Source organism: Camelus dromedarius, chromosome 2 (genome assembly GCF_036321535.1).
Source record: "Camelus dromedarius isolate mCamDro1 chromosome 2, mCamDro1.pat, whole genome shotgun sequence".
Lineage (NCBI taxonomy): Eukaryota > Metazoa > Chordata > Mammalia > Artiodactyla > Camelidae > Camelus > Camelus dromedarius.
Genome location: NC_087437.1, coordinates 119,309,431 through 119,435,264, shown reverse-complemented (window position 1 = coordinate 119,435,264; position 125,834 = coordinate 119,309,431). Strand labels below are relative to the sequence as shown.

General features: G+C 55.0%; 1 protein-coding gene and 1 pseudogene across 2 annotated transcripts; one reads left to right on the top strand and one right to left on the bottom strand.

The window, feature by feature from the left end:
• Positions 1-23,446: 23,446 nt before the first annotated feature.
• On the bottom strand, positions 23,447-82,311 carry UMODL1 (uromodulin like 1). 2 transcript variants are annotated; one of them, XM_064476180.1, is made up of 22 exons: positions 82,236-82,311; positions 78,526-78,768; positions 72,871-73,032; positions 71,983-72,104; positions 69,530-69,716; positions 67,786-67,926; positions 58,052-58,306; positions 56,557-56,669; positions 54,906-55,125; positions 50,374-50,511; positions 48,703-49,299; positions 47,317-47,574; positions 45,525-45,637; positions 42,537-42,750; positions 40,273-40,410; positions 39,126-39,427; positions 31,215-31,360; positions 30,467-30,703; positions 30,031-30,190; positions 28,272-28,356; positions 26,631-26,828; positions 23,447-25,579 (listed from the first exon to the last, which is right to left on the bottom strand). In XM_064476180.1, exons 1-21 carry the CDS (start codon positions 82,309-82,311, stop codon positions 26,647-26,649), a joined length of 4,089 nt encoding a protein of 1,362 aa, XP_064332250.1. In that variant the 3' UTR covers positions 23,447-25,579; positions 26,631-26,646. The 2 variants fall into 2 exon arrangements, with proteins under 2 accessions (XP_064332250.1, XP_064332254.1); XM_064476184.1 differs by having other exon boundaries at positions 23,447-26,828; positions 48,703-48,917; positions 49,059-49,299.
• On the top strand, positions 31,695-33,111 carry LOC135319011 (ubiquitin carboxyl-terminal hydrolase 1-like; annotated as a pseudogene).
• Positions 82,312-125,834: the final 43,523 nt, after the last annotated feature.

Below are 125,834 nucleotides of genomic sequence, written 5' to 3'. Positions count from 1 at the left end.
GGAAAAGCTGACGGTTCTAAAGGGAAACATAGAGAAAGCAGCAATTATAGTTGGACATCTAAGTGCTTCTCTGGCAATCATTGATAGAACAAGTAGAGACAAAATGAGCGGCAATATCAGTAACACAGCACCCACCCACCTGCCCTGCTGACTGTTACAGACACTCCACCCAGCAAGTGCAATGTGCATTCTTTCCAAGTACACATGGAACAGTCGTCCAGAGGGGCCACGTGCCAGCCCATAAATAAGTCAGAATAAATGGCGAGTGGTTCAAATTATGTAATGTCTGTTCTTTGACCATAAAAGAATTGAACTAGAAACCAATAACATAAAAGTTATGTGGTAAACCTCCTAAATATCTGGAAATGTGACACTTCTAAACAGCCCATGGGCCAAAGAAAAACTCGCAAAGGAAATCAGAAAATGTTTTAAATGAAATGAAGATGCAATCATAACATACCAAATGCAGCTAACACATCATACGTAGCTAAATTAGCACCTAAAGGGAAATGTATAGTTTTCAATGCTTAATATAAGAAAAGAACAAAGGCCTCAAATAACTGATCTAAGTTTGCAAGTCAAGACTCTAGGAAGACAACAGTGAATTAAACCCAAGTTAAAAAGGAAGGAAATAATAGGTGGAAATCAATGAACCACAAATCAACAAAGAACAGAAAATTTAAAGAAAGCATAGCTAAGTTCTTTGAAGAGGTCAATATAATTGATAAATCTCTAGCCAGAAAAACCAGAAACAAAAAAGAGAAAAGACATAAATCACCAATGCTAGGAATTATAAGGAAGACATCACTGTAGACACTACAAACATTAAAACAGCAAAGGAATGTCATGAACGACTTATGCCAATACATGGGACAAGTTACTTGAACAAATTTTGCAAAACACAAATTACTAAAATAAATGAATAACATGAATATTCCTGTATTTAGTAAGGAACTTGAATTTGTAGTTAAAAGCTTTTCCTCAAAGAAAACTCTAATCCCAGATGGCTTCAATGGTGAATTCTACTACTCATTGCTTTTCCTACTAAACATTTTGGGTAGAAATACTATTAATTCTATAGAAACTCTCTCAAAAATTCCTAGCTGCCTTTTCTTGTAGAAATTAAGCTGTTTATAAAATGTCGTAAAGAAATGCAAAACACCTAGATCAGCCAAAAAAATTTTAAATAAATGAAATCAGAGGACTTACACTAGAAAACCACTGTGATTAGGCACTGCCGTTGTGTTGATGTGAAGACAGACATACAGACTCATGGAGCAGAATGGAGAATCCAGCAATACACCCTCACACATTCATTCAGTTAATTTTCAACAAAGATACCAAGGAAATTCAATGGGGGAAGGGACAGTCTTTCCAGCAAGCGGTTCTGGGACATTATGTCCATATGAGGGGGGAGAAATGAACCTCAGATCTTACCCTGAGTCATGTTTATTGGGTGTGCACTTAAAATGAGTGTATTGTTGGCTATGTAAATTACCTCACTATAGTTAAATTTTTAAAGAGCTTGTTTATTTGTTTAATTAGTTAGTTATTTTAATTGAAGTACCATCAGTTACAACGTGTCAATTTCTGGCGCACAGCACAACGTCCCAGTCATGCATGTGCATACATGTATTTGTTTTCATATTCTTTTTCATTAAAGGTTATTACAAGATATTGAACATTGTTCCCTGTACTGTACAAAAGCTGTTTATTTTTAACTAACAGTGCCAGGATTAAGAAACAGTCATCATATTGAATCCTTAGTCTCATGGGACTAAGCAAATAAATGTTGATACACAAATATTTACCTGGCAAAAATCCATCTAATATTTCACTTGACAAAGGAAAATACATGAAGGTCTAAAAAGAACCTGGAAAAACGTTCATCATTAGTAACTGGGAAAACTCAAATAAATCACAAAATATCACTACACATGCACCAGAATGGCTAAAATTTAAAACAATGGCAACCCGAGCTGTTGGTACAGTCGTGGGACAATGAGAACTCTCATTCACTGGGAGGTGGAATGGTCCAACCACTTTGGGAAAATGAGTGACAGTGTCTTATAAAATCAAATATACACCCACTGCATGAGCCAGACTCCCACTCTTAGGGATGTACCCGAGAGAAATAAAAGCATCAGAAGGATCATACAAGACAGTCGCTTTATCCATCCTAGCCAAACACCGCAGTCAGCCTGGGAGCCTGGCATCAGGCAGATGAATAAACAAATGGTGTATCTTCATACAGTGGAGTGACGCTCTTCAGGAAAAAGCCCTGCACCCCAGTACATGCAACAGTGTGACCCTCAGAATATTATGTGGAGGGAAGGACCCTTACACATGAGCACAGGTTGTGCAGTTACATTTATGTGCTGGTCTAGAACGGGCAAAACGATCTATAGTGAAAGAAAAACCAGAACTGGGTTGCCTCAGTGGCCGGGTAGGGCCTGGGAAAGGCCTCGAGGGAACTTCCTCGGTTTTGATAGAAGTTTGGATTAGACTTAAATTTTATACATTTTGCTGCTTATAAATTTTATCTTAAAAAAACCCAAAACTAATAATGGACTCTAGTGAACGATATGCAGCTGAAGCATTTAAACAGTGAACTGTACTGATGTCTACAACTTAAAACAGTCTGCATTAATACTGGATAGAGGGACACACAGATGTGTGATGGAACAATGACAGAAAGATGTTAATTTTAGAGTCTGGGGCCGGGGTCGGTAAACTTTCTCTGTAAAGGTCAAGACAGTGAGTATTTTAGACTTTCTGGGCTGTACGGACACACTCAGTGTGTCCACTGGTGCAAGAAACCAGCCATAGACAATATGGAAGTGAATACACGGGCTTGTGTCCCCATATAATTTTATTGAGGGATGCTGACCTTTGAATTTCACATAATTTTCCTGTGTCACAAGATATCTTTTCTTCTTTTGATTGCTTTTCAGCCATTTAAAAACATAAAGCTATTCTCAGCTCGCAGGTCCTATGACAACAAGCAGTGGTAAGATTTGACCCGCAGACTGTAGGTGGCTGAGCCCTGATCTAAGGGGTGGGTATATAAATGTTCATTGTATAATTTTTTCAACTTTCCTGTGTATTCAAAACTTTTTCATAGTAAAATATTGGGGAAAATACAAAAGAAAAAAATGGTGACGTGCTTAAGTCTCCTGCTAGCACTGCGATCCTGTGTCCATATCACCGTGTCACCTGTAGGAGTCTTACTCTGTACACGCTGAAACCTGTGGTGTGTAGTGCATGTGTTCACGACTGGGACACGTAGGTTGTGCACTGCATTCTTGGTTATTTTAAAGAGCCCTTCTCGGTCTTGCTTAATGCTTACCTACCTAAACTCCGTCTCACCTGACGTAGCCTATCTGTCCCTGTGTCTGAACCTCTGGGTCTAGGAGAGCTTCTTGGATCAGGCACAGAATTGGGGTTTTAATTTTTAAATTTATTCCATTTATATTTAATGACCTGACATGTGTTTGATCCTAGTTCTCTTGTACTTGTGTAGGTTATTTTTTCTTTTTTTATAATAAGAAGATGGGACACCCACACGCAGCCCCCTAGCAGTGTGGGTTGCCAGGGGACCCCTCACTCAGTCCCCCAAGTGCAGCTTCTCAGAACTGCGCCTGCACACGGACCTCCCCTCCCGCCCCTGTGCGAGGTCTCGCCTCCACCACGTGTGTTTCAGTAGAGATGGACTCTGGACTTCTGCCCTCTTTTCTCTTGTCCTTCCCGGCTCTTCCCGGAGGGCAGAGGGGACGCTGCCTCTGACCACTGGTTTTAAACCAGAAGACTTACAGTGCGTTTTGAAAGGGTATCAGCTCTAACCACTGTTTACATTTTAGTGCACTTTTTTAAGGGAATAAGAAAGACTGTTTTCCTTACTCAGAGAACATCTAAAACCTCTTTTTGTGTTGCTGCTTGAGTTGTTAAAACACGGGAGTCTGTAGGTTAGAAATGATAAGGTTGGTGAGTAAATCCAATTTTCAATAATGAACGAAATATGAGTAAATACAGTTTCTCAGCACAAATGAGTAAGACAGTCATAAGTCTCCGGGTTAGAAGTGAGATGACATATAGACCATTGTAGTTTAAACAGAGTCTCCCGGGGAAGCTTCCTGCTCAGAGGGGCTCTGCTTTGCAGCAAGATGCAGGCTGAGTGTGGGTTTCGTCTCAAGTTCAATCCCAGGGAGCCAGAGTTCTTTTTGATTCTCAATCTGTGCACTTTCCTGCTTGTCGCACATCAGACAGCATCCATCCCACGTGAAAACACGTATTCACTGCCTCTTCACCCAAGGTTCTCATCTGAGTGTCACGGCCGGTGGCCTCTGGTCTCACCTGTAATTCTGCTCGACACTAAACCGAGGTCTTGGGAGCTGAGCCAGCCAGGCTCTTTCCCTCCTCTGGCCACATCACCTTGCCTTCGGAGGGCTGCCCGTGACCGCTGCCTGCTGTGTGCAGGCCTAGAGGCCGTCCATCGTGGAGTGCTGGCTGGGGCTTGGACACAGATCAGGCCAGTGGGCCCTGGAGCCTGGGACCCTGACCAGCGTGACGGGGGCGGGCGCCATTCCTCCCAGGGCAGCGGCCAGACCCCTGGGGCCGCCTGGATGCTGCCCTTTCTGAGCTTTATTCTTTGGCTGTTCCACTAGGTCTGTGAGTCTCCACGTTGTCCTGACTGGCCTGGCTGATTGCCAGCTCCGACCTGGTACACAGGGGCCCACAACAAACACGAGGGCCGGCCATCAGGGGTGCCCCCAGGGGAGCAGTGGCCAGGTTTTCTATTAGGAAAAAGATGGCTCAGAAGCCAAGGACCAGAAGGTGGGGCATGGCCACAGGAGGAGAGGCAGGGCGGAGAGGTGTGGCGGAGGACTAGAGGCTGGCGTCGGGGAAAGTGGATAGGCATGCGTGAGATCTTTCTGGACGATTCCTCACAGCTGCAAGGGTGCCTACAACTATCTCAAAATAGAAACGCTTTTCTAAATAACAGGAGGTCCCTGTCCTCCATCATTCACGGCCTGCAACACTGCCCAGCCCCTCTCTGAGCTGTGACCTCTCGTCTCCTGCGCTGGGACCAGGGCCACGGGCACGTCTGCACACCTGGCTTCCCCTCATCCAGCCGGCACCTCCGTTTCTCTCTTGTTCCTCCTCCTCCCCCGCCCCCTGGCCTCTCAGTTCTGAAGCTGGCAGGGCCCCTGCTCCTGCCATCACCCAGAAATTGCCCCACCACCCAGGAATCGCCCCATCACCTCCACTACCCCTCAGCGCCTCTCCCCTCTCCTCCTCCCGCTTCCCACCGCAAACCTGCTCCTCGCCCTGGCCCTGCAGGCTGCAATAAAACCTGCCTTTAAACCAGGAGTATCTCTAGCAGCTGGTTTCTCCTTTGCCTTTCACTGCCAGACTCCCTGAGACTCAATCCCCCTGCCTGAAGGTCCTCACTCTAACCCAGCCTCCTGGACCTGCCTCCCTCGGCTCAAGGCTCCTCTGTTCCACCTTCACTGCAACATCCCCTTTCCCGCCCCTCCCCCACTCCTCCTCCCCCCCATCTTTGCCCTCCCTGCCCCTCCCTCCATCTCTTCTCCCCACTCTGTCCCCTCCTCAGTCTTCATTTTTTCATCTGAAAAGCAAACGGGGTAATAGCGCCCTTCCCCCAGAGACTAGTGGATGGCGGGTGTTACAACCGCAAGTATCTTGAAAACTCAAAGGGGTGATGTTTGGCGGTGTTTACACCAACAGGAGCAGCCTTGTGCGAGGGAGGTGGCAGTTAAACTGACATGTCCTGGCCGCTGGGGCTGGTGTGCGTGCCTGTGTGTGTGACGTGTGGCCAGCTGGGGTAGGATAAACAAGGACGGGGAACCCTTGCCGGGGCCTTGTGGTTATCTCAAGCCCATCACCTCTCCGGCTGGAAGCAAAGCTAGTTGTTTGCGAAGTCAGTGAAAACTCTGGCCCTGCTGCAGACAGAGCTGCTCCCAGAGCACGTTCGCCCCTAGTTACTGCCCTGAATTTCTTTGGATCGTAAGAGAACGTAGTGCGTTGTGGCCGCAGTAACCCTGCCCGGTCCCGGGGACTGTGCGGGAATGCGGGAGGACCCCGCAGCCAGGCAGAGCGCGCTGGTGCTGAGGCTCCATGCCTGTGACCGGCAGGTCTGCCCTTTGTCAGGCGCCTCACACACCACTTGCCTCGCTGCTGGGCCGGCATCGCATGGGTGTGTCCTGATGTGAGGACGGAGGGCAGGGAGGCCCACAGCTGGGAGGGGCCTCGGGGACCCGGTGGTCCTGCTTCCTGCTCCTCCTTCCCAGGTGGGTGCCTCCACCTGGGGTTGGGCAGGACTGGAGAAGAGCCCCCCATGGGCGCCCTAAGGAGCCTCCAGCCTCATGCCAGGCGGGTAACTTGCCAACAGCATCAAGTATTCTAAGACCATGGTCAGGGAGTCTTCTGCGGTGGGCTCAGAGCCGGGGTCTATGAGGCCATTCTGGCGTTGACATTCACCAGGGACAAACCTCAGTCTCCCATCTGTAAAATGGGCGATCCTGAGAGTCACCCAGGCGGGCTTGCTTGGAAGGAAGGGGCCCAGCCAGCACCTGGCATCCAGTCCCGCCGAGTCACTGCCACCTGACTTAGCGTCTCTCCTGGGATCCCATCTGGTCTCTCCTCCACCTCCACCTGTCATCCCACCCGCCAGGAAATACACAGCAGCACGAAGCAGGGGAGGCCTTGCTGCCTTCATCACCTCCCGCCACTGGTGGGGGCAGGGAGGGGCCCGGGAGGGGCCCGCCCACCTGGACGGCCTCCGGGATGGTGGCACGAGGGGCTCTGGGGAGCTTTCTCCCCTTTAACTGCCTCACTTTGCTCCAGTTGATCCTCTGAGCTCACCTGGCCAGGATCTCGGCGCCCGGGATCCCCTGGGAGGATGCTAATCTGCCCTAAGCCCTGGCATCCGCGTCCTCTGTGGATCTGCGTAAAGAACCTCTTTGTCAGGGATGTCAGCAGGCTGAGGAAGGGTAGGGTTTGGGGGACGGCACGGGGGTGGGGGTGGGGCTCCGTCCCCTCATTCTCCCCAACATGCCCAGAAGACCCTGTCTGCTAAGAACCGGCTCCTTTCATGACCGTGTCTGCACCAGGGGTCCCTGTTCCCTCTTCTACCTCCTCCTGTGTCCTGGGAGAGTCTCCGAGGCCTCCCCCGTTGAGCACAAGCCCCGCTCCGTACATGGATGTGCTGCCATTCCACCGATGGGTGCGTGTTGAGCCCCTGCCATGTCAGAACCGTTCTGGGTTCAGAGGCCAAGACAGAGAGGTGAGTCTGGCTCCGGGGTTGGGGCGGTGGGTGATGTGAGCTGAGACGGGAGAAGCGGGGGCAGTCAGCACACAGCGCCGGCCCTCCCCCAAGCCCAGGCCCGGACAGCCTCCCGGGGGAAGTGGCTCCTGTGCAGGGCCTGAAGGAGCAGCAGGGCCAGCGGGCAGTGGGCCAGCAGTGGAGTGGGAGGGGTCGGGCCACACTGAGCAAATAGCATGTGTCCAGCAGGGAGGATTCTGGAAAACGTGAGAGGCTCAGAGCGCAAGACCACGGGGCCCAGGGTTCTGGGAGGTGAGGCGGGGGCAGGAGGCGCAGGCAGGGATGTGCTGGTAAGAGGTTAGTAACCAGCCCTCTGCAGAAGCAGCACGTGCATTTGTATGTGTGTGCACGTCAGTTTATTCCTCGCTCTGCTGACGTAAGGGAGGTTTCGTGCACAGCTTACAAGTAACGATGGAAGACACGGTGCTTTTTGTTGTAAGGTCCCTCTCCCCAGCTGAATGCTTTTGTTGATTTTTGCCAAACTCTTGTATTTGTAGCCAGTCTATAGCTGTGGTTCAATCACAATCGGACAATTTTTTGTGCTATTCACAACATCAAAGTTACAAACACAACGCACTCTGAAGTCAGTCTGCATGATTAATAGTTTCTCCACCACATTCTAAAGACTAAACAATCAGCAGCAAAAAACATACCGAGCCCTGATTTATAGCGTTTGCTGAATTCCACGATGTCAACATCCCCACGGCTAATTTGAAGCTGCCACCGTGATGTCGCTGAATACAGTTGGGAAGAGAAGCGTAGAGGGCGTGTGAGCAGGGTTTCTGCCTCTCAGATGCAGTAGAGGCAAAGGACCGAGAGAACAGAGGTGACTGTGACACGCAGTAAAGTAATTAGGAAGTGACGGGCTTGGAGCATTTGTTACCTCTGTGTTAATATAATTTATTTAACTGCCCATTTCTATAGGGTATTAATAGCAGCTGTTTAACACTCAGCTCTCACAAGCCAGTCTAAGCCAGCCCAGCACCACCCCCACCCCAGGTAGAGACTGGACCTTGGAGGGACGGCCAGTCCCGGCTACAGAGGGAAAGGTGGCCATGAAGGACACGGCGCTGAGGCATCTCTCCGGGTCCTCGTCCTGGAGCCCGGGACTGCATTACTTCACGTGGTGAAGGGGCTGAGGGTAGCAGATGGAACTGAAGTTGCTAATCAGCTGGCCTTAAAGCAGGGAGATTACTCTGGACTGTCTGGGCGGGCCCGGAGCAATCACTAGGGTCCTTGAACGTGGCAGCGGGAGGTGGCAGAGACGCTCAGAGATGTGAAGACCCTGCCATCTGTCCTTGAATGTGGAGGGAGGGCCCGAGCCCGGAGCCCAGGGTGCCCCGTTTCCGGAAAAGGCAAGAGACAAAGTCTCCCTTGGAGCCTCAGGAGGGACCAGTCCTGCCAACACCTTGGTGTGAGTCTGGAGAGACGCGTGTCAGACTTCGAAGCCCCAGACACGGAGGATGATCAGTTCGTTGTTTTTAACGCTGTTTGTGGCGGTGTGTTACAGCCACAGGAAACTCGTGTGCAGCCCTCTGTTTCTAGCTCCTGTTCTGTGACCCCTGTGAACGGCCAGGTTGGGTCACAGGTGAGGGTTGGGGCTGACCCACTGGGGGCCTTGGGCAGGACCTAGCCTCTGAAAGAGGACTCAGGACAGCAGTACTGATCGTGTTGGGTCGTGATGAGGATTAAACAGGATCCTGGACACAAAGGGCTCAGTGTGCGGGACGCTCTGCCTGCCGTGAGTGACAGTTGTCTTTTCTGCTGCAGAAACCAGAGGCAGAAAGGGTCGAGTCCTCACTAAGCCAGCCTCTCTGGGAAGACTGTGTTCTCCTTTTCCAGAAAAAGCAGCGGTTGAAAGCTGGCCCGCGTGTCCTGGACAAGGGCTGCTGGGCACCGTGTCCCAACAGACGCGGCTGCAGAATCTGCCTGGGTCCTGACGGCTGTGTGGCCTCCGGCCTGCAAGGCCTGGGATGTGTTTGTTTGCCTTTGTCCTTTAATGACTTGGGAGAAAGCCATCTTTGGGCGACATGTCCTTCAAACAGATCAGCAAAGCAGAGAATGCCCCTTTTCTTAGCCACAGCTGGACGCTGGCGGGGGGAGGGGATTATCAGCCCCACCCCCACCCCCAGCCTCCCGAGTCCACGTCTCAGGTGTCCAGCTGACAGCAAGGTGCCTGCCCGCCTCCACCTCTTGCGTGTTCTCACCTGAGAGCAGGTGGGAGAGGCAGGGCGGGTGTGGATGCTGGCAGAGCCTGGGACGTGGACAAAAGCACCTGCTGAGAGAATGAGGGATAAAGATTAGAAACTGAGACGGCTGTTTCGTGTTTCCGAGGTGCCCCCACATACTGCCTCAACAGACCGTCTAGTCCCGACCAAGTCGGAGTCCTCCCAGCTTCAATGGGCAGGCCTCAGAGTCCGGGAAAATCCACAGGACGGGCTTGCTGCCTCAGGGCGGACCAGGGACAAAGCAGGGACTGGGGGTAAGCTTCTGGGGTGTCAGGCTCCCCTTTCTGCCTGTCCCTCCCAGCCTTCCTCCCCCACACCCTGGCGGGGGTCTCCTGCTGCCCCTCCCTCTCCAGGCCTGGGGGGAGGGAGGATGGTGGGGGAGACCTGAGACCCCGAGTGCAAGGAGCAGGGTGCTGGCTGTCTCTCCCACCCCGTCAGGAGTGGCTTTCCCCAGAGGATGTTCGCCTGGAGAGGCCACCGGAACGGCTCCGTGCGGAGGTTGGACCCTGCCCTGCCAAGGGCTGGGCAGCACCACCAGAGTTTCTGGACTGTCTGACATTTGGACAGGGTCTCAGGTGTGTTCAGGGACCCAGGCGCAGGGTCCGTGTCATCCAGAACCACAGAGATGCCCTTGACCTCCCATTTCTTCAGCCCTGACGTGGGAACAGGAGCTCCCTGCCGGGAAGGGGGAAACCTGTCCCTTCCCTCTGCCACGGGGCGTGGACCCTGATCACAGGCCTGCCGGAGAGGGCCCTTGCGGTCCAGTCCTCACTGTGCCCTGAGTGCACGTGGGGGTCCAGGGAGAGAAGAAGTCCGAAGACTCAAAGGTCCTCAGGGCAGACCTGGGCAGGGCAGGTGGCCAGGCAGAGGGGCCCCCGGCAGGGCGAGTGCCAGGACACAGGTTCCTCCTGGCTTTCAGGGACAGGCTCACCCCTGGGCTGCACAGCCGCCATCCTCCCTGCCCCCAGCCTCCATCCCTGGCACTGATCCCCTCCTGACTGAGTCCTGGTTCCTCCTGTGAAGTGAGTAATAAGTCCTCAGGGCCAGGCCGGGGGCTCGGTCCTCTCTCTCCCCGAACATCTGTCTCTGCTCCGAACGTCGCAGGTGCCCAGCGAGCATTGACTCCATCAGCGACTCCACAACGGACTCGTGGCGCCCTGTGAAGTCCAGTCTGAGGACCAGGGCCTCGGGGACGGGTCCAGTCCCTGTCCTTGGTAGCCCTTCCCCTACTGACCTGTGCCACTCGGAGCAATGCGGGTCCATCTTGCCATCAGAAATCTGCAGATTCCAGCAGCGCTTAGCGTACTTGGCAGGGCAGGCACCAGGCACCTGTAAGACACAAGGATACAGGTGAGGCTACTTCCCATTTGTCAAATCAGAAACCCCGCGGGTGTGGACCCAAGCATTACAGTCCCACCTCCATCCCTCCCCAGGTGGTTCTAGTGCTTGTGAGCGTTTGGGAAGACCCTTCCTTGGATCAAGGTGAGCTCAGGACGCCCCTGCATCACCGCACGTACCAACCCTCTTGCAGACGAAGCCTGGCCAAGCCCTTCCCAAGAAGCCCAGCTCGGGTGCCACCGGCGTGTCCCCACCCCCAGACCCACCCCAGGAAAGGCTCCTGCCACTGACCTGCCTTCCCGCCTGCAGCATAGCCAGGCTCCCTGCCCTGCACTGTGGCTCAGGTTCATGCTCTCTCCAGGGCCTGTATCAGGGCTTCAGAGCAAGAGGGGCTGCCGGTGCCTCCCTCAGACCCCACTGCCCAAGGGTCGCTCATGGTGGGCACTGGCCAGGCTGGCCTTCTCTCAGCGTGGCCCCCGTGGCTGCAGCCTCCTGACGCCCAGCCTCTTGCCTCTCCCTCCATTTGCTCATCTGAGGCCTCAGAACTTCCTGGACTGCATTGGATGAGGAGGGCAAAAGCCACAGGACGGAGACCATGGGGTCTTGTTGTCTGGATTTTCCAAATATTCTGAGAGAGTTTTCACAGAATGTTTCTTCTAACGCTGCCAACCCCAGCTAAGCTCCCTCCAACGCTGCGCGCATGCCCGGACCTGAACCCTCGGACCAGCTGCTGGCTGTGCCCTGGCCCGTCTCTCCTCCCAGGAACGGGGTCTCTGTCTATCGGGATTGGGGGGGAGGTTCCCTCCTGGGCCCTCTGTTGTGTTCCCTGTCCCCTGGCTTCTCTGCCCCCCGTTGCTTAAGGCATTCCTACATCCACCTCCCATTACAGGGTGCAGAGAACTCAACACTGCACCCTGATATAAATGCAGCACCCGAACTCGGAGCCGCCCTGCAGGGCTATCCCCTCTCACCCCAGCCGGCATGGAAACGTGCCGAGAACCAGTCATAATGTTCGCTGGTGGTGGCCATCGCTGCTCCAAAACTCGGGGAGCCGCGTGTTGTCGATGATTTGGGGGTAATTTTCCATTGAAAACTCTGCACGCTCATTGTATTTTCTTTCCTTCTTAGTTCCTTGGGGTTTTGTTGTTGTTTTTCTTTCTCTATTTTTTTTTTTCCTATCATCACAAAATCCACAGAGAGACAACTGGAGTTAGCTAGTCAGCTGTGCAATACTTGGGCTTCCTGGCAACAACTTTGTGAAAAAGAAGCGCAAACCGATCATCGTTCGGGCCCCGGGGAAGGGAGCTGGCCGTGCCGTGGGCAGGCCGCGTGGGCAGGGCTCCAGCCCCGGATGGGCAAAGCTGGGGCCTGGGGGGCCGGGCGTGGCCTCGGGGGGGCCGGCCTGGCCAGGGGTCCTGAGGTGACAGACGCCCCGCAGGTGACAAGAAACACCGTGAAGGCGTTCAGTTTGATGGGTTTCACCTGGAGCCAACCCCAGGACAAACATGTTAAGCCCCAGGCCCCCGAGGGTGTCCCTGCCCTGAGCTGCTGAGCTGAGACGCCAAGCCCCGTGGGCACCAGCGCGTTCGCTTTGTTGCGCTGACGGCGATTCTGCTGCGCTCAGAAGAATGTCTGCAAACACTTCGAGAGACGTGCAAGTGTAAACGGCGTCTGCACACTCTCGTTACCGCCTCCGGCCGGCGCCGCTTGCTGCACACGGCCGGGGTCAGGAGCCTCTGAGCTGAAGCCCCCACCCCCTTAGCTCAGCTCTGCCCGGGTCCTGGGGTGACTTCCCTGCTCCATAAGGAAATCAGGGCTGGAGGCAGGGAGACGCCAGCCTCCCGGCAGCCATGGTATCTGGTTAGCAAGATTCAGCGCCCAGAGGCGCCCACAGGTGTCCTCAGACACCTGCTCCCTCTGCACCCCCAGCCTCTGGGCAGTGGAGGGTTAACTCAGCGGGGCTGGGGTGATAGCCCTTCCCCTTCCGTTCTTGTTGGGTCCTGGGGGTGTCTACCCGTTAAGAGTGTCTGGGCACCCGGAGCCTGGACCTGCCTGGTGTCTGTGTTAATGCTGTGACCTATGGGCTGCGTACATCAGTTTGACCCGGGAGGACTGGGGTCTGAATAGGGCAGCCACGCAGGTGATCCGTGTCCACGAGAGCCCCCTCACGTGTTGTCGCACGCCGGTGCTGGGCAATCAGCAGCGTCTGCTCGTTGCCCCTGGGCCAGGACGGCGGCAGCGCAGCCTGCTCTCTCCTGGACCCTCCCAGGCGTCCTCTCCTTTGTTGATTTTCATCTGTGTCCTTTCGCTACAATAAACTGTAACCTCTGTGTCCTGTGGGTCTTTTTAAAGGATCATCAAAACTAAAGGTGGTCTTGGGGACCCCTGACACATCCTTCTCCCTAAAAATCCCCAACTGGTATCTCCATGGGAGAAGGATTAAGATGATTCTTGCCCTTTTCGGGAGAAAGGGACCTTCTGACGTTCTCATGGCAGAGGGACGGGCAGGCATCTGTGAAGGGGAGGAAGATGACAGCCTGAGTCCCAGTCCACGACCTCCTTTCCCTGCCACTGAGACTGGAGGTCGCAGCAGGTCGGGCCCGGCTCCAGGCCCCAGGGGAGTCCCATGAGAGGGCACTGGCCCGCTTGTCGCAGGGTCTAGGACAGTCCAGAGCCGTCGGATGCTGGTCCTGAGGCCAGCCAGGGTCTTGCTCCCACGCCCGGGTTCCCACCCGGAAGCCGGCCCTGGTGGTCGGCCCCACAGGCATGTGTGCAGACTTGGAAGCCTGCCCCCCCCCTCCCAGCCACGGGCCTCCCAGCTCCTGCCTCTCTCTGGGCGCAGTGTCTCCACCTGAATGATGAGGGGCATCGTCCCCGCCTCAGAGGGTAGACAAAACGGCGCAGTCTATGTGAAGTGCGGGGTCCGGTGCCCAGCGTGTAAGGGTTGGCGTGGGAAGCGGTGTCTACGCCCACGTCCGGGATCCCAGTCAGCAAGCCTGGCAGCCGTCACCACCCCTCACTGGAGGACTTAACCTCGTCTGCGCCACCTGGGGGAGGGCGACAGTACCACTCTGCCCAGCAGCGCCACTGGGGACGTGAGGGAGCTCACACAGCACCTGAGACGAGGTATGCCACCCGTGAAGGCCAGCTGCTGTGCCCAAGTGCTGGGGGCACTAGTCATGCGACCTTGACAGGCCCCCTTATAGTGCCGTGGCGTCTGCCTCCTCACCTAGGAAACCGGGAACATGCCGCTGCCACCCGGTCCTCGTGAGGACCGCGGGGCAAAACACACGTAACAGTTTGAAGAGCCCGCAGGCCCGCACGCTTCTCTTGTTCACGTGGGGCTGGGGGCTGAGTTTTCATGTAGAACAGGCCAGGGTTCTTTCCAGAAGCAGAGGTTGGCCCAGGGTAACAGCGGGACAGACGCAAAGACAGGGGAGGACCAGGCAGCCTTGTTCACCCGATGCTCATGCAGGGACCACAGAGCCGGGCGGAGACCCGGGACCACAGAGAGACCGGCTGTGGGAGCTGTGGCCCCTCCAGACGGGAGAGCTTGAAGTGGATTGAGAATTGGGTCAGGGAAGAAGCAGAGAGTTGAATCTGATCATTGACGGAGCCCCTGGAGGGGAGCACAGACTGACCAGACTGGAGGATGGAAGATGATCCGGGTGAACCCAGGGCTCAGCCTGGGAGACAGGCTCCTCCGCAGGTGTCAGGGCAGCTCTTAGCAAAGGTCTCGTCAGTGGCCTGATAGAACCATCCAAACGTCACAATCCCCGGCCTCAAATCTAGACCCAAATCCCCCCCAATTTGAGAGGATCCCCCTGTTCTTGCTGGGGGTGCTGAAACTGTTTCTGAAGTGCAGGAGCCTCTTTGAGCTCCAGGAATGCTCAGAATCACATGCAGATAATAGAATAAATCAGATTCACTCTATACATCCTTCCCTGTTATGTTCAGGGAAGAGTCTGTGTGCTTCCAAGTTTACAATGTTGAAGACAGTGAGGCATGTTTAAGGCTCCCACAACATAGCTTTTCCCAGTTTATCCCGAAGAATTGATGATACTGGTTTAAAACCTGCTGCTCCTTCTGGACTCGTGCATCAAAGCTGAGAGGTAAGAGAAACGGACTGAGTGTGTGAACAGGATTGCAGCGTTTGTTAGACCCCGAGTCCCGCCAAGTTTCTAGACTCAGTTACCAACTGAGTTTTGAGTCACTGCTGGATAAACGGGAAAGGTTGGGGAGTAAAGCGTTGAGGTCTGTGAGCTGAGACAGGTGTCCTGTGTGGGACCTGCCCACGCAGGCAGGAATCTGGGGATGGTGGGTGGGTAGCTGGGGGGCCACTGAGTTTTCTAAAAAAACTGGAATTTTTTTAAAGCACATGGGCCTCACGGTTGAAGCTTACTAGAAAGAAAATCAAAATACATTCAATTTGTAAGTACAGTTTAAAATGCCCAAGGGGATTTAATGGACAGGATTGGTTACAAGAGTTTCTGTCACTTGAGTTACTCAGTCTCCAGGTTCCACATGAAAGCGATCGTTAGAACTCCCCAGATAAACACAAAATAAATTAAAAAGAGTTACAAGTGGGATTTAGTTAGGGAAAATAATTATCTTTAAGTAATGTAACCTCAATAAATGATAAGGTCACATTTTCAGTAGTTGTGAAGGTGCTTTCCGTGCACAGCAGCCTCCAGGACATCCGAGCCCCCGACGGGGCGTCCGTCAGCGCCAGGCAGGTGCAGGGCTCAGACCCTCTGAGGACGGAGGTCCGGAAGCCCCGGGGCCAGAGCGGGACAGTGAACATGCCTGGGGCAGCCACCTGGATCCTGAGGCCGCCTCCTCCCCAGGCTGCACCCCATTCCCTCCTCACCGCAGGAGCCAACAGCAGGCCAGCCAGTAAGGGAGGCGACCCTGCAGGCCGGGAGCACCGTTCCTGCACCCAGCACCCGCCCACTTCCGGGCGGAGGGTGGGGAGTGGGTGAGAGGTCTGTGCAGACCTGAAGAGCGGGTCACCCGGGCTCCTGGGCCGCCCGTGCGGTCCCCGCCCTGCCGCTCCGAGGAAGAATCAAGGATCAGCTTGGTGGCAACACTGTCGTTGATGAACGCACTGCTGAGAGGTCTCCCGGAGGACACGGGTCCTGTCTGCACCCCGGGAGCACGTGGCCAGACCTTGTGGAAGTAAAGAATTACAGGAGCCTCCCTGGGAAAGAAATGGGGGTGCCCGGTGGGCCAGACCTCTGTCGTGAGCAGGCCAGGCCCCTGAGAGGGTAGAAACCGGATTTGGGCACAGCGAGGGCTGGGGGACAGGGACACGAAGGGGGGACATAAGGTCGCTGTGGCCCCAAAGCAGTGAAAGTGGGAACAAAGCCCGCGAGCGGCCCGAACCTGGGCCAAGAGCTGACCTGCTCCCAGTCAGGCCCGCATGCTCCGTGGGGCTGGGCTGGCCAGCCCCCTCCCCAGAGGGGGCCACTGGCTGGTCCAGGGCTGTGGGGCTCTCCCCAGCACGGGTCACAGCGGGAGCCAGGGGCCACGCCAGCCTCCACGGGGATGAGGCTCCCTGGACGCTGGGCGCACTGGGGGCCCCTCCATCTGCGGCCAGGGCTCCATCGCAGGCTTCCTCCCTCACAGCCCGCCTCCTCCCCAGGGCTCCCCACTGTGACCAGGTGACTGGGGATCCTGGAGAAATGGGGTCCCAGCAGGGATGGGCTCAGACAACCCGCTCAGAGAGAGACCTGGGGCTGCTGTTGGGGTTTCTGCCCCACTGTCCCAGCCCCTGCAGGGTCATGCCGTGTGGCAACCACCCCCCGCCCCCTCCCCAGGCCCCCCTGGCAGGGAGAGTCCTGGAGTAGGGCAGGCAGGGACCGAGCTTCACCCTGCCCACCTGGGGCCAGGGCTTGTGTCCACCCCGGGGTTGTGTTTTTAATGTTCTGCTCTGCTGTCCTGAGTCATTGAAAATTCTCTCTCCAGAAACAGAGGAAGGTCAAGGTTACAGCTTGGCCGGGCCTGGGATGGAGGCCCCGCTACCAGGTGGTCAGGGAGCTAGGTCCCATCATAAGACCCTAGAGCGGCCTTGCTTAGCAGCCCTTCTCACATTTGTTTGCACACAAACCCTCTTCTCCCCACAGGACTCGGGTCCTGCAGCCCCCACTGTGGAACATGGTGTGGTGGCCGTGACCAGGGACAGCCCAGGGCTGACGTCCAGGCCCTGCACTTACTGCTTCGCTGGGGGAGGTCCCTGAGGTCTCAGGGCTTCTGCTGTCCCTCTGTGGTCTGACGCTTGTCTCCCAAGACCGCAGCACAAGTGGGCGATGTGTGCCTGGCCCCAGCTCTCAGGCTTTGAGTTGAGTGTTCTGCAAACATCATTGCTGCCGGACGGGCTGGGAGGATGAGCAGGGGCCTGACCCTAAAGGGTAGGTGGCTTCCTTGGCATCTCTCTCGGCGGCCAGGGCAGACTCAGAAGAGAGCTCACATAACCCGCCTCAGGCTCCCCCAGAGCCCCGGGGTGCACTCCCCTCACCACTGTCAGAGGTCCTGCCGCCCTCCCTGGGGAGGATGTCTAAGTGGGAACTGGGCCCTTCCTGTAGGAACTATCCAATCAGAAGCCATCGCTCATCCACGAAGAACATTCTGGAAGCATGGCTTGACGAGGTTGGGTTATTCCTCCTGGAACGTGTGTGTGGCTTTCTTGTGGCCGTGGACTGGCTGAAACTGACCAGCATGATGTCAGCCCCGTCCACCCATGGAAGTGGCTCCGAGCCTCAGCAGTCAGCACGGGACGTCCTCCTGGCCAGAGCTGGGGACACGATCCCAGACATTTCAATCGAGATAACCCAAGCCCCTTTGTTCAATAGCTGGGGAGACACTGCCTTTCTTCTGCTGGACACAAATGAGGGAGCACTGCTGCTCACAGCTATCTGGGGGACTCGAGGGGATTCTGGCAGAAGCTAAAACCCTGGAAGGAGAGCAAAAGGAGGGACAAAGCCTGGGTCCTTGAGAGCTGCAGGAGAGAGCCTTGCCTGAAGGCCACCCTGCCCTGCACTTTTCATCTGCAAGGGGTCATAAATTGTCTCTATCATTAAAGCCCTTTGGAGTTGAGTTTCTATTACTTGTGGCTCCAAAATCCCTGATGCTAGTATCTCCCCACTTCACAGGTGAGAAAATTGAGGCTCAGAGACATCACATGATGTGTCCCACATGGCAGAGCCAGTGCCTTTAACCTCGACCCCACCCTGACTCCCACCATCACACGGCAAAAGCTCTGAGTATACTGTGGGCGAACGAACCCGCCCCCTCCCAGGAGCAGTCCCTACCGTGGAGTTCCTCTCACCAGAGTCTGGGATCTTGAAAAGTGAGAACCCACAGTCCCTGATGATGGAATGACCCTGCCCTGCCCACGCCAGACCGGAACCACGTCCTCTAGGTGACACAGACGCTTCCCACTCTGGCCACCAGATCCCCAGCTTTGCTCGAGCCCTGAGAGCCTGCGGCCAGCAGTCCCCGCTGTGCCCCACACCCCAGCCCTCGTCCAGAGAAGCTCGCTCGCTCGCTCAGCCCAGGCTCCGTGGCACAGAGACGCCATTTCCTGCTGTGGCCGCCCTAGTCCCCCCAGGAATGGAGAGGGAGGGGAAGGAAGGCGTCCCCATCCCCTGGGAAGTCTGGGCAGGGAAGCAGATTCCACACGGGTTCGGACCCCACCAGCTGGCGCCTCTGATACCCCTGCTTTGGAGGCACGAGTTCTGAGCACCCTGCAAGGCCAGTGACCAAGTAAAAATTCACATTTTAAGATAAGACAAAAAAAAATTTAAACCTAAACATTCTTCTCTGCTGTTTGGGCTGTTCCCTCCCCTCCAGTGTGCACTGTGCATCTGCATTGGGTGTGAACCAGACCTCCCCAAAGCAGAAACACCTGCTCAACCATACGATTGCTTTTTCTTCTTCTGACACCAGCCATGTAGCACCTTAGAAGGCAGCATTCCTTTCTCCACCCTGTAAGGGGTCGCGATGACCCACCACTCGCCTGGTATGTGCAGAATCTTTGGTGAACTTTATGCATGAGGCCAATGTACCATTTCCCTTAAAGACAGTGATTACAGCAGATGGGTCAGACGGCCTGGGGGGGGGGGTACTGGGCTGCACTTAATGGAAGCTCTTAGCTTAAGTACTTACTTATGATCTTATTAATGTTACTAGCCATATTCTGTGTCTCTTACAAGAGTATTGTTCCTTGCATTACCAAATGTGTGCCTGAGATTCAGATAAAATTAGTGATGATGAGGCAACTGGAAATGACTGAGCATTGTCACCGTTCTTCCGCTGTGAGCTACCACTAGGTCTTGTATATATTTACACAACGTTGTAAAATGACTGTAATGCAATAAAAAAAAGTTTAAAAAAAGGAAAAGATTGATCAAAAATGTAGTTTTATATGAAAGAATGCTATTTGCAGCAACATGGCTGGACCTGGAGGTGATCATACTCAGTGAAGGAAGTCAGACAGAGAAAGACAAACACCATATGACATCACTTACATGTGGAATCTAGAATATGACCCCAATGAACTTATTTATGGCACAGAAACAGATTCACAGACATAGAAAACAAACTTACGGTTATCAAAGGGGAAGGTTGGTCGGGAGGACAAACTAGGAATCTGGGATCAGCAGATGCAAACTATTATATATAGAATAAACAACCAGGTCCTACTGTCCAGCACAGGGAACTGTATCCAATAGCTTGTAATAAATCATAGTGGAAAAGAATATGGAAAAGAATGTACACACATATACATGTATAACTGAATCACTTCTTTGTACATCAGAAACTAACACAACATCGTCAATCAACTTTAGATCAAAAAATATGTGTATGGTTCCATAAGATCAATGGTTGTAACAGTGTGACTCTAGATACGGGCAGAGGCAACAAGAGGGAACTGCTTCCTGGACCACCACAGACCAGTAAGACAGGCGATCCAGAGGCTGCTGGCTACTGGGCAGAGGCTCTAGTCTGGTAACAGCACACGGAGTGTTCTATCAGTGAGATCCTCGCCTGAGCTGGGAGTGGGCATTCCTAGCGCCGTGGGACAAATTGGTCACGAAATGCCTCCCAAACTTCAGTTGAAATTAAGACCGAAAGGTGTGAAATAAGGAATGTTGCCCATCTTCCCAATCTGCAAGAATCAAGCCTTTAGCCGTCGCAGTCCCCGGCCCACCAGGAACTCGGAGGGAAGACCCAGGACAGACACTCTCCCCTCGGGGAAAACTGACAAAACCGGCCCTCAGACAGCTAGGTATTTTCGGGAGAAATTTTTTATGAAGCTGAATTCTTGCATCTCCCCTTACTTGGAAAAGCACTGAAACCGTAGACTTGTTCCTGGTGAGCAGCAGCACGTGCTGGACTGCACGGGCCCCTTGGCCAAATCACACCTACGCCGGCCTCCCCGTTACCTCTTCAGGGCAGTTCTCAGACCTTCTGCAAGACTGGGTTGGCTGGAATAAAATGTTTTTCTTTCTTTCTTAGATTGACCATTGATTAATATTTTCTTTGACACAGCATGGTTGTCTGAGCCCTGTCCCAGCAGACACGTGCCCAGGACCCCGAAGCCCTGTGGAGTGTTCCAGCCTCGCTTAGTCTGCAGGCAAGAGGCTCAAAGCGGGTGGAAGAGAGCAAACCAGACAAGAAGGGCTCTGGCGGCTGCGGGAGCAGCGGGACTTCCGCCCTGGTCTGCAGCGCCATCTCGTGGTGGTGCCGGGGCAGAGTGGCCTGGGCCGGGGGCTGCGAGGCTGGCACCCGTGAGTCTCCACTCATTCCCCCCTTCGGTTTCCATCACACCCTCCACCACAGAGCAGATCACTGGACTTGACAACCCGCAGGCCTGGTTTCAATTCCAGCTCCTCCACTGACTAGCTGTTTGACTTTGGGAAAGTTGCATAGCGTCTCCACGCCCTCCATTTCAGAGTGAGAAAAGTCACATACAGGAGGCCTGGGATGAGGACTGAGCTAGGTGACACTTGCAGGGCACGCACAGTCCCGCCCCTCGCAGGCGCGAGAGCCCACTCTGTCCGTGAACAGACCTTCTGGGGCGTCTCCAAGGCCCCAGCGTCTGGCCTCACAGGTCTGGCCTTGCACAAACCTGGTGGTAACCTCTGCATCAGAGAGCAGTGAACAACCTCTACAGATGTCCAGGGCCACCCTGGGTCCCTCCCTTCCTCCTTCTGTTCCAACATGCTTTGAAATTAATTCCTGAGCCGTGGCAGCAGGAGGAGTCTGGGACTGGAAGGTTTAAGCTACAAGCAGTAGGCAGACTTAGGCTGCTCCTGCACAGAAGTCTTGACAGAGCAGCGCTTCAGGAACTCCCGTAGGAGTAACGTGAGCACATGGGCACACATGTGCATTATTTCGTCTCCCCGTCCCTTGGCCTCCCTGATTTTCCTGTGAGCAGTATTCACAGGGGCTTTCCTTTAGATAGATTTTGAGTTCCTAAAGGCAAGAACTCTACCTCCTTCTTTTTGTCTTCCTAATGTCAGCATAAGAACTGGAACAAACTAACATTCCTTAGATGGATGGATGAATGGATGAGTGGATAAATGGAGAGATACATGGGTGGATGGATGGAAGGACAGATGTGTGGATGAATGGGTGGATGGATGGATGGATGGATGACTGAGTGGATGGGAGGATGGGCAGATGGAATGACAGATGGTTTAGTGGATGGGTTGATGGGTACAGAGGATAATGGGTGGATGGTTAGATGAGTGGATGGAGGGACCAGGTCAGGGCACCTCACAGCACACATGCACTTGTCCCTCTCAGCACTTACCACGACTCCCACCATCTATTGATTTCAGCATCTGTCTCTCTCCCACAAGACCACGTGCTCTAGGAGGGCAGAACTAAGTCTGTCTCTCACAATTAACCACTGCACTGAGCCCAGGGCCTGGTGCATGGTGTGCACTCAGGAAATATTGTCAAAAAAAATAGACTGGGGCAGCAGAGGGGAAAAGGGGAGACCAGGTTTGTATTATTACAGGAAACATGAATGAATGGACACGGTATTTACTGAGGTTACATGAAAACTGTAGATGGAGTTTTAAATGCACATCAGCTACTTTATCTGAAATCCAAAAAGCCACACGGTCATGCGACTCAAACCAGTTGACTGAATGCTTACTGTCTCCTTTTCTAGAAAACTAAGTGAGAGGCGCCGAGCTGGTGGCAGACGTGGATGCAGCTCAAGAGGAGCCACAGACGCTCCCTGGCCCCCAGGACGCACAGCGCAGCAGCCCCTCAGGGATGCCGGGCGAGCACATGACGTGGGTGGAACCAGACAGAGCAGACAGCACGGGCGGGTGTCAACGGCACAAGCAGTTTATTCTACTCGTCCAGAGCTGCTCGTCCACAGCATTGCCTGTTGTGACTCTACAGCAACTCTTACTCGTAAATCAAAATACACCTCCCAGGTGCTCCGTACTAGTGGCTGTTGAGTACGTTCAACAAAATTAATCTCATGAATTAAAAACCATGACCATGTTATGACTCTAAGTTCATCAAGGAAAAACACTATATTTCAGGTGCTGGCTAGCAAATACAATTCAGTCTGCTTTGGACAAAGTAAAACGCGTTACCTGTCAGCATGGCGTAATGAAGAAAACTCTACATGAGGCTACTTAGATTCTGCACCCATTTCCTCATTAACTCACTTATTAACTCATGAGTTCACGTAAATAACTCACCCATCCTTCTCTGGTTACTCACTGTGTCACGGGTACACAGTGCCTCAGCCCTGGTAAAATTATTTGTTTTAATATCTGTGAAAATGCTTGGAACAATATAAACTAGTGATTATATATAGTGTTAATTCTACTTACTATAAAGATGTTCATATTACTAGGGTGCTTTGAGTCACTGCTGTGTAAATAAAAGCTACATCCTGGTGATGCAAGAGATACGTTCAAGAGCATGGGCGTCTGCTCAGAAGAACGTCAACAATGTGTGTGTGGCTGATCGGCCTTTAAAAGAACTTCAAGTGCACTGCCAAATATTTTTGAAGGTGTGAAATATTATGCATCTGACAGAGCGTCAAACGGATGAATGGATGGATGGGTGGGTGGGTGGATGGATGGATGGAAGGATGGGCAGGTGGTCAGTGATAGATGTAAACAGTGAGCCAAGCCAGGAGGGCACCTGGACCACTTAGGACAGTGAGAGTCTGGGAGCCCTGGGGGGTGATTTAGGTGATGGCAGAGCTGCACCTAAGCCTGGCTGGAAGATCCCTGTGCCTGCGGCTCCAGGCACCCCGCTCCCTGCCCGCACCTCCACCCTCCTCTCCCCCGCCCGGCGGTGCTTCTTGTCTGGGACCCACACAGACGATGAGCTTCCTGCGGGCAGGCAGAGGCTGGGTTTTCACCGTCTCTGGGGCTCATCCAACCTCAGACTTGGGGTGGAGCCAGCTCGCGTCGGTGCTTGCGTGAAGACTGGAGCTTGGTTCACAGCCACCTGCGTGGGGAGGGGGTCGCCTGGGTCAGTGTGCCTGCAGGAGAGGAGAGGTTCACGCGGGAAGCCCCGGAAGCATGGGCAGTGGAGGAGTACCACCACCCCCAGAGTGTGACCTCTGAGCTTGCTGGATGGTGAGAGACCGGGCCCAAGTCACACAGCAGCGACTCCCAGGAGGCACAGAGCAACGGGGACCGCGGGGCTGGGCTCTGGGCCTTGGTGGGTGCGGCGCCCACAGGTCAGCAGGGTGGCCACGCCTCGGGGCCTGGTGTCCTTGCACCCACCCGGACAGAGGCTCGTCCCACACGGGGCCGACCTTGGGGATGTTTGTTTCACGTTTTCCAAAAAGCAAACTTCTGCAGGAACTTGAGAACTAGCTCTAAATGCTCTTCACGTCGGAAAACAGAAACCGCAGGAGAAAAAGAAAAGACAAGGGGCCAGTTTTCCCTCTGATGTTTTAATTCCCAGGAGGGGGCCTTCCGGCCTGGTCACGGCGCCCACACACCAGGTCTCCTCAGAAGGTTCGCGGGACGAGTGTTGGCCTCCCTGCTGGGACTCACATTTTAAATATTAAGTAAAACCCACTGGAAGTTCCCTGTGATTCTATGCGGGTAAGTGACTGGCCTCACGTGCTGGCCCTGGCCCAACCCTTCCCATCCCGGCTGTGAGGGCACCGAGGTCCCGGAACCAGGCACACGGGCGCCCTCGTGTCCTCGGGGCCAAGGGGCGGAGACAAGGTGAAGGCACCGTGTCTCCAGCATCTGCAGGACCAGCTCCTCGGGCAGCTGGCGTTTTCTCCGGTGACGACGAAATCACCCAGAAAGGGCGCTGCCGCGTGGAGAAGTGTGCTGTGACCCTGCCCTGCTGTGCGACTGGGATGGTTCACTGGAGCTCTCTGGGCCCAACTTCCTCATTTCAAGGATGAGGCCAGGGTTGACCACACTTTGTTGAGTTGTATCAAAGGTCTGTTATCTCGAGAGAATGAAGACGTGAACATGGGAGGGTGGTCTCGCTGGGGAAGCTGCTGGCCCAGGGAGGAGACGGGGACCTGGGCCAGCCGCTGCGGGCCGTGTCCACGTGACAGTGCCCTGACGGGGACAGGACTGAACAGGGTCAGTGAGTGGAAGGGTTTTCATGACCAAACCTTGTGGGCCCCCAACTGGACTAGAAGGCACCCCCCTGAGGCAGCTGGTAACTTTACTACTAAAGTTGAATTGAAGTTACCACTGCTCACCCCCTATTTGGAGCCCCAAGTGTGGCAGGGGACCCCAGCGGTAAGCAGCACCTGCCTCCCGGGAAGGCTCTTTCCTTCCGACCCCAACAGCCACTCCCTCCGCTGCTGGATGCCTGGTGCCCCACAGAGAGATCTGTGCACCCCTTAGCTAATTATCAAAATACAAATTCTCCCGTAAACGGAAAGGCCAAGGGGCAGCGCTCCCAATACCTGCTGGTCGCGCGCGCGCCAGCACGAGGGAGGCACTGTAGCTCGGCAGCTAAGAGAACGGACCCCAGATCCAAATCCCAAATCTGCCACTTCCCAGTCACATGCCCAGGGGTACATCTTCACCTCCTTGCCCAGATCCCCGTCTGAGAAATAGGGACAATAAAAACACGACGCCATGGGATTGTCGGGGCCCTGAACAAGGAAACGTTGGTGCGGTGCTTAGAACCCGTCACGTGAGGCTAATGTTAGTAGGATCACGGTTCCTCCCCTGAGAACGGCTTTGAGCAGGAGGTGAGGGAGACTCCAATGAGACAAAGGGGTCAGGAAGGACATGGGGAGAGATCAGCTCAAGTCTGGGGGACAAGCCACTGGAATCTGGGGGCATTCCAGCTCTTCCAAGAGAGCGGGGCTCCAGCTCTACAGGGCAGAGCAGAGCACGCAGCCTCCGGGGCCCCGGGCTCTGCACAGAGAGGGCTGCAGGCACCGTGCAGGGGGGGTGGGGCAGGGGGGCAGCCGTGGGAATGCGCCCCAGGGCCTGCCCCCTCCCCATGTGGCCCTGCATGAGTCAGTTCTGCGGGGTGCTGGCCCTTTTCCATCTGGAACTGCTGTGAAGCGGGCTCCCCCCGAGGATGGGCTTGTGCAGGGGGGCGAGAACAAAAGAAAACACACACCTAAACCCAGTCACCCACGGAGGAAACAGTCAACAATGCGATCCTTGTTCAGGTGTGCCTCCTGAGATGATGCAGAGAAAGAACCCACAGATGAGGGCAAAGATGGGGGCGCAGGTGAGGACCAGAGCCAGTCTCAGGCTGCCGCCCACCCCCAGCCGGCATCACCTCTGACAGCTTTAAGGAAGCATCACTAAAAGCTACCAACCGTGGTCTGTGATCTTTTCTTCTACTTTTTTAAAAAATCTCAAAACCTTCTCAGAAACAAGTCTGGCACCCCCCACAGTGTGGTTAGGTCTGTTCCGACAACACTGCAGCCCAAACGGACGTCATCTGATCTCAGGGAGCTACATTCAGACCCAGAGGAATGAGGCCCACGTGCCCCTCGACAGCTCAGAGGGTGTCCACACTCTCAAAGGCTCAAAGCACTGCTTGGAGCTCGTGACGTCTGTCCCCGTCACGTCACCCGGGACATGCGGCTGGGCCCCGGCTCGCAGAGCTCGGAGGAGAATTTTACCTACTAGGTCACCGGTTTACTGTAAAGGGGTGTAACTCAGGGACCGGCAGATGGAAGAGACGCAGAGGGCAGGTGTGGGGTGGGGCCCCGGGCTTCCGTGACCTCTCCAGAGTCACTCTCCCCAAATCTCCACGGGTCCACCAATGTGGACGCTCCCTGAACCCCATTTTGGGGGTTTTTTTTATGGAGTTCTCATTACAGAAACACAATTGATGAAATCATTGGCAATTGAACTCAGTCTCCAGCCTGTCCCCTCCCTGGCGGCTGGGGAGGGACTGAACGCTCCAGGCCTCCAATCACATGGGTTGGTTCTCCCGGCCACCAGCCCCTATCCTAAGGTTTGGCCAAAGGTCACCTCATTAACATAACAGAACCACCCTTAATGCCATCATCATTTAGGAAATTCCAAGGGTTTTAGAAGCCCCTGCCAGGAACAGTGGACGAAGACCAAATACGAATTTCTTACTATAAACTACAATATCACGGGCATGAAACACCAACCCCCGCAACCCACCCTTTGCCCAAAACACCAGGACACGCTGCGCCGTGACCGTCGGGGGGTGAGGGCGGGACTCAGCGTCAGATGCATCGCACCCACCTCGGGCGGGGGCGCCTTATTCACGGAACACCTGGTAGCTGAAGTTGTCGGCCTGGGTTCTGAAGCTGTACTTTCCCGTCACTCTCTGGTATCGCGTGACGAGAAGGGCAGCTGCCCCCGCCACCGCGGCGAGGACGGCCACTGCGATGAGGACCAGGTAACCGGAGCCCAGGCCCGGCTCTGCACCCGGAGGTGGTCCTGCAGGGACAAGATAGGCACAGGTGGGAGGTCTGGTCCCCAGGGGGGCCCAGCATCGCCCCTGGAGCGTGGTGGGGCTCAGGACGGAGCCCGCCGTGGGGCAAGTGCTCACATGTCGGCCACTTCGTAAAGGTATCACAATGTGGCTGTGTACCTGCGGGTTCCCAAAAGTGCAGGGGCAGGCGTCCGAAGCCCAAGGGAGCACAGGAGCCAGGACGGCTCAGCCCACTCGTGTTCTTGATGATCCAAGAGGATCTCGCTGCGCGGGAGCAACAGGGTTTCAGGCGGGAGGCAAGGATCTCAGTGGACCCCGCACAGAGACACCGCACGCGGGGCCTGCCCTCCCCAGACGCAGGGCCTGCCCTCCCCAGACCCAGGGCCGAGAAAAACACAGGAGCGCCTGGACCCACATTTCAACTATTTTCGCTGAAAATAGTGACTCACATAAATACTTGGACATGCAGGTTCACAGCAGTATCCCCACAACCACAAGGGGGGGCAGCCCGAACATCCATCAAAGGATGAGGGAGTAAACCCAGTGCGGTGCACGGCACTTGGCCATAAAAGAAAGGGGTGAGATGCCGACACACGCCACTACGTGGATCAGCCGTGAGAACGTTCACCGTGGGGCAGTCACCGAGGACCACACGTCCATCATGTGACTCTGTTTCTAGGGACAACCAAGACAGAAAGCCAATCTCGAAGATTTCAGGGACAGGGGAGGGTCTGGGGAGTCTCTCCCAGTGGGCACGGAGCTGCCTTTGGGGAGATGAAAAAGTTCTGAAACCAGAGAGCGGTGGTGTTTGCACAACACTGTGAATGTGCTAAGTGCCACTCAACTGTTGATTTTAAAACAGGGAACTTTCTATTAGGTGACTTTTATCTCAATTTTATCACAGGAGCTTATTAAAAAGTCTGGGGAGGAAAGAGCCTTCCTGGGCAACAAGGGGTAACTGAGATTCCATTTCCCATTCCCAGGGCTGTTGCCGGGAGTGGCTGCAGCTCTGGGTCTCCCGGTCATGGCTTAGGTGTGTGCAGTCACCCGAGTGCCCAATAATGGCCTAGAAGAGGCCCCCTCCTGACCGCCTGCTCGGTGACCCTGCTAGAACCCGGGCAACCCCCCAACCAGATAGAGGGACACACTGGGACAGGGACACTGGTGACGGTTGCTGGAGCAGCTGCAACCTCCAAGGAGCCTGAGGCCCCCAGACTCTGGGGCATCAGCTCCCTGACAACTTTTCCCCGGATGGGCCTTAAATCTAGCCTCCAGTGGGCCCTACCCTGTGGAAAGTCGGGCCCTCCACAAATGTTGCTGTCACTTGTACTAGTATGAGTCTTTAGGAAAATCTTAGGATTTCCATGCTCCCAAGTGGTTGCTTGTTGGTGTCCATGCTGGTGAAGTGCATGTTTTCATTAATTGTCTAAACCAACTCACCAACTCACCTTCGGAGCGAATGAGGGGCCCCCAGGACATCTGGTGCGTCACAGATGTCTCCCCACTTCTCGGTGACCGAAAGTCATCGCAATTCTATTGTTTTAAAAGGAAAGAAAGTTCAAATTAGTTGAACAATGTTTATGAGAAATGAACCTGCTCTCAGGAGCGATACTCTGATTCGTACTTTTTTCCTGCTGGAAAGATCAAGTCACGATGGATGAGTTCAGTCAAGGGAGAAGGAGGCAGGGGGAAGCCGGACCACCTGGACCGCGGGGCTGTGCCGGGCGCGTTGGCCCAGTGGGATGGGGGCAGGGCTGGGCGGCGGGAGGGTTGGAGGAAGAGAGACGCAGCCCCCAGAGCTGTCTTAGGTACTAGCTCTGGCCCCATGGGCGCGGGGGAGCCTCCTTTGTGTTCTCCACGCCTGCTGCCAACAGCTGCCCCTCTGAAGGCCTTTGCCTTACAAAAAGGTTCAGTGACATGACAGGATCTGCTTACTATATCCCTGCTATGGGGTGCACTGTGTCCCCTGAAAGATGCTGCAGTCTTAGCCCCAGCCAGTGGAAGTGACCTTAACTGGAAACAGGGACTTTGCCAATGATCAAGTTAAGATGGGGTCATTACAGTGGCGGTCCTTGTACAAAGAGAAAATTTGAACACAGACTCAGACACGCGCAGACAGACGACGTGTGAAGACTGCCGTCCACCAGCCAGGAAGAGGGCCCAGGAGAGGACTGTCCCTCACAGCCTCAGAAGGGACAACCCAGCCGACGCCTTGACCTCAGACTTCCGGCCTCCAGAGCTGCGCGAGGATAAACCTCTGTGATCAAAGCCGCCCAGCCTGGGGTACTTCGCTACGGCCGCCCCAGGACACCAAGCCAACACCACCCTAAAGGGACACGGATTGAAATCTGTGAAGCTCATACTGTAGAGAGTCTGAGACCGGCAGCTCCCGGCCGAGGCTGCTGCGGCCTGAGCACTCTCAGGGTCCCAAAGGGGCCGCGGGACCAGGTGCAGGCTTGCAGCCCCCTCGGCTGGCAGGTATCAGGGGTCCGTGTTCCTTCCCTCCTGTTGTTTCGGGCGATCTACTGTTTGCGAAAAGGAGATGACAAAATCAGGGGTCACTGGGTATCTTCTCCTGTATCCAGTTGGTCACCCAGGAAAGCTGTCCCCCAAAGGAGAGAGAAACACACAGCAGCTGAACCCGAGGCCAGCAGAGCCCCCTCCGCCGTCCTCGGCCCCAGCTGGGACAGTCACCCCACACACTTGTCTGTGGAAGAATATCTCTTCAACCAAGAATGCAAAGCACATTTCAAATTCAAAGGTCTGCAGAAATGAGAATGTGAAATCATTCAGAATCCCAGCATACACGCTGAATGGGAAAGAGAGGGGAAAAAAAAACCCTGATTAAATATCGCAGTGGCTAGGATTCAGTAGTGTTCCATCGACTTTGCTAAAAGTAGCACTAAATTAAAGTCACATTTTTACTCCTAAATATGTGTTAAATCACCTCGAGGAGAAGCATTGTAGCACCATGACAAGGAAGGTCTGGTGTGCAGGCCAGTGGAGTGGTACAGTCTCAGAGGGAGTCGGCGACATCAGAACCCCACCCAGGGCTGCCCACCAGTGAACCCTCACTTCACGCCTTTTAAGGGCCAAGTCTGCAGGGCCAGCACCTCCTCCCCAAAGGCGGGCCCCGGAGCCGCCCAAGCCCTGGGCTCCCCTTAACAAGGAGCGTGCATCCAGAGGTCAGAACAGCAAAGCACCTACTATTTTGCACGTGGTTCCAGGGGATTCCAGGCAGATGCGGAGTTTGCAGTGCAGGTAGACTATGGAGTTGTTGATGAAAGAAAAGATTTTCAGCTTAACCTGAGCCTTGTAGGAGTTTCCGTTCTCGATCACAATGGTGTGTGTGTTGGGGATGGGGCAGCTGGGAAGAGAGGAATGTGACTCATTAGTTCTAAACCAGCAGTCCTGTCCTCGTTCCCAGGTGAGTTTCCTTCCAATGCACCTGAGGCACATGGAGCACCCCCACGAGGCTCCGAGAAGGCAAGGATGGCTAGCTCTCCAGTCCCCAAGTTCCCAAGTGGAGGGTCTCCTGCAGGCGCTACCTAAAACCCAGGTCTGCATCCGTGTTGCCTGGAAATTCAGAGTCCAAAGCAGGCTACATCGGGGGACAGGTGCCCTGTGCCCCCAGAGCTCCTACCTGTTGTTAATGAAGCCAAACATGACGGGGTCCCTGGCGTTGCTGGACGGCGTCGCCCAGCACTCAGTCAGGACCACCTTGAGGTTGCTTTTCTGTTTATAGAGCCCTACTTCGATCTTGATGTCATCACTGGCAGACACGCTGTAATTTTGAGGAATAGGAGAGTCTCCAATAAATAACTGCATCTCAGTGACAAAGCTTCCAGAGCCGTGGAGGTCCTCGATGATGGTGTAAACCCTGCAGGAGGGAGTATTTGCAGGGGGTCAGCTTCTGTGACCCACCCTGTTCCCATTCCTCCCCCAAATGCATCTCCAAAGGAGTATGGAACTAGGGAAGACCCCCCAAATGAGAACAAGCCTAGAATGGTTATTTCTTCTGAGCTGGCTAGAGCTTGGGTCAGCCCATCACTGGCATTTTGTGGCAGGCAGAGGAGGGGTGAGCTTCTCAGGGAAATGGGGGGCTCAGGTGTGCCTGATGGGGGTGCCATCATGGGCAGCTCACTAGGAGGGGCAACCTAGGTGACTGGCTCGGGGGACAGGTCTGGTTTCTCCGGTTGGTCCTAAGCTAGAAATGGGGACAAAAATCAGGGAAGCTGGCATTATCAGGTCCTGGCCACCATCCTTTTATACCTTCGGTCTCTGAGAAGGATCCTCAAGGGACTGAAACCCTAAAGACCTCCCTACTCCCGCCAGGTGATGGCACTGGGAGGAGCGTGAGCCTCAGAGCTGCAGGGGACCTCTGCACTCACCCCCACTCAGGGGTGTAGCCCGATGACATGAGGAGGTCGTTCTGGAAGGCACAGTGGATGGGGCTCAGGATCTTCGGGTGGTGGATGACGCCCTCTGGGGACACGTCGTTCCTCAGCATGGTCCTCACCACCGTATTCGTCATGTTCTGAACACACACAGGCAGTACGTGAGGTCTTCGGCCCCAGCACAGCTCCGGGTGCAGGGGGATGTTTAATGCTCACTCCCCCGAATACAGCCCCTGCCCGCTTTCCCCAGTACGAGTCGCCAGAGAGAGCACAGGGTCAGGACACTTGGTTTGGCCTGTTTCGTGTGCCCATTGTCTTCAATGGAAGAGAACCAGTGACAAACTAGGTCAGACGAGATCCCAAAAATAAATCAAATTCCTCCCCAGATGATCCCTAAGTACATTTCTGAAAACCAGAGTGCAAAGCCCTCACCAAAGAAATCAAGAGTTGGGAATGTACATTGGTGCAGCCGTTATGGAGAACAGTGTGGAGGATCCTTAAAAAATTAAAAATAGATTAACCATATGATCCAGCAATCCCACTCCTGGGCATATACCCAGAGAAAACTCTAATCGAAAGGACACCTGCACCCCAATGTTCACATCAGCATTATTTACAACAGCCAAGACACGGGAACAACCTAAATGTCCATCAGCAGATGACTGGATAAAGAAGATGTGGTACATATACATAATAGAATATTACTCAGCCATAAAAAGAATGAAACAATGCCAATTGCAGCAACATGGATGGACCTAGAGATTATCATACTAAGTGAAGTCAGACAAATATCATACGATATCATGTACATGTGGAATCTAAAAAGATGATACAAATGAACTTATTTACAAAACAGAGGTGGATTCACAGACATAGCAAACAAACTATGGTTACCAAAGGGGAAAAGAGGAGAGGGATAAATTAGAAATTAGTATTAACAGATACACAGTACTATATATAAAACAGATAAACAATAAGTTTATACTGTATAGCACAGGAAGGTATATCCAATATCTTATATTGAAAAGTGGAAAAGAATCTGAAAAAGAATATACATATATCTGAATCATTTTGCTGTACACCTGAAACTAACACAACATTGTACTCAGCTATACTGAAACAAAAAAAAAAAAAGGAAAGAAAAAAGAAATCAAGAGTTAAAATAAATTGTTTGAAAAGTCTGTGACTTAGCAACCCACATTCTTCCTAATTCTGGGGAGAATAACATAGCACAAGAGTTCAGAGGGCAACCTGAAGAAAATGAATGTGATCTGGAAGAGGACTCTGGGGACGTGAAATGATACCACAGCTCATGTCTGCGGACTCTAGTCCCCCGGGAACAATGTGATGTCCATTAGCGTTAATGAGATTAAGTCCATAAATAAAACTATGGAGCAAATCGGTTTTGAGCTAGAGAAATGATCCCAAGGTCACCTGGTATTAAGGAGAGATTGCTCAGAATGCGAACGTTTAGCAGAAAGATTTTTCAGATAGTTGTGTACCAGTACAAGTAGATGGGCTTCCCAACATCAAAGAGAGTTCTGAAATTTCTCCAGAGCCCAAAACAGAGACGAAGACCCTGAGGTCTTCGGTGACCGCCCGTTTGCTCCGGTGGAGAGCACTGCAGGAGAAGACACACATTTCTGTGAAAACTGCCGTCTTATACTGATGCTGAAGTCTTTTGTTTAACAAAATGCCTGAAGCTGTGACTATCCATCTGAAGCGCTTTACTTGCTAATGGCTTGGAGTCTGACTGTCATGGTGGCGGACTCCCCGAGATCAGCACCCCTCCCTGACGCCTCCGAAAGCACCCCTGCGAGCACAGAGCACAGGGCCGAGCGAGGGCCACCGGGGGTTCCCTGTGGTTACAACGGTGTCTCACAGCTGGTAGGGGACATTGCCTGCCCCCGTTACAGTTGCTGGCCTCTACAGTTCAGAACTAGACAAGGGAAATACGTGTGAAATAGGTTCATCAGAGCCATCACATAAAGAGGAAACGGGGGTGTGGCTGAACTTACACCAGTGAAGAAGTGTGGATTAGAGGCAGTGGAAACTCAAAGCCAAGTAAAGCAGGCGCTATTGGAATTCTTGGAGGACAAAAGAGCAGAGCATAAGCCATATGGCAAAGGGTTCAGTCCTGACAAGGTCACCAGCACAGGGTTGGCTGAAAATAGAAATGTTGAGACTAACAATACCAATGAGGCCTGCGAATCTGACAGACGAGGAACCCGGTGGCCAGACAAGCCTCGGTGGGTCTGAGAACAAAGCATCCGCAGGGAAAGCCTCGACAGGTAGGGAGGGCGTTGTCTGCTCTCTGACGATCGGATGTGAAAGTCCCTGAAGAGGACATTTTGAGGTCCCTTTCCCTTCTGCAGCTCCTGCATCTGCTCCATACTGGCTGTTTTATAAGAAATCATAGAATGGGTGTATTTCCCTTGTGTGCTTCTTAAACAGACCTGGACAAACTGATGAAGTTGCTTACATTAAAGAATCTGTAGCTCTTGAACATCATACTTAACAGTGAGAAGCTGAAAGCATTTCCTCTGAGATCAGGAACAAGATAAGGAAGCTCACTCTCACCGCTTTTATTCAACATAGTTTTGGAAATCCTAGCCACAGCTATCAGGCAAGAAAAAGGAATCCAGATTGGAAAGGGAGAAGTAAAACCGTCGCTGTTCGCACAGGACGTGGTCCCACACACAGACGCCACCAAGACACTCACCCACGAATTCAGTGAAGTTGCAGGAACAAAACTAATATACAGAAATCTGCTGCATTTCTGTACACTAAGAACAAACTGTCAGAAAGAGAAATTAAGAAAGCAATCTCATTCACAATCACATTAAAAAAAAACACCTAGGAATCAATTTAAGAAAGTAAAAGACTTGTATTTGGAAAACCGCATATAACACAAACAGGTGGACAGGCACAGTGTCTTCATGGATTTGAAGAACTAGTATTGCTTAAATGGCCGTACTACCCAAAGCAGTCTACAGATTCGATGCAATCCTTGTCAAAATACCAATGGCATTTTTCATGGAACTAGAACAAATAATTCTGAAATTTATATGGAAGCACAAAAGACCCTGAATAGCTCAGACAATCTTGAGAAAGGACGAAGCTGTGGTGTCACAGCCCCGTACTTCAAACTGCACTACGAAGCTACAGCATTCAAAACAGCATGGCACTGGCACAAAAACAGACAGACCAATGGAACAGGACAGAGAGCCCAGGAATTAACCTACACGCTTACAGTCAATTCATCTACGAGAAAGGAGGCAAGAATATACAACGGGGAAAAGTCAGCCTCTTCAATAAATGGTGCTGGGAAAACACCAAACTAAATGAAGCTAAAAAGCTGCTGCACAGTGAAGGAAACTCTCAACAAAACCAAAAGGCCATCTACTTAGTGGGAGACGATATTAGCAAGTGATACGTCCAATAAAGGGCCAATATCCAAAGTGTACAAAGAACTCATACAACTTAACATCAAAACAACAAACCACCTGAGCACAGGGTCCAGGTAGACAGTTTCCCAAAAACATACAGATGGCCACCAGGCACATGGAGTGATGTTCGACATCAGAACCACAGTGAGGTATCAGCTCACACCAGTCAGAACAGCCATCATCAAACGTCTGCAGATAAATGCTGGAGAGCGTGTGGGAAACAAGGAGCCCTCCCACACTGCCGGTGGGAATGCAACTGGTGCAGCCACTATGGAAAACAGTATGGGTTCCTCAAAAAATTAAAAATAGAGCTACCATATGATCCAGCAATTTTATTCCTGGGTATCTATCTGAAGAAAACAAAAACATTAATTAGAAAAGATATATGCACCCCTGTGTTCATAGCATCATTATTTATAATAGCTAAGATGTGGAAGCAACCTAATGCCCATCAACAGATGAATAAATAAAGAAGATGCGTGATGTGTGTGTGTGTGTGTGTGTGTGTGTGTGTGTGTATTTAAAGGACTACTACTCAGCCATAAAAAAGAATGAAATTTTTCCATTTGAGACAACATAGACGGACCTGGAGGGTGTTATGCTCAGTGGAATGTCAGACAGAGAAAGACAAAGACTGTATTATTTCCCTTATATGTGGAATCTAAGAAACAGAACAAATGAGCAAACACAACAAAACAGAGTTACAGACATGGAGAACAAATAGGTGGTTGCCAGAGGGGAAGGAGGGAGGAGGAGAGAACTAGGTGAGGGAGATTAAGAGGCACAAACTTCCAGCTGCAAAATAAATGAGTCGCGGAGATGAAATGTACAGCCTGGGGAATACAGTCAATTACTGTGGGACATCTTTGCGTGGTGACACCTCATAACTAGACTTACCCTGGTGAGTGTTTTGAAATGCAGAGAAATATGGAACGACTGTGCTGTCTAACAGGAATTAACACAGTGTTGCGGGTCAATTATACTTCAAAAAGAAATTCATAGAAAAAGAGATCAGATTTGTGGTTACCAGAGGCAGGGTTGCGCAGAGGGGGAATTGGATGAAGGTGGGTCAAAAGACATAAACTTCCAGTTACAAGATAAATAAGTACCAGCGATGTAATATGCAACATGAGAAAAGTAATTAACACTGCTACCCCTATATATGAAAAGCTGTTAAAAGATTAAATCCTCAGGGCTCTCATCACAAGGAAAGCCCATCTCTTTCTATTTCTTTAATTTTGCGTCCCTGTGAGTCAACGGATGCTCATTACACTTGCGATAATCATTTCATGATGCAAGCCAGTCAGATCACTTTAACTTTCCATAGTGCTTTATGTCAGTTACAGCTCAAAAAAACTGGAAGAAAACATTTTTGAGAAGAATCTTTAGCTCTTGAACATTACTGGTCTCTCTAGGCTTTTATGCGAATAGAGAACTTAGAATGACTGAAAGGCTTAATAGTATTTAGAGTTCATTTTCCTTGGTAGAGACTAGTGATGCATTAGCTTCTGGGAACAAACACATACAGGTTCTTAACTGAATTATCCAACATGGAAGCACTTAAACACCTGAATGGAGACCTGCCTCCTGCGTTTGCTTCTTAAAGTGCTTGCGCTCCTATCTCCATGTTTTTGGAGCAATTGCCTGCGTGATGTTTACCGTCCCTGCAGTTCTTCAGCTAAGAAATAGAATCCCATTCAGCACATCCGCGAAGCCACATCTGGGATGGGCTGTGCCAGAGGCACCGAGTCCAGGACGTGTGTCATCACAGCGTGCGCGCCCTGTGCCCTGAATCCCTTTGAGAACTGCCTCAGACCACCCGGGCAGTCCCCTTCTGTCTTCACAAGAATTTTACACATATTTTTGGACGTGATTCTGTCCTCCAGTGAATTTTGGGGGGCATGGACTAATTCGTATTTCTTATAGCCATACTTGGCACCATCTGTATACAGTACATCAAACTAAGAGGTGAGATCTTAAATTTAAATTTAAAAATTTTTAAATAAAAAAGTTAAAAATTAAAAACAATTTGAATAAAATTTAACAACAACAACAACAACGCCAGGAAGCAGAGCCAGCTAATGCACGTAATCTGCTGTGTCTGCATATAAGTCAGTCTGGGGGCATCTTAACTTTTTGACAAATTTCAAAACACAGGAGCCCCTGTGGTTTCCAGGGCCCAGATGACTCATGAGAGATGAATTTCCCTTTGCTCTGAACAGCCCTGAATCCTACTGAATTTAATTGCTAAACCAGGTGTTTGTCTAGCTCAGAAAAACAGCGAGCAGGAGAGCCCACGTCGGCGCCTCGCCCGCGGCCCACCCGCCCGGCGGCAGGCGGTGCTGACTCACCGGGGGACAGCCTGGCGCCCCCCGCGCCTGAGCGCCGCGGGCAGGAGCGGCCTTGCCTCCAGCACCTTTCACTTACAGTCTACCAGCCCCGCGTCCGTGCGGGCCTGAGAACCGCGGGGGCAGCTCTGCCCTCGCCGCGCCCCCGCCCGGCTTGTGCTCAGACGCCAGCTCAGAACGGAAGCTGCCCACTCACGGCTGCCAGCCCCCCTCCCCGTGTGCCCACCTCCAGGTGGCAGGCTTAGAGATCGTTAAGAAAGGGAAGCAAAACCCTGATGGTTATTTTCCAGTTGTGCTGGTTGGAGGGGTTGGAGTGGGGCCGATGAAGGCTGTGGACACTGGAAATGTCCCAGTTGGTCCTTCAACCCAAGGACCGTGTCTGTGGCCTGAGGGCCTCCAAGGGGAAAGTGGATTCACGCTCAAGGGAGGCCAGCCAGGCCCACGTGTCCATCCGCGCTGACCCCACAGCTGCTTGGCCCGCCCTCGGCCCCGGGCCCGGCCTTCACCAGGGAACTCGCCGAGGGCTCCAGCCAGAGGCTCGGAGGGTGAGGGTCTCCCGCCCACCCTGTGCCAAGGAGGCCCCTGCAGAGGCAGAGTCACAGAGGGCACAGGGCTGCTCCTCAGAGGCAGTGTGACATTGACCTTGCTCCCCACCCCAACTTTTCTGAGCCTCCAGGTCCCATTGGCTAAATGTGGATATTAATTCCTGGTCTGGGGTGACTGGGGATGCTCAACACCCAGCCAGCAGCTCCTGGGGTCCTCAGGGCCTGATACCCTCCCCACTCCTGTTCTTAAACAAGGTTGAAGGCCCTCGGGCCCTCCCCGCCCAGTGGCATAACATCCCTGATGAGAACAACCTGCCCGCAGTGGCCCGGGCCCCCTGCTGAGACCCACCCCCGGCCCACCTCCAACCTAGGACCCCTCCTCCCAGAGCCCAGCTGCCCCACTGGCCCCACCACCTGGACACCCTCTACCTAGCAACTCCTCCACCATATCCAGGCTCCCTACTCTGGCCCCCACCACGCATTCCCCCAGCCACACTCGTGGTCCCCGCACCGTAAGCCTCTTGGGACGTTTCAGCCTCCTTTCACTGTCGTCTTCCGAAAGCACCCCTGCCCGATGTCGGGCTGTGGGCCCAGTGCTGGCCTGGCCACACCCTGTACTGGCAGGTGATGGCACCTGCTGTCCCAGGACCGCACGTTCCTCCAGGGACAGACCCACCTGATGCTGCTTCTGCTGCCCCCAGTGCTGGGTGCCGGCTGAACCCTGGAAGGGGCTGCCCCTGCCGCCTGGCATGGCCCTGACAACAGAGGCTTCGTGCCCAGTGGCTGAGTGTGGGGCTGAGGAGGACAGCTGGGAAGCCGGAGTGTAACCGAGGCCTAGAGACAGCCTTTGGAGGAGCAGGATGGACCACGTGGTGGATGCTGCAAATCTGAGATGCTGACAGGGGCCTGGGAGCCCCGGCCCAGAGTCACCACAGCGAGCAGGGGACAAGCCAGAGCCCCTCTCTGCACGTGGGGTGTGAGTGCCCCCCGGCCGGGACAGTCCCCCTCGCACCACTGCACGGAGGAGGAAAGACCCTCGAATAAAGAGATTTCTGATGGGGCCACAACCCTGAGGCCAGGTGCTGCTGATGGCGCCGCCCATATCCCCACCACGCACGCGCACACACGGCCATTCACACATACTTCACAGACACCCACCACATGCACACACACACTCACACTCGTCCATGCACGTGCACACAGACACGTTCTTATACACATGCACACGTGCACACAAACGCACACTCGGACACACACAGGCTCCCGGCTTCCCTGCCCTGTCCCCTCCCCCTCTGGCTCCCCATCCTGCCTGTGCACCACTTCTCTGGAGGACTTTTCAAACCCCGACTTTGCACCAGAATCCCTGTACCAGGGCAGCATGGTTCCCGGCGAGAGCTCAGCCCTATCCTGACCCTTCGCTGGGTCCCCCACTTAGGGTCAGAGACCTCAGGGTGCCAAGTCTTCTGGGGCCCCTGGGCTGGACGCGGCCCCTCCCCATGTTGAGATGCAGACTCCTGGATGCCGCCTCCCCGCGCCCCCACGGTGGTCCGGGCCCGGCCTCACGCTCTGCACGACGGTCCCACACTCGTTCCACGCAGCCACCAGGATCACGTGCGTGCTGTTGCGGTCGCTGACGCCGCAGGATGGGTGGCCCAGGTGCAGGGAGGACTCGGGGATGGACTCCTGCTGCAGGAAGCGCCTCTGGATGGCGATAGCCACCTTCTCGATCTCACAGAGCACCTTGACCGCTCCGGTCAGGTTCAGCCGTGGGGGCAGGCCCTGGGGGGCCAGGTGGTGCCCCTGCGCAGAGACAGTCCCAGTTCCTGCCGGGGTAGGGGGCCGGGTCGTGTTGCCAGAGGGGTCGCCTGCAAGGCATGAGGAGACAAAAGCATAGGGTGGGTCTGTGTTTTGGGACCACCAGGTGAGCCCAGCTGGGGAGGTGGGCACTGAGGGGCCGGGCGGACAGCAGATGTGCACACCTGGGGCTGCACGTGCCAGCACGGCCACACACACGCGTGTTGCACGTTCCTGCCAGCCCAGGCAGCAGGGCCTGGCATGGCACACATGGTCCCCGTGGCCCCCGTGGGCCGAGGAACTGAGACACCCTCCGCCCTCCCAGCCTCTCCAGCCCGACACTGGGCAGGCACCGGACCCACTGACTTGCGATCAGCCATCTGCCCCCGGGGCCCCGAGTCTCATCTCTAAAATGGGTTAATGAAGTTTACTCTCAGGACCCCCGAGCCTAGATGGCAGGGGTCATCTCAGGGTCAACACTGAATCCCCAAAAGCTCGAATTAACGGAAAAAGTGTGGAGTGGGAAGTGGGGCCGAGTAGAACATCTCCATGTGTTGCCTGTCACTCGGGCTTTATGTCTTGCAAGATCATCTTCTAGCATCTGAGAGGACACACCTGAGTTGACGTGTGTGCGTTTTCTCAGCACAGGCGTCAGAAGAAGTGCTTGCGGGCACCACCCGGAAGGCTGGAGGGGTGGGGAGGGGTGGGGAGGCACAGGCACGCACAGGCACACGTACCCACATGCCCACATGCACATGAGCGCACACACACACACACACACACACACATGCTAGGAGACTTGCCCGGGACACAAAAACATGCTGACCTCGTTTGCAAGACACACTTTTGGGGTGAATATCCTTAAAAGAACAGACTACCCGACAGTATTCTGGACAAGGGGTCCTGAGACTCTTACCTTCACAGGGTCTTCCAGAATATTCTACGGAGAAGCCGGGGGTGCCTCCCCCGCAGCTGCAGGCGAAAGACCCCAGGGAGTTGCGGCAGGTGGAGCCCGGTCCGCAGTCGTCCTCCCTCCTCTCGCACTCGTCGTAATCTGCAGGGCATTTAGAAAGCTAGTCCGGAGACCCTCCGCGGCCGCCCGACGGGGCAGGCGCGCCTCGGGAAGCGAAGTTCAGGTGCTCAAATGACAGCCGGACGGCCGCTCCGCAGGGTTCCGGAGACAGAGCGGCCCCCGACTTTCTGCCGGGGGTGGGGTGGGGCCGGGGGGTGGAGCAGCACCCCCTCAGCTCCCTGGAGGCCGGCAGACCAGAGGGGCCCCACCCAGCCCTGGGCTCGGGCAGAGGGACCCCAGCAGCCGCTCTCCTTTCAAATCTACACTTGGTCACTTATCTGACCGGTAACGCAGGTTTACTGCAGGAAACAGATGAAACCCAGGGCAGCTCAGCCGAGAGCACACAGTCCCCCGGGAGGCCACCTCCCGGCGTGCGTGTTCGCACGTTGGCACACTTCCTTCCGGTCCTTTAACAGGCAGACTGGGGGCAGGTGCCGCTCAGCGGCAGGGCGCGCCCGGCACGCACAGGTCCTGGGCGCGAGCCCCCGCGCCGCCACCGAAGGAAAACAAGAACAATTTGAATAAATAAGAGGCAGGCTGCAGCGCAGCTGAAACCGCGTTTTACACGCAAGCGGGAGCCCTGCTTTCTCCCCTTTTCCTTGGGTCAGGAATATTTTCTGTCTCAGCAAACCTCACTTTTAAGAATTGCCTGACGGCCCGTGGCATGAACACAGCATTTAGTTAATATCTTCCCTACACGGGATTACGAGTCGTTTCCAGTCTTCTGCTTTTAAAGTAGCACTGACATGAATGTCCTCGTACATAAGCTATGGTCCAGACTGAGATCGGTTTCCTTAGGATGAAGTCCTAGACGCGCTATTATTCTAAAGCCAAAGTGGATGAACAGTTTAGAAGTTCCTGACACACACTGTCAAACTGGCTTCCAGGAAGTGCGAGCCAATCCTGTCCCCCGAGGGTGGCCTGCGGGTGCTGGCTCCCTATGCCCCCACCAGGGTCACCGTCTTAATTATTATTATTGCTCCTGGATGGGCATGCCTTGATTCTCCTGCCTTTGTTAGTGGCGTGTTTCTTCTTTCATGGACTGTCTATCCGGGTCCTCTGTGCACGTGTCTATTGGGGTCCTAGTATTTTATCCTCAATGCCTGTGATCCCTCTATATTTAGGATGCAATTCTTCATCAGATTTTCGGAATGATTTTCTCTTTTGTTGCCTATGAGAGATGTAATTCATAGAGGCAAATATTCCAGCCTTTTCTCTGCAGGCTTCACCCTTCTCATTCCAAAAATCAGAAAAATATTCATCTACATTGTCTTTGATTTTATTCATACATGTAACTATAAGCCTTTCCTCATTTATTCTCAGCTGTGATGTAAGCTAGAGACTGAATCATGTCCCTTCAAAACTTGTGTGTCGAAGCCCGGACTCCCAGTGTGAGTACATTTGGAGACGGGCCCGTTAGGAGATAATTAAGGTTAAATGAGGTCATAAGGGAGGGGCCCCGACCCAAGAGGACTGACGTCCTTATAAGAAGAGATGCCAGATCCCTCGCTGTCTACACACCCAGAGGAAAAGCCAGGAGAGGACACAGCAGAAAGGGGGCTGCCTACCTGCCAGGAGGGTCCCTCACCAGCATCACCAGGACCCTGATCTTGGACTTAAAGCCTCTCAAACCGTGAGAAAATAAATGTCTGTCGTTGAAGCCGCTCAGTCCATGGTATTTTGTTGCAACAGCTCAAGCTGACTAATACAACATGAGAAAAGACTCTAAATTGCCTCTTCTCCCTGCTTCTTTTTTCACTTGTTTTCACTAGGTCTCCTTGGAAACTGTGCCTGGGAGGAGGTCTGGCTGCGGAGACGGACATGTCTGCCCTCAACTCGCCCAGACGCTGCGGGGGAAGGAGGGGCAGGATGCAGCCGCTGTGGGGATCCTCGCAGGCTCCCCCAGAGAGGTTTCCAACTCTAAAAACTATTTTTGAAAGAACCACAGTAGCAATAAGGGAGCTGAGCGTCCCTTATTTTCACATTTTCTTCGAACGCAGGGGAAGCCCTTAAGAGGAAGAGCACCTTTTAGAAACAAAGCCAGTGGCTAAGATTTCACTCTCTCGTCAGAACCCAGTGAGTCTCTGTGGGGCCCAGCCTCCACGTACCCCAGATGGAGGTGTCCCCTCCGACCACCTCCAGCAGAGACGTGTTCTGAAAGGCGGTGAGGAACGCAGCAGACACCTCCCGGACATCCACGTCTGCGACGATCAGCAGGGTAAACTCCACCACGACACTGCCATTGGCGATGCGGGTCACCTCCACCCGCACCCCACCTGTGTCCAGGTGCTGACGCATGGAGGCTGGCAAGGAATCCCGCACCTTTAGAGAAACAGGGCTGGTGAGGAGAGCTGCCCGCGAGAGAGGAAACGGGGCACTTGTCCTGAGGGGGGCTCCTCCTGGGGTTCCAGCCAGCAGCCGGCTGACCTCGGCAAAGAGGTCAAAGCCTCACGTCGGCTCTGGCCCCTGCCTGTCTGCTGCATCCCCAGGCCCAGCACAAATGCAGGGGGTTCTGAGACACTGAGCCCCATTCCCCCCCAACCAGCTGGTGGGCACGTACCCTGTGGGCTTGTAACTTGGGAGGGGGCTGAACGAATGATCACAGGAAGGGACACCACCTTCCCCACTGCATTTTTTCTAGAACAGTCCTCTGAACCTCATGCTGCAGAACATCCCGCCTTCCCTTCTGCCTCCTGCCTTGCTGAGAACCGCTTCCCTGCGGACGTCCTAGGGGGACAGGTGGTTCTCACCTGTAAACGCCTTGTTTACTGTTCTACGTTTGGACAGAATCCTAATCACACACTGTATTATTCCATTCTCTCCCATCAGGGCCAAAATGCCCAGAAAGGCACCCGATCTTAGAATGAGCTGTAAGCAATCCACATAATGCGACGTGCTATGGAAGAGCCCCCCGCACAGTTTGCCCTCACAGAGGAAACCTCGTCTTCATCGGACCCGCATGAGGTTCGAGGCCCAGGCGGATGGGTTTCCAGCCCTGGGACAGCCAGCGTGAGCAAGGGTGTTGTCGCCCGTCGGAGGCTGCAGACGCCCGCGAGGCCCCAGAGCCGCCTGCAGCCACGCGGCCGCCATCATTATCCCCGGAATAGCTTGTCTTCTGTCTCCGTCTCTCTCTCTCTCTGGGGTTTCCAGAGTGGGATCTGTCACAGTCTGGGGTTAAAGTCATTTTTGTCTGCATTTCAAGCCAGTCTCAAAGCAAAGTTCCAGGCCCTTTGGTAGGAAGTGACAAAGAGCAAGGTGACACATTAACCCACAACCTCCCCGAATGTGTCTTAATGTCCTACACACGTGTTAAGGTGCACAGTTGTTTGCTGTCCTGAAATTCCAGACAGATAAAAACTTTGGCCCCATGTAGGCAAAAGACGAAATGCTTTAAAAGGGCAAGATTAATCAAGGAACTGGGGTGGCAGGGACGCTGCCTCGTGTGATGCTAGAGACACGGGAACTGATTTCAGTGGTCGTTGCTTAATGTGACGTGTAACTGTGATTTACGCTAAAGAAGATGATGATACACGTGTGAATCGAGCCATCAGCAGCTCTTGAATCCACGCACTGGGCCAGGAGCCGGGACCTCAGAATAAATAGAGCAGGAGCCCAGACCCCAGGGAGCCCGAGGGGACAGTTCCTGGAGGCAGCATGCTGGCTTTATCCAGGAGAAACGCCCGTGAGTGTGGACAGCCTCACCCAACACTGCAGCCGCCAGCATCACCGACGCGCCATCATGCTACTCCGCCAGTAGGTGGCGCTGCCAAGCCCTCTCCAGCCCGCGTCCTAACCTCCCAGAACTTGGAAAAGCTAAAATGTAGAGATGTCGTCTGTGCAAACAAGAGCCCTAGATTAAGACAAGTGCATTCTCTATTCGCCAAAGGGCAACCTAACCACCAGCGAAAAGAATGCTGAGGCTGCTACCCTAACTGAATAGCAACAACGGACCTCCCCAAAGAGTGCCAGTGGGACGGCAGAGGGCACTGAAAGAGAGCAAGAAAAAGAATTTTTAAGGCAGGGATCATAGCAATGTTAGTCACAGTAGCCAGAAGGCAGAAGCCACCCGAATGTCCATCGAATGACTGGATAAACAGAACGTGGCCTGTCCGTGCAATGGAATCAAGCCCTAAAAGGGATGAAGTCCTGATACTGGTACGAGATGGATGAAGCTTGAGGACATCACACTCAGCGAGATAAGCCAGACTCAAAGGGGCCGAACTGTATGATTTCATTTCTATGAAGCATCCAGAATAGACAAACCCATAGAGGCAGAAAGCACATGCCTGGTTCCAGGGGCGCAGAGAAGGGGGGAGGGTGAGCGACTACTGATGAGTATGGGGTTTCTTTTCTGAGACGATGAAAATGTTCTGAAATTAGGTGGTGTTGAAGGTTGCACAACTTTGTAAATACAGCCTGAACCACTGAATTGTGCACTTTAAAAGTGTGAGTTTTCACGGACATCAACAACAAACTATGGTTACAGAGGGGAAAGGGGGTGGGGGGGCTGCATTAGGAGTCTGGGATTAGCAGATACAAAGGACTGTATACAAACTAGATAAACAACAAGGTCCTGCTGCACAGCACAGGGGGCTGTATTCCGTATCCTGTAATAACCTGTAATGGAAAAGAGTCTGGAAAAGGACCTATATGAAGATGAGTAGCTGAATCACTGTGCTGTACACCAGAAACTAACACAACACAGGAAGCCAACTACACTTTAGTAATTTTTTTAAAGTGTGAGTTTTCTGGTGCGTGAAACAGATCTCAATGTTCAATTTCTTTCCTTTTAAGGCGGGGGCGGGGAGGCTTTCTGCTCCTCGGGACCCCACGTCAATAAAGAAGCCACCCTAAGCAGGAAGCGATGCGAGGCAAGGACACAGCAAGAGGAGGAGGTGTGTCTCCCTCCTGCTGCCGTGACTAATGGCAGATCCAGGACACACAGGCGCCACTCCAGAGCCAGAGGCGCTAGCTTCCTTCAGAAACGAGGAGCTTGCAGCATCTTCAGGTCTGAGTCCTGGTTAGCTGCGACTAGGATGCTGCCACCTCCCTCATTCACGTCCCAGGAGAAAAGGAAGATGATTCCGCCAACGTACCGCCCTGAAAAGCAGCCGCAGGAAGGCCTGGTACTCCCCGCTGCTCACGTTGCGGAAGGATTCTGAATACCTGACGTTCGCTATTCTGACTTGTCCACTGAGCTTCTGGGCTGCTGCAGGACGGAGAACAAACATGTTTGGAAGGGTACGTAACAGGTAACAGATTATCAGCTCTATCTTAAAAATAGTGTTTCTGTGTTGGCCAGGAGCAGCATCACACTGAGGCTGACCTGCACTCTGTAAAGAAGGAACGGCACCCGGGACACACAGACGCCGCCCACCAGACTCTAGGGGGTGGCAGGACAAAGCCTGGGCACAGAGGGAGAGCCTTCTGGAGGCCACGGAGCTCAGCCACTGCAGCCCTGTCCTGCCTGCCGGGGCGGTTACCTGTGCACGGGATGCCCACGTAACCCACCGGCCGGCCGGGGCAGCTCTGAGAGTGAAAGGAGGCCCTCTGTGGTGACGGCGCCAGGGCCACGGGCGTGCGCCGGCAGTGCGGGCCAGCATGGCGTAGGATCGCCTTGCCGAGTGCCTGCTCACGACAGACCGCCCCGGGGTCCTGCCGCAGCTGGCTCTCCTCCCCCGTAGCCCTGCCTCTCTGCAGGTAAGGGCAGCTCCTGCTTTCACGCTGGTCTGTTCCATCTGAATCTTCCCCCTTCCAGTGGGGCTTCTGAGAGTTCGTGGTCTGGGAGCATCGCCCGGCCGCGTCCTGGCTTCCGGTGGGGCCGCCGTCTCCGGTCCCGCTCAGTGCCTCACCAGGGATTTGCGAAGCACCTGCCACGCGCAGGGCGTTCTGGGCAGCGCAGGAGGAGGACCAGGTTGTCCTGTCGGGGGCTGAGAGTCCCTCCCCCAGAAGCTTGCTGCCCAGACGTGAGACAAACCACAAAGCCGCCCCATTATGCATTCCTGGGTGAACCCCAACCCCATGTCCTCAGGTTCATGGCTCTCACTGCGCCTGGGAGCCACCGGTCCAGACTCCAGCAACTAGTGTCTGACCTGACCTGAAACCCACCAGGTGCACAGGTGAGAGCAGATGTGGACCCGTCTCAGGCCAGGGTCACACGCTCACGGGCAGCTCTGCCCTGTAGGCGCGGGTGAGACCTTCAGAGGCCTGATCTGCACTGAACGCCCAGCACCAGCTCCCAGACTCCTCCGGGGCTGCCCTGCCTGCCTGTCTGGCTAGCAGTGACCTCCCCTTCCCCAGCTCGCCACCAGCTTACGTGTGGCGTCGTCACCCACCTTCCCCGCTCTGACTTCCCAGTCCACGGCTAATTTGTACTTCAAAGCGTACAAACAAGAGCTCTAAACTTTCCCAGCTGCACCCTAACAGGTCATCTTAGGCATCTCCCTGGGGTGTGCACCCCACCTTGGAGACCACCGCTATCAACTCTTGGACAGCTGCCCAAGCTCGGAGGACTTCTCTGCAACATCAGGTCCACCCTGGCTGCTCAGCTAAGTCAGACATTCAGGAAAACACGTGGGTGACAGTTTCCCTGCCGTGCACCCGTGAGGACGCAGGTGAGCATCTGTAACCTCTGCAGAGTCTGGAACGCTTTGCAACACAGCCTCATGGCCCACAGTCTGCCCAGCACCGGTCCCTGAAATGATCCACCTGCAGTGTGGCCTTCACACACCAGCTGAGCATACACTGAGCCCGATGTTCCGAGGCGGAGAAGGAAGCGGAAACCCAGACGCCCACGAAGAAGTCCAGCTCCTCTAAACACCCAACCACCGGGGCCCTTTCCTCCTCCCTTTGAGAATCAGTGGTGATGGCGCATCTGAAGCCCATTACCTGTCCTCACTCTCAGGTGGGCTCTGGAACTTTCTTCCCCACATGCTTTGGCCACGATCTCAACCAAGTGCAAGACGCCAGGCTCCAGGTCGGACAGAGTCAGACTTGCGTTCTGGGTCTCCAGGTGCACTGCAGGGCCCCGAGCAGAAATCAGGGTGAGCTGGAAAGTGCGGTGCAGGGTGAGATCTGCCGCCCACGCCACGTGGAAGCCTGTGCTGGTCACATTGGAGACTGAGACTCTGCCGACGGGGACGGGAGCTGGAAAACAGAATATAAACGCTCTGATTAAAATAAATTCAAGGATCCATTCTGAGGACACAGGCAAAGAGAAGCCTCACCCCACTGCTCGGGGACACGAGTCCTCAGGGACGCCGACCCAAGGGGAGTCAAGTACCCTGGCTGCTGGCTGCACAGGCCGGTGCACAGTCCCTGACTGCCTCCTGAGCCCTGGGCTCCCGGGGACGGCCCCCGCCCCTCAGTTTTGCCCCGTTTCCCAGCCTGAGGTTCCGGGACTTGGAGAAACCAAGTTTCCTTGAGCAGGTTCTGAGGGGCTCCTCCAGAGCAGTTGTTCCCCTCGAGCCCTGGGCAGAGTCGGGGGGAGTCAGCCAGGTGGCCATCTGGCTACAACCATTCCTACAGGGGAGCCGGGGTGGTGTACACAGGCTGAAGGGTTTAGTCTTGGATCTGGCACTGTTTAGCAGAGGAAATGCATCGATGGAGCTGCACTTAACAGTTGGTTCCATTTGGATGTAACCCAGGGTCAGGCTGGCTCAGTGCTCTCACACAAGGATGCCAGCACCGCCTTCTTGGCGGAGGCTGCACGGCCAGGCCCTTTCCTGCACAGAGGCTGCCTGTCTCCTGGGACATCACCCAGGGGTCTCGGTGATGGCTAAACACCTTGAAAGTAGTGAGTAATTTGGAACTGCTGGGGGCTGCATCAGGGTACGGGTTGGCACTCCTGGGGGTCTATACCTGGATAGGGGGGCTATAGATGTTGGGGGCTGCACCAGGCTGGGGGTGCAGCACTGCTAGGGAGGTGCAGAAATGTTGGGGGCCCAACACTGCTGAGGGGCCACCTGCTCAATGCGCTTAATGCAACTCATGCCTGACTTCCTGCTCCAACCGCCGGCAACCAGGGAGGTTTCGGAAGGGGGAGGACAGGGTTGGAGGGAAAGCGGGGAGACCCAGGTCCGTCCTAACTAGACTGGACTCCGGCCGCTGCCGGCCGGGGCTGCTCCGCACTGGGTTTGCACAGCCATGAGGTGAGGGCTCCACTTCCGAGCTGCAGAGCAGCCTTCAACCAGACGACGGTGTGAGCTTTGCCAATGGAAACACACACCACGTGGCTGCACTGGTCCCTCTGGGACGCACATCCCAACCACTCACCGCAGGCCGGGATCTTCGGAGATGCAGGGGCTGGGGCTGAGGGCAGGTCTGGGGAGCCGGAGGGTCCAGGGTCCGAGTTCTGAGGCCACGTGGGGTCCAGAGGTGCTGCAAGTGTGTCCCTCGTGGGGAGGCTGGCATGCCACTCAATGTGGCCCGTGGGTCCTTCAGTAGGAGTGGGCCAAAAGGGCGGCTCGGTAGTGGAGTTTGGAGGCAACCCCCCAAGGGGGTCCAGCAGGATGTCTGTGGCCCGGGGGAGGGAGCTGGGGGTTGGCCCAGGAGCCCTGGGGGCGAAGGCAGTGTTGGCCACCCTGCTGGCTGTCCACTGGCCCGTCTCCAGGCCTAGGGCCGTGCTGGCCTCCTCCTCCACGCCTTGCCCGGTGCTGTTACTACCGTAGCCGACCGTGCCACTGACCCCTCTCCTGGGTGGGGGCCCTGGGGTCCAGGCCTGGCCCACCGCAGGGGTGTCCCATGGGTGTGCGGGGCTGTGTGACCGGGCAGGGGTCTCCAGGCCAAGGGCTGTCGCTTCTGTGCTGGGAGCTGGGGCTGTTTCCCCTGTCACTGGAGTCAGCACAGCCCCCGTGGGGCTCACCACGTCACCTGCCAAGACACAGCCGCTCTCAGAAGGGGCATCTGGCCCACGTGAGCAAGAGCAACCCCCCCACAGGTGCACCCCGTGTGGGGACACAGCCTGTCCCAGCGGGCGATTAAGAACGTTTCACGGGGCCCGTGTTTGCAGTCTCCCAAGCGCTCTCTTTGGAAGGCCACGGGGCCTGTCCCTGTGGTCAGCAAGGGCGCTCGACCCTGAGAGCAGGGCCCCACTGGGGCGGCTGCAGACCCCAGACACCAATGCAGGGCTCGGTTCTCGCAGGCCTCAGACTGATCCCTTGGGCCTTCGGGAAAGTTCCCCCAAGTGTGTGCTCCGTGTGGGGCCTGGTGCTGGCCACTCTCACCAGCTTGCTGGGCATGGCGTGGGTGGACGGGAGAAGGAGGCTGTGTGGCTCTGAGGAGGCAGGACAGTGCGCGCGGCAGGTAAGGACCGGAGGCTCTCTCCCCAGGGAATCACTCTGTGCTGCTGCTCCAGACAGAGGGCCTTAGCAGGCAGGGCAGGCAGGTGGCTGAGTGCCTCTGCTGCCCACTGTGTCCAGAGCAGACATTGCCAATCGATCACAGCATTTTAAGTCTGGATGGGACCTCCCTCTGTTTGTCAACTCAGCACTCCAGGTGGCCCCAGCCAGCCGGTCAGAACTGGCCCCCCAAAAAACTTGGGGCCGAGGCATGCCAAGACTGGGGCTCAGGCCCCATGTCAAGACCATCTCCATCTCACCTGGGCTCTTCCACCCTCAGGCTCCAGCCACCCAGGAGGGACCTCGCTCCTGGGTTGTGTCATGACTTTCTCAGACCCTTTCATTCATAAAAATAATGAAAAATCATACTGTAAAATACTGGTATAAAGACTGGGTTCATCATTGATGTTTGCTGTCATTATATAAATTTCTTTCTTTTGATTTTAAGAGAAATGAAATCATTCTCGTGGACCCCTAACAGTATGGTGGACCCCAGGCACTGTGCCCACCCTGCTTGATGGAGAAGCTGTCCCTGCTCCACCCCAGGCCCCCGGGAAGGAGGCACAGCCCAGAGCGGGGGGTGGGGAGTGTGGGGCAGGGGGCGCACCCTCGCAGGCCCGGCCCGGTCTGGAGGGGTTGGCATCCCCGGCCGTCCGGCACCGGCAGGTGTACGAGCCCTCGAGGTTGATGCACTGGGCGGCCGGCGAGCAGTCATGCTCCAGGCTGTCCGCACACTCGTCCCAGTCTGCCGGGCGGGAAGGAGACAGGACACAGGCAGGTGAGAAGGTGGCCAGAAGCTGCCCAGAGAACAGACAGGCCACGGAGCGGAGTTCTACTGTCTTTGCAGCGAACGGCTGGGGGGACGCGGCGGGGCTTCAGGGAGGCCCTTGGTGCCCAGCCCCCGGGGGGAGGCCCTGCCCAGAGCCCTCCCTGGAAGCCTCTATGTGAACCAAGCTGCCAGGCTGCGCACCCTCCTGCGCCCACCTCCTCCGTGGCTGGCTGATCTGGGCAGGGGTTAAATGGGGCGCCGGTTCCTTTGGGGACATTAGCACCCACAAGGGTGAACACAGTCCCCTTTTGCTCATTCTTTGCTCCCAGGGTGCTTTCACTTCTCTCTGATGTGCCAACATCCCCTAACACTTAGTGTCTCAAGAAAGAAACAGAAAAATCGCGGAGCCAGGAGGTGCCCAGTTAGTGGAACATGAACCTTCCGAGACACGGAGAGGAACGGCCCTGCAACTCCTCCCACCTGAGTCCGGGAGGCGACTGTCGGAGCCCGAGGGCTGTGCCCTGGGAAGCCGGAGCCTTCTGACTGGAGCAGGGAAGTTTGTGAAGGAAGCCCCCCTGCCTGTCAGCCCCCCAAAGCCCTCTCTCCCTTGCTCGACCTCTCATCATGCAATCCAGCCCCCAGTGGCCAATCAGCAAGCAGCCAGGACCAGCTTTAGGCCACATGGAGGCAAAACTCACCAGGAGGACCATCCCTCCTCCTCCTCCCAGCCTCTCCTCTCCCACTTCTGCTCCCCCAGGTCACCACCACCCCCATCCCCGTCTCTGCCCTAGGAAGGAATCTGACCTCCAACCTGCAGGCTGCTTAATGGGGCTGGAGCCAGGCTGGCCAGACAGCAGGGCCCCTAGAAGAGCGGAGGCCCCGGTTGAGACCTGGGCTCAAACCGCAGAACCCCAGGAGGCCATCTTGGGGTGGTGGCTCCCCTGGCCTTCGCTCCCCCAGCACACGGCTCGGGAGCAAGGCTGAGTAAGGTGCAGGCAGCTCCATCTGGTCTTGCAACAAAGCCCGAGGCCACACGGTTTTCTGATTCTGAAGGAAGAGGCAGGTCTGTGCACCGTGAGAGCTGCCAGGTGGCCTCTGCACCTCCTGGGCCATCAGACAACGAAACAGGCAGGAGCCCGGTGCGGGTCTGGGACAGGATGTGGCCCACCTCCCAGAGGAGCGGGGCAGCCGTGGCAGAGCCGCACCTCCTGGCACAGGTGAGAGCTCAGAACGAGTTGTGGAGGACCCAGGACAGGCCGCGCCTTCCCTGCAAAGGCAGGCTCCTCAGGGGGCCCCAAGCTGTCTCTGAGGCCTGGGCGGCCTTCGGAGGTGAAGCCTGGCCAGAGCCCTCGGCCCTTGCTGGGGCCGGCGTCAGAGTCTCAAGGAGGAAGATGGGCACAGAGAACCTGGTTCTAAGGGCGCCACCCACAGAAGCTGGACCAAAGGCAGTGCCACCCAATCTGGATTAAGAAAGGCCACACCAGCAGGCCAGGTGGACGGTGACAGCCCCGGGGCCAGGCTCCCCAGCTCACACCCCTTCTCCCGCCGCCCACAGAGACACAGAAAGGGCCACTGCGTCTGAAGTGCTGTTGGGAGCCAGCGGCCGCGGGGAGCTTTGGGCAGCAGTTCGGCCTGTCCTGAGCCTGCCCCCCGCCGCTGTGGTGACCCAGGGAGCCTCACACAGAACGGGGCCGCGGTTAGAGCTTGTCTGGCTGGCGTCTGAGCAGACACAGAGGCACGAAGGGACCACAGAGTGGAGGCCCAGCCGGTCAGCGCGCTTACAGCCGATGAGCGGGGTGGCCCTTACAGAGCAGATTTCAAGGAAGGGTAGAGGCAGGGGTTGGAGACCCAGGGAGAGTGACGGGGTGGGAGGAGGGAGAGGAGCCCCTGGAGGAGGAGGAACTGCCGTCAGACGTGTGCTGGGCATCACGTCATTCCCCCCCGAGGTGGGCTGCGTCCTAACCTTCCTGCCTCCCGGATAAGCACATGGAGGCCCTTGTGCAGGGCCCAGGGTGAGCGAGCGTCAGAGCTGGGACCCCCGCCCGGCCCATGAAGTACCTGCCGAGTCAAGACTCCTGTCTTGGGGCAGCATGGATGGGACTGGACCCCGGGGTGCTGCCCGGCCTCAGGCCTCCAGCACAGGGCCCACCCCTCAGGGAAGAGCAGGACACGGGGCCACCCAGTGACCCCGGGTGCACTGACCTCCGGGAGAAGATGGGTCAGGGCATCGTGACCCCCACGCTGCTAGGATACATCGACCCGCGGGAGGCGAGAGCACCCAGCTAACCCAGAATGCTCGGGGTGCGACCGCACCGTTCCCATAGGGGCTGCAGAGGAGAGTTTTCTGTGCCGCGGTTTGTTGACTTTGAGCAGAAGGGCAACGGATGGGCTTCTCCAGTCCCCAGGCTGCGGGGCTGGGGGCTGTTGGGGGCAGGTGCGGGGAGAACGGCTTCCCCACACTCGGGTCAGGCCTGCGCGGCCTCCCCAGGTGGGGGCGGCAGCCTGGGGGCTGCTCTCGGGCTCCTGTGTCAGAAGCCAGCGGGAACCGGGTCAGGGGACTCGGAGCGGGGCGGGGTTGCCGCCTCGTGGCTGGGCAAGAACAACTCCCCGGCCCAGGGAGGGCTCCCCAAGACGCCCCTCAGCTCCGAGATGTGAAGCAAACAGCCTCCTGCTTGTCAAGGGCACTGTGGTGACAGCCTGCCCAGGGCTCCCAACTTCCCAGGGCGCCTCTAGAACTACATGGGGAGGCTTAAAACGATCTGCTGAGAAGCCTGGGATGTTAGCAATGCAAGGTACCCCTTCTTCTTTGTATAAGTTTGCTGAGGCTGCCATGACAAACTGTCACATGCTGTCAAGTTGGCTTAAAGCAACAGAATGCACTCTCTCCAGTTCTAGAGGTCAGAGTCCAAAATCAAACTGTCAGCAGGGCCCAGTGCCCTCTGGGGCTCTCAGGGGAGTCCTTCCTGCCTCTTCCAGCTTCTGGTGGCCCCTGGGCTTCCTTGGCTTGTGGCCGCATGCCTCCAGCCTCTGCCTCCGTCTTCATGTGCCTCCTCCAGTGGCCCTGGGTCTCCTCCTTTTCTGTTCCTTCTAAGGACACTGTCACTGGATTTAGGGCCCACCCTGATCCAGGACGATTTCAGATCCTTACCTTAATTTCATCTGCAAAGACCTTTCTTCCAAGTACGGTCACATCTGAAGTTCTGAGTGCACTGTCTTTTGGGGCCACCACTCAGCATACTGCATCGTTTGACCTACGCCCAGGTGCACGGGGACCTGGCTGGGAAGCATCGCTGGAGGGCTGGGCTGGGCCACCTGAGGGCTGCTCAGCTCTGTCTCAGGTGGGCTCTGGGGGCGCACACCAAGGACACATCCACTTGGTGCCCGGTGCCTGCCTGGCTCTTAGCCCCTGAGCCCAGGCAGGAAGGGCCACCCAGGTGCAGAGGGCCACTCAGGGAGACCCCAGGCTACGCAGGCAGGTGCTTCCCAGGTGTGACTGACTTCAGGTGTGACTTTCCCACGGCCTTCCCTGGGTTGGGTTGGGGCGGGGGCGGTTGGGACAGCAAGCCGACACACGACAGAGCTCAAAGGGCACTGCAGGGCTCACTCTGGGACCCAGCTCCACTGCGGGGTCAGAGGGACGCCCATCCCACAGACTGGGCCCCAAACAGGCTCTCTGACGTAGGGACCGTGGTGCCCTCACTGCGCGCAGGAACTGCATCCCGGCGTATGACGGCAAAGCCTTCCCGACATGACAGCACACCGCCTCTGTCTCTGTTTCTGTCTCTCACCTCCCCTCGTCCCTTCTGTTCCTCCCACATCTCTCTCTGTCTCTCGGTGTCTCCGTCTCTGTCTTATCTCTGACCGTCTCCTCCATCTCTCTCTCTCTCTGTCCCCTCCCCACTCTTCTGCTGACCTGTGACTTCCTGCCTCAAGGCAACTCCAAGTAGAATTACAGAACGTTCGGTCTCCTGAAGTAGATCCATGTGTCAGTGCGAGGTCCAGCAGCCAGGCGGTGCTTGGACTTGGACGCAGACACAGTGAGCTCCCCATCTTCCTGCCCCTTGGGGACCCCCCAGCCCGGTTCCCTCCTCGGTTCTGGGCCCACGGCCCCAGAAGCATCATCCAAGGGAATAAGCTTCCCCGGGCTCCACGGGGTCACTTCTGCCACCAGGAACCAGGAGGTGCGGGGCACAGGCGGGCTCACTGGCAGGGGCTGTGGCCGGAGGGCCCCCGTGGAGGAACCCAGGGGCAGGGCTCAGGGTTCATTTTCTTTAACTACCTTTCAGAATAAAGTGAACATTGAGCAGAAACAACACTGTCTGGACTCGAGGGCATTGCGGTGGCGCCCAGGTGAGGGGACGAGGACCCACCTTGCACACGTGTCCCCCGCGGGTCGATCCGGAACAGGCCGCTTGCCCACAGTGGCGGAAGCATGGGGGCCAGCGTGGACACATCCACTGGGAACTCGGGGTCCCATGCCGTGAGTCTGAGCCTCACGACCACGCTTCCGGCCTGGAGGGACACGATCTGTACCCTCAGCTTCCCTCTTCTGTACAGGTTGGAAACCGCGGGCGGGAAGGAGTTTTCAACCTGGCCCAGAAGAGGCAACAGACGCTCAGACGGAGCAGACTCTCCCATCGGCATCTTCAAAATGGTCTAGCGGGGCCCCAGGTGAGACCAATGAAAGGGGCCCAGAGTCCATGTGTCCCCTTCATGGCCAGGAGGCCCCCCCAGCTCACGCCCCTGGGACTGGAGGCCGGGCCTGTCTGCCTTTGTGAGAACTCAGAGACCACTGCAGTCTGGGCCCCATCATGCACAGCCCGCTCTGGGTGCTCCGGAAACTGGTAGGAAGGTAATTTGTGAGAGACAGACAGACAGCGGGATTGACCTCTAGACTGAGTGGCCAAGAGGGGAGGAGCTGCTGAGCGACAGCCCTGTGGCTCTTTGGAGCGGCTCCCCCTCACTGGGCTGTATCCCCCAGGCAGCACCCAGGCACAGCCAGGGCCTTAGGGCCATCTGTGCCCGAGCAGGGGAGACACCAACCTCGCCCCACCTTCCTCCCACACCACTCCTGCACACGCAGGCGAACTCCTGCTAAAAAGGAGAGAGAATTCTCCAAGAAAGTTCTAAAAATGACTCCCCCTGCAGGTGCACACTGAGGGGCGACCCTCCCTTCTCTCCCACGTCCATACATCTTGTAGGTAGAAGCCCTAACTGCCCTCTTACTCCAGAATATCTTTCCAAGTCACTTGTATGATGAACAGCCTTGGGAGAGAGAGAATGGCCCTGCCCAGAGCAAGGGCAGATCTGCTCACTGTCAGATGTCATAAAGTTCACATCTCTTTCTGGAGCACACATAGGCAAGTTGGCTTGCGGGTCCTTGGCGGTGACACTGGTCCACTGCAGGTGTGCCACCTGCCTGGTTCCCTCTGTGTCACCCCCGAGGGACCTGGCACCAAAGTTGTGCTCGTGCCTGTGGGGCTGTGAGTGATGAAGTCCTTTGTCTCTGACCCAGGCATCTCATGTCCTCTGCCAGCATCCATGACACAGGCTAACTTACTAGCTTGCAGGAAGGGCAAGGTCACAGTTCTGGACAGTTCAGCAAGTCGCTTTTTACTCCAGCTCAGCATCCAGGTTCTCCCAGGCTGTGTTCTGATACCTCCCTCCAGCCCCAGGGAGGGATGGATGCCAGAATCACTGGTAAATGCATCCTTAAAGAAGCTGCCCCAGAGCAGGAGGGCAGAGGCCCCAGGTCCCCCAGGCAGACGGTTCAACAGAAAGCCCAGCTGAGCCACCAAGTGGCACAGCCCATGTGAATCAAGGGTGGTTTGGCCCCAGATCTAGATTAAGCACCCCATAAAAGGGGGCACTTTGAGTAATCACTGTGGGATTTGGGCGTGGCCCCTCCCCAACCGTGGTGGCAGGTGCTTGTCCCACAAGCGCACAGGGCGCTCAGCGGCACAGGCGGGCTGGCGCGGGTTTCTGGCTTGGACCCTGGGGAAGCTCCTCTCCTGGCTTTACCTCGTGCAGCAGCTGTCGGGAGAAGTTCCGGTACTCAGGGCTGCTGCGGTCCAGCAGCCTCTCCGTCACATTGTGGTTTAGGATCCTCACCGTGACTTCAAAGACCCGGGCATCTGAGACAGAAGACAATGCAAATCAGCTGCAATCCGGTAAGCATGAGTCACGTGCCTTCCTGTCAGCATTTTCCAATTTCCCCCACGCAAAGCAGCGGCGACCCTACACGACACAGCAGAGGAGTTGGACTTGGTCAATATTTTTAGGACATTACATCCCCCAAAACATAAAATACACTCTTTTCAGTGCACATGGAACATTCTCTAGGGTAGATCACATACTCAGGCATGGAAGAAGCCTCAACAAATTTAAGAGGATAGAAATTATTTTAAGCATCTTTCTGACCACAATGCCATGAAACTAAAAATCAACTACAGAAAAACAAATGAGAAAAAAAGGACAGGATGGAGACTAAACAGCATGCGTCTAAAACACCAGTGGGTCAGTGATGAACTCAAAGAAGAAATTAAAACACTTTGAGACAAATGACAATGAAAAAACAACACAAAACTACAGGACGCAGCAAAAGCAGTCCTAAGAGGGAGGCTCTCAGAGGTACAGGCTTCAAAAACCAAGCAGGACCTCACACCAACAGCCTAGCCCTCCACATGAAAGAGTTAGAAAAAGAAGCGCAAGCAAAGCCTGAGGGCAACGGAAGGAAGGAAACAAAAAGATCAGGAGGCAATGAATAAAACAGAGATTAAAAAACAGTAAAAATCGATCACAACAAGAGCTGGTTTTTTGAAAGAGTAAACAGAATTGACCACCCTCTGGCCGGGCTCACCCAGAAGGAAAGAGAGGACACAGATAAACAAAATAAGAAAGGAAAATGGAGAAATTACAGCCAGTTCCCCCCTTTCCCTGCTCTTTAAAGGGGAAATTAAAAAAAAAAAAAAAAAAGATTGAGGCATGAGTCTGAGGTTTGGTCGCCAAATCGGGAGAAGCAGCACACGGAGTGTATGTCTCAGCGCGGGGAGGAAGGCCCCCCGGGCAGACACATGCTTCCAGAGCCCGAGCAGAGACACCTGCAGAGTGAGCACCAACGTCACACACTCACACCCGCGGGAGCCGGGGCTCCGCAGCGCACGTGGCCCCTCCAGCAACTCCTCCCGCATCACGGCTGCTGCTCTCCTTGGCCCTTTTCACAACCACACACCCCAACCGGTCCTCATGCCGTACCCCACCAGGGCCCCCAAAATGCGGGTAACCAATTTACCCCAATTTGCCCAAACTTTCCAGTTTTCCCACCCAAATTCCCACCTCTCAGGAGCCTCCTGTGTCCCAGGCAAAATGATAGGGTTGGTCACCCTACCCAGCTGAGCCGGGTCAGTGACCCCCAACCCAGCTCATAGGAAGCACAATGATTTGAATCATCGGCGCCAACGGAACTGAGCCAGAAACAAGCTGACAGGGAACGTGGACTTTGGACGAGCAGCCTTACCGGTCTTGACCGTCAGTGCAGCGGCGATGTTGGCCCCACACGCCTGGTAGCTGGTCTTCACCCCATACCGCACTCCGGCCTCCAGCCCGGCCACCTCCAGGCTTGTCCCCCGGGTCCTGGAAGTCCTGAGCAGCTCCTCACCCTTGTACACCTCCACCTGGACACTGTGGTTCTGGGTGGAATTTAAACGCCAAGACACGTGAAAGCTGCTGCTGGTGACATTGAGGGTCACGTGGTCTCTGATGGGCGGGCAATCTAGGACGTGCAGCGGGAGGAAGATGCAGAGAACGTCAGAGAGAAGCAGCGGGAGCAAAAGTCAACAAGTGGCCGACGGCAGACGGAGACGCTCCCGCACAGCGAGGGCGCCGCCCTCAGAACGAGAAGGCCGCCTGCAGGCCGGGCGGAGGCCTGCTGGTCGTGTCGGGGAGGGCTTAGCGTCCAAAACACACGTGAGAAGCAGACCACGCAACAGCAAAAAGTATCGTCATCATAATCATCCCATTTAAAAATGGGCAAATGATCTGAATAGACAGTTTTCCAAAGAAGACACACAGATGGTCAACAGGTAAGCAGAAAGGTGCTCACCGCCACTAATCCTCAGGGAGATGCGCACAAAACCACGATGGGGGGTCACCTCACACCTGTCAGAATAGCTGCTCTCCAAAGACGACAGATAACAAGTGCTGGGGAGGGTCCGGAGCAAAGGCGACCCTTGTGCCCTGTGGGCAGGGATGTAAGTTGGTGCCACCATCATGGAAAACAGTATGGAAGCTCCTCAAGAAACTAAAAGTAAAACTCCCATATGATCCAGCAATTCCGCTCCTGGGCATTTGTCTGAAGGAAATGAAATCACTGTCTCTGGGAGACAGTGCTCCCCCAGGTTCACTGCAGCATTATTTACATCAGCCAAGACACGGAAACAACTCGAGGTTCCTGAGGTAATGACCACTGCGGTGTGCCTCGGGCTGAGCTGTGCTCCCCTAAAATCCATATGTCGGGGTCCTAACCCCCAGTACTTCAGAACAGACTGTATTTGGAGGTGGAGTCTTTGAAGAAGTTACTAAGCTAAAGTGAGGTCATTGGCGTGGGCCCTAAGCCAGTAAGGCTAGTGTCCTTACAAGGAGAGGAGACTGGGTCCCAGACTCGCAGAGGGATGATCATGTGGGGACACGGGGAGAAGATGGCCGTCTTCAGGCCAAGAGGCCTCCAGAGGCACCAGCCTGCCAGCACCTTGATCCCGGGCACCCAGCGCCCGGACTCTGAGAGTGAGGGTCTGTTCTGCAGTGCGTTCCACGGCAGCCTGAGCAGGTGACCACACGGCATGACGTTTCTGTGCTTCATTTATAAACACTCCCCCCAGCCCAGATTCAGGGGGCCTGGTCCTCCGATGCACATGTGCCTGGTCACTTGCCCAGGGACTTCTGCTTGGATAATTTGCCGCTGAAACAGTGGCCCCTGGAGAAGCAGGACTCGGGAGTCAGACCGAGGCCTCCTGCGTTTTCACATCAAAACCCACGCTTCAGGGAGCAACACACTAACGTGACAACCAACACATATTTTAATACTCAAGTACAATCAAATCTTTTTGGAGAAAAATTTCTGCTTACAGCAGAGGCACCTGGAAAATATGAATTATTTAAAAACTTGGGGGGTCCCTCAGTCTAAGCACCATAATTTTTACAGCAGAATGCTTTTCACTGAAGCACAGTCAGTTTGCAATGATGTGTCCGTCTCTGGTGTACAGCACGGCGTTTCAGCCACACACATACATACGTATATTCCTTCTCATACCCTTTCTCATTATACGTGACTACAAGATATTGAATAGCTAGTTCCCTGTTCCTATACAGTAGAAACTTGTTTTAACATCACAATTTGAGTTCCATAAGAAATAAGCTATGAAATTTTTTTTTTAAAAATCTTTTGCAAAACCATGGTAAAAAAAAAAAAAGAATTAAAATATGTGTAACATTTCCAAAGCCCTTCATGTAAGGATTTTTAGGCTAAATGCTTTCTAATATTACAAAAAAAATTGTCTTTCCAGACAAATGTGTATGCTTCCTTCCGGTAACAGATAAAAACTGGTACAATTCATTGCATTTCTCTTTTTGTCTTGGCTGCTGAGAGACTCAGGATCAAGGTTGGTGCCCCACTCTCGTCTTGCAACTCGGTCCTGCTGTGTCCTCCTCCCCGAGCTGCCCGGTGTAAACCTCAGTGCCCTGTGGGTATGTCCCCCGCACCGCCCCCACGAGCCCCTGCAGAACCCCACAAAGCAGGGGGTATAGACTGTTGGATGCTGGAGAGGGAGGGGAGCCCAGCCCTCCCTCCATCTAAACTCTTGCAGTTTCTGGAAGACTCTCCTTGCATGGGGAGGCAGTGCACTTTGAAGAAGCAGCATCTGTCCTTTCACTGAATTGTCCAGTATTTATCCACATCTTTGACTCATAAATGTTCATTCTTTATGACACTGTCCTGTGTTGCCGCTGAGGACTGGCCAGCAGCAGGGGCCCTGGGACTATGGGTCTTGCTCCCAACCCCCAGTCACCGGGACCCTGAAATCAGAACGCCCCTTACTGGAGGTCTAAGCTCTGCAGCCTGTCCCCAGGGACGTGTCTCACCAAGAAAGTGAGGAAGGGCTACAATTTTTCTAAAAATCGGCGAAAAGCACCGAACGTTCTATCTCGTGCAATCAAACCACACAACCCCGAGCATCGTTTCAGTCCCACGGTGACGACATGACACCCAGCAAACAGGACAGGGGACGGGGGTGGGCACGAGGCCTGAGGGCTGGCTCCCGCTGGGGCTGCGGCCCCGCCTCTCTGTTGCCCTCTGGGCATCAGACTCGTCATGGGACTGAGAACAAACCCACACCCTGGGCCTGTGTGGGGTAGCCCTTTACAAGCACATTCTTTAGAGAGCGCCTCCAAGTCGGGGGGAATTAAAACGGAAAGGGCCCCCCAGGTACCGGGGAGACCCGGGGACGGTGTTTAGGGAGCGTCTGAGAGGGCATCGGACTGGCTGGAGACATGCTCACTCTTTGAATTAAGATGCCAGTGTGTTCCTAGATCACTGGGCAGAGGAGCCGCCAACCCGGCCGTTCCGATGGCTCTGAAACCCTCAGAGATGCCTGCAGGAGCTGCCGTCCGGCCATGGTTTCTGCAGCTGAGAGACTGTGAGCATGTGGCCTCTCGTCCCAAGTAACAGACCCTCCCTGGGGAGAGTGCGACCACTGAGTATCTGTGTAGCTCTTTCCCCGTGTTACTTTGAGGGACTTGCCCTTGTCCAGAATGAACCATTTTTGAGCGATTGCAGTGGCAATTTCATACAGTTCAGCATTTATTGAGTATCTGCTGTGTACCTAGCACCGTCACAGCCAGTGGTGGAAACGAGGATGGATTCTGGCCCCCAGCGATGCCAGACACACACACGGGACATCTAAGTCAGTGTGGCCCGTGTTGTAGCACCGTGGGGACTTGGGGCTGTGGGGGCACTCCCGGGGCGGTGAGAACCCCCCCCACCACACACGTCACGCTGCCATCCAAGCCATCAGTGACACACTCAGAGCCACCACTGGATGAGGGCTGTGCGCACTGGGCAGGTTATTCCATACAGTCCTTCCAACAAAACCAGGTAGTGGGTTCTACTATGTTCCCATTTTACAGAGAACGAGACTGAGGTCTAGAAAGGTCAAGCAGAGAATAAATGGCAAAGCCATCTAATAACCAGTGACAAAGGTCCTGGGCTGCAGTCCTAAACTACCCCACCACAGGAGTAGACTGGATAGTGCCCTCCAAAGACAGCAGCTCCTAATCCCTGGAACTTGTAAATCGGACCTTATTTGGAAAAAGCATCTTTGCAAGTGTGATTAAGGAGCTGAAGAAGAGATTATCATGGATTATCCAGGGTGGCCCTAAATGCAATCACACGTGTCCCTGTAAGAGAGCCAGCAGAGAGCACACACACAAACACACACACACACACACACACACAGGACAAAGCCGTGTGACAAGGGAGCGAGAGAGAATAGAAGATGCTGGCCCTGAGGATGGGAGTGATGTGGCCTCAAGCCAAGGAATTCACGCGGCCCCCGGAAGGAGGGGAAGGCAAAGGAGGGGTTCTCCCCAGACCCCGGGAGGGAGCCTGGCCCTGCCGACACCTTGACATGGGCCCCGTGACGACGCTGGTGGGCCTCTGCCCTCCAGACGCTGAGAGGATGTGTTTCCATCATCTTAAACCCCCAAGGTCGTGGTGTTTCATCACAGCAGCCCCAGGAAGCGAATCCACCTCCCAGATCTTCTTTAAGTAGTTTTCAAGGCGGCCGTGGGCGGGGCAGCACGACTCGTTGGAAAGTTCTTTGTGTTGCTACAAAATCAGCCAACTTCTGACATCCGAAGGCTCATCCCCCATCTGTAGGGCAGACCTTGAGATGCGGTCAACGGCACAGTCCTTCTCTCCCGACCCTTCTGTCGTCCCTCTGACTTGGATTTCAGTTCATTGGCGGGACACTCTCTGTTGCTGCCCTTTGGCTTTACAGCGTCCCTCCCTTTTAAAATGTGGCCCCAGGCAATAAACCCAGTTCTCGCTCAGGCGTGATCACAGGGCACCGCTGCCCTGTGGCCTCCCCAGGCCATGGCCGTGAACCTGGATTCAGGAGTTGACATTTATCTCAGGGAAGCATACAGGATTCCCTGGGTCCATGGGTCCAGGCACTTGTTTTTTCCAGCAGCCTGACCTGTGTCCAAGGGGGCAGGATGGGCGTTCCTGGGGACACCGCCCTTCCATCATCTCCCGTGTCCAGCTCTGATCCTCCTGAACCCATGCGCCTGTCAGTAGGACACCTGAACTTTGTCAGGGTAGAAACACTGAGGATTCTAGCCAAGATTGTGAGCATTCGATTGTCGATAACCTGACTGTGGCTGCAGAATACCAGCTCAGCCAGTGTGCCTGGAGATTCTTGGCAGCCCAGGGGCCTCCCCAGCCGCAGCCCTGCCCTCGCCCAGCAGGGGACTCAGGACCCAGTTCTTTATGCAGCGGAAGAGCTCTCAGGCTCCAGCCGGGAGGGGACCGTGCCAGAGGGAGCATGGATGCCCCTTGAGTACAGATCCACTCCCTCCTAATGCGTTCCTGGGCCATGAAGCACGAACTGTGGCGTATTTCTTACAGGTTTTGTTGTTTAGTGCAAGAATCCAGCTGCCCCACGTGTCGTTAATCGGGTGACTAATTTCACAAGAAAAGTATCTGAAATTCGTGCTGTATTTTCCACGGGTTTGTACCTCTAACCCGTTCCAGCAGATTGCTCATTTATGATATTAGCTTCTAAATTTAAAACATGTGCTGTTTGCCTGGAGCCATATGCGATTGGAATCCATTCGAAAGCTCTGATCTGGAAACGCTGGCTTTGTGTTTTCCGCCCGACTGGAAGTGGAGTCAGGCCGGCGCACGTCCCCTGCGGGCGCTGAGCTGTCAGGAGGCCCTGGTCTTGAGGGGAACTTGCAACTCGTGACGCCAGCGGCGTGGCAGTTGGGCTAGCAACAGTCTTCCCTGTCAGCGGAGTCTCGTGTTTTTTCACATTACTGAGCAGAGTGTTTTCATAGCTGTACTCCAACTGTGCATTCTCATGGCAGGGACTGGATGCTCCCCCGGAGGCCACAGTCTAGGAGATCTGGAACCTCTGCAGGTGTTTCGTGCAAAGCTTTGTGGGCAAATCCGTGCCTGGGAGGGGAACCCAGTTCTCAGCGGACTGAGCCCTGAGACGCAGGAGGGAAGTGTTTTGTTGCCAGAGGGGGTGCTGGCTGGTGCTTTTTTGAAATCCAGAGACTTTAGGAATAGCCACCACTCAACCCTCCCGCTTCCTTTAAAGGGAAAAGCACATGCAGGTTACATTATTAGTTGATTGAAACTCAGTTATGACAGAATTCTCCATAACCGCCTCACAATTCTAGTGAAAGTTTCAGTTTTCAGAGCAGGATGTCAGAGCCCCCCCCGCCCAGGGAAACAGCACAAGTGTGTGATACCACAGCTACAGGGCACTGCTACTGCTCAAACGCCGAACATCATAATTATGAAGACCGGGTTGCTTCTTGGAAAACTTCAGGTGATATGATGGTAAGTGAAGAGAGCAGAATACAAAACTGCATGGGTAGCAGAATTTAAATAAGGTTAAAAAAAAAAAAAAAACCTGGAAGGGAACAGGGAAAATAAAGACAATTTTCCGAGACACTGAGACTGGGGGTGACCACTCCTTCCACTGCTGTTAGCATGTTGTTAAAGTAATCAATCAGATTCCGGAAGGGTAAGAGAATGTTCTAGCAGCCAAATTGAATAAGATGTGTCTGCATCTCGGCTGGACTGTCTGAGAGAAGGTACTGAGTCCATCAAAGTCCTCTCCTGCTGTCTCTTGTCCTGCCACCCCCGTCTGCAGTTTGCGGTCAGCTGTCCGGGCAAGGGCTGATGTCCACCTGCCAGATGCACCTCCCGACCAGTGCCAGCTCCCAGCATCAGCGCCGGCTCCCCCTACCGGTTGGAGGGTGTTAACTGCATGATGACCATGAGCACAGAGCCCCTATACTAGATGGAGCCTGAGGATTAATGATGTTAACCTCTGTGACCTCACCATCAACCAGTCAGAGAACTGTGCATGACCTGGTCATGTACTCTGTGACCCTCTCCCTCACTTTGTCTTTAAATCCCCTCCGTGAAACCCATCAGGGAGTTCGGTCCTTTGAGCATCAGCCGCCCAGACTCCTTGTCTGGTCCTGCAATACACACTGCACTTTCCTTCACCCCAACCCCGTGTCAGGAGATTGGCTTTGCTGCACAGGGGTGAATGGATCCAAGTCCAGCTCGGTCATAGCCAGGGGTCCAAAATTCAGATAAGAAAAAAAAATCTTCATTTTCACTGACATCTAGCTAAAATGGAGACGTTCCTTCAGTTGTGGCTTTGGGACCCACAGTCATCACTCCCACGTCACCAGACGATGTGGCACTTCTCCAAGTCACATCTGTGCTCCTCAGCCCTCATCCTCTCCCCTCTCTGCCTCCCTCATCACGTCTGCTCTCCCTGGCTCTGACCCTCCATCTCCCTCTCATAAGGCCCTGTGATGACAGCGGGTCCACCAGATCATCCAGGATAATCTCTTCATCTCAAGGTCCTTAGCCTAATCCCATCTGCAAAGTCCGCTTTGCAGTGTGAGGCAGCCAGGCACATGCTGGGCTAGGACGTGACCCTCTTTGGGGTCATCACTCAGCCTACCACGTCCCTCCTCGCCCCTCGTCGGCTTCACGGCTACCTCCCGCACTCTGGAAAGTCACCCTGTCCAAGGGGCAGCCCCGGCCACAGCGCCTGAGACAGAGCACCCAGGCCCCACCCACCTGTGACTCTCCGACCTCATTTTTCTTCGTAGCAGAACTGTCACCCCATATTTTGTATTCATCCACACCTTTGTCACTTCCCAATGAAATGTGAGTTCTAAGGGAGTGAGGGCTCTGGGACACTAAAGAATCCCAGTTAGAATGGTGCCTGGAACATAGCAGATGTTCATTAAAATGAGCTCACCTGGCCCTCACCGCCCCATCCACGCAGACTGAGCCTTCCACCTGCTCGCCATATGCTCATCCCCTGCTTGCTCTCCAGAGCTCCAGGGATCAACCAGCATCTCTCCCATCACATGCAGACATGCTTTGGCATCACCGTCTTTTTAACAAGCCCCTCCTGGAGGCCTGCATCTTCAGACTCTGCCTCATCTCTCAGCCCCTTCTTAGGAAGTGTCTGTAAGGATCAGGCGCTCGTGACTCCTGGAAGCTGCCTTTCCTGCTGCTCTTCCCGCCTCACTCCTTCTCTGTGAGCCCCTCCTCCCACACTGACGTGTAAAGACCGGGGTTCCTTCCCTCCTCCCAGCCATGCCCGTGGTTCAAGTGTCACTTGCACACTGATGCCCCAGGTTTGCCATAGCCCAGCCCTGCCTCTGAGCTCCAGCACCAGAGAGCCAACTCAGCCAGCGCCCTGGCGTCTCCACCTGATTTCAACTCCATCTCGATATAAACTGATATTGTCAAAAATGATTATAATAACCCCTGTCTCCCCCCAACTCATTCAGGAGTCACCACCTATTCATTGTTCGAGCGGGACTCACTACCTCATTCTCCTCTTTCTCTCCGGCATCTCATCCATCAGTAAGTTCCAAAGGTTCGAGCTCCAAAATGTTCCCCTCTCACTGCTGCCTTCTACCACCCAGGTTCCAGCTCTCTGCAATTGGCAAGATACGCTTATTTCCCACAAGGAGCCACTCACATATACCAGGAATGGCACACACTGGCACCTGTCACCCGCTTCTGACCCTACTGGCACAGGGCTAGGTCTTCTTTTCGGTGTGTCCACCAGCACCCAGGACACTCTGTTACCATCTAGGCTGACCACACAATGCAGGGACGGAGCAGGTTATTCCTGGAGCCCCAATGTAAGCAGTCATCATGACCTTTCACTCCCTAAAGGGTCCCAATTGAAAAAATGACAGGCTCACAACATAGAAAACAAACTTATGCTTACCGGTGGTGGGGGGGGGGAGGGATAAACTGGGAGTTCGAGATTTGCAGGTACTAACTAGTATATATAAATTAGATAGACCACGTTTCTACTGTATAGCACAGGGAACTGTATTTAATATTTTGTAACTTATGGTGAAAAAGAATATGAAAACGAATATATGTATATTCACGTATGACTGAAGCAGTGTGCTGTGCTCCAGAAATTGACACAACATTGTAAACTAACTATACTTCAATAAAAAGTATATACTAAAGGACGAATTATATGGGCATCCAAGTTACACACCCGCCTGGCAAGCATCTGGCATGTTTTCTACTGAGTTTCCTGAAAGCAAAGATTATGATCCAGTCAGACGTGTTCCATGACCGGCACCTAACACAGCGAATGGCACACAAATAAACATTTGTTACCTCAAAGAACAGAGGGAAGGGTAGCCCTCTAGGAGGCTGGGAACGCTCAGAAGCGACTCTTCCCTGCCCATGGGCCCACATTTCCTCTTTGGTAGAAGAGAGGGTCCCCTCCTGCACTGCTGGTGGGAATGCAATTTGCTGCACCCACTATGGAAATCAGTATGGAGATTCCTCAAAAAACTTAAAGTAGACTTACCCTAAGATCCAGCAATCCCACTCCGGGGCATATATCCAGAGGGAACTCTAATTCAAAAAGATACTTGCACCCCAATGTTCATAGCAGCACTAGTTACAACAGCCAAACATGGAAACAGCCTAAATGTCTGTCAACAGATGACTGGCTAAAGAAGTTGTGGTATATTTATACAATGGAATACTACTGAGCCATAAAAAAGAACAGAATAATGCCATTTGCAGCAACATGAATGGACCTGGAGATCATTATACTAGGTGAAGTAAGCCAAAAAGCGAAAGACAAATACCATATGATATCACACATACGTGGAATCTAAAAAAAAGAAAAGAAAAAAGAGGACACTAATAAACTCATCTACAAAACAGAAACAGACTCACAGATACAGTAAACAATCTTACGGTTACCAGGGGAAAGGGGGTGGGAAGGGATACATTTAGGAGTTTGAGATTTGCAAATGTTAACCCCTGTATATAGAAATAGATTTTTAAAAAATAAAAGGAGAGGATCCTCGTGGTCTGAGGCACATCCAGCCTGGGAGATTCCTTAGGGCACTCCTTGCCCCCGGGAGCTCCCGGTCTCTCACCTTCACACGTGCCGTCCAGCTCCTGGGGAGACGAAGTCAGCGACCCCGGGGGACAGACACACCGGTAAGAGCCCTCCACATTCACGCACCGTTCCCTTGCAGGGCAGGTGTGGAGTTCGTCAAAGGAACATTCGTTTACATCTATTGAAGAGAACAGGGGAGGACGCTCATCAGGGCCACTGTCCTTCTCATTAACCTCCAAGCGTGCACCACACAAGTTGAGGGCGTGGACTGGGCCTCGGCCCAGAGGGGCCTCTTGATGCCCTGCCTTAGATGGCCCGTGCAGCCCTCCGGCCCCCTTCCCGGAGCAGCCGGCCACATCTCAGGGCACAGCCTCCCAGCTGCCACCTGTGCTCGGGGGCTGCTGCTGGAGCGAATCACTCTGGGGCTGAAATGATGGGGCCCAGACATCCACCCCAAGCATCAGCCCCGCGGACAGCAGTGCTCTGGGCGGAGGCGGAGAACAGAGCAGCCGCCGACGTGCAGGGGGGCCTGGCCTCGCCGCGGGAGCAGCCTCGCAGAGCACCAGCTCAGGACAGGCAGCCAGGCCGACTCACGACCAAGGGAGAGTGATGCTGGGCAAGGCCACATCACGACTTTATCTAAGCCAGTTGGGCAGAGGGCCACCGCGGCCCCACGAGGTACCAGCCCCCTTTTAGCCACAACGAGTGACTATTGGTTCGTAACCAATCACAGCTCACCTTCATGCTGCCCCTCCCGTGGGTGAGAGTTACCCAGGTACCCAGTCGCAGAATCGCCTCCTCTTTCCGACAGCAGCCAACCCAGAACCCCACTCCCCCACCCAGCCCGCAACCATCCAATCCAAGCCCATATCCTGTAACGGGTTCTCTAGACCCTCCCACAGAGATGCCCACGGTGCCCGCACGTGCCATCTCTCTAGCCACCTCATGTGTAACCGTGTTCACCTATAGGGGCGTCCCCATCTCTGGGTGGAGGACCAGTCAGAACAGACAGGGCGGGCACTTTGCTGACCGGCACGTCTCAGTTTGGTTTACATTTGGGGAGTCTGAAAGGAGCTAATGCCTTCCCTGGAGCTATCCCCGGGCCCCAGACCCTGGCACCCTCATGCGTGACTTCAGTGTCACAGGAGGCCCGGCCTAGGCAGAGCAGCCGCCCTTCCAGGGCTGCGGCGGGAAAGAAAGTTCTACTGGGGCCCAGCTGTCTGCTCACACACACTGTCCACAGCTACCTTCATGCCACGTGGCCCCCAGCCAAAAACATTCACTGTCTGGCCTTTTTCAGAAAGTCCGCAGACCCCTGACATAGACTAAAACAAATAAACACAAAAGGACGAGGTAATTTTCTCTAGAAATGCATCCATATGCGTCACCAAACGCAGCTTTGTGCAATTCGGCTTTGAGAGCCTCCTAGATCCAAGGGTGTCCTTGGCGAGGGAAGGAAAGAGGCGAGAGGGAACTTTGGGAACCCAAGAACCAAGGAAGCGAGTTATTCGGGGGCTTTTCCGGGATCTGTTCTCCAGCCCCATCTGGACGGAAGAAGCAGCCTGGGCGTGAGAGGCAGCAGAGGAGACACAGGGAGGGAAGGGAAAAGCAGCGTCAGGGCAGGACCAGTTCTCAAAACCTGGGCTGCAGAACTTGGAGTTTACCTTTGGGCCCAGATGAGCTAAAAAGGAGCAGAATGTCCCCCATGCCCCCCTCCCCCAACTCCCCCCCCCCCGACCCGCTGGAGGCCGCCTCCGCTCCTGCGGCCCCACCCCACCCACCTTGCACCTGGACAGCCATCACTTCGTAGACGCGCTGCACCATGCCGTCCAGGGCTGAGGACACGCGGGCCGCCGGCGCCGGCCGCGGCAAGCCCAGCAGCAGCCAGGACACCGTGGTCGACGTGGCCCCGCCGGCCGAGCGCAGGTGGTGGACCGTGGTGTCCAGTGGCTGCAGGGCACCGGTGACCTGTGAAACCAGCCAGAGCGTCACGCGGTGGAAGGGCGCCCCCATCGGACGGACAGGGAGATGGCAGCCCAGAGATGTTAAAATTACACACACACACACACACACCCCTTTCTCCTGTGCAGGGGGGGAAAAATCTCTACAATATTTTTATTTCTCTAATCATTCTGCAAACCAGGGTGTTACAGATTGAATGGCAACACCAGTTGTTACGGACTGAATGGCGTCCCCCTCCCTAGCAAAAATCCCCAATTCAGAGTCCTAACCCCCCCGGGAACCTCAGAATGTACCCTTGTTTGGAGAGACGGCCGTGGCAAATGTAATTAGTTAAGATGAGCTCATTAGGGTGGGCCTGTGTCCAGTATGACTGGTGCCCTTACACAAGAAAGTTGGACACAGACACTGGCAGAAGGAAGTGAGGGGAGGACACAGGGAGACGCCAAGGACAGGCCTGGGGAGGACCTCCGTCTGTGTGCTTTGTTACGGCCGCCCAGGGAGAGACATTGGTCAACCCCAGGACACCCCAGTCCCCACCCTAGCAGCTGATGACGGCATCGGGACGGAATTAGGGACTAGACTTCAAGCTCACGTGGTGCACATCTGACATTTTCTGAAGTTTAATGACCCCTTTCTCATCTCACATGAATTCTTTTTACTCCAGCCTAATACCTCGAAATCTCAAGATAGTTTTTGCCTTGGGAAGCCAGGCAAAGTGGCATGGCCACTCAGGCACAGAACATCACCGGAGGGGACTTTGCCAACAAACCCCCAAGCCTCCCACGGGAGCCAGGAAGGCCTGTGGTGGCGGCTGGGCACTGGGGTCCCTGCTCCCCTCGGCAGACCTGGAACCCTTCACGGGGGCGGGCGGAACAGAAGGCCAACGCTAGCCTCATGCAAATCCCTCAGTCAGGGGGCAGCACCTGCTGCAGTCAGGAGCCCGTGAGGACAGGCCTCTCCTGCAGGGAGGGACAAAACCTACCACCTGAGGAGACAACGGGTGACACGGGGCAGCAATATTCAAATACCAACAGCCGCAGCAGCTCAGAACCGATATGCAGCAGGATCCTTTTAGGCTCCTTACATGTACTGTTTAAACCCCACAGCCACTGCTCAGGTGAGACTCTGCTCATTCCTATTTCCTGGAGGAGGCATTGAAGGCACAGAGAGGTTAAGTAACTTGCTCAAGGTCACACAGCTGATGAGTGGCAGCGTGAGGATTTGAATCAAGGTAGTCTCATTCCAGAGCCACATCCTTACTGGCCAAGCAGGCAACCCCAACCCTCCAACGAGCTAAGGAAAGACAGAAATCCCTTCCCACGGGGCAATTACGAGGCTTTCGGGTCACAGGGACATTTGGGAACATCTCTCAAACCGTTTGACTGGACAGCCCACAGCAAGGTGAGGGGCGGGCCATCTGCTCTCACCACGACATGTGGGACACATCTATGGGAACCAACGGTCAGGCGGGACCAGCCACGTGGTGTGTGGGGTCTTCTGAGTGTGGGGTGACTGTGCAGGCCGCTCGACCTTGAAGCTGGCCCTGAGGCCAGACCACCACTCTGGGAAGGCACCGTGTGGTGAAGACAAGCCGGGCCTGCCCACGGCTGGGTTGCCAGGACCAGGGTGCACCCGGCGTGTGACAGCCCTCCTGGTTGGAAGTCACCAAGGCACAAGCTGTGTCTCCAGCAGGGGCTCTCCACCCGGAGCGGTGCTGCCTCTCGGGGGACAGTTCTGGTTGCCACGGCTGCACACGTTTCTGGCTTCTTGTGCACAGAGGCCAGGCATGCTGCGGAACCCTGTGGGGACAGGCAGCCCCACGACACAGAGCCATCCAGCCCCAAACGTCAGTGGTGCCGAGGTGGAGGAGCCCGGTCCAGAGGGCCCAGCCCGGCACCTTCCAGGACATTCCCTCGCGCGGGAGCTAGACCTCGGGATCTGCGAGGGAGGTGCGCGAGGCACGGCTCCGGGGCCTAGGCCGTCTGCACCGGGGCACCTTTGTTTAAGCCGCAGACCGCGAGGAGCGGGGGCCCCGTGCTCCGCAGCGCGGTGGGGCAGGGCCTGCACGCTGTGTACCTCAAAACACGCCAAACCGCACGCTTCCAAGGCTGCATTTTACCGCACGGATACCCACCCCTTCAGAGCGGCTTTCAGCTGAGACTTCTCACTTGGTCAGAGTCAGTCGTTCGGGGATCGCTCGTGGAACCCCTCCCCAAACCCCAGTTCCCACCTGTGTCTCCCGTGCAGCCCGCAGGCTCCCTGCCCCACCTACCATGGAGTGCAGGAGCCGCATGTGATCCCGGAGCCCGGGGTCCACCTGCCGGAGCTCCTTGAAGTCCATCTTCACCAGGACGGTCACGTTGTACCAGAAACCTGCCAGGGTCCCCTCCGGAGCTGCACGAGGACACATCGCTGAGCCCCAGGCCAGGACAGCGCGGGACGCCCCCCCGCCCCCTCCTCTTACGTATAATCCTGTACACACTGTATATTGTTGTACACAGTGTGCCTTAGGTAACACAGCGTGCCATTGATACTACGCACACTGTGACGCGTACAGTACGAGTACCGTTGTACATTGTCTGTGTTATAATATCGCATAAATATTATAATACACTGCTTTACATTATTTGTACTATCACTTCATACTACACTAATACACAACATGTAACAGATATTGTATATTGTAAGGTTTTTTGTATCTATCTCCCCAGCTCTGAACCTTGACGAGCGCTTTCTCCAGGGGGCGGGCACTGAGGGCCAGGCTGCCCACCTGCCGGACGGGGGCCACGGGGAGGACCTCGGGGCCCCATGGAGCTTCTGCAGCAGACAGCCTTACCCCTTCCCCCTCTGACACAGCTCATCTTCCAGGAAGCTCCGCCGGGAGCTCGGGGGGCTTTGCCAGGCAAACTTGGGAAACTGGGGTCACTGCTCTTCCTGGAACGCCCTGCCTCCTCAGGGCACCTGCGAGCCCGCGGCCCACCCTGAGGGGCCAGTGGCCGGTTTGGATGAGTACAGGGGGCCTGGGCACAGGCTTCCTGTAAAACCCGAGCCGCTGCTTCTGGAAACTCACCCCCCATCACCCCATCGCCCAGTGCCTGGGCCCCCAGCCCCCGCTCCACTCCCTAACTGGAGACCTCCTCTGCTCAGGCGCCAGCCCCACCTCGGGGAGCAGGAGCCGCACAGCGCAGGCCCCCCGGCCAGGGGCAGCACTTCTGAAGGCCGGGACAGTCGGTGTCCAGGGCACACGGCGAGGTGGACGCTTCCGGCCCCACCGTCGGGCAGGTCCCAGGTCTGGATGCAAACTCTGCCGATCGATTCAGGGCTGGGGGAACAAGCGATTAGCAGTTAGTGACGCTGGCAACAGAGCCCCCGATGGGCCGTGCAGGTGCTGCGTCTGGGTGCCTCCTGGCACGGGAACCCGTCCACAGCTCCCAGGTCCACAGTGCGGCCCGCTCCCGGGCCGTGTCCGGGCCTGGCGGCACCTCACCACGTCCTACGGAGCAGCTGCTGAGGGCCGGGGCTCTGAGTCTAATGTAGCCTGACTGTCTGTCCTGGAAGGAAGGCAGCCTCAACTGGGGGCCCAGGTGTCCCCCTTCCTCTAGGCCTCAGGGGTCCAGACACAGGAGCCTCCACCACCCCCATAGAGGCCCCCTTGCTGCTCTGTGTCCTGACAGCTCCCTCCCTCACTCACTTGTTCAGTATTTACTGAGCCATATGCCAGACATGGTACAAGGTGCCCGGGACCCAGCAATCGGCCAGAGGCAAATTCCCTGCCTCAGGACACAGATTCCAGGGGACAGAGGTCAATACACAAACAGACCTATGGAAGTTCAGTTGGAGGATTGCTGCGGGGAAGAAAACAGGGCCCGGGCAGCCGGGCAGGGAAGGCGGCCCTGGTGAGTCTGCCGGACACTCGGTGGCTGACGGCCTGGGAGAGCCTGCAGGTCTGCACGTGCCCAGCAGTGGGGCTCAGGGCAGTGAGGGATGGTCGGAAGCTGGGAAGCTGGGAAGCTGGGAGCAGCGGGCTGAGGGCAGCAGGGAGAGAGGTGCCGGGAGGGTGAGACCCCAGCATCAGCGTGTGTGCTCACAACCTTCCCGCCATCCATCCTGAGACGAGGGCTCCATGCCAGCTTGGGTGCCCCTCAAACCCGTCTGGTTCCCACCCAGATCCATTTAAAGCTCTGTGTCCTACATGACTTTGAGAGGTGCAGTTCCAGGCCCCTCAAAGTCCAGGAAAGTCAAAAGAGGCTGCTGACAACCACACTCTGGAAAAGTGCCCACAGAGCTGGAAGCATCAGCCTCCTGGGAGGACTTGAGGGGTCGCCAGGTAGAAGAGAATCCCTGAGGGGCTGCAGTCCCAGGGACAAACCTTTGGGGTCCCCCAGGGTCTCTGCAGGATGCTTCACAGCCAGACCTGCTGGGAACACTTCACCAAGGGCGCCTGCGTCAGCCAAGGATGAGAAGAGAAAGACGAAGTGGCTGAAACACACATGGAACGGCCCCGTGACCACTCTCCTCCTGGGACCCATGCTGCCGGCTCGCTGTCTGTTCACACTGCTGAGCCTGGACTTGGAGGTCACTCTCAAGGGCATTCTCCTTTCCATGCCGTCCCTGGCTCCCTCTTCACTTCCCAGTCATCCCGATGGCGATTCCAATGTCTAAAGTCCTGGAGACGTGGCCATGCAGGGACTGGCTTTGGGGGCACAAAGCATAGGCGTGCAGTGCAGCCAGAGAGGCCGTGTGAGTTATTTGTCTTCAAATCAAAAATATTTCAACCCAGAGGTTTATCTAAATGAGAGGAAAATACAGGCCCCCAGGAAAAACTGACTTTCAAAAATGATTGCCTGATCACAGCAGAAGGGTTTCGAGTTAAAGTTCGTCTTAATTTGGATGCAGCTGGGAATCTCCCTGCATCCGTCAGGGCTGGCGGCTTACGGAGAGCAGCCAGCAGTTCCAACTTGGTACAAAGTCAAAAACCTGCTTCTCCTTCCACACAGTGACACAGGGCGGCCCCGGGCCCGGCAACCCCAGGTGAGTCACAGCTCAGTGAGACAAGGCGGAGGCTCTGTCTGAGCCACGGCCCTGAAGGCTCCCTAGGCCTGGGGAATCTGATCCCTAGGATGATTATTCCCACCTCTGACTCCTTCCTCAGGGTCCTCTCCCCCAAAGGGGCCCTGTCGTCAGCCTGGGAGGAGATGGGAAGTTTGGGGTAGGCTCCTGGTGCAGGGGCATCCTGGGCTTGCCACGGAGAAGGGTCTGCGGAGGAGACGGGCCAGGGAGGGAGGAACCAGGGGCATCACTGCAGGTGCCGAGCGTTTACCGAGATGCTCAGATCCGCCCTGAGGAACCCATCCTGAGTAGCCATTCCAGCTTGTGCACGACTGTGTTTGCGCCATATGATACTCACCGCAGCCTTATTTACAATCGTGAAAAGTTGGAAGCAACTAGATGTTAAGTGGAGGGAGATTGCTTAATGCTGACACATCCATGTGAGGTAATGCCTTGTGGCCATTAAATCATGCTGAGAAACACTATTTATTGACATGAAAGATAAATTGCCAAGTGGTAAAAGTGCACTACAAACCATCTTGAGCAGGCTGACCGAGCATTTGTAAAGCGTCTGGCCTAAGAGACTAGAAGAAAATGTTAACGGTGGTTATTCTTGGTGGCGGGATCGGGGAGGACTTAGCACGCAGTCTCCCTTTGTTCTTTTTGCTCTTTCCAAATTTTCTACATGGCTGGTGCATTCATTTTTGTAATTGTACTTTAAAAGAGATTTAAATGCAATCTCGTACAACTTACTACATTCCAATGTTGGACTTAAAAAAATGGAAAAAGGCATCTAGACCGAAAGAAATAGCACATGTTCTCAGAAGGCCCTTCCCTTGTTAGACAACGGTCGTTGAGTGGGAGGAGGAAGAAGAAAGCAAGGCTGAGGTTTTGCTGCCACCGAGGATGAGACCTCTGAGCTGAAGCTGCCAAGACACAAGTCTCCCCTTATCCGGTCGACCAGGAGGTCCTGCCCCGAGGACAGAGTGCCTGCCCCCATCCCGGCCCCCGGCCCATCACGCATCAGAATCCCAGGCTCTTCCCGCGGCTAACAGCTCCAGGCCTCTGCCTCCTTCTGTGCAGAGCCCCCGCAGGTCTCCGTGGGCCACTTGCAGAGACTTCTCACTTCCTGTTCCAGAAGGCCAGGCTGTCATGAAGCATCTCTGAACCAAGTCTGATCAAACATTCAGGCTTTGACTGGGGGCCAGGCGGGCGTGGAGAAAGCTGAGCTGCCAGTGTCCCTGGTGTAACTGCTTCTAACCCAGGCACTCTGCAGCTGCCCACGTGGCGTCCCTGAACACAAAGGTGGGGGAGCGTTGCAGCCCCCGCCAGGGGTCACAGCCCCCACCAGGGGTCTCAGCCCAGCACCCCCAGCCACCGCAGGGCCAGCCAGGACCTTCCTGAGTCCACTATGCTCTGTGCCCAACCTCCTTCATCACCATTCCCTTCTCGCCCCCACCCCCTGACAGTCCCCGTCCTCAGATGCCACAGTCTGAATCCGACTGGGATCAGGGAGACCCAGGCCCAAGTCTGTGGGATCTTGATCAAGTCACCCGCCTCCCCCCGGTCTGTGTCCCTGGCACTCGCTCAAAGCCCCCTTTCCTCTCTCTTCTCCTTCCTCCTGGGCTCCTGTCTCTCCTGTCCACACCGCCTCTAGAGTGACCCTTCTAAGGCCTGGCGTTGGGGTGGGGAGACCCCACCACCCCAACTCAGCCCCCTCTGCAGGGCCTGGGGGCTTCAGGGTGAGTCCTCCCTCCCTCATTCCCAACGCGCCCCCTACCCAGTCCCCACCCTCCCTACACCTGCCGCACCAAGACCTGTGGTTCCCCAGAGCAGACCTGCCCACGGGACTCTTTCTAGAACGTTCTGGCCCTCTCCCGCCTGGTGAGTTCCTATTTAAAGGTGCTGACACTTTAAACGTGGAGCTGAGTCACCCGAGAGGCGGTTCCTGGCGGCTGGTTTGTTGGGAGAGAGATGAGCAGCAGGTGCCTCCCTCCTTCTCTCTGGGGGGGATCTCACTTGTGAGCGCAGCAGGACCGCACCTGCACAGAAAGGTGACCTCGGGGCTCAGCCTCTTCCGGGGGCGCCTCTGGACGTGTGACTTCACCGGCCCCATGACAGCCGGCAGGTGGGGAGAGTGTGGTCTTCGCAGGTGAAGGTGGATGGGGCAGGGCGGACGCCTCATTCTACCTGACACTCCCACCCAAGGGGACCCGAGGCCTCTCCGACAGGAGACCCCGACCCTCAGGTGCAGGGTGCTCCCAGGCCAAGGGCAGCTCCCTTTGTGCACGTGGCCCTCCGAGACAAGGACAGCAGGGAGGGAACTGCAGTCAGCACAGAAAGGGACGCCTTAGACCCAGCACCTGGACAGGACCACCAGGGGACAGAGCCCCAGTGGGAATTCACCACAGGCTCCCCCTGCAGACCTGAGGCCAGCTGGCCCCTCCTTGTTTCTATGTGTGGTGGCGGCATTGGTGACAGCGGTGTCATTGTACCACTCCCGGAAGAGGTGTACCCCTGTGAACTGCTCAACCCTGAGCTGTCTGGTCATCTCTGAGCCTGGTCCTCTGCATGGGGTCAGGGCAAAGTGTCACCATCCTTGTCCTCTGTGAGATGGCTTTGGAGGACTAAGGGCTGCACGATCAGGACGGCTCGGCGTGCCCAGCCCACGCAGCCTTCTGCAGGGTCCGGCTGACCCAAGACTCCGCATCCGGGAGCCCCTGGTGCTGGGGAGCTGCCCCCCCCGGGGCGCAGCACCCACGCCCTAGCCCGCAGATGTCCCGGGGCCCCTCCCTGCACCCCCTGAGCCGGTGCTTTCTGGAGTCTGAAGGCAGCAGCCCTCACGTCTCAGAGTGTCACCCCTGACACCCCACGAAGCCACACCCTTCTCACTTCGCCTACACCATGGGGGTGGGGGCTGACTGTTCAGAGACTCATCTTAGCTCTAGTATTGACTCAGATTTAACAATCACCACCTCCCACACACATTCACACACACACGCCTGCATCCTTTCCCCTGGAAGAAGTCTTCTGGAAAGTTCCCTTTGTGTCAGGGACTGAGCCCTGAACCCCCTCCCAGCTCAGTCCACTTGGCCTCAGACACTGTCCGGCAGAGCCGCACCGGTGCTGGTAGCCACCCCGGGCATCTTCTGAACCACACTGAGGAAGTAAGGGGGCTTGGGGGCTTGGGGGCTTCTGGGCCGTGGAGGGGGGCACGGAGGGCACCCTTTCCAACTCTTCTACAGACTGGAGCTCAGACCAGGATTTCATAGCTTTTTGAATAAAAGCGCTGGCTGTCAGTATAGCAGAGATGACAATGCTGGTTCCCAAACTCAGCTGCAGGTTACAACTGCTTGCAGAGCCTAAAAAACCTGTCCCCAAGCTCTGCCCCAGACCAAGTCCATCCCAGCCTCCGAGAGGGGACCCAGGGATCAGAGTTTTGAAAGCTGCCCTGGGGACACTGTCACTGTGGAGTCAGGTCCGAGAGCCACCGCCCATCACAGAGGTTCTTAGAGTGTGGCCTCGGGCTGCGGCATCAGCACAACCTGGGGCCCTGTCCTCCACCCCTGACCCCCTGGATCTGAAATCTGGGTGGGGCCAGTCACCTGTGCTTGGACCAGGCCTCTGGATGGCCCTGGTGCACACACAAGGCTGAAACTAGGGTTCCAGAAGGATCTGCTGGTTCTGGGCTAAGGGATGCGGACAGAGACAGAGACCATCCCGAGAGTGGGCGGGGCCCGGGGGGGGGCGCCGCCCCTGGACTCACGCAGGACGCAGTAGAGGCCCAGCTGCTCGTAGCCCTCGCAGCAGTCGGTCACATTCCTCCGCTCGGGAACCTCCACCGCCTGGAAGCGGGTCCTGTAGACCGTCTTGGGGCAGCGCCGCCAGGGGACCCAGCGGCCGCAGGGCACGTGGGTCAGGAGGGACGTCTGCACAGCCTCCACGCTCGGCACGCTCCGGGCCACACTCTGGTTGCATAGCTGGTAACTCAGCAAAGAGAGGCCTTTTTCTACCGGAGGAGGTGGAGGGGGTTGATGGAGGAAACAAGAAGTGGAAAATGGCACAGTCAAATCCATCCGAGGGGCTCTCTGTCAGAGCCGGTGAGACAGGACCCCCAGCGTGGCGGACCCTCGGAATCTGCCTCCCAGCCCAGACCCGAGAAGGAGACGCCAAAGAGCGGACTTGAAGGACTAAAGCAGGAGCGGGCCCCCGTGGGCCGAGAAAACCTCCTCTACAGGGCGGGGGACACCGCCCCCGCCTGGCCCCTGCCCAGGGGCCTGCCGTGACATGGAAGGGGACACGGAGGAACCGAGCATCTGGGGCTGCCGTCCGAGGTTCTGTGCTCTCTGACTCCACGGGCTGGGGATCCTTGTGCGCACCTTTTCTCTGCTTGAGCCCCAGGGTCGTCCCAGGTGAGCTGAACACACACTATTCCCGTAATGAATGCATGACGTGCTGGGCACGCTGGCACTGGCACCCTCTTTTGGAACGAGACACAAGGTGGATGATCATGTCCAGCCCATGTGAGAAGTTCATAGGTGGGAAAGGTCAGTCCACCATCACTCACCAGCAGCAGGACGACATGAGCTGGCCTGATCCGGCCCTCTGCGTCTCCCACCTGGAGCCTGGTTCCTGTGCACAGACACCTGTGGCCATTCATTAGCACTGTCACTTGGTTCTCAAGGCCCCATGGCACACACTGCCTTCACCAGCCCTACGCCCCTTTGTCATGGACCATCTCCCACGGGGTCCTCAGGTGTCCCATCTGCCCAAGGAGCCTCTGTGGCCTCCTGAAACAGGGACTGTTATGGGCTGAAATGTGTCCCACCCCTCATTCATGTCCTGAATCCCAGGACCTCAGCGTGTGACTGTATTTGGAAACAGGGCCTTTGCAGATATAATTAGTTTAGCTGAAGGGATACTGGAGGAGGGTGGCCCTGGTCCAATATGACTGGTGTCCTTATAAAAGGAGACATTTAGACCCGGAGACAGGAATGCACCCAGACGGCCACGCTAAGATGGAGGCAGAAATTAGGGAGATGCTTCTATAAGTCAAGGAGTGACAAAGATTTTCAGCAAACCCCCAGAAGTTGGAGGAGAGCCTGGGACAGATTCTCCATCACAGCCTCAGGAGTAGCCAACCCTGCCCGCACCTTGACCTCAGACTTCTGGTCTCCAGACTGTGAAGAAATAAATCCCTCCTGTTAATCCCCCAGCCTGTGGTGCTTGCCCAGCGGTCCCGGGGAACTGACACGGGAGCCAAGGGTGCCCCCACCTCCACAGCCAGCACGGGGCCCACCGCAGCGTGGGACCTCCGTGTGGGATGGATGAACGGCTTGAATATCTTTGCAGTTTCAGATACTCAGCCTCGAGCCCTAAGCTTCCCGACACTGTGCAGCCGTTGGGTGGGTGCCCACAGAGGAGTGCACTTCCCTCAGGGCAGAGCTGGGTTTCTTGAGAGGAGCTCAAAGATGGCAGAAGAAATAATCTTCACCCTCAACCCCAGGACAGCACCAGAAGTTTCCCTCCTATGGCCTCATAGTCACCCACAAGCACACAGAAAGCAAGACATGGGGGCTGGTGACCCCGGGAGGAAGCGGGGCTGATCCAGCCCTCCAGCCGGGCTGGTGGGAGAGCAGCCCACTCCCCAGCCACGTGGTGGCCTCCCCTGCAGTGTCAGGGCCTTGGGGGTGCACACAGCCTGTGCTCACCACAGGGTGGGTTCCAGTAGGCTTCGGGGTCGGGAGGCCCCTCGCCGTGTGGGGTGGGGCAGGAGAGGCAGCGTCCGAGGCCAGAACTTAGAGGTGACTGGGATGGGACGTGGGGCCTGCAGAAAATGACCACCGTGAACATGGTCACTGGGTTGATGGACGGGGCCAAACAAGGCAATGCCTCCTGCACAGAGAGGTCGGCGAGGCAGATTTAGATGTTGTTTTTCATCTTCACACAAGACCAGATGACAACAGTAATAAAGGTTACACTTCTCTGCCTCTAGAGAGTCTCTGGGCTCCGCCTGCTCACGACAAGGTCCCAGCTGATCATCAGCAGAGCCTTACACACACACAAACACACACACGCACACACACACACACCCCTCCTTCCAAGGAAACTGCACTTGGATCTACTTGTTTTGTTTTTTACCTTCTACTGGAAGCCACTGGGTCCTCTGAGGGCCTGGCTTCTTGGCAGAGCCCGGAATAAAAACCTTTCAGCAGACCCTGCCGTTCAACAAATTCTTTCAGGAGCTCTCAGCACAGGAGTCAGGGGCCCAGGGTTCTGGTCCCAGAGGCTGGAAATCTTAATGCCCCAGCAGGTCCTGGGGTCAGAACACCTGCATTCACACCAGCTTTGCAAATACCAGCCATGTGATTCTGAGTACGTTCGTGCCCTCTCGGTGCCCCAGTCTTGTCACTTGTAAAATCACCGCTACGCCCGGGGTTTTAGAAGGATTCAGTGAAATCCTGCCTGGGGCCGGCGGGCCGGCTCATGGGAGCCGACAACCGAGTGGCCCCAACGGACCCCCGAGTGGCGCTGCAGTGTCCTCACCGGTGCACGAACTTCCTCCCGAGAGTTCCCCGCTTCCAGACTTTCCCCTTTGCTCTGCCACTGAGCTGTAGGGTTTACACATTATTCATATTCCAAAGGAAAAATCAAGTTGAAAAAAATCACAATTAATTTTAAAAAATCACAAAATCCTATTTATGGGTGAAAAAAAAACGTTAAACTAGGACAAAATTGAAGTTGCTTGCAGGCACAGAATGGATCTGTTTGAATTTCCAATTGCAGAAGTCAGATTTCAAGAGGAAAATGATTTAAAAGATTTGTAACCTCAATGCTCAGAAATCTGGTGCTTCAGAAATCTGATGTGTTTTTAGCAGCTGACACGTGCCTCTCAAAGGCCTTGGACGTGTACTGGCCCCCTCTGCCCCCGTGGAAATGTGAGGAAGCAGGGCTGGGCGTGAGAGCCCACTTCGGGATTCCACCTCCCAGGCAGGCGAAAGGCAGACTTAGCCAGGGTCAACGGCAGGGGCCGCCCCGGTGGAATCTGCCCTCTGCCAGCCGTGCGGCCTTGGGCGAGTCCCTGACCACTCTGGGCCTCCCTCCGCTTATCTGGAAGCTGGAGAGTAATACGCCAAGGCTGCAGAGACCTCGACTCTGAGTCTCCAGGAATTCACCACTCTCTGCACGGCCCGAGGCCTGCAGCATCTGCAACACCAGCAGAAATGCAGAGTCCTAGGCCACCCGAGCCCTGCTGACTCAGGATCTGCATTCGCACCCCACCGACCCCCAGGGGATTCGGAGACGGTCCCACCACCTCTTTGCTGGATACGAGCAAGTTTGGCCCAGACCCTGGCTCTCAAAGCAGATGCATCTTTGCCAGCCCAGCTCTCGGCAGGGCCTCTGTCCCCAGGAGACCCGCTCCCCGGGAGCCCCTCGCTCCTCCAGCATCCCACACCCTGAGCCCAGACTCCTTACCTGTGAAGCCGCTGGCCAGGGTGGGGCCCACGGCGCTGACCACGGCCAGCAGGGCCAGCCCGAGGGTCCTGAGCATGGCCGGGCGGTGGCGGTGGCTCTGGGCCTCTCCTGAGCGGCAGCACAAAGGTACCTGGGCCGCCTGGGCCCAGAGACAAGGTCCTGATTTTCCCTTGCGTCGCCGACCGTGGCAGTGGCTTCAGAAGGTGCGCTCGCCGGGAGCAGTCCCTTATGCCCGCTCGTAAACACCTGCCACCGCCACGGCCGTGTCCCTTGGGGCACCTGCGTGTCACAGCCCATTCTCCCTCCAGGCAGATGGCATCTCTTAGGAAAGGTGAGTACCCCACCGCCTGGCTGCATCGCTGGGTCGCATCTCACTGTTACGTAGGAAACACATTTCAGCCCCGAATCTGACTCCTTCCATCAAGTACAAAGCATCCTCTTACCTTATCATGGCGAGCTGGCGGGAGAAAACAACATGGCATCAAAGCGGCTCATCAGATTCAGAAAAGCGTCCTTCACACAATTGGACAGGCCAGATCAAAAGCCAGAGACAACGTCCCTGCAGCCCGGCGATCTCTTCCCGAGCCTGGTCTGGGGACCACGGAGCTGCCGTCTCAGAGATGTCTGTCATTGGCCAGAATTTAAAGCGGCAGAGCGTGGAAGTGAGCCTTCGCGGGAGGAGGGGAGGGGAGGTTGTGGCAGAGCCCCTGGACGTGACCCCACCCCGGCGTGCCGACCGTGAAGACTTTGGGCAGCGAGGAAACGATACCTCCCGACGCGAAGTCAAAGCCGCGCCTGGCGCCGCGCCGCCTCCAAAAGGACGGCAAGTCTGCAGTTGTGGGCTCAGCCCAGAACAGGCCGCAGGACTGAAAGGAAACACAGTGAGGGGCTGCAGACTGATGGCTGGGTCGTGGTGTGTTTCAGGAGCTGTCACACGGTGTGAAACGGGATTTTAAATTTCATAGCGAAGACATGCCTGTTGATGAAGCCTTCTCGTTCCTCTGTTGAGCTGTCTTTTATCGCCTGGTACAATCTTTGACATTTGATGAGGCACAGTTAGTAGCATTAGATGAGGGTCTCTTTAGTCCTGCTGAGAAAACTTTCAAACAGGGCCACAAAGACCCGCCTTGGTCCAGAAGTGTGATTCCCTCGTGTCCGAGATACAGAACAGGTCTGCCTGGAGCCCTGCTGTGGGGCTGCCACACGGGTGCGTCTTCCACCCCCAGGAGATTAAGCGCTGAGTTTGTAACTGCTACACTTGCGTGGTTAGTGCCTACGTGGCAGGTGCCGGGACAAGAAGACCAAACAAAAGGAGCTGGAAATAATCCCGCAGTTGAGGGGCTCAGCGTGAGTCTCCCGAGACAGCAGCACCCTTCAGGGCTCGGCTCACGAACTCTACTGCTGTCACGGAGGCGTGGAAAAGAGTTTCAACAAGAAAAGACAAACTTTTAAAGCTATAGTATAATATTCAAGAAAATAAAATGTAATCAGCACAGAAAAACAGGAAAGGTGTTATGATGAAGGTAAACCTGAGCATTTACAAGTGGGAGCTGAATCTGTATTATAATATTCGACTGTATCATCTCTTAGAACTTTGGCTACAATCACGTACGAACGCTTCTAGAAAACACGAAGGTGGGATCAAGGACAATATTATATTTAAAAACTTGAAATTGACCTTGTGCACCTTCTTTCTCATCTTCAGACCCACCCTCTGAAGTAGGTCCCTTACCTGCCTCATACACATAAAGAAGCTGCGGGTCCGAGAGGCCACACGGCTAGCGAGGAGGACTCTGCTCCAAACCCGGCTTCACAGCCCGCTCCCTGGCTGGCCCCGGGGCCGGCCCGGAGGACACCCGCCACAGACCCCAAGGAAGAGGAGCGAAGTCAGGACTTCCTGCCCGCTGCACACGTCACGCTAACTTGGAATTGTCCGTAAGACGTTGTCGCAGGGCTTTCTCCTTATATCAAAACTCATACAATTAAAAAAAAGCCCCCAGATTGTCTGTCTGCTTCTAGCTCCGCGCCACCGCCCCCGGTCAGGCACGGGAAGGGTAAGCGTGCGTGTTGTTTCTTTTCCATCCACAGGGAGGGGTTCCCCTCCTGGTGCTCACGCATGTTTTTCTGCATGACGGCCACAGGGATTTTCCACTTTTGACTTTTCCATGTAAACGGTCTACTTGAGGAGAAGTAACCACGCGCTAACCAGAGGGAGAGGGCTGTCCCTCCAGGGCACCGTGTCCAGGTGAGTCTGGCCACAGGTCCATCCAGCAAAGAGCCCTCAGGTCCACGCCTCTGGGGAGAAAGTCCAGCACCCTGTCAACGTGGTGACCAGAAACTGGGGGACGAGGGGAGGCCCTCAGGCTGCAGTTCTAGATCTAAGGACACACACACACACACACACACACACACATGCACACTTGCTCACATGTCCACACGCTTAGCCTTCCATGTGCGGGTTTACTGCAGACACACCCTGGCACGCTCACACACATGCACGAACACACGGGATGCGGGTAAGCTCCTGACCCTGCAAGCAGTGTCTCCGTTGGGGGGGCTGTGCTCTCTGCTGTTGGTGACAGAGCCTGGGCTGGGCGCCGCCTGCCCCCACCGTCAGCAGGAGGAGGGGGTTGAATCAGGTTACCTCCAAACAGCCCTTCTCCTCTCGGGTTCTGAGTTCCGTGGTCCTAAGCACAGAGGTCCAACAACTCCAAGACAAAATCACATCCGTCGTGACCCCACAGGCCAAAATATATACACCCCCAGCGCTATCCTGGGATGTGGCCATCATGTCCCAAGGGAGACATACTCGTAGCCGTGGTCTGGGGCAGGGATGGCAGGACAGCACTGCTCCCAGCTTTCTTCCGACCCCTGCTCCATCAGCAGCCCCGGGGACCACCATGCGCCAGGCCAGCGGGCGGGGAGGGGCTGGCAGGGACCCGGTGCTCTCCTGCCCTGCCTGGCCTGGGGTGGGGGGCAGCCTCCAGGGTGTGGAGGCTGCGGTGCAAAGTGACATGGGGCACGAGGGAACTGGGGGACTCGGGAGGAGCAGCGTGGGGTCTGGCGACGGCTCTGCTCGGTGAGGACGGAGCTGGAGGTGGGGCGGGGAGGCATCCTCTCACTAAGGGGCTATTTCCAGGGAACACTGGCTGTGATGCACGGTCAAGACAGAGAACTAGAGAGGAGCTTTATGAAGCTGTAGAAATGTTGGGTTTGGAAGTCACCTTGAGCAATCTGGCCCAGCTTCTGTCCCAGTCCAGACTGCTCTCCGACGCTGCGGAATCAGGGGGACAGGCTCACTAGAAATTCAGGTGCCCCAAACTTCTCAGTCTGTTAGGGTGGGTCCGCAGGGGCTCAGGTCCTTCAGGTGTGCAGAAGCTTGAAGACACTGACAAATCCTTGTAAATACCCAGGGACGCGGCCCTGGGTGGAGCAGCCCCTCCCCGGGCAGTGATCTGCTGAAACATTCCTCCTGATGGGGAGTCAAATTTGACCTCCACTGGCACCACCAGGAGCGCGGCCGTGGTCCTTCAACTAGACTAAGGAATCGCATCGCCTTCCACCTGACAGCCCTGCAGACTCTTCTGGGGAGTTCTCAGGGCACCCTTGTTTCTGGTGTGGTTGTTCTTCATGGTCCCTCCCCATTCTTGTCTCCCCCACTGCACACGCAGACACACTGACACACACACAGAGATACACAGGAACACACACAGACATGCAGACACACAGACACACACAGAGACACACAGACACACACACACATCCTTTTCATCCCTGTCTTTTTCTTCTGTGTTTGGTTTTGCAAAACCTTGACATTATAAAATCGCAGGGTGGACACTGTTTCTCACCCTCTCTTCCCGTCCCAGCCCGGAGACCATTGCCCTCTGAGCAGAGTTGAATGGAAAGTGGGGATCCAGCACGTGGTCACCAAGCGCCAGGGAGTGTGCTGGACACTCTGCTTCCAGCCAGGGTGGGTTGGACGGTGAGGAGAAGCAGGTCTGCCTGCGCGGGTGCCCGGTGGCCAGAGCAGCTGGGGCTGAAGCTGGGGGCCCAGGCCTCTGCTCTGCAAAGCTGCATGGGAGACTGGGAAGGCAGGCGACCCTGCACAGCCCCCTTTTCGTAGACTCGCGGGAAAAGCCTGGCCTAGGAGCCGGACATCCTGGTCCACCCTAGTTTTGCCAACAACCAGCGGGGTTACCAGGGGCAACGCTGCATCTCCCTGCACCTCCCAATCTACAGAATGGGGGCACTTGTGCCTCCAAACTTGGCAGTGTGGTAACGCCTCCCGACTTTGTGAAAAACAAGCAAGACCGCGTGTGGGAACTGCTCTAGAACTTGAAAGCGCTTTAAGACATCCGTCCTCTAGTGTCATTAAATGTAGATAAAGTGTTATTGGGGGAATTTCATTAAAAACGAGTTCTGCTCCCACCCCAGGGAACCTCTCCACAAAGTCAGAGGAGAAAGAAGATTCTTTCACTGCTGAACGAACATTAGACCAGATGACAAGGCGAGCCACGGGCAGCCCGACGCGAGACTGCACGGGCACGGAGATCCCACCTTCCCTGCGATCGAGCAGACACACCCACTAGGTCAGGCTCGCAAGACAAACGATGACCAGTCCCCAGGCAGAGGACTTGCCAGCACCGCTGGTCACACACATCTCCTGCTCATCTCGGCCTGCGACTGGGGCGGCCTTCTGTACTAGCTAAACGGCTTCATCCAGAGGGAAAAGAAACTTCTGTCTTTAGCACAGGAGGCAGTTTTGCAAAGTAGAACAAGGAGCCCACAGAGTTAGGGCCCAACCCACCTCACAGAGACGGGGGGGGGGGGACGGGGTGACAGCACTCACGACGTTTCCACGGCAAAGAGATGTTCCCAGGGTCTTGAGAGTGACATTCTCGGGCCACAGAGCCCTGGAAATGCTAACCTAGTCTTCAAAAGGGGACACATGCATTTCAAAGACAGGGGACGGTGCTTACACGTTTTCTAAAGTACGTGCTCAAAGAAAAGAGGGGAGGGAAATCTCTTCCCTTATTTTTCACAGAAAGAATTAGACCTCTTATTATTTTTAATTTGTATTTGTCTTTACAGTATGAATGCCCCAAAGCAATCTGCCAGGTGTGGGGGTTAGGACGACAGAGCCAGGGAGACTGGGCCGCGTGCCCTCCGAGGCCCCTTCCAGGAGGGCTGAGCATCTGAGCACCACACCTGAGTTCTAGAATCTAGTAGTAAGAGCCCACGTGCTACGATCAGGATGACCGTGGGCTGAACAAACAATCTTATGATCAGTGTTCTCGCAGAGAGGTAACACCAGCCCAGAAACAGAAGTCCACCCCTCTGAGGGCCCCAGGACTCCAGAGTGGAGGGCAGCGTGTTGGCACAAGGGCACTCGGATGAGAAGGGTGTCCCGGGTTCAGGCCGGGCTGTGTGCGGTGGGGCACCTCAGGCCTCGGGACTTCAGTCTCTGGCCCCACGTGGAGGGCAGGGGACAAGCTTGGTCCCCAGTGAGCACCAACATTTCACAACGTCGCATCGTCCCTCTCAGGACAGACTGAAACACAACACTTGACCCCCCAGGACTGTTCGATCATGAACGTCAGCGTGTGGATTTGAAATAATGGAGAAGACGGATCTCATGGGGATTAAGGTGCACGTCTCCGCCTGACGCATCGGGATCCTCCTGATGACGGAGTCCGAGTAGGCGACGCCTGAAGCAGGGGCTATTCCAGACCCGTCTCCATCTGCACCCGTGATGGGCTGCAGGCGCCCCTGGAAAACACCTTTATTTACTCCCCAGGGAGGGAGTCTTCCCGCAGAGTTAAAAGCAAATTGCTGAAGTCCTTTCCTGCTAACCTGAGTCAGGCTGTTAAGAGGAAGAGAGAAAACACTGACAGCCCCTCCCCTCCAGGATTTTAGAGGCTAAGAACAGGAAGCAGCAGATTCAATCAGCACAGTAAGCTGTTCCAGAGTCTCAGATGGGCCGTGTTTAGAGGGTTCTTGAGAGAAATGGAGCCCAGAGGCGTGTGGCCTCCGTCACCCTCCGGAGGGCTCTTGGGGGCTTCCCGGGTCCCCTTCGCAGCCCCTGCCCGGGTGACAGCTCGCCCGCCCTCTCCCTCCCCTCCTCCGGGGGTGGGCACTGGTGGAGGGGGCCCAGAAGCCCCGCCGCACCAGCTCGATGGGCCGTGGCCTCCAGGAGCTCAGTGAGCACAGTCTGACTCACCCTCAGAGCATTCGGGAAAGGGGGTGCAGGAAGGGGCCCAGAAACTCAGGAGGTGAGGAGGTGCAGGAGAAAGGGCGGCCGAGGGAGCAGGTGTCCTGAGCCTGAGGTGCCTTCTGCTCCAGCCAGGCTGCTTTTGAAAGGACATCCAGCATCAACTGTGGTGCCCCACCCTCTACTTTGGGCAAAGCCACCCCGGGGGGCAGAGGGAAGGAGCCAGCAAGGGGCAGGCAGGGTGACATTCCTGGTGGTGGCCTCAGTGCCCCTACTTGGAGGCAGAGGGGCCTGTCCAGGGGGTCAAGTCTAGGGGATTTCACCCCTGCCCGCCCTAAAGATGGAGTGACCAGCCGTCCTGGTTTGCTGGGGCTGAGGCATCTCAGGATGTGGGACTTCCACTCCAAATCCCAGGAAAGCCCCATGAAGGCTGAGACAGGAGCGATGTGCCGACAAGGGTTGGCGGCTACACCAGAACCTAGAAGAGGCGAAGGAGACCCGTCTGGTTATCCAGAAGGAACCAGCACTGCTGCCTCTGGGTTCAGACATTTGGCCTCCAGGACTGTGAGAGAACGGTTTCAGGTGTTTCAAGGCGCCCCGTCTGTGGGACTGAGTCATGGCCCCCTAGGACACTCACACACCCCATTGGTCAGAAGTGGAGGCTCATTCAGTTTTCACTGGACCCCCGCTGGCCCTTCCCACCACCCCTGCCCTCTGCCCACCTCCCCGCTCTGCCCCCAACAAGCCCCACCCCAGACCCCATAGAGGCTGTTCGAGGTGAACAATGAGAGACCCTCAATACACGTGACACCTGTAGGTGACATGTACACTCGTCCTTTTGGGTCATCAATCTAAAGGAACACGGCCAAGCTGCAGGCCTCCCAGGCTCAGGGGTTTGCAGGGCCCGAGGTCAGCCTTGGGGAAATGTCTCCTGAGGTGACTGATAGTCCCATCCAGGGCATCCCCTGTGGACAGCCCAGTGCACTTCTCTCTCTGTCCCCACCCACCACCGTGCCTAGGACGGTCCCGCCCTTTGATCTGAACTGTAACGCCTTCACCCCACTAGGAAAGCACCTCTCCCCTCCCCTGGTGCGAGGGAGCTGTGCTGGGGGTTTGGCCACATTGTCTCAGCCACATCTGGGTGATTGTCCTGCAGGGGCGACTTGCTAGCGTCCCACACTCGGCGCTGGCCCTGCCCGGCCTTGCACAGCCCTGCGCGACCCTGCCCAGCTTCTTCGCACACTTTCCCTCCCTTTCACTTGGAAATTCTCTCATGTTCTGTTTCTCGTACTGCCTAGGGTGTGTGCTTTCAGAGACAGCTGTTCTCATCCTGAGGCTCTTATCTTGGCTGGGAGGCCCTGCGGTTCAGCACAGCCGCCTGAGCGGGGCTGGTGGGGAAGGTGTCAGGACACCCAGCACCCAGCATCCAGGCGTCCAGGGGTCCAGGGCCCCCACCCAGACTCTGCCCTCTCTGTCCGTCTGCCCCTCAGGGCCTCAGCCAGCAGCACATAGTGGTGTTTCTTTTTGTGTTTCGCCAGGGATGAGGAGGTGTGTATGTTGTGGACTGAATGTTTGTCCCCTCACGATTCTTAGGTTGAAGCCCTAAGGAGGGTGGCTGCACTGGAGCAAGGAAGCACTTAAGGTTTAACGAGGTCGTGGGGTGGGGCCCTGATCGGGTGGGATTAGTGCCCTTGTCACAGGAGACACCATAGCCCGCTCTCTCTCATCCTCACTCCCTCTGCCACCAGAGGACACAGCCAGAAGGTAGCCGTCTGCAAGCTAAGAAGGCTCCTCACAGGACACCAGTCCTGCTGGACCTTGATGGTGGATGCCCAGCCTCCAGAACCGTGAGAAAGCAAACGTCTATTGTTTAAGTCCTGTGGTCTGTGGCATTTGGTAGGGCAGCCCCAGCCGACTGTGTGTAATCACGAATCCGAGAAGCTCGCCAAGACGTTGGTGACAGTAGCCGCCCTGCACGAGGGGTCTTGTTTGTTTCCTTGACACGGAGTCAAGGTCAGAGATGTGCTCAGAGCCACCCGGGGGGAGAAGAAAGTGCCCGAGATCACTGCCCGAGCCGGCCTCTCCAGGCCCTAGGTGGGAACAACAGGGCACAGAGGGGCTGCCCGGCCTCCAAGGGAGTGAGCCAGGTCAGCATCACACTGCAGGAGCTGTCAGTGCCGGCTGTTCCAAGGGTGACACAGGAAGATGAAGGGGACAAGCACGGAGCCCAGGAGGAAGCACTGTCACAGCCCCTGCTCTCACGGGCACATCCAGCCCCGACTGGACAAACAGCCCCAAAGAGGGGCAGGAAACAGGAAGAGGGATAGTTGGAGTGGGGAGGGGGCGACCTTGGTACAGAGAAGACCCCAAGGGAGAAGGAAGGAGAGGAAGAGAGCTCGTCCACCCAGATCGGGCTCCGCTGGGATGTCCGTCCTCTCATCCACAAGCTGCTGGCAGTCACCGCCCTGCCTGTCCATTCATTCAGCCCACAGATGTCCCCGCCTGCCCTCAGGGCCCCCTTGGGACTCGGCCGTGGGCAAGGCTAACCCCAACCCAGAAAGCCCTCAGGTCAGCTGTGGGTTAAATCGTGTCTCCAAAAAGATGTGTTCAGGCCCTACCCAGTCTTGGCAGGTGTAATTTAGTTACAACAGGGTTATCCTCGTTTAGGGCGGACCCTGAATCTGATACACCCGGTGTCCTCCCAGAAGGGAAGTTGGGTTAGACACACAGAGAGAGGTCGTGTCATGGCAGAGGTGGGGGTTGGGGGACGACAGCTGCAGGCCACCACAGAAGGGGGTGCGGCCCTGCCCACCCCTCCATCTGGGGCTTCTGGCCCTAGGGCTGTGGGAGAATGCATTTCGTGGTTTTTAGCCCCCCGGTTTGTGATGCTTTGTTGTGGCAGCCCTAGAAATCGAACATGGAGTGTGATGGAGAAGACTGACATCCAACGTACTGGCCTCATAACTAAGTCCTGACAATACGGCCCTTGGATGAAAGCCAGGACCCAGAGGGAGAGGCACAGCCTGCAAAGGCCCTGGGACACGGGATGCTTGGTTCCTCCAAGGGACGGGAGGAGGGGAAGGGCCTGGGGCTCAGAGAGACCAGGCGCAGCCCCAGCCCGCCCGCCATCCTTCCAGCCACTCTTCCGCCCAGGACAGCGAGGCACCTGGGGGCCATGCCTCTCTGGAAGTGAGCGCTGAAGCGGAGCACCAGGGAGCGTGTCCCCGGGTCACTTCTCGCTCCTGTGGACAAGGGGCTGACTCCACAGGGTATGTGTCAGGGCCTCGGAGTCACTCAGGGCCGAGTCACAGGAGGCCGACTTCAGTTTCAGCAGGAGGTATGTGGGTCAGATAACAGCACTGTTAAGTCCTGGAAGGCGGTACCTGGAGCTCGGTGACGAGGAAACACTGGCTCTGGCGAGCCTGCCAGAGGCGCTGGGTCCCCCTCCACCCCATCTGCACCCCATCCTCCCCACCAGGGGCACCCATGAGCCCCACCTCTGTGCCCCCAGCCTCTGTGTCTGAGATTAAGTTTCCCTTACAAGAGGGTGGCTTCAGCTGGGAGCAAACAGGCACTCCGCTACGGGGGGCAGGATGCAGAGCTACTGGGACCCAGTGGCCCCCCAGGAAGAAGAGGAGAAAACCTACTGTGATCCTTGGGTCTCATGGATCTGGCTCTGTCCCCGCGTCACTGCTGCTTTCTGAGCAGCCTTGGAAAGCACCCGGGCTGTGCCCTCGTCTGCAAACAGGGACATTTCACCATGGAGGTGGCCCTGGCACGTGACCGGTTCTCCATTAAGCCTGGAGTCCCTGCTCCCGCCTCATGAAGATGGACTGCAGGAGTCACCAGGGGATGGCCTCGTGCAGGAAGGGCTATGAAATGTCCATGTCCACACGTGGGACCCGCTGGACATGCAGACCCGTTGCTACTGGTGGTCTGAGGACAGGCAGGCAGGCAGCGAGGGAGGTAGGCCCCCTGGGAGCTGGCGAGTTGCTGTCCCCACCAGCGGTCAGGTTGAGTGGGCCCTGCTGGGCCTTAGTAGCTGGTCACATTTGGCACAAGCAGGTGACACTGTGGCAGCTGGGAGCACATGGATCACGGGCACACGGATGCCACAGGCAGGGAGCCAGGGCAGGGGTCATCTGGTCAGCTTCAAGGAGGTCCCCCAGGGGTGGTAAGGCTGGCCCTGGTCCAGAAGCTCCGGACCATAGAAGGGCAATGCCCAGGGCCATCACGGGACGGGGAGGGCCCCTGAGCAGAGCCCAGGACCAGGGCACAAACGGAGGCAGAGCTGGGTGGCAGGAACTGGGTCTAGGGTCCAAGCCAGCCTAAGGTCAAAGGCCAAGGTCAGACATCACCACAGGGGCCCGGCCTGAGAGGTGAGTGCTCGGGAAGGACACCAGGGCCACCAGGTCAGGATCGGGCCAAGAAGGAAACAAATACTGGCCCAATCAGCAGCCACTCAAATACTCATTCCTCCCTGTGGCTTCCTGGTCCGCCACCCTCTCTCCTCCCTCTGACGTTTTGGCCCCTTTATCTCCGATGTCTCTTCCCCTGATGGACAGTTGGCAATGCAGCAGGAGGGACCAAGAGGGACCGTGGCTAAGCCCACTCCTCCTGGCACCCAGCGCAGGGCCTGGCCTGCAGGCGGTGCTCCGTACATTCTTGTTAGAATGGTTTTGGGTCAGCCTACAGGCACATTAGGGGACCACCAAGACGAGCGCATGCAAGACAGGTCCCCGGGGCCCGCTTCCCCCAGCCTCCTCCTGGACAGACCCACAGCCCTGCCTCCCAGGGTGCTCAAGACGGCTCCGGGGCCCAGCCCGTCGGGAACAGGCCTCACTCCAGTGATCAAGGCTCTGGCTGGCTGGGTCCCTTTCCCACGGAGCTCACAGACGGGGAAAGGCCTTTTTCAGCAGCTCCGAGAGTGAGAGGAAGACATTCCCAGATAAGGAACTGATGTTCAAAAATGTGCTTGGTCTTAGAAATGAATCTGAATTTAATATTATCACGTATTTAAAATTCTTATGGGGCAGTGGTTCCTTCTAAATTGGACCCCTTTATACAGCTCACTGACCAAGAAAAGACTGCACAAGACAGAGAAGACCCTCTGGAAGATCGTGGCCAGGATTTGAACCTGGAACAGCTGCACAATGAGATGCAGAAATCTCCGCTGCACACTCAGCCCTGAGGCGGGAGGCGCCGTCCGAGGGGCTGGACCGTCAGGCCGCCACAGTCACGCTGGAGGGCTTGGAAGTGAGCTCTTAAAACTGGGAACTTCCTTCCAGATGAGTAACTTCTTTTCTATTTTCCAAAGGTTAGGAGGTGTTTTGTTAAGAAATACATTGGAAGTGATGTTAGGAAAAACCTACCCTTTCAGAAAAACCTCAAAGTATGTGAAGAAAGTCCACCAGTGTCCCAGCACTTGGCCGAGGCTCTTCCAGGGGAGGGGGGCGCCTGGGATTCCGAGCCCAGCACTTACAGAGTAAATGAATGAGTGTTTACCACGCGGTGCTCGGTGGTTTGGGCCTTGTGTAAATAAAAGACAGACAGATGAGAAAGTCCAAATGGAAAGATCGGCCTGGAATGTCTCGCTGACTGGTGGCCCGTGGAGAACAGTTTTCCATCCCAGATAATGCAGCGTCGCCTGCACGACTTTGAGGGGTCCTGCTGAGTGAGTTAGGGAGAAACAAAAGACGCAGCGTTTGGGCGCAGCCGTCTCCTGTGAATATCTCACCGCGTTTGAAGAGGAGAGGGGCAAGTAGGGGGACCTAGAAGGAGAAGGCGACAACCGAGGGTGGTGACGGGGTGACTGAGCAGTGTCCCCTCCCCCCAAGTCTGTGTCCACTCAGAGCCTCGGAACGTGACTCTGCAAGGGCAGGCCGACAGCTAGGTGTGAGCAGAGAAAGGAGGGGCACTGGCCGACTGCAGGAAACCCCCCATCACGGAAACAACAGGGGTCCCTGGGCAGAGAGAACAATAGGAACCTCTGCGCTGATAAGTGGTCACAACTTTGGGGGTGACAAGCGGCCTGGAGGATAACAAAGAAAAGTGGGAGAAGGCAGGAACCTCCAGTGTCCAAATGTAACCTTCTCTTCATGCCCTCATGTCAGTGAAATCAGCCTTGCAGGTTAGAAGGACCTGTCAGGCACTGGTGCCAGGACACTTCCGATCCAGACTAAATGAGGACACACATCCCTCCTCCCCTCAGGAGGGTGGAGCTGGGGTGAAAATCAGGGAATCTGACCCCGAACCCTTCCCTCCCCGATGAATATTCTGCCTACTCGTTTTTACACCCTGTGTGACCAACTTGCCAAAGAAACTCAGGGCAGCCGCTCTCCTGAGCCTGCCCGCTCTCCCCTGAGAGTGTACTGTCCATCCCTTAATAAATCCGCACGTTACTTTCTTAACCTCCACGTCTCACCTCTGAGTTCTCTCTGCGATGAGACAAGAACCTCGTCGCTGGCTACAACTCTTTCGGAAATCGGCTCTCTGCAGACGCAATGAAGGTGAGGACAGAGGATGAGGTCCCCTGGCTCGGGGTGGGCCCTGTACCCAGGGAGCCTGTCCTTCTAAGAGGCAGAAGAGGACACGGAGGACACGGAGACCGGAGTGATGCCTTTCCAGGCGGAGGACCGCCAAGGACGCCGGCCACACGGGAATTGGAAGAGGGAGGTGCATTCTCCCCAGGAGCGCGGCCCCGCGGGCTCCTTGATCTCAGACCTCTGGCCTCCGCGTTGCACAACAAATTTCTGTTGTCTGAAGCCCCAGATTGTCAGTAATTTGTTGCTGTGGCCCCAGGACACAATTATAAATGAAAAGGAAGAAAGGATCCCACAGGACCCAGGTGGGCCCCACCCCGAGTCTTTGCTTGCTCTTGTCTGCAGACATCTTAATATGGTCGCCTGTTGCAATGCTCATGCAGAGGCGACCCACAAAGAGGGGAATTATTCTTCTGCTGGGATACGTCTGCTCACTAAAGATGATGCCTCTGGACATGAGAACTGCTACGTGTTTGAATGGCTTGTCCTTGAGACTTCCCAAATGATTCTGAGAAAATGAGATGAGGAAGCTGTTGGGCCGGCAGTGGTGGGAGCAGAGGATGGGGCGAGGGATTCTGAAATCAGCTCACTCTGCTTCCAGGCCGAGGCCTCCCCTCTCCCCTGGCCTACGAGCCCAAGGAGGGCGCGGCATCGTGTCTCTAAGCACCTGGAGGAAGGCAGCGCGGCCAGGGGGCAGGACCAGCTGGGCTAGGTCTGGCTGTGCAAAGCAGGAGGGGCTGAAACCAGCAACACAACCTCACAGGACCTTCGCGTCCGCCTGTCCCCCTGAGGGATTCCGCCCCACCCCCTGGGGCCTGCCAGAGCTGAAACTCTGGTGCACGATAATTTCGATTTTCCTTCTCTCAACTTTTATAAAACAGAAATAAAATGGCCTTTAGATCACCCAGTTTATCCTCTTGGAAATACTCCTTAGAAGAATGGAAGGAAAGAATGAAGAAAGGAAGGGAGGGAAGGAGGGAGAAGGCGATAATCCCAGAGAGACGGCCATGGCCCTCGGCAGGGCCACCTTCCTGGTGCTGGCTCTGTCCCCACAGTGCCACCCCCACTGCCCTCAGTCAGTGAGTCCGACTCTGGCCTTGGACTTGCCGTGGCGTGCTTGGAGTTGCAGCAGAGATGGCTGTGACTTTGCCCTCAGGCCTTATCTCTGTCTGTGAGGAGGAACCAGAAGGAGACCTGCCCCCCGCCCGGTGGCCCGAAACCCCAGAGGCTCAGGAGAGGTGGGGTGGAGTAGGGGGCAGGGCCCCTCCGGGGCCCCTCCCTCCCTGTGGTGACCTCCTGGGCCCTGTGCCCAGCATTCCCCACTCAGAAGTTCCCCAGAAGGGAGAATTCCTGCCCCAGGTATGTTCTAGATTGCTCTGCCCTGTGCCAGGACAGCTCCGGGATGCCCAGGGCAAGGCTGAGGCGGGCGCTGAGGTCCCCCTCTACACTTTCTCAGGGTCCTCCCCCAGTTCTGAGCTCTCAGGCCTCCTGCCAGCCCAGGCTCACAACTGCCACCTGCCCCACCCCACTCACTCCACCCACGTGGTGTGGAGCGAGGCCATGGCAAGGCTGCCCCACCCCCCAGCATGTCACACTGTTCTCACTTCACCCGGGACGCCCACTCCTGGCCTGTCTTTCCCTCGGGCTAACACCAGCAGAATCCACATCCTCCGGGGTCCGTGGGGCCCCACTGCTAACTGACTGACATCTATGCAGGAGGAGAAAATATTGGTGGAACGTGTACTCGCTGGGGAGGGGAGGGTGTGGGCAGGACAGGTGTGGTGCCCACCTGTGGGAATAGTTCCCCCGGAGAAGACCAGAGGCAGGCGTGTCAAGTGTCTGAACATGCCATGGAGAAGCAGCACATACTTGTTAGGAAAGAAAGCCAAAAATTGGAACAAGGGATGGTGGCTGAGGTTGTCTCCAGGCGGGTTTTGGCTCGGTTCAGGAAGAGGTCTCTCATAGCTGGAGCTGGGCAGACGGCTGCTGGGTGTGGTGATGAGCTCCCCGACCCTGGGAGTATTCAAGCAGACCGAAGGGCCAGGTAGGGTCCTGTGAGCTGGAGCATTGTGGGCCGGCCCCGGGCTGCTGGGACAGGCTGAGCCCTTGCTCGGGGCAGCAGTGTTGGACACTGGTTCACAGGAAAGTCCCTGAAGGGAGAAGTGGGTTTGTCCACCAAGTGGGAGGAAGCTTCAGGGAAAGAGAACAGCAACAGAATCGCAGTCTGAACACGGGTCACCGAAGAGCACTCAGCGGCCAGAGACGGCCTCTGGGCCACCCTGGCTTTCGGGAAGGAGGGCTCCGCTCTGGGCTGGGGAAAGGGGTCATGCTGGGGGCATCACAGGCCTTTACTCTTGCTGGGAATGGCCCTGTCTGGGTTGAGATGTTCACAGACTCTGTCCCCACAGCCCCATTGCATTCAGGCCAGAGCTACAAAGAATGTGACAGGGGCCGGGGGCCCGCGGGGGCCAGAGTGAACCCAGAGGGCTCCCCCCTGGGCAGGTGTAGAGGGTCCTGCGCCCGCCAGCCGCGTGGGTGCTGTACCCGGACATCACGTGCCAGGGGCAAGACTGGCACTTCCCTGATGCCTTCTGAAGGAGGCTATCACTCTGCCTAGAGTGTTTTTGAGGGCTGAGTGAGATGGAGAGACAGCCGTCTCCATAAAAGCGCCAACCACTGGGGGCCCCAAGGCCGGGGGACTCAGAGGGGGAGCAGCCCGTAGAGGGCACGGAGCCCGGTGGGGGCACAGGCTGCAGAGTCAGCTCAGGCCAAGCTTCCCGGGGCCGCCCGGCGGCTCGGCCACCTGGGCCTCAGTGTCCTTCTAAGGAAAAGGAGAGCTGACACCATGCTGCCCAGAGTGCTGGCGGCCCCCTCCTGAGAGAAGCAAGTGAAAGACAGGCTCATTCACATGGCGATGTGACACCTGGGCCCTGACCTAATGGCAGAGCGGTGCCAGCTGGGGGGCTCGGCCACAGAAAAGACAAATTTTAGATTCTACGCTATTTTGGAGAATTGGCTCCCAATCTGTTGATCTACATAAAATTTAATGGGCCTTCAAAGATGGATGGAAACCAAACAGAATATGACATTGGGGTTTTTGAAAGGTTACAGTTTATTGAAGTTGCCCTCCGGAGCGACTCATGTTTCAAAAGATAACACAAAACACTGACAAGGATGTAAAGGGACCGGAGCTCACAAACACGTGTGGCTGGTGGAAGGAAAAGGACTGAAAGTTTCTTATAAAACTAAACACACTCCTACCCTAAACCCAGCAATTCCATCTGAGACACTTACCCAAGATACATGAAAAACCAAAACACCACACGGAGATGTGTTCTTGAATGTTCACGGCAGCTGAATTCCTAATAGCCACGCACTGGAAACCGCCCCCGGGTTTACTAACAAAGGGGCGGACGAGCACACTGTAGTGCATTCGTACAGTGGGGCGCCGCTCAGCACCACGGAGGAATGAGCTTTTGATGAATCACAAACAACACAGGCGCATCGCCGAAGCCCCGTGCTGGGTGGAAGGAACCAGGTACAACTGACTTCACACGTGATGATGCCATTTTCAAACGGTTCTGGCACAAGCTACACAAGGCCCCGGGGGGAAACGCCTGAGCAGTGGTTGCTTCTGACGGGTGAGCATGGGGACTGCCTAGCGGGGAGCATCAGGGAATGTTCTGGAGTTCGGGAGGTGTTCCGGACCTTGATGGAGGTTTACGCATTCGTCAAAACTCAGTGGATGTACAGGTAAAATTTGTGCATTTCAATGTATCTAAATTTTACTTCAAAAAACCAAACCAAAAAAAAAGAAAAAGCCCTGTGAACAAGTGTTGGAGTCTAATGTCGCCCGTAGGGAACCGAGGTTTAGGGTGAAGTGTCTGAATTCTGCAAGTCACTCTGCATCAAAGCAAGACAGCACAGGCTGCAGGACGGAGGGTGAAGGGCGGCGCACCTGAGAGAAGGCGGGTGCAGCGAGTGGTTTTTTTCTTTTACATTTTTCCTCTTCCTTTTTTTTTAAATTGAAGCATAGCTGATTTACAACGTTGTGTTCATTTCAGGTGCACAGCAAGGTGACTCAGGCATGCATATATATGTGTTCTCTTTCAGAGTCTTTTCCATCCCAGGTTATTACAGATACCGACTATAGTGCCCTGTGCTGTGCACTAGGTCCTTGTTGTTTACCCATTTTATAGTAGTGGAGCCAGAGTTGATTGTAGAATGTGGGATTTTCACCTTCACGATTTGTTACAACCTTTCCCTACGTCTGAAAATGTTCATAATAAAATGTTTAGAATTTTAAAAAGCTGCTCCTGGGAAGTCCTCACCCTTGATCCATGGCAAGGCGCAGAGGAGCCTGGCCAGGTCTCCAGTGTGTATTTGAATGTGTTGTTGAGATCCAGGCAGCGGGACTGCAGCTCTCATGCATGTGGCCTTGTGGATTCCTGGAAATGACCGTCTGAGAGGATAGGAAATGTGTTCCTGTACTTATCTCCCGACAGAAGATGGGGAGTTAAACTCAGGTCACCTGATTCCACACCCTCTTCCTGTCTCACCAGGGAATCGGGTGCCTTTTACAGAATAGTAGATTCCGGGGAGTGTCCTTCAAAATCTGTCAGCAGTTAATCATCAAAGGAGCAGCATGCGCCTGGAAGATCAGGGCGGGGACGGGCTCTCCGAGTGCAGGGGCTGTGCTCCGCTCCTCGCTGCCCGGATCACCTGCCGTGTAACTCTGGGTCGCGCCAGGGTCCCCTCCGAGCTGGTGACCTCTGGGATTATGACCTCTGACATAGTGACCTCAAAAGCACTCACCTCTGAACTGGTGCCTCTGAGGTGTCTCTAAACAGCCTGGCTCTGCCCCTCACCAGCTGGGTCACCCTGGACAAACTTCCCACACACTGTGAGCCCCATCCTCCACCTGCAGGGGAGAGCAGGTGTTATAGAAATGCTTGTTTCTGCGCCACAATGAAAGCACATTTAGGGAGGCGAAACAACCTCAACACCTGGGTCGAAAAACCAAGAATGTTACCCAAGCCAGGTTTAGCTGCGCTTTAAGTATCCTCTGTCCACGCAGAAAGCTTCCTGGACATTTTGCTGTTGGGCAAAACGTTTAATATGTTTAAAAAGATTTTTTTTAGATGAAAGGCAGGCTAAAAACATCCCTTCATTTTGTCTGTGGCTCTTCCCAGTCTCACCTGCTGGACGCTGGGATGCAGGCGGTCCCAGCCCGAGGTCAGTCAGAGGCTCTGGTCCAAATTGCGCCCCAGCTTGGAGCCTGAAGAGTGTGGCCACCAGCCCCCTCCTCATCACCTCTCTTGCCCCTTACCTGCACCACACAGGCCCTCGGAGGTAACGCCTCTCCACAAAAGGGCATGGAGGTTGAGAGGGACCAACATCACTCTGGACAAAGAATTGTTATTCCATTATGGAAAGACGGGCTGATCCAGTTGAACCCTGGAGACTCACAGCTTTGATTTGGCCGGGAAGCCTTCATTCCGTCACAGCTAGGGCAAAACTTGTAGTTAAATTCATGATCGAAGAGCACGGCCAAGAAGTCTGCCTTTTAACACAAGAGCAGTGTCTGAAACCAGATTCAAGAGTGAAGAACCAGGCACTGCCGTCTGAAGAACGGGCACAGGACAGCCCGGGTCAGGACGGCCGACAGGGCTTCACAGCCTGAAACCTGAAGCCAGGCCTTCGCCCCCCTGCTCCCCGACGTCAGCCCCGTGAGGTCTGCCCAGGGCCAGTCTTTACAGATTTTGTTTGCTGATTGATGGACAGGATCTGTGGGTTCTGAGTCTTTAAATAAAAGCAACGTTTATGCCATTCACTCTAGTTTTATGCTTTACTAAAGAAAATGAAAATAGTATTTCCCCTCAATATCATCATGATCATGACAACTAATGTGACATGTGATTCTGGAGAGGATCCTGGACCAGAAAAAAGTAGCTGTAAAGGGAGTCTGTATTTTACAAATTATGAAGAGGGTTAGCTCATTTGCAAGGCTTCTTTATTTTTCCTCTTCATCAGCAGCTATACCTCGCCCCGAAAAAGTGTCCCTCTGTTCCCCAAAAGAAGTCACCTCTGGACAAGTAATTATTTGAACGTTTTTCAAGCCTTCCAGACCCTTTTCAAGGGAACAGAAACAGGCAAAGAAAGCCTCCCTTATTCGTCCTGGGGAAGGAACTTGTGAGGACGATGACAAAGGGCCAACCAACCAGCAGCTCTGACCCACCAGAAAGAGGTGGCGGGAACACCGCTCCGCTTTGCGTCATCCTGTTCCCGGGACTACCGCCATCATTTTTATTTGCTCTAATGTACCGATGGTGAAGTGGTAACCAAATAGTCATGCTAAATGTTAACCAGATCTACGTTTTTTAACTTAGAAAGGGGGAATTATGTTTGAATATGGATGGTAGATTAGAGACTAGGATGTAGCTATGTTAAGTCTCCTGATTTTGACAGATTACTCTGGTGATGGAAGAGAACTATATATATATATGAAATCTTCCTTTTAACCCAAGAGCAGTTCAAGAGTGGAGAACTAGTTGCTTTTTAGAAAAGAAAAGCATATATATGCATATATGAAAACACAGGGAAGAGACAGAGAAATAATGTGTATATATGAAAAGATGAATGCACAGAAAGAGATTATAACACGTATGAAAAGATACATATATACACACATATGGACAGAGTGTCCGAGTCCGTTTAGGCTGCTGTGATAGAACGCCGCACACCAGGTGGCCTAGACACAATGAAAATTTATTTCTCACGGTTCTGGATGCTGGGAAGTCCACATCGAGGCTCCGGCAGATTCAGTGTCTGACGAGGACCTTCTTCTCACTGTGTCCTCATCTGGTGGAGGGAGAGGGAGCTCTGTGGAGCTGTTATAGAAGGACACTGACCTCATTCACAGGGGCTCCACCCTCATGACCTAAGCACCTCCCAAATGCCCCCACCTCCTAACACCATCACATCGAGGATTAAATTTCAGCATGTGAATTTTGGAAGGACAAAAACATTCAGACCATAGCACAGAGATTATAGTATATACGTTTATATGAAAAGATAGACAGCTTATACTATATATAAAAAATATACATAAACAGACCTCTATATGTATATATAAAAGGAAATAGAGGCAGATTATATCTCGAAAAAGGATCCATGCATAGATGGAGATTATACCATATCATATGCAAAGATCTAGACCTAGAGATATTATACTATACAAGTGTAAGAAAAGGGATTTACACAGAGATTGCACTAGAGGTAAAAAAAGCAGCAAATCTACTACTTGAAAGCACAGGAATCTTTTGTACTATTCTTGCAACTCTTTTCAAAGGCTGGAACTATATATATATCACAATGAGAAGTTTAAATCATAATGGCGGGAACACACTGCCTTCTCCCCTTAGGGCTGACCTGGGGAAGCACAAAGGCGGTCTCTCAGCGGGCAGGACCTGTCCAGGCTGTCTGCCCTGAAGACTTCCCCAAGCTGAGGCAGCTGCCCAGGGCCCACGGGCACGAGGGGTTTAAAAGCGCTTACAAAGTCAGACACCTAACACAAGGCTTCCTGGGCTGCTGCTCGCTGGGCTTTGTGGGGACCTCAGTGACCGTGATGAGCAGGGATGTGCAGGACCCCCACCTGGGAGTGGAGGGTCCTGGGCCAGGGAGGCCAGGGCGAGTTTGTCCAGGGCTCTCTTAGGGCCCTCAGGCCTGGCCTTGCTCCCCGGCCCTACGCAGGCACCCTCTGTGATGGGGACACCCAGTCCCCAAGTCGACAAGAGGCTCCAGGAGAGGCAGTGCCCTGGCCCACCCAAGGGGCTGCTCCCCCCACCCCGAGGATGTGCGGGGATAACCAGCTGGGCCGCCTCCTGGTTCCGAGCCCACTTCAGTCTGAGCCCCCAGAGCCGAGTTAGGTCCCCTTGACCCCACGGCTGATAACCCCAGGGCCGTACCAAGCCCCACGATTTCCCCTGGGGAGACTCAGACTCTAGCGCGCATCTTCCGCGATCCTTCTCCTATCCGCAGTCACCCCGCTCCTCTGGGGACAGACTGCGGCAGGAGGCCACCGCGCAACACAGGCGGTCTGAGCCTGCTTCCTGCACCCATCAGGCCGCTCGTTTCATTCCTGCCCTGTTTCCACTCCATCCGCTCAAGAGGCACTGACCGAGAACCCGCCGCGTGCCACCCGCCCGTCCCAGGCCCTGGAGCGTGCTGGCGACAGTCCAGTTTGCGGCTCCTTGCGACTCCAAGGAAGCAGGGTCATCTCTGCCTAGTTCCCCAGGGCCCAGCCTTGAGTTCGGCCTGAATCCATCCCCAAGTTGCAGTTGATACTCCAACGGGGAGCCCCTGGCCACCCACTCACAGCGCCCCCTACCAGCCCGGAGGTCTCTTTTGCAGGAGGCCAGGCGGCACTCGCTCCGTGCGCGGTGCTCACTCTTCTCTTGCGCTCCACTCTCCGTGCAAGAGCCCCTCTATCTTTTGAGGCTCAGGCTCTGCGTGGCTTTCACTTCTCCCCGGCCTCGCGGCCGCCTACCCATGCCTTCCTCACTGATGGGCACGTCGGTCTTTCCCTCAAGTCTCATAACTGGGACCTCACCGTCCACCACGTTCAGGCCATTACCGCGTCGCAGAGGTTATCGGGATTGCGGACTCATGTCTCCCAGCACCGGATGTGCGCGCGGCACGGTGCTGTTGACTGAAGTAAAAAGCACAGCCTAAAAGCTGAGAACTACATTTTATTCAGTAGATTTTCTTAGGACTCGAGCTGGAACACAGCCTCTGTGATGGCTGTAAGAAGCTGTTTCAAAGAGACAAGGTAGAAGCCAGGATACAGGAGTTTTTGCAACAAAGACCAGGTAGTCAGAACATCAAAAGATCACTGTTAATTAAAGGAAACCAAATATCTCAAGTTAAGGAATTTAGTGCTTTTCTATGTATGGGAAGGTGCAAAGGTCTGGGCTCACTGAAATCATTCCCCTGATGTGCACCTGAGCTGTCCAGGACCCGTGTCCTGTGCGTCCACATCCTGAGTCCACTCGGGGCCCCCGCTGAGGGTGGCAGCAGGGTGGGGCTGCCTGCCTGTCTGCATCCCGAGTTCCCTCCCCTCACTGTCCGGTGGTAGTAGTGGCTGATGACTTGATGGCCGCACCGTCCTTTGTTAACTGATACGGCTGCAATATTTCTCATTCACGGGGCTGTCAGGAGCCAGTTCTAGAAGTCTCCTGGGGTCAAAGGAGGTTTCGGGCCTGGCTACTCAAAGTGTGGTCCCCGGACCAGGGCAGAAGTATCACAGCGAGCTTGTTGGTCACACTGACTCCCAGGCTGGCCTCTGGGACCGATTGCATCAGAATCTGCAAGACCTCCAGGTGACTCCTGTGCTTGTCGATCTTAGAGAAGCAAAGCGTTTAGAGCATGCTTGCTATGGGGAGAAAATGGGAAAAGAAAAAGAAAACAGGAAAGCAGCAATGAAGTTTTAATCAAGGACGTCAGTCCAGGAGCAGTGAATTTAGCTGCAGGTCTGAATGCCGAAGTTCCGGCACAGACTCCCACCACTTCCCGCTGGTCTGTCCCTGGCGTGGGACAAGCAGCTCACAGGCAGTTACAGAAGAGGTCAGCTGGATGCCCTCAAGCAACTTGCCCCAGCAACCTGACTCCCCCCACCCCCCAGCCCTCTGTTACTCTGGAAGAAGGAAAACCATCTGGGAGCTTTCCCGAGCAGGACGGGATCTGCGTGCCTGTGCATCCCTGTTCCCCGGGACCTCGCCGCCTCACAGCCCAGCACCTCCGCTGCGGAAGCGCATCTGCTGGAATCAACCAGCTCAAGAATGCAGCGGGGGTGGCAGCCCTGCCACTAAGTGGTCCCCAGCTGGCTATAAACCTGGCCCTGGCAGCAGCCAGGTGACCTCACACTGGCTTTTGTCTGGGCGTTGTGGTAATGACCTAACACTGGAGTGAGCCGTCTTCACCTCCAAGACAGGGCACATTGCTCAGAAAATAAAGTGCCAAGGTGATGACATCAGAATCTTAAAATAAATTCCATTTGGCCACCGTAAGATTTCTAAGGACTAGAATTACCGCTTGACGTTGCTTTCCTTACCTTCTGTCTGCGACTCGTCTCCTCCCTAGAGATAAGCAGTGGTGAGGGTTTCCCCTCCAATTACAGTGCGTCCTGCTGCTCGCGCAGGCCGGATTCAGCACCGTGAGGTCATCCGGTTCCCCAACAGACATGGAAACCAATGGCTCCCCAAATGTTTGGACTAGAGACGCTGAAACCCAATTTTGGTTTCCCAGAATTCTTCCTCCCCCCCAACCCCTGGCACAGCCTCTGTTAAACCAAATATTTTTTTTTCACTGAGACAGGTTTTGAATAAATACAGCCATAAATGATTCCATCATGCTTCAAATAAACATAGAATAGTCAGTTGCCAATTTCTAAATCCTGCCGTATTGTTTTAAAAGCAGCTTTTAAAGGCTATGATTCCCAGACCCCCACCTTGCCCCAGGAGTCTGCTGAAATGACCCATCTTTTTCCTTTGCACTTTGGGGCCCAGAGCGAGGACGAGTCACCTAAAATGGTGCTGAATGGAGGAAGCAGAGGCTTCTCCCCAAGCCACCTGAGCCGTCTCAGGTGGGGAGATGGAGTGGGTGCTGAGTGGAGGTCAGCCCCGTTCCAGGAGAAGCAGCAGAAAACTCCTGAAGCCCCCAGACCTGTCGGACAGCCAGCATCAGACCTGCCGGGCGGCCAGCTCCAGACCTGCCGGCGGCCAGCACCAGACCTGCTGGACCGACAGTGTCCGTCCGACCTGCTGGACAGCCAGCACCCGTGCAGTTTAGGCAATGGTGGGCGTGGAGGCTGCAGTTGTGTAGAATAGAAGGGTCCTCTCGTCTGCAGAAGTCAGCCGGCAGGTCTGGTGCCCCCTCTGCACCCCTTGGGAGGCTGGGGCAGGAATGGGGAATATTACCTAAACACAATCAAGTTCCACATAGAAAGCCAATGCCTCCAATTCTCCTTGATGGTTTTCAGCTTGTTTATCCGTCATCTTCCCCACGTCCCTTGTGGAAAGGGCCATTTGCGATGCTCACAGAAACCAGCGGCTCCTGTATTCATTCATCCACAGCTCTGCTGGAGGTGAGTCTCCCCCGGCCGCTTACTCTGAGCCTCAAGCTGAGCAGACCACCTCCCCCGCCTTCACCTCCCTTTGGGGGTGTTCCAGGACAGATAAGGGCTATTTTAGCCCAGGTCCACATGGTTAAAGATGGAGACCCACTGGGGGAAGGACTTCATTCAAACACAAATCATTATTTTGCCTGTGCTGTACTCTCTGCCATGAATCCCAATAATGAGAAGAGCTGTCTGTGTTTGAATTCCATTTCCATTCTTTTCGGGGGAGTGAGGGGGCGGTAATTAGGTTCACTTATTTATTTATTAGTGGCGGCACTGGGGATTGAACCAGGACCTCGCGCACGCTAAGCACGCGTCTGCCACTGAGCTCCACCCTCCCCGGATTCCATTTTCTACGCCAACAAATCAGACTTGAATTCTCCATCCTTCCACCTGCCCGGGCCTGTGCGCCTGTGAGGCCCCAAGGTTCATCCTGCACCCTGACAGATGCCAGCTCATCAGCGGACTCTAGGGACCACGAGGACTTCGTCATCCTGAGACAAACAGGCAGGGAAGGGGAATATACCAAGGTGGGCATGGGGTAGGGGGAGGATTGGGAGGGTGGGAAACTAGGACTCTTGGGGTCCAGGGGTCTTGAAAGTCTTCAGGTGGTAAAATTCATAGTAATGCCAGACACACACACAGACACAGACACACACAGACACAGACACACACAGCATTTCGGTGCATCGGTGCAGTCTCCCTGTGAGACTTAGCTACAGGGGCTAAATGCAGCTGGCATGTGCCTGCCTGGCCAGTCCCCGGGCCTGGAGGACTGAGAGGTCAAGGCTGAAGCTCTGCTTCTGGAAGCATTTCCTTCATCCCATCCACAGCCCCCTCCCACCGCCCCTGCCCAGCCAGCCGTCAAGGGCACCTCTGCACCCACAGACCCTGAAACAGGCCGGACCAAGACCTCAGATGGCCCCGGGAAGCCCCGAGTAGACAGGAGAGAGGCTGCGGGGCTCAGTCCCCTCCCGCCCCACAGTCACCCAGCTAAATGGAAGCAGAGGAGCTGGTGGGGCTGAGGCTGGGGAGGAGGGCTCACCAGGGCCGGGAAGCCAGTGCTGAGCCAGAGGGAGGCTGGGCTCACATGTGTTTGCCCAGGCTCCAGGCCTCGTAACCAAGGAGAGCCCCGTACAGTCAGAAAGAGCAGTAGACTGTCAGCTCATGAAATCCATGTCCTCCTCCCCCGGCCACCAAGCAGGAGGGGGCCCAGGCTGAAAACATACATGAGCGCCATCTCAGTCAGCTCAGGCTACTAAAACGAAATGCCAGAGACCAGGCAGATAATTAACAACAGACATTCAGAGGCTAGAAGTCTGAGATCAAGGCACCGGCAGATTCGGTGTCTGGTGAGGGCCCACTTCTGGTTCATGGACAGTGTCCCTCACGTGGTGGGAGGGACGAGGAGCTCTCCAGGGTCCTTTTCCATGAGGGCACTAACCCCATTCATTGGGGCTCCCCCTTCAGGACCTCATCACCTAGTGGAGGCCCCATTTCCTAACACCATCACATCAAGCATTCAGATGTCAACATACGAATTTTGGGGGAGACACAAACATTCAGACAGCAGGTGTGTAGAATCCGTGTGATGATGGAATTTTAGGGTCCAGTTTCTTCTTGAACATCTCCAATGCAGGGGACTGCTGGACCTTGAAGTGTATTCCAGGGGTCAAAGCCACAGCCCAGGGGTGTCTAGGGTGAGCCGAGGCTGGAACTAGATGCAGGAAGACCCTCCAAGCTGAGGCAGGCTGGGTGGGGAGGGGGCTGGGACGGGTTGTGAAAGGGGAGCTACAGTGCCTGCCAAAAGGAATGAGTTCTACGAGGCTTATATTTTTAAATCTTTAATGAAATGACAGTGGGGTCCCAAGGCTGTCAGTCTTCTGACAAGTGGTGCCCTTGGTTCTTAGGGACAGGACAAGAGCTCGTGGATGCAGCTGCGGGGCCGGCCCGCACACCTGCCTCCCCGTGTGTGCACGGCCTCCCCAAGGAGAGCCGTTGTCAGAACGGAGCCAGAGTCAGGCCTTGAGGCTCGCAGGCCCAGTTCCATCATTTATCACCTGTTGGCCGCACCTGACCTCCCCGAGGCTCAGCTTCCTCGTGGGTAGGATGAGGATGAGGCCAACGCCTGGCCCCCAAGGCCTCGTCAGGGTCAAAGGAAAGCACAGGTGGAAGAAGGTGTTGTAAATGCAAAGTGCTTTTCTTTACCATTGTCACTGTTGGCGCTGCTGGCAACACTGATGATGGTATTAAAGTAGACACCACGCAACAGCCCACGGCCGGAGGCCAGAACCCTCACCCGTGCTCCTCGCCCGGAGCCTGGCGGGCGTCCTGCGCTCGCTCGTGCCCCCAAAGAGACCCCGCAGCCCACGGTTTCTAGCACGTGGCAGTGATGACCCTGGTCTTCTGACCCCTTAGACTACGCAAGTCGGGAGCGCCTGATGGGAGGGAATCTGTCCTGGAGGGAGCCAGGGTACGACCATTCCTAACAAAAGGGTAAACAGATGCTCTGAAATACGACGTCGGTTTTTAGATCCTGTGGTCCCCTGGCTCCGCTGCCACCCAACGCTGCCCACCTGGGACTCCTCATGAGGGGAGCTCCTGCCTCAGGCAACATAGATGACCGTGAGGGGCCAGCTGGGACCGGCGTGCCACCCACCAGGGCCGGCCAGGCCAGCCTGCCCCCATGAACGACCGCAGCAGAAGTGTGACTCAGCTTCGTTCTACTTTGGGTTGCAGCGACCTCACGACCTGGAGCGTGAGGAGGAAGGCTGACCAGGACCAGAGACCCCTCCTGACCTTGGCTCTGGTCTGGGTCCCAGCAAAGCATCCACCTTCTTGACTCACCACTGCTGTCGGTTTAAAAAACCTTAAGGCTCATCACGTCTGAATTCCCAGCCATAGGCTCAAGGGTACAGGATGCTTGTGGGCATCTGAAGCTCCTGACGTGTTTTGATCTGTTTCAGACCCCACCCTGTAGGAGACACCAGCGGGAGGTAATTGAGGGAAGAGCTGTGATCTTGGCAGGAAGATCGGAGCTGCCTCTGGTGGCCGGCGCAGCCGACCTGACCAGACGGGCCCTCCACGGTGGGATTCAAAACTCATTAGGAAGGTCACCTGGCCCCAGACACATCCCCGCTGGGCTGAACCGCTCCTCCCCCTCAAGCTTAATCAGACTAGGACGCAGTTGGCAGCCATGCGACTATTTTGTAGGACAAATTCATTTAGAAACAAGTTTCAAAATGTCAGAGAAGCCTGGCTCCCGCTGCTTTGTTGCGATCCAGAGATCACAGTGGATAAATGGGACTCACGAAGGGCATCACAGAGCATTCCTCCGAGAATAGCTCCTCATCCTCAAACAGCATGTGCCCTTATTAGTGTTTCAGTCGGATGGACATAACGCACCCTTATAATTGTCCAAGTAAACGCCCATAATTGACCACAAGGAGTGAGTGACCATAGGACGAAAGCAGAACTTTCACTGATGCCTGAGTTTCGCTTCTCTCATAACAAACCCTAAGATGAGGCTCTGCATACAAGCAGCTGGTTTGGATGGTGGTCCCGGGAAGCACAGGAGAGGGGGGAGGTTGGGCAGTTTAACCAGAGAGCTGGTCCCTCTGGGGCTGCGTGGAGGCACCAGACGGAATAGGATTGCTCAAGGAAGAAAGAAAGAACATTTCTCCAAGTTCCATTCTGGTTGCTTGGGGGTCACTCCTGGACCTTGCCTCCCCGTCCTCCAGCCCATCCAGTGAGCTGGACAGACTCACACCTGAGGCCAGAGAACATCCTTGACCCAGCAGACGCCGTTCCCACAGAGCAGCCAGGGGTTTCTAGGGGAGGGGACCCTGCAGCATGGCTGGGGTGCTAACAGACCCCACTGGAGGAACGACACTTGGCTCTGTCCTCTGCAGACTGCAGAGCCTTCATGTACGTGTGGGTTTAGAGAATCTGGGTGCTTCACGGAAAGACCCAGCTCTCTATCGCATCCCCTCTTCCCCACCCGCATCCCAGCTCTGCTGGCCGTGCCCACGACAGGTGTGCGTGCGTCCACAGTGGAGTATGTTCCCCGGCCCCACGGCCCGCCCCTTCTCCCCACCGCTCCCCTCCTTAAAGGACCCCACAACCCACCCATTGTTCATGCCGGGGACAGGGTCACCGTGACCTTCCCTGGGTCCTCATCACACACTTTTCATCAGCCTCCAGTTCAGAGGAATTCAGCCTCCTGAATCCTCTTCTCATCCAGCCTCTCCTCCCCCTGCCGTCACTCTGGCCCAAACTACTACCTTCCCTCCACTCAACGTCAGCAGCCACTTCCAGCGTGGTCCACACCGCATGTGGCTGCTCCAGGCACAGACTGCTCTGTCCGCCAGCCCAGCAGCCAGGTGCTCTGTAGGAGGTCCCCAGTGAATAACCAGATGAGTGAAGGAACCAGCTCCTTTCAGACCGATTTGGAATCCACTACCTTCCACCAGCGTGAGAAGGCACATGCGCGCGCGCACACACACACACACACACTCCCCTTCGCCCTTCCCTGCCACCCAACTTTCCACTCTGAGCCTAAATGTCACTTACAGATGCTTTGTCTGGCTCTGAAGCCAGGTGAGGTCCAGTTGTCACAACCCGGCCTTTTTCATCACACCCCTTATCACAATGGAATTAAAGATTTGTACAATTTCATATTCGGTTATCGTCTGTCTTCTCCACACACCTCTAAACTCCCTGACGGCCAGAATAACCGCCGACCCCACCCCCAGCCCCTAGCACCAAGCGGGCAGTCAACACCGTATCTGGTGAATGATGCAAGAGGGAGTCAAGCCGGATTTAAGGAGGTAGATGCTGCCAGCCCTCAGAGCCGGGGAAGGGGTGGGGGGCCTGCATTAGACTTGGGGTGTTCAAATGAGCTGAGAACGCAAAGCCACCGTCAAGTGGAAGCAAGAACTTAGATTGTTGGCTGAAGCAAGAGGTAGGGGGCCTGGAGGAAGCTTGAAGGCAGCTGGATCCAGGAAGTTTGGCTTCTGCTCCGTAACCTGTGGGCCAGGGAGAGAGACTTTGTCAGGACATCAGCTTAGGAGAGAGATGACGAAGCTGAGCCCTAGCTGAGCACATGGCTTCTTTGTCCAGCCAATGAGCGTTGTCCCAGCAAACTGAGGTCAGCAGAGGGAGGGGGAGGGGCCCTCCCAGAGGCTCAGGACAGGTGAGGACGAGTCTGAGAGCCCCGTCAGAAGGGCTGTGAGGCCACCTGATCCAAGCTGCCCTGTGGTCAAGTTCAGGTCATCTGACCCAAGCTCCAGCGTGGCCAGGGTTGGGCAAGACTGGCCCCTCTGCAAGCATTGGGAAACTCCTGGGATAAGCTTCAGCAAGGGAGTCAGAGAAGAAGCCGTGGGGACACAGACGTGGGCCTGGTCACCCCGGGGAAGGCCAGCGTCCACCAGCACTGGTAACTTTTAGGATTTCTAACAGCTCCCTGTTTTGTTCGGTCTCGCCTGCGTCCCAGCCTTGGCCAGTAGTAAAACTCAAGCATCAGTTTCCTGTGGCTACAGTCACAGTGACCACCAACGGTGCTTAAAACAGCACACGTGCATGACCTTCACATTCTGGAGGTCAGAAGTTTAAAATCAAGCTATTGGTGGGGCTGCATTCCATTCAGGAGATTCCTCTCAAGGAGAGAACTCATTTCCTGGCCTTTGCCAGCTTCAAGAGTCCACCTGCATCCTCGGCTGATGGCCCCTCCTCCACGTCCAAGGCCAGCAACACAGCATCCTCTCTCCTCTCTCCTCTCTGATCTCTGCTCCATCCCATCTTCTCTGACCCCCTTGCCTCCCTCTTTCCCTTGTTAAGACCCCTGTGATCACACTTAGGGCCTGCCTGGATAATCCAGAGCAATCTTCCCCTCTGAAGATCCTTAGCTTAACTGCATCTGCAAAGTCCCTTTTGCCCATAAGGAAACTTTCACAGGTTCTGAGGGTTAGGACGTGAGTCTCTTTGAGGGGCCATTATTCTGTCTCCTGCAGCCCTTAGGAATGAAAAATGGTTTGTGTCCTTGTCCTCAAGAAAGCAGAATAGAGAAAACAGTGGGAAGCTTGCATCCGGCTCCGATATTGGGGGCTGAGAAGTGGTGCGGCAGGCGAACCCCAGGGGAGGCGAGCCATCACAGCCAGCGCAGAGCCTCCAGGAGCAGGGAGCCCAGACCAGGGGAAAGGAGCCGTGCAGCACGGAGAAACAGCTCTGTAGGCTGGCCAGCAAGCTGCCTGGGCTTTCCAAGTTGGATAGAGCAGGATTCTGGGGACAGATTCCGGAAGGCCATCTCCACCTCCTCGGCCATCGTCTCTCCAATGCCGCTGTGAAAAGGGTAACATCCCATCTGAGGAAGCCTTGAGGACCCTTCTGGCATGTAGCCCTCTCTCACCTGTTTCCGTCCTCCAGGATCTCGAACGTGTGACTCCAAATGGAAAGAATGAGACTCATGCCAAGAATCGCGGTGACCGACAAAGCTTGATGTCAGTTCGAGATGAAACTTGTTGGCGTGTTGATTTGTGTTCCTAACCAACCTGGATGCTGAAACGTTGCATCTGTTTACACTCCTGTCACTCATTTATTCGGTTGTGCAATCCCCAGGTACCTGGCAGTAACTCTGCTCGCAGACCTTTGACCTGCTCCCAGGGATTCGGACCTCTTTTCCCACCACTTCCACTAGGAAGGGCCACCGCAGTCAGGCATCCTGTCTGACTCCCTCGAGACCGAACGACAGCCCAAGAATTGACCCGGGAAGGCCGTGCTCTAAAATAGACCGAGGCGGGGAGGGAGGGCCCTGGCAGCAAGTCCAAGGAGCGAGAGGGCTCCAAAGCCAGCCTTGGTGACAGCTGGCCTGTCCACACCTGCCGGCCCACTTCTGTTGGTTTCTTTTTTCTGTTTGTTGTAACAGCTTTACTGGGATGCAATTCATACGCCATACAATTCACCCAGAGTGTAAAATTCAATCATTTTTAGTATATTCACAGAACTGTGCAATCATCACCACAGTCGCTTGCAGAACATGACCATCACCCCAGAAAGGAGCCCTTCAGCTGTCACCTCCCCATCCTCCCAGCTCCCCCAACCCCCTGCCCTGGGCAACCACTAATCCGCTCTCTGTCTCTGTAGATCTGCCTGTTCTGGACATTTCATATGAACAGGACAATACAAAATGTGGCTTCGTGTGTCTGGCTTCTTTCACTTAATAGAATGGTTTTGGGGGTGGGTGGGTGTAGCTCAGTGGTAGAGCACATACTTAGCACGCACGAGGTCCCGGGTTCAATTCCTGGTACCTCCATTAAAGAAAAAAATCAGTTTAAAAATAGAATGTTTTCAAGTTTCATCCATGTCGTTGCAGGTATCGGTTCTCCGTTCCCGTTTATGGCTGAGTAATATTCCACCACGTGGACAGAGCACATCTTGTTTTCCCTGTCGTCTGTTGATGTGGGTTGTTTCCACCTGTTGTGAAGAGTGCTACGGCCCCATTTCTCGAGTTGTTTCTCATAAAAGACTTGTGTGTGTTTGCAGAGGGGAAGGGACCTTTGCCCCACCCAGAACTTGGTCTAGGCTGGCACCAGTGGTGCCCCCTTCTCTGTCCTCAGATCAAACCCTGTGTAAGGATTTTCAGCAGCTCCACTCTTCCTGGGGGGCCTCACTGTGAACCCTGAGGACCCTGGAGCGAGTCCATCCAGCCCACTCGCCGCCAGCCGCAGCCCAGGGGCCTGCAGGAGGCTCGGGGAGGATGGCTGTGGTGCGGGTCTCCACAGGACCACGCCCATTCACCTAAACCACGGTTCTTAGGCTCCTGTCACATCACGCCCTGGGACTCGGCCATTCTCGGGTGCTAGCGACTGTAAACTCAAGAATCAGTTTCCTTAACCCCGACCGAAACATCGTGAGGCGGGTTGCTGCCCGCACCCAAACACTGTCGTTATAAAGTTCTCGGAGCAAAGCCTTTCCCTGCAGAGTAATGTAAGCTTCTCACCTGTGCTTTCTTCACTTGGACCAAATCCCACCAAAGTTCACGCGTCACTTCTGTCCTTGCTGGGAAATCGACGGGACTCTTACTGAAAACTGTGGCCCCCTGGGAATGAAACACTGGCAGGGGAAAGTGGAAAAGCAGATCGCCGCGTGCGCATCAGACCCCAACACACACGTGCACACACACGTGCGGTGCTGACTTGGGTGTCTGGGCCCCAAAGGCCCCCTCAGGTCACAGAGAATGGAAGGGACCGTGGGCAATGGGTCCTGAGGACCGTGTGCTGAACTGACCCAAACAGGGCACAACCACGTGGTGGGTATTTGGGCCCCACAGACGAAAACACATGGGGAGACCAAAGTCAAATTAGCCAGAGGCTTAGACCTGGGGGGAGAAAGGCGACGAGAGAGCACCGTGGAAGGAAGTGGCGAAGAAACAGGGACAATTGAGAGGAGCCGGCGACGTCACCTGGACAGACTGGGGGAAGCACGGACTGGAGGAAGGCCGGAAAGTTCAGGAGAGGTGAAGTGTCGGCGGGGGAGGAAACGCCGGGAAGGAGAGCGCGGCCGGCGCGTGCTGCGGAGGCCCCGGCCGGCCGGCGGGCAGGCCGCAGGCGGGAGCCGAGCGGGCAGTGAGCAAGGACCCGGCGGGAGGCCGCGGGCGGCTCCTAGACGATCGTGCAGTGCGGCGGGAGCCCGCAGGGCCTCGGGAACCTCGAGTCTGTGGGCGGAGGGGAGACGCGCTCTCCGACGGTGTCCGCTTTTCACCTGGAAGCGAGGTCGGGTGACAACAGAAGCAGTGGCCGTGCCTTTCTCGGCAGGTGCGCCCAGCCGTCCTCACACCTGGTCTTCACAGGAAGCTCCTGCCACCCCGGGTAGAGGTGAGGACAAGGACTCACCTGAGCTTGCACACATGACCCCGCCCCCCGCCGCCCAGGTCTCCCGGCTGCAGACCCCGGCCCCCAAGGGGAGCGCTCTGCGAGCTGATGGCAGGGCAGCTGCCCCAGTGCCCGCCTTCCCCCAGCTGTGCACGGGGCCACTTCAGCCCACCTTGAAGACTGCTCTGGGATGTGGCTTGGGCGTCAGGCTTTTGGAAAGCCCCTGGGTGAATCTAATCACTGCCAAAGTGAGGCTGAACACTGCTGCCAGGGGCCCCCTTCCGTGGGGCAGGGGAGTTTCTGGGCTTCATCCACATTTGAGAGTCTGCCAGGCGGGCCAGCCACCAGCTGTGCACAAATTTAACGAATTTTTAAAGTCTGCAAACAATGACATCTGGTCATTCGTGGGACTCTATGTTTTAAAATGAGCTTTGAACCAAAGGCCCAGCAGGGTGGGTCAGCACCCAGGAGCAAGGACAAAACTGGGTGAGGCTGGGTGAGGGCAGTTCCACCCTAGCAACCCTCCTGAGGGGCAGGTTCAAGGTGAGCCACTCCCGTGAGGGCACAGCACCTGCCTATCAGGTTAGGCCAGTCCTGCAATCACCCGACAGCCAGAGAGCTTCTCGCCTGGATCAGCGCTTGGCATGCTGTGGGATCTACTCATCATGGGCTGGATGGAACAGCCCCAGGGGGGCAGCCCCCCCCAGGGTTGAGCCTCAGCTGCACAGGGACCCTTCCCAAAAGAAAGCCCGAGGCCAGGGACTACCTCCAAGGCACAGGACTTTTAAACCCTCCTCCCTGGATCATGGCTAGAGCTCCCTCTGGCTAACTTGGCCCCAGGCCCCCAGCGCCTCTGTGAGAGTCCTAACCAGCCCCTCAGAGCGCCTCTGAGAGCGCAAAGCCCAGCCACACCTGCTTGGGGAGCTATTCTGAAGCAGGTCCTCCAGTTCAACCACAGGTACCTTTCGTCCCCCGGCGGAAGTTACTGAGTGCCCACTGGGCTTGTTGCTCTGGCCCTGCCCGAATTTGTGGTCCAGTAGTACTCTCCTCCTAGCTGCGCCAGAGTCTCATTTTTGCCTGTGGTGAGACCCTGCACCTTGGCCAAAGGGAACTTGGTCCTCTGTGCTGACCCTCCGGCACCCTCTGGGGTCCCTCCTACACCCCCACCCCCAGCCCGGCTTGCACCGGCCTGGGGACAGGCAGTGGGCGCTGAGGGCCCTGGAGCCGGGCGCCACTCCCTGGGCTGGTCTGACCCAGTTCTCACCCTTCCTTCACCCCACTTATTTTTCCAATCTGCAAAGCTCCAACCGACTTCCAAAGTCACTCATTTTACAGAGGAAACACATGGAAATGCTAACAGGGATTAAGATCGAGTGAAAGCCAAGAAAAGAAAACAAAAGAAAGGAAAAAGCTACTCATGACTTTGCCAGCAGCAGCTCTCCGTCCTCACGGCCTTGTGTGTGGCGGCCTGGGCTTCAAAGGGCTTCCTCTGTGGGGCAAATGCAGCTTCAGGGTGGCTGATGCAGGCATTTCCCCGGGGCTTCCATCTCCATCGTGGATGGAGAGAAAGCAAAGTGGTAAATGTGGGGACCTGAAGGACACCCCATTTTCCTGAGTTCACCAGCCCCATTTAACGCAACGGTCCTCAGCACCCCCCACCCCAGGCAGCAGAAAAGAGGCAGAATTTCTAGTCATCAAACGTATGCTCGTGCACTTTTTAAACCTCTTTGTTGCAAGGAGTCTTCATTTGATCTTGATCCGTGGAAAATATTAGGATTCAGTTCAGCTGACTATGGCAAAGATTTGACTTAAATGCAAAAGTGGCTTAAGTGGCTTAAATGCAGAAGGCTTTAGTTCTCACACAGAAAAGAAGTCCAAAAGCAAATATTCCAGGGCAGATATAGTGGCTTCATGAAGTCACCCGACCCCCATGCTGCTTCTGTTTTTCTGTTCTGCCACATGTGGCTTCTAGTCTCAGAGTCAACTCATGGCACAAGATGGCTGCTGGACCTCCAGCCATGGCAACTACATTCCAGGCAGTGGAAAGAAAGAAGCAGGGGGATTTGCAAGAAGTGCCTCCTCCCTTTGAAGGAGATTTATGAGAATTCCCACATTTCCATGGACAGCTCTTTGGCAGAACACCACATGAGGACCAAGAAGCTGGAAAAGGCAGTCCTTTAGCTGGGCACACTGCTAGCTCAAATAAAATTGGTGTTCTGTTATTCAGAAGGAAGAGAAGGGCAGATGTTGGGGAGGGTACCAGAAACCTCTGACGGGCGCGCGTTACCCTGTCGGAAAGATGTAAATTTGATGGTCACCGCCGGTCTCCTCCTGTGTGTCCATAGTTAACATGTGAAGAGGATCAAAGTTGTAGTTGGTGATGGCACAGGTTCCCAGGTATATGAGGAGGTTGACAAAAGCACGAGCAGATGAGGAAATGTGGGGCAAGGTTTAACTCATCTTTCCTTTCTTTTTTTTTTTTTTTTTTTTTTTGCATTGATGCAATTTCTGCATCCATGACCCCATCTGTTGACCAATCAGTGGTGATCAGGTGTTTATCAGCAGTTACTCTGTGCAGGTAACCCGGGGCTTGGAGCCTGCAGCATTCGTAGGACTCTTAATTGAAGCCAAACGCTCTTCTGACTGTCCTCCCCCACCCCGTTAGTCAGCTCCGGCTGCCATTGCAAAACACTGCAGATCATGTGGCTCAAACAAGAGAAGTTTATTCTCTTTGTGATTCTGGAGGTTGGAAATCCCAGATCAAGGGCTGACTTGATCTGGGCTGATCCTCTGAGGCCTCTCCTTGGCTTGTAGATGGTCATCTTTTCCCCGTGTCCTCACGACGTCATCCCCCTGTGTCCTAATCTCCTCTTCTTATAAGGACACCAGACAGACTGAACTAGGGCCCACCCTGATGAGCTCGTTTCAGTGTAATCACCTCTTTAAAGACCTCATCTCCAATAGGGTTACGTTCTAAGGTACTGGGGGTTAGGACATGCAAAATACGATTTTTCAGGGGACACGATTCAGCCCATAACACCCTTCAAAGCATGACTACTGTCACTATGGTCTACTTCAATGCTGCTGATGATTTAATAAAGCTACACATCAGTATTTCTGCAGAGCATTTCTCCTGCTCATCTGGGTTTCCCCAGAGCAGAGGTACATTAGCATCTGCTTCAGATGTCTGGTTCCTGGAAGTTGTACTAAACGGATCTTCAGTGACTTGAGAGGTGACTCTGTCCCACTACCAGCCATTTGGCATTTCTGGAAAAACAAGTGGACCAGTTTTAGGGAACCTATCATTTTCCCCTGTAAGTGCAGGAGCTCCCATTTGGACCATTTATCCTGAAAGAAGGTCGCTACTAATCCTGAGTGTCTTGAGTCCACTGAAGACTCTCAGGTCAGCCCAGCTCTGGGTCGGCTACAACGTGAGTGCAAAAGCCAGCCCTGTAGGTGGACGCTAAGTCTGCAGGAGTAGGGACATCGCTCACCTGTCGGGCTCTGGGGACCTGACATCAAAGGTGGGCAACAGACTCACGCTTCTGTTCCATGCGCTGCAAATGCCGGGAAGGAAGTGGGCGGAAGCTGTATTGCAGGGTGAGGGAGAATGTGCCACACTGTGAACTTGGGGCCGCAGGGTCCCAGCACCAGTGTCTGTAAGACGTCCAGAGCTGGGGAAGGAAGAGCCGAGTGCAGGACCAAGCGAGCCCACTCCTGGAGCCCGGCCCGTGGCCTCCTCCATCGAGTCCACCTTCCCACGAGTCTTCCTGCTTTAACCTGTCATCCACGTTTCATTGTGGATGGAAGAGGACTTTTCCCGGAAGGCTGGCGACAGGCAGAGACCCTCTGCAGCCTTTCCCACCCTCGGAGAAAGAACCCTGGGGCCAAGGTCTAAGTTCTGGCTCTGGCGCTGCCCTGGGCTGGGCGCACTGTGCTCTGCATCTAAAAGGCACGTGGGTGGAGTTAGGAGACCTCCAGGCTCCTGTCCATCTTCAAAGTCCTATGGCTTTTTCTTGGGAACCAAGAGGAACTGATTTGCAAACCAGCCTTGCCGGGTGTGATGGCGCCCTTCTAGTCCAGGAGTCCAAACGCGCTGACTCTCCTAACAACCCCCCGTCCCCGCCCTGCCCGCAGGGGAGCCAAGACACGCGCTCCAGCCTGGGTGCTGCCAGGCACAGCTCAGCTTCCGTCTTCCTCAGCCATCTGCAAACTGCTCCTTATTCAGCACGAGCTGTGAGGGACGCGGGGCCAGCCCTCTGTCCGCGGGTGCAGGCCCAGGCTCTGGGGCCAGCCACCGGGACTTGGGCACCACGGGGCTGGTGTCGGAAGAGGGCCCTGGAACCAGTCCCCTGTGGGTACCCAGGGAAGCCTGTGTGAGAAGCAAGCTCCTTTCCTTCCTCTTCTTAAAATATACATTTATACGTGCTTGTAAAAGAATCTCCCTTTATCTTAGTTTGAAAGAGACTGAGTGGTACCTGTGTCCTGCACTTTCTGGTTGACTAAAGAACAGCGTGACCCGATAAACGGACGTTTTAAGGCGCTTACAGGGCCTGGAATGAGACGCAGAAGCCAATTTGAGCACAGAATAAAAATACCATCTGGGTTTCGGTGACAATGAGTAACGCTGTTGGCTCCTCTGAGCTCAGACAGTTATTATATGAAAAAGGATTCTTTTTAAGCCTGCACAGTTAACATGGTAAAAGACGTTCAATGGTGAAAAAAGAGACAAAAAGAACCCCTGTCGCGGTGCGTCGCACCAGCCTGGTCCACAGGGCGGGCGTTCATCACATCTGGAAACGTAGGTGGAGCACTGAGAGTGTCATCAGGGACACCTCCAACATCGGGCAGCAGGAGATGCCGCCGTCCGTGCGTTCAGAGTTTGTGGTCGCCCCGAACTCCCCGCAACTGACGGGGTGAGGGCTGGGCGGAGGCGGGGAGGAGGTCCAGGAGCCTGCCCCGCATCTCAGTCTTCCCGGGAGACTCCGCTCTGTCCTCAGACCAGGACCAGCAGTCATTCCTGGCATTCGGCATCTCAGCCTGCCCGTCAGCCTGCCCGTCCACCCTCTTCCGCCGGTTCTGGGTTCTCTGCCTCCCTCAACCCATACCTCGGCCAGCCCTGGAAGAACAATGACTTCTCTCTTCAAAGCTAAAAGCCATCTCCCTGGCTGCGGGCGAAGGGAGACTGCCCACCCCACCTGCTGTGAAGGAGCAGAGGGGTGTTGAAGGCGGGAGACGTGGCTTGTGAGTAAGGAGGAAGCCGCAGACGGTTCTGCCAGGCTGTTACAGCAGTGAGAGCTCACATGAGTTGCCCACAGGCCTACGTGCTTTCTCTTTAAAAAGTGCATTGTTTCATTTAAAAATTATCACCCAACAGTTCGACTCTTTCCCATATGTAAAACCACAAAATCGTTGACCTTCACGTACTGTCTGGATACCATGTGGCTTCCTCTGTTCCCAGCCCTGCCCAGCACACACACACAAACACACACTCACACACATGCACTCACACACATACACACTCTTGCCGCCCTAATTCCTCTCTCTGCATTCTTTTTTTTTTTTAATGGAGGTACTGGGGATTGAACCCAGGACCTCATGCAGCACACGCTCATCACTGAGCTATACCCACACCCCTTTCTTGGCATCTTGAGCCAACTTTAATCAGGCTGTCACCTCCACCACACCCCGCCAAGCAAATCTCAAGGTCATCAGTGATGACCCTGTTGCTCAATGCAGAGCTCAATTCTCAGTCAACCTCTATCTTTTTTTTTTTAATTAAAAAATTATATATAATTTTTAAAGGTTATTTTCCAGTTACAGTTATCACAAAATATTGGCTATATTCCCCATGTTGTACAACATATCCTTGAGCCTGTCTTACACCCAGTAGTTTGTCCCACCCACTTCCCCCCCATCACCTTGCCCCCTCTCCACTGGTAACCACTAGTTTGTTCTCTGTATCTGTGAGCCTGCTTCTTTTTTGTTATATTCAGTAGTTTGTTGTATTCTTTACATTCCACATATAAGTGACGACATGCAGTTTTGTCTTTCTCTGCCTGACTTATATCACTTAGCATAACACCCTCCAGGTCCATCCATGTTGCTGCAAATGGCAAATTTTCATTCTTTTTCATGGCTGAGTAGTATTTTATTATATATGTATATATATATATGTATATGTATATACCGTGTGTGCGTGTGTGTGTGTGTATAATCACAGCTTCTTTATCCATTCATCTGTTGATGGACACTTAGTTTGCTTCCATATTCTGGCAACTGTAAATAATGCTGCTATAAACATTGGTGTGCATGTATCTTTTTGAATTTGTGTTTTTGCTTTTTTTAGGTGTACACCCAGGAGTGGGACTGCTGACTCATATTCTAGTTCTATTTTTAGTTTTTTGAGAAACCTCCAAGCTGTTTTCCAGTCAGCCTCTTTCTTGACTCTTCATGCAACGTTGGACCCTGTAGATCACTCCCACCTTCTAGAACACTTTTGTTTACCCACCATTCCTGGCCTACATGATATCTTTGTGTGGATTAAAGAAAGTCACCCTTCTGGGCAGATGCAGCTCCATGGGCATCCAGCCCACGAGCAGAGTGAAGGCGGCCCCTTTGTGCAGTGCACAGACTGTACAACAGTATAGGGCAGTTCTACAGGGCTACAGGTTGAGGCTGGACAATCTGATAGTGAGATGCCAGAGGTACAGAACAGAGATCTCAAGCAGATCCCAGAAAAGGTAGGAGGGGACAGGGCAAGGTTTCTGGAAGAAAGGCAGACTGGAGAAGGAGAGGGCATGTTCTCCAGTGGAGTAGGAAATTTTCATGATCTCTCACCAAGAATCTGACTCGGTGCTTATGTGACAGCATATTCTGATTTGGGGGAAACGCACACTGAAGCACTTTGGAGTCAGGCTCATGATGTGTGTAACTTGGTCTCAGATGATTCAGCTCCACATCTGAGCATGTACGTCAGGGGGGACCCAGCCGCCAGCAGGTGGAGCGCACCTGACGACAGGTTGACGGGGTCAAAGGTCTGTGGGCCTTCTCTGTGCTCTTCCTGTACTTGCAGCTTTTCTGTAAATTTCAATTGATTTCCATCTAAGACACTCTCTTAGAAGGGAAATAGAGGCAAAACTAGGGAGACAGGAAGAGAATCAGTGGTTGCCAGGGGCTGGGGAGGAGAGAGGGACAAGCAGGTGGAGGTCAGAGGGACTTCAGGGCAGGGACACTACTCAGTGTGACAGTGCAAGGGCAGGCACAGGTCGTCACACATCCGTCCTGGCCCGTGGGACATTCGGCCCTGAGCGGCTCTAGTACAAACTTTGGATGACAGTGCCGTGTTAGTGCAGGCTCATCGACTGTAAGAAGTGCACCCTCGGGTGGGGTGTCGGCAGCGGGGGAGGCTGTGCCTGTGTCGGGACAGAGGATGTGTGGGACGCCTCTCAGTATTGCTGTGAACCTAAAACCATCCTAGAAAAATAAAGTCTTTAAAATGAAAAAAAGCATGCAGATACTAACTACTTTATATAAAACAGATAAACAAGTTCCTCTTGTAGAGCACAGGGAGCTATATTAAATATCTTGTAGTAAATTATGGTGAAAAAGAATATGAAAATGAATTTAGGTATGTATGTATATAGCTGAAGCATTACGCTGTACACCAGAAAATGACACAACATTGTAAACTGATTGCACGTCAATTAAAAAGAAAGAAAGTAAAAAAGGAAAACAAAAGAAAAGCAAAGTAAAAAAAGCTCACAACCTTAGCTCCACCCAGGATGGGCTCAAGGCTCCCAGACTGGCCTTCAGAGCCCAGTGCCCTGCCCTCTCCCAAGCCGTGCCAGGGACCCAAGGGACAGACCATTCTTCTCCCAGGGAAGCAGGGCCCAGCCCCGCCCCATCACACCCATCTGGCTTTTCCCCCATTCTGAGGCTCAGGGTTGAATGTAGGTTCCTAATGGATGTCATTCTTCCAACTAATAGTTCAAGGTGTATAAACATCATAGCATTGGTGAACGTTTTGACCCTTCACTTCCAAAATAGTCACCAAAATGAGTAACAGATCTCATCTTTCACATTTCTGCGTATAGAAGTATCTAGAGAGAACGGGTCTCCACAAGCAATGATCGCCAGAAATGTTGTTTCCTAACATCCCTGTTTATGGAAAAATTAAGTGTCTGGACTGAAGGTTCAGCAGACTCGGAGGAAGGATCCTTGTATGACAGAAGCCAGCTCAGGCCGCCTCAAGCTTTCCCGCCTCTTATGTTTACACAGGTCAGGTGACTCACGCCCTAAACCCAAAACCCAGAAACAGAAAGATTCAGGAGGGATTGCTCCGAACTTTGTCCTTCGTGGGGCTTCTCAGGGGAGCATCGTGCAGGACGAGGAAGTCCTCCCTTCTGCCCTTGTAGGTTCTCTGGCTGGTCTGATCATTAAATCCATATAAAACGGATTCATGGGAGAAACAAGTAAATAAAATGACTTACGTAGGAGAGCCCCCAAAAGGTAGAAGGCTCCAAAGGCAGCGAGGTAACTGAAGCCGACGCAGCATCTGAGCTGAGGAAAGGGGGAGGGTCTGGGGGCTCCAGGGAGGAGCACCCTTCCCAGGAAAGCAGAGAGGTTTGGAATACAAAGGTTGCCCTGTTACGCAGGTAACTTTCCCAGACAGAAAGGTGTCCCTGGTGAGAGCTCTCTTCCTGCAGGTCCCCCTCCAGTGGAAGTAGTTGAGGTGGGGGGATGGAGCTTTTCCTGAATCTGCTGGGGGGTTTGTTGAGTTTAGCTCAAAATAAGCCTCACATGGCAGTGGCGAATTTTGGGGTGGCAAAGCCTGCTCCCTTTCAACAGCAAGATTTCAGAAGGATCAGGCCCGTGCGACCTTGAGTCTTGACATCCTTTTTTTAACATTACATTCACCAACTCTCTTTTTTTATTGGAGTATAGTCGATTTGCAATGTTGTGTTAGTTTCTGGTGTACAGAATGGTGATTCAGTTATACATATACATATGTATGTTCCCTTTCATATTCTTTTTCATTATAAGCTATTACAAGGCATTGAATATCAGTCCCTGTGCTATACAGTGTGTATTTTATACATAGCAGTTAGCATCTGCAGATACCCCACCTTCTCCCTCCCCGGTAACCGTAAGTTTGTTTCTATATCTGTCAGTCTGTTTCTGTTTTATAAATAAGCTCAACTGTGTCATTTTTTAAGATTCCACGTAGAAGTGATATCACATGGTATTTTTCTTTCTTTTTCTGGCTCCACAAGTCTTTGCACCTTTGGAAGGAGAGCTTGCTCTGTATCCTTCATGTTTTTCTCTTCAGGATGAATGTATTGATACATTGTACACACGATAAAATTCACTCATTTTGCAGTATATGTATATATCCAATATTATGTTCTACACCTGAAATTAACACGGTGATAAACGTCAATTACAGCTGAAGCTAATATGATGTGTTATGTCAGTTATATCGCAATAAAAACGTTCATCCTTTTCCAGCGTGCCACTCATAAGTGTTGACAACACAGCCAGCCACGTTACCACCACCACGGTCAAGGCAGAGAGCCTTCCCATCACCCCAGAGTTCCCTCACATCCCCCCACCCTCAGCACCCCCGAGTTATGTCCCTATATTTTTGCCTTTTCCAGAAAGTCATATAAATAGACTCATACAGGATGTAGCTTTCACTGTCTGGCTTCTTTCATGAGCATAATGCTTTTGAGGTCATCGTGTCCCGGGGTTGGTGACTGTTTACTGCTCAGTCATGTTCCATTGTATGATGTGCCACTGCTTCTTTACCCAATGCCAGCTAATGTCCCATTTGGGTTGTCCCCAGGTGAGGGGATAAGGTGCTAGATGCTTCCTTTTCCCTTGGGTAAACACCTGGGAATGGCATGGATGGGTCCCTGAGGAAAGCAAATGCTTAACTGCAGAAGAAAGTGCCAAATTGTTTTCCAAAGTGGCGGGACCACTCCACACCCCCACCAGCTCTGTGTGAGTCCCAGTTGCTCTGCATCCTGCTGACGCTGATCCTGTCACTATTTTTCATCTCATTCTAATGGTGTGAGGTGGTATCTCATCACCTTACTGTTCATTTCTCTAATGACTAAAGGTGTTGAGCATCTTTTCATGCGTTTATTTGGGACCTATATCTCTTCTTTGTTGTCTGCTCAGCCCATTTTTAGAAATGGAAGCTCTATGTTTTCTGATTCCAGTTGCTAATGTGTGGCAGGGTGGGGCACACATGGGAGGCATTTCAACCTGTCAGTTCTAGTCATTTTCCTTCATGTCACCTCTGTGATTCCCAGAGCAGCCCTGAAACTCTAGAGGACATGTGTAGTCATCCCGGGAAGGCTCCTCAGGATAAAGATCCCAGTGTCCGGGCAGGTGGACCACTTGTGAGTACGTGAAGTCCTCCCCTGGACGCTGGGGACAGCTCAGTAGAGTGCTCTCAGCTCTTTATTCTCATGCTCTCTTGAGGGGAGGGAAGTGTGGAGACCACGGAGTTGGTGCATTTAGAATCCCTGGAACCTTCACTTGCCTGGTGCTGAGCCCTCAGGGTGGCCGGATTTGGGCTGGTCTTAACCAAGTTCCTAAGGCAGTGAAGGCCACAGGGGCCCTGTGGCAAGGCCACCCTGAGGCTCTGGATGGGAAGGGCAGGGCTGGACCCATAATGGACCACTACAGGCCCCTGGAACCACATACAGGCTCCCAGAATGAAAGCCGCATGCCCTGCTGCATCTGGGCTCTCATCCACATTTGCCACGGCTTGCTACCCTCCACCAATGTCAT

Bases quoted from the DNA above. Each gene is read 5' to 3' on its own strand.
- UMODL1 (XM_064476180.1), bottom strand. From the start codon at position 82,311: ATGCTCAGGACCCTCGGGCTGGCCCTGCTGGCCGTGGTCAGCGCCGTG. The intron at 58,307-67,785 runs GTGAGAGACCGG...TGCACGTCCTAG, and splicing joins GCTGGACGGCACGTGTGAAG to ATTGCCCGCCCATCAGAGAC. The intron at 26,829-28,271 runs GTGAGTTGGTGA...TTGTCCCTGCAG, and splicing joins GCCCCTCATTCGCTCCGAAG to GACCACCTCCGGGTGCAGAG.